This window comes from Neovison vison, chromosome 5 (assembly GCF_020171115.1).
Source record: "Neovison vison isolate M4711 chromosome 5, ASM_NN_V1, whole genome shotgun sequence".
Classification (NCBI taxonomy): domain Eukaryota; kingdom Metazoa; phylum Chordata; class Mammalia; order Carnivora; family Mustelidae; genus Neogale; species Neogale vison.
In genome coordinates this window covers 61,371,920-61,516,098 of record NC_058095.1, presented here as the reverse complement: position 1 = coordinate 61,516,098, position 144,179 = coordinate 61,371,920, and the positions used below count along the sequence as shown (strand labels likewise).

At 43.4% G+C, this 144,179-nt stretch overlaps 1 protein-coding gene across 1 annotated transcript; it reads left to right on the top strand.

Moving 5' to 3' along the window:
• The first annotated feature begins 32,871 nt into the window (after positions 1-32,871).
• Positions 32,872-125,716, top strand: HS3ST3A1 (heparan sulfate-glucosamine 3-sulfotransferase 3A1). The gene is made up of 2 exons (XM_044249137.1): positions 32,872-33,470; positions 122,943-125,716. The coding sequence occupies exons 1-2, from the start codon at positions 32,872-32,874 to the stop codon at positions 123,562-123,564; spliced, it is 1,221 nt and encodes a 406-aa protein (XP_044105072.1). The 3' UTR covers positions 123,565-125,716.
• The last annotated feature ends 18,463 nt before the right edge of the window (positions 125,717-144,179 follow it).

Genomic DNA, 144,179 nt, shown 5'->3' with positions numbered 1-144,179 from the left:
GCTGCTGGTTCAGGCGCCCAGCTCCACGAACCCTCACTCCCCAGTTCCCAGAACTTTCCTGCAGAAAGCGCAGGACTCCTCCAACTGGGATAATGCCGGAACCATCTTGCCACTAAGCCTGACCTTGTACATGCCCACTGAGGCATTTTATTCTTGCTAAAGTCTTTATTGTTCGCAGATAGAAGAGTGAGAGCTAGACCCGCAACATGGCCACCATTGATTAATGAGCCCCCTGCCGCCCTTGTGGCTTTGGGAGGCTCTGGCATGAAGCTTTTGCCCTCAGAGCCCTGCATTTGGGGGGAAAGAAAGAAGAGGTCTCTTTAGAAAGGCTTGGGGGTGAAGGCCGGAGGGGCTGGGCAGGGCTACAGCTCACTGGAGAAATACCAACCTGACCCTCTCCAAACCCACAACAAAACCTTTTCTTGAGTGATTAGCCCCAGAGAAAGGTGATTTGTTAAAGCCCTGGGTTCACTGCTTTTGTGTCCTGGGCTTAGGACATCTGGCAGGAGCCAGAGAGCTCTCTGATACTGGGCTCGATCTCCATTCTCATCCACTGGACTGTGCATCATTGAAACACTGGCTACTCATTCTCATGCTAATCCATGAACCCGGAGAGCAGATGTGAAACATTTCGTTCTGTTCCTGCTCACTTGTAAAGAACTAATGCCACTTTTTTTTTTAAAGGCAAGGGCCGAGTTGGGCTGAGAGAGGGGTGAAGGTGAAGGGGGAGAGGGAAAGGAGGGGACCGGGGTGAATTCCAGAAAGGCATAAAAGTTTCCTTTAAATGATGGTCTCTCCTGATGGGCAAAGTGCTACAGTTTGTGAACTCGGGGCCAGGTCCACAGAAGATGGGAAATACAACTTTACATTCAAGGAGTGGGTACTTCCATCTTGCAATGAGGGTAATGTTTATAGGATGCAGAGACAGAAAGACTTCGAAAGTTCTCTGCAATGGGCTCCCATGAGTCTTTGCCTCCCTGCCTTGTCCCAGAGCTTCATCTTGTGGGACACAGAGACATCATTGCCTCCTCCAAAGATTTGCTTGACAAAATACTGGCTCACTTCAACTCTTTCTATTTCGAGTGCCATTTGAGAATGGAGGCAAGTTTAAGTGCAAGGTGGGAGTGGCTCAAAGGAATATATCTATATTTCTCTTTGTCTTTCCTCTTCTCTATGGATAGAAAAACATGTATAGATTTATAGAGAGAGGAACAGATAAATAACTCCTTAAGCTGTCAAGCATTTCATACTGTTACTGCTATGCACTCCATTGGGCTGAAGTGCCTATACTATTGATTACATTGTAAATCTGGTAATGACAACATTGATTCAGTGGAATATCTAGATTTGTTTCCAACACTGTCATCAGAAAAATTCTCGGGGAGAAAGACTTATGATACATTTGCTGATGGCAGACTGTCCCTCTTGCCCAGGATTTGTGGCCTGTTTAATGCATGCCACAGACACAGGCTGACATCTGCAGAGCATTGCCAACTCAGAATTGTTTACAGCTCTCACCCGAATGTCCTCTGCATGCCACCCCTTACATCACTCACTTGAACAGATCCGCTGTGTCAGGAGCCTCTCTGCATGCTAAGTGACCAGACCTCCGCCTTCCACCCTTGCACCTTTTGAGAAATCCCTTAAATCAGTGTTGTCCTAACTTCCTTGGGGATAAAAGTAACCCAGAGGGCTTGTGAATCAAAGACCTTCTGCTGGACGTTCTTAGTGGACGTGGGCAGGCAGGGGTTCTAGCTCATCTAACAAGCATCCCAGGGGAGTCTGATCGACAGAAAGTTCTGGGTCACACTGTCCACGTTCTTCGAGTGCATTTGTGGACAGCGTCTGGAGTGAGCAGGGTTCTGAGCCCCAACCTGAGATGCTTACCCTCTGCTCTTTCTCTCATGTTGTCTGTCTACCTTGGCAGGTCAGGTGTTTTGGGGATCACCTTTGACCTTGGATACCTTGGGATGCCTGTTTCTGCTGTAGGGTCCTTCCCTGCCCTTCTTGGCTTCTTGTCTTCTGGTACTTGGCGCTCTGTTCTTTTTCCTATAAGAGGCTCTTTGATGAGAAGGGGAGGCACAGGGACATTTGATGATTACGTTGGTTCTACTACTCCGAAGATTTGCTCTTGTTTGTTTCATGTCGTTAAACTCCAGAAAGGTCTCAGGTGGTTTAGGCTGATTCTGTTCTGGATGTATCTATTCTAGAGAAGACCTTGAGAACACTAAAGATAGACATGATCAGTCTTTCCATTCTTTCTTCTCTGTTTCTTTCATCTTCTTTCTCATATTCTCAATTAGTCTTCTTTTTTCTTCCTGCCACCTTGGAATCACTTCCTGACTTTACTCTTAATTTTCTAATTCTATCTTCTTGAGGGATGAATTTCAGGTTTTGTTTTGTTTTTTATTTTTTTCACTTCTGGGAAGCAATGTCCCAAGAAAAGCTACCACCCAGGGAGACCTCAAGAAGAGGGTAATTGGATCACAGTGGGACATGCTGTTGGAGTCACCACCTCGTGATTGCTCTGTCCCCGGGTGGGGCCCACACATCAGAGTCCTTCCTCCTTCATGGTGATTGTCTCTCACTAGCCTCCTTCATCTGTACCTGTAAACTAGGTACACAGACCCCTTCCAAAATTCCAGAATTCTCAGACATTTATAAACTGTTAGCCTTACCCCTGGAACAGGTGCATGCTACTTCTCAAAAGGGCTCATCCAAACCAGAGGATGTAAGGAGGCACCTTTTTAGGGGACCCCAAACATCCATACATAGATAAGGAGACCTCTTCTCCATCCTGGACTCAAAGAAGATCTCAAAAAAGGGTGTCTGCAAACTTTACCCGCTGGGACAGGCAACTCAGCTCTGTGCCACACCCATTAAGAGAGTTGTCATTTCTTCCTGGACCTTATTCATCAATATTTCTGCCCATATGTATTCCTACCTGGATGTCATTACCCATGTCATTCCTCTTGCCCGGAAGGCCCCTCTTCTTCCTTCTACCTATCCAGACCCTAAACTTTAACAAACAAACAAAAAACAAAAAAACAAAAAAAACAAAAAACTATTCAACCTTCAGATTCTTCCAGACTTCAGAAAGCAAATTCCCTGCATTTCTAATCCTGCATACTTTTATCACGTAATTTGTATTTAATTACATATAATTTGTATCATAAACTATCCGTTCAGGTACATATTTACATTAGATTCATGAACACTAGAAATTCCATTTTGGCATTCCTTTCACCAAATTCTATTTCTTTGGTGGGCATTTAGGTTCTTACTTTTGTTGTTCTGTATTTTTTAAATTATTTATTTATTTGAGAGACACAGAGAGAGAGCATGTGAGCAGAGAGAGAGCAGGCAGAGGGAGAGGGAGAGAGAATTCCTCAAGCAGACTCCCAGCTGATCATGGAGTCTGATGTGGGGCTCGATCCCAGGACCCTGAGATCGTGACCTAAGCTGAAATCAAGAGTCAGCCCCCACTCAACCAACAAAGCCACACAGGTGTCCCTGTTCTGTATTTTTTTAAATTAATATATAATGTATTATTTGCTTCAGGGGTACAGGTCTGTGAATCAACAGGCTTACACATTTCACAGCACTCACCATAGCACATAACCTCCCCCATGTCCATCACCCAGTCACCCCATCCCTACCCCCATCCCCCAGCAACCCTCAGTTTGTTTCCTTAGATTAAGAGTCTCTTATGGTTTGTCTCCCTCCCTGGTCCCATCTTGCCTGCTCTGTATTTTTTTTAAGTCACTTCTACACCCAACATGGGGCTCAAACTCAGGATCCCAAGTTCAAGAGTCCCACGCTCCACTGGCTGAGCCAGACAGGCACCCTCTTCCTTTCATTGCCAATGAGTTTTTCCGTCTTCTGGCCCAAACTTGATTGTGGAATAGTACATCATGCAGCAAAGACTCACTGAATACCCGCCATGTATTGGAGAAGTGTGGTTAGTGGGGAAAACTTATCACTGTCATAGGGCACATGATATTCCACTTTTCTCCAACTAAAAACCATTGTTTTTTCAAGGATCACCACATGCTTTCAAGTCTGGTATTTCTGGTGCTAAGACAGCCTTGAAACAAGATATAAAACACACAAACCGTAAGTTTGGCTAGAGGGTGTTCCCATTGCTGTACCTAAAGAATAAGTAGAGTGAAATGATACTGGTTACAATATTTACTATTTACTGAGTACTTGCTGTGAGTCAGGTGCCTTATAAAGTCCTTTATATGTATAAACTCATTGATTGCTCACAATGACTCACTGAGCTGTTAACATCCAGACGCATGAAGAGGTCTCTTCTTTCCTTCTTTCTAAATGTGTATGTTAGAACTCCGCAGCCTTGATAGGCTTCCCAAATATAACTTCTTGATTATTTCCCTTATCCTAAGAACCGGCTCTGACTCTTTTGTTCGGAATACAAGACGTGGATTTAAGAAATATCTTTCCCCTCCAAAGAAGTACAGAAAATGTTATCTCAAAGAACAAAAAGATGCCCAAATTTCAAACACATTTTTAAACAATAAAGAGACTTTCCAGGTTAGCAGTATTATTATTTCTCCCGTTTTCTTCCTTCCTTGTTTAAAAGGGTAACACACACAAATCAGGGTACTGTTAACGGCAGGAAGGGGGAAAAACAGGAAAGGTAGCGTGAAAAGCTCACCACATGAATGGTTATTTTCACTTTGCAGGTGTGTAGAGGCCAGTGTAATATCATGGAATGTTTAGGGACATGGACCCTGGAGCCAGACCGTGGGGTTCAAACCCTGACCGTCTCCCCATTACTTAACCTGCTTGCACCTCCCTGGTCCTATCTCAAAATGGGAACGATGATTGTTTCACAAGCATCGTTAATAAAGATCAAAAGACTTGATATGTGTGAACAATCTAGAACAGCCTTAGGTAAAAGTAAGTTTTTCTTTTATATAACCCCTCAGTTCCTCATCTGTAAGATGGGGATGTTAGATTCAACCTGATATACCCAAGTTTATTTCTCCCATGGGCAGGTGATCAGAAATTCACCTGTGTCTAAGTGCCAAGGACTTTTTTTTTTTTTTTAATGTTAACTTTACTGAATTGAGAGTGTCTACACTTAGGAATCGAGTATTCACTATGGCTCAACCATGATTCAAGTGCACGGGAAGGTATACTTTATACCTATTTTCCTTCTGCCCGCCATCCTTCATTATGTCAGTTTGATGATGTCAGTTGAATGGAGTTAGACTTCAGCCGCTTAAAATTCTTTGAGGAATGACATTGCACTTCCGTTATAATTGCTACCTGATCCAAGTCTGCTAGAGGCGCACGTGGCAAGGTCAAGCTCTGCACAGAAGGTGTGGGCCAGGGGCACATGCTTCCTGCCCTGTGGACTCAAATGCAGTGGCCAAATGGGTAAAGAGCATTTGCTAACAGGTCTTCTGGGGCACCTCTGTGGCCCTCAGTCTACCGCAGGTACAGTAGAGGGGAAAGAGCATAGCCAGAAAGACCTGGAACGCATCCCAGCTCACCCGGCTTCTACTTTCTGGCCCTGGTCTAGCATTTCCAAGATTCCCGTAGAAGAGCTGTGAGGTTGAGAGTTGGTAAAGAGAGAGAATCTAGCATACAGCTAATACCTACTGCATGCTCAGTACATGGTCCTAGCATGTGTTAAAGTTAAATGTAATCGTGAATAAATATTAATAACAACAGGAGGCAGGAATCGTGTAGACTTGAGTTTTAGAGTTATTCAACTGGAGGTATGTGTTCACCTCTACCATTTTCTAGGTCGGTGACTTTGGACAAGTTACACTAACTAGATAACGAGCCCTCAGTATTCTCATCTGCAGACTGGGAATAATCCCTGGAGGGTTTATGATGAAAAAAAAATTGGAAATAATACATGTAGCATGATTAGCTGAACACATGTCATAATCAATGTTCGGTAGAAGGAGATGGCTGTCCTTGAGTCTTCTATCTTGCATTGTCTTTTCCCCTCCAACCTCTGCATATCTCTGGTCTATATTATTTTTATTCATAGAACCCATTCAATATTTGAACTTACTTATTTCTTTTTTTTTTTTGAACTTACTTATTTCTTATCTTGTCTTGTATCTTTCTTCATGCCACCTCTTTGATGAGAGCCAGATTTGCCCATCATGTTCATCATTACTCCATCCTGAGGACCTCCTGTGTGTAAGACACGTGATAAATCCTGGCTAAATAAACAAAATAATAATAATAATAATAATAACTATTGTTACCAATATAGATACACTAGACTAAAAGAATCCTGCAGATTTTCATATATTTAACTGTTTTTTGTATTAAAAGGAGTTTTTGACATTTACACGAAGATGATTGTCTCAAATATCTTACACTCTGGCACAATGTTGGCATGCTCTTTTGCCTAAAATTCAGCAATTCATAATGTATGCATTCTTCTGTGAATAGGTCTTATTAACATAAAATACGTCTTAAACATCTATTCTCATACCTCTGTACTTTAATAATAGTGATCTGCTTTTAATCACTGAGTGTTGATGACAAAGGAACTTACAAAGGGGGACTTAATCATGGTCATGAATAGATTGGATTAAATTGAAAAATCTAGCTTTGCTTTCAAGAGATTATTGGGCCAGTCATCATACCCACCAAGCAATATAAGTGGAGTCTTCCTTAAAAGCCTCCTGACTTCTGACTTTGGCAGAGTCGCTAAGAGGCAGAGGACCATGGGAAGGCGAGAATGTACAAAGGAAATGAATGGAAGACATTCCAGTTTTAAATTTATTCCCTGCAGAGAAAATACTATTTGGCATTGAACAGCATCGGTTCAATGACAGTTCATTTCATTGACCATTTTTTTGGTCTTGTTATGCCCCCAAATTTCTATAAGGTCACATTGAATTTGACCAATAGTAGCATTTGAAGTAATTGACCCAAGCGATTGTCCTTAAAACAAGCTCTTTCTCCACCTTATCATGCTAAGCTCATTTTCCTCCAACCCCACTGGTTCTTTCTTTTTACATTTCTTTTCTGACTTCCCTTCCTTTACCCAGTCTTTATGGGAAACACCATATGGAACATCAAAGGTCTCAGAGCCTGGTATTCTTCATTGTTTTAATTTATGCTCTTTTTTCAGGCCCTGATTAAATATACTTCCATAGTTTTAAGTATATTCCATAAGCTAGTTTCCATATTTATGCCTTCAGTCCCAACTTCTCCATTGAGCTCCAGGTGTGTGTCTGTTTGACATCTCCTTGCAGATGTCCAATGAGCATCTCAAACTTGGCAAGACCAAAACTCTACTCTTGATTCTTTCTTCCAGGCCATTGTGGAATCCTTGTTTCCCCATTTATGTAAGTAAAACAATCACTTTCTGAGTTGCTTAGGCCAAAGACCTAGAAGCCAACCTTGATTACCCCCTTTCCTTTGTGTCCCACATCGAATCCATCAGGACATCCCATCGGCTCTACCCCCAAAATACATTTCAATATCTTCTCTAATTAGTACCTTCACCAGTAATACTCCTCTCCGCAGAACATGATTTCTGTCCTGGAAAATGATAAGTCTCCTCAATGGTATTCATGTGGTTTCTCTTGTCCCCCAGATTTTATTCACCAGGCATCACTAGAGTAATCGTTTAAGTATGTAAATAGTATCATAATACTTTTACTGAAAATCCTCAGTAGGTTTTCCTATTCTAGGTGGTGCTATAGGTTTTCCTATAGCACCTAGAATAAGCTCCATACTCCTCTCCGTGTCTTAAAAGATGCTAAATGATCTAATCCATACCTCTTCAATGTCATATGTGTTCAATGAATGAATGAGTAGGTAAATAAATAAATAAATAAATAAAAGGAACAGAGTTGGTGGTTATGAGTGTGGGCTCTGGTATTAGATTACCCGTGGCTGTATCTTGGACCCGCCAACTAATAGCTATGGGGTCTGTGAGATTTAACTCTCTAAGGACAGTTTCTGATTTTAAGTGATAGAAACTAGCTGAAATTACAAGAGAGAATTTATTAGCTTGCTAAATCCAGAAATTCAAGGGGTTCTTCTGGCTTCAGGTATATTTGGTTATAGGTACTCAGATGCTACCATTAGGAATTTGTCCCTTCTTTGCCATAAACCACCACCAATACCTCATTATGGTCTTCAAACTCAAGCAAACTCTACCCACAATGGGGCAGAGATATCTCTGTTTTCATCTTGTTATGTAGCTGACAATTCTATAGGAAGGAATATTTTTTATTTTAGCAAGTCTTGAGAGTTTTAGAAAAACTCAGTTGGCTTTGGGTCATTTGCTTAATTCTGAATCAATGACTATGGCTAAGGGATGACTAGTGTTGGTTCCTGTACCTATCCCTCAAAGTTAGGCTGGCTCCATTCTTCCCAAGGATATAAGGGAGGACCAGCTCCCCAGAGAGCTGTTTTGGGTCTTTCACATGCAAAATAAGGCAAGAGTTTCTCCCTTGTATATATAAGGCTCATAACACAATGCCCTGCATACAGTAAGTGATCCATTAACCAGATATAAACACCACATAGAAAAACTTTGGGGTGTGGACCAAGTTCTACTTAGATAAAACATTATTGTCCTAAAAACTCCTACCACTGAGCAAGAAAGACATGAAAATGAATAAATATGATTTCTGTGTTTGCTTCATGTTCTAGAACATCACCACAAAATGTACCTAAGGAAAGAAGAAAGGAAATAAAAAAGTTACAAGCAAAAATGAACAAGTCAGAAAACAGAAAATGGTACTTCTCAGTTGCCTTTCTGAATAAAAGAAATAAATACACAGAACTCCAGCACACTTAAACACTTAATAAAAGGGCGGGGCGGGGGGGAGGAGAAACACGGGTGCACTAAGTAAGAATTAGGATTATAATACAAAGAGATACCATGTTTTTAAAAATTAAAATTTCATGTATATACAATTTGAATAACTTGATAAATAGAATAATTTTAGCCTGTTCTTCATGTATATTACACAAATATCGTACCGATAAAGCATGAATACATTATCACAAAAGAAATCATTAAGTACAGCAAGAAAAAGAATGTCTCCTTTTCACATTTCGTTGCTTGCTTTCTTCTTAAAAATAATCACTTTCAGGAGTTGGGTTTTCATTCGTTTCCCCCACGGATCCATTTACAAATGTATGGATTTATGCCTCCTGTGTTATATGGAAAAATCCACATGTGAGTTAATATTATCCATACCACTCTGAAACGTACTTTTTCGCTTAAGCAAATGAGTTGGTGATAAATCTAGTGCTGACATATGGGTCTATCTCATCCAACGTCCCAGCCTTAGAGCGCTTCTCGGGAAGGTCTGCCTTTTAAATTATTTAACTGCTTCTCCGTTGATGGACATTTCGGATGCTAACAATTTTGTTATTACAAATAGCATCTCTGTGCATCTTTGGATATAAGTGCAAATACTTATTTAGCATAAATTCCTGGAAGGATTTATCATTTCTATTTTGACAGAGGGTGGAAACTTGCCTTCATTGTTTTCATTCATTCATACAGTTTTCATAGAACTGTTTCAGATTTTCTATCTTCTGCTCATTCTTGAAAACACTTTCTTTTTTTTTTTTTTTAAGATTTTATTTATTTATTTGACAGAGAGAGATCACAAGTAGGCAGAGAGGCAGGCAGAGAGAGAGAGAGGAGGAAGCAGGCTCCCTGCTGAGCTGAGAGCCCGATGTGGGGCTCGATCCCAGGACCCTGAGATCATGACCCGAGCAGAAGGCAGCGGCTTAACCCACTGAGCCACCCAGGCGCCCCTTGAAAACACTTTCTATCACCGATGTTTTTTTCTCTGCTAATTGGATGAGGCCACCCCATAATTCATTCCGTGCATTTCCCTGCTCCCCAACAGCAATCTCTACTCCTCACTGATCAGAAGAGACAGGGAGACAAAGGTGCTCTCCTCCGTTGTATTCCCTCCTGACTTGGGAATATTTGTAAAAATTCTCAGGATTATGTCTGTTCACCGGGATGGGTTCTGGGGATTAAATGGCAGAGACAAGAGCAGAATCAAGCTTTATTACCTTGTTCTGTTCTGAATGAATCAGATTTATTTTCTTTCTTTCTTTCTTTTTTAATTGATGAAGTTTGGAATGGGAGAGAGGTAGGTTGTTTCTTCATTTTTTACTCATTTCTGCAGGTATTGGGAAAGAGATTTTCTGTGAAGGCATTTCAATTTTTTAAAAAGATTTTTTTTTTAATTTTCCTTATTTGAGAGAGAGCAAGAGCGAGAGAGAAGCAGATTCCCCGCGGAGCAGGGAGCTCGATGCTGGCCTTGATCCCAGGACCCCAGGATGATGACTTGAGCAGAAGACAGACACTTAATGGACTGAGCCACCCAGGGACCCAAGACACTTCAATTTTAAGGCAGAAATCTAGTTGATTTTTTTCTATGAATGCAATAGTCTCTTGATCTTCACCAATGGTATTAATTTCCTTTTTTAAAAAAAAAAGATTTTATTTATTCATTTATTTATTAGAGAAAGAGAGAGCACAAGCACTGGGTATGAGCAGAGGGAGAAGCAAACTCCCCACCAAGCAGGGATCCCAATGCAGGACTGGATCCCAGGACTCTGAGATCATGACCTGAGTCAAAGGCAGACAGCCAACCAACTGAGCCACACAGGCACTCCTTAATTTTAGTTTTTAAAGTGTTTTTCAGGGGTGCCTGGGGTGGCTTAGTTAGTAAAGGGACTGACTCTTGATTTTGGCTCAAGTTATGATCTCAGGGTCCTGGGATCGAGCCCTGAGTTGGGCTCCGGCTCTGTGAGGAGTCTGTTTGAGACTCTCTCTCTCTCCCTCCTCCCCCTCCTCCACCCCAAATAAATAAACCAAGTCTTAAAAAAAAATAAGAAAGGTCTTTGTAGATATTTCCTTGGTCTACCGTTTTACCTACAGATATTGTTTCTTCTTTTAATGCGATTAGGTATTGATCTGTCCCGATGGTTCAAAGCAGGTTAAACCAAATGTCACTACTGATATTCAGCCGTTTTGTAACCTACAAAAATAGCAATTTATATCTGGCTTATCTTTAAGAATCTCTGTTTTTCCGCCTAAGCTTTTCTCTGTGGTTTGGCCACTGACGGGGGGTCAGGAGTTGTTTTCCAGATGAGGTGGGCTGGTCCTTTTGGGAACCGGAGCCTCTGAGGGTTTCCCCATGGCTGGGCCACACAGCAAGCAGTGTGGGTGGAAGAGGCAGAGGAAGAGGGTTGAACGTCATTTCCCATTTCATCCCCCTGATGAACTGCCCTTTGCTTTTTGAACCTACTTGTTGCCTGTGACATTGGGACTATGTGGGACCACTCTCCTCTCCGAAACTATTCTTCCTACAATATTTCAGACTGGCTTGGCTCCACGTAACTCATCTATTTTTCTGTCTTGCTTTCATCCATTCGGCAACATTTCCAGTCTCCTGGTTACATTTTTTGCTTTTTGGGGTGGGGTGGAGTGGGGTGGGGGTGGGGCGGGGGTGGGGCAGGGGTGGGACTTAAGGTAATTGATTCACTTTGAGCGGGTGAAGACAGGGATGAGCCTGCCCTTTACCATCTTCATCTTATTTCTCATTAATGACTTTAAGGAATAATTACTGATTCAAAAAATGCTAGAAATTCTGAATATAACCCATGAGGAAAACTTTGAATCATCACTGAGTACCTTTTCTATTAGGCTCTCGATCTGAATCGTCATAGGGATAATTTTGATATTACTGTCAGGAAATATCTAATCTCTAAATGATTTATATTCTTGCAGACCACTTAAAAAATATAGAAAGTTTTCACGTCATTTTAGAAATTCAGCCTAGAAACACTAGAAAACCCCCCGATAAAAATGGACTACAACAAAAGGCCGGCCTATTTTTTTTAAAATTTATTTTTTTAAAGTTACTATTTATTGGGGCACTTGGACAGTTCAGTCCATTAAGCAACTGCCTTCAGCTCAGATCATGATCTCAGGGTCCTGGGATCAAGTCCCTGCTGGACCGTCCTTGCTCAGTGGGGGAAGCCTGCTTCTCCCTCTCCCTTTGTCCTTTTCCCCCACTTGTGCTCACTTGTTCTCTCTCTCTCTTTGTGTATCTCAAATAAATAATATAATCTTTTTTTTTTTCAAATTTGAAATTTTTTTTCCAATTTATTTATTTTCAGAAAAACAGTATTCATTATTTTTTCACCACACCCAGGGCTCCATGCAAGCTGTGCCCTCTATAATACCCACCACCTGGTACCCCAACCTCCCACCCCCACCCCCGCCACTTCAAACCCCTCAGATTATTTTTCAGAGTCCATAGTCTCTCATGGTTCATCTCCCCTTCCAATTTACCCAAAAGCACATACCCTCCCCAATGTCCATAACCCTACCCCCCTTCTCCCAACCCCCCTCCCCCCAGCAACCCACAGTTTGTTTCGTGAGATTAAGAGTCACTTATGGTTTGTCTCCCTCCCTATCCCATCTTGTTTCATGGATTCTTCTCCTACCCACTTAAGCCCCCATGTTGCATCACCACTCCCTCATATCAGGGAGATCATATGATAGTTGTCTTTCTCCGCTTGACTTATTTCGCTAAGCATGATACACTCTAGTTCCATCCATGTTGTCGCAAATGGCAAGATTTCGTTTCTTTTGATGGCTGCATAGTATTCCATTGTGTATATATACCACATCTTCTTGATCCATTCATCTGTTGATGGACATCTAGGTTCTTTCCATAGTTTGGCTATTGTGGACATTGCTGCTATAAACATTCGGGGGCACGTGCCCCTTTGGATCACTACGTTTGTATCTTTAGGGTAAATTCCCAGTAGTGCAATTGCTGGGTCATAGGGCAGTTCTATTTTCAACATTTTGAGGAACCTCCATGCTGTTTTCCAGAGTGGTTGCACCAGCTTGCATTCCTACCAACAGTGTAGGAGGGTTCCCCTTTCTCCGCATCCTCGCCAGCATCTGTCATTTCCTGACTTGTTGATTTTAGCCATTCTGACTGGTGTGAGGTGATATCTCATTGTGGTTTTGATTTGTATTTCCCTGATGCCGAGTGATATGGAGCACTTTTTCATGTGTCTGTTGGCCATCTGGATGTCTTCTTTGCAGAAAGGTCTGTTCATGTCCTCTGCCCATTTCTTGATTGGATTATTTGTTCTTTGGGTGTTGAGTTTGTTAAGTTCTTTATAGATTTTGGACACTAGTCCTTTATCTGATATGTCGTTTGCAAATATCTTCTCCCATTCTGTCAGTTGTCTTTTGGTTTTGTTAACTGTTTCCTTTGCTGTGCAAAAGCTTTTGATTTTGATGAAATCCCAAAAGTTCATTTTTGCCCTTGCTTCCCTTGCCTTTGGCGATGTTCCTAGGAAGATGTTGCTGCGGCTGAGGTCGAAGAGATTGCTGCCTGTGTTCTCCTCAAGGATTTTGATGGATTCCTTTCTCACATTGAGGTCCTTAATCCATTTTGAATCTATTTTTGTGTGTGGTGTAAGGAAATGGTCCAATTTCATTTTTCTGCACGTGGCTGTCCAATTTTCCCAACACCATTTATTGAAGAGGCTGTCTTTTTTCCATTGGACATTCTTTCCTGATTTGTCGAAGATTAGTTGACCATAGAGTTGAGGGTCTATTTCTGGGCTCTCTATTCTGTTCCATTGGTCTATGTGTCTGTTTTTGTGCCAGTACCATGCTGTCTTGATGATGACAGCTTTGTAATAAAGCTTGAAGTCCGGAATTGTGATGCCACCAACTTTGGCTTGGTTTTTCAATATCCCTTTGGCTATTCGAGGTCTTTTCTGGTTTTTTAAAATTATTTGTTCCATTTCTTTGAAAAAGATGGATGGTACTTTGATAGGAATTGCATTAAATGTGTAGATTGCTTTAGGTAGCATAGACATTTTCACAATATTTATTCTTCCAATCCAGGAGCATGGAACATTTTTCCATTTCTTTGTGTCTTCCTCAATTTCTTTCATGAGTACTTTATAGTTTTCTGAGTATAGATTCTTAGCCTCTTTGGTTAGGTTTATTCCTAGGTATCTTATAGTTTGGGGTGCAATTGTAAATGGGATTGACTCCTTAATTTCGCTTTCTTCTGTCTTGTTGTTGGTGTAGAGAAATGCAACTGATTTCTGTGCATTGATCTTATATCCTGACACTTTACTGAATTCCTGTATAAGTTCTAGCAGTTTTGGAGTGGAGTCTTTTGGGTTTTCCACATAGAGTATCATATCATCTGCGAAGAGTGATAATTTGACTTCTTCTTTGCCGATTTGGATGCCTTTAATTTCCTTTTGTTGTCTGATTGCTGAGGCTAGGACTTCTAGTACTATGTTGAATAGCAGTGGTGATAATGGACATCCCTGCCGTGTTCCTACCTTAGTAGAAAAGCTTTCAGTTTTTCTCCATTGAGAATGATATTTGCAGTGGGTTTTTCATAGATGGCTTTGATGATATTGAGGTATGTGCCCTCTATCCCTACACTTTGAAGGGTTTTGATCAGGAAGGGATGCTGTACTTTGTCAAATGCTTTTTCAGCATCTATTGAGAGTATCATATGGTTCTTGTTCTTTCTTTTATTGATGTGTTGTATCACATTGACTGATTTGCGGATGTTGAACCAACCTTGCAGCCCTGGGATAAATCCCACTTGGTCGTGGTGAATAATCCTTTTAATGTACTGTTGAATCCTATTGGCTAGTATTTTGGTGAGAATTTTTGCATCTGTGTTCATCAAGGATATTGGTCTATAGCTCTCTTTTTTGATGGGATCCTTGTCTGGTTTTGGGATCAAGGTGATGCTGGCCTCATAAAATGAGTTTGGGAGTTTTCCTTCCATTTCTATTTTTTGGAACAGTTTCAGGAGAATAGGAATTAGTTCTTCTTTAAATGTTTGGTAGAATTCCCCCGGGAAGCCATCTGGCCCTGGGCTTTTGTTTGTTTGGAGATTTTTGATGACTGTTTCAATCTCCTTACTGGTTATGGGTCTGTTCAGGCTTTCTATTTATTCCTGGGTCAATTTTGGTAGTTTATATGTTTCTAGGAATGCATCCATTTCTTCCAGATTGTCAAATTTGTTGGCGTAGAGTTGCTCATAGTATGTTCTTATAATAGTTTGTATTTCTTTGGTGTTAGTTGTGATCTCTCCTCTTTCATTCATGATTTTATTTATTTGGGTCCTTTCTCTTTTCTTTTTGATAAGTCTGGCCAAGGGTTTATCAATTTTATTAATTCTTTCAAAGAACGAGCTCCTAGTTTGGTTGATTTGTTCTATTGTTTTTTTGGTTTCTATTTCATTGATTTCTACTCTGATCTTTATGATTTCTCTTCTCCTGCTGGGCTTAGGGTTTCTTTCTTGTTCTTTCTCCAGCTCCTTTAGGTGTAGGGTCAGGTTGTGTACCTGAGACCTTTCTTGTTTCTTGAGAAAAGCTTGTACCGCTATATATTTTCCTCTCAGGACTGCCTTTGTTGTGTCCCACAGATTTTGAACCATTGTATTTTCATTATCATTTGTTTCCATGATTTTTTTCAATTCTTCTTTAATTTCCCGGTTGACCCATTCATTCTTTAGAAGGATGCTGTTTAGTCTCCATGTATTTGTGTTCTTTCCAAACTTCCTCTTGTGGTTGAGTTCTAGCTTCAGAGCATTGTGGTCTGAAAATATGCAGGGAATGATCCCAATCTTTTGATACCGGTTGAGTCCTGATTTAGGACCGAGGATGTGATCTATTCTGGAGAATGTTCCATGTGCACTAGAGAAGAATGTGTATTCTGTTGCTTTGGGATGAAATGTTCTGAATATATCTGTGATGTCCATCTCATCCAGTGTATCATTTAAGGCCTTTATTTCCCTGTTGATCTTTTGCTTGGATGATCTGTCCATTTCAGTGAGGGGAGTGTTAAAGTCCCCTACTATTATTGTATTATTGTTGATGTGTTTCTTTGATTTTGTTATTAATTGGTTTATATAGTTTGCTGCTCCCACGTTGGGGGCATAGATATTTAAAATTGTTAGATCTTCTTGTTGGACAGACCCTTTGAGTATGATATAGTGTCCTTCCTCATCTCTTATTATAGTCTTTGGCTTAAAATCTAATTGATCTGATATAAGGATTGCCACTCCTGCTTTTTTCTGATGTCCATTAGCATGGTAAATTCTTTTCCACCCCCTCACTTTAAGTCTGGAGGTGTCTTCGGGTTTAAAATGAGTTTCTTGGAGGCAACATATAGATGGGTTTTGTTTTTTTATCCATTCTGATACCCTGTGTCTTTTGATTGGGGCATTTAGCCCATTAACATTCAGGGTAACTATTGAGAGATATGATTTTAGTGCCATTGTATTGCCTGTAAGGTGACTGTTACTGTATATTGTCTCTGTTCCTTTCTGATCTACCACTTGTAGGCTCTCTCTTTGCTTAGAGGACCCCTTTCAGTATTTCCTGTAGAGCTGGTTTGGTGTTTGCAAATTCTTTCAGTTTTTGTTTGTCCTGGAAGCTTTTAATCTCTCCTTCTATTTTCAATGATAGCCTAGCTGGATATAGTATTCTTGGCTGCATGTTTTTCTCATTTAGTGCTCTGAAAATATCATGCCAGCTCTTTCTGGCCTGCCAGGTCTCTGTGGATAAGTCAGCTGCCAATCTAATACTTTTACCATTGTATGTTACAGACTTCTTTTCCCGGGCTGCTTTCAGGATTTTCTCTTTGTCACTAAGGCTTGTAAATTTTACTATTAGGTGACGAGGTGTGGGCCTATTCTTATTGATTTTGAGGGGCGTTCTCTGAACCTCCTGAATTTTGATGCTCATTCCCTTTGCCATATTGGGGAAATTCTCCCCAATAATTCTCTCCAGTATACCTTCTGCTCCCCTCTCTCTTTCTTCTTCTTCTGGAATCCCAATTATTCTAATGTTGTTTCGTCTTATGGTGTCACTTATCTCTCGAATTCTCCCCTCATGGTCCAGTAGCTGTTTGTCCCTCTTTTGCTCAGCTTCTTTATTCTCTGTCATTTGGTCTTCTATATCGCTAATTCTTTCTTCTGCCTCATTTATCCTAGCAGTGAGAGCCTCCATTTTTGATTGAACTTCATTAATAGCTTTTTTGATTTCAACTTGGTTAGATTTTAGTTCTTTTATTTCTCCAGAAAGGGCTTTTATATCTCTGGAGAGGGTTTCTCTAATATCTTCCATGCCTTTTTCAAGCCCGGCTAGAACCTTGAGAATTGTCATTTTGAACCCTAGATCTGACATATTACCAATGTCTGTATTGATTAGGTCCCTAGCCTTCGGTACTGCCTCTTGTTCTTTTTTTTGTTGTGAATTTTTCCGCCTTGTCATTTTGTCCAGCTAAGAGTATATGAAGGAGCAAGTAAAATACTAAAAGGGTGGCAACAATCCCAGGAAAATATGCTTTAACCAAATCAGAAGAGATCCCAAATCGTGAGGGGGGATTTCTCCCCCCTCACGATTGGGTGAGGGATCTCCTCTGATTGGGATCTCCTTTGATTGGAATCTCCCGATATCTTCTGATTGGGATCTCTTCTGATTTGGGGATAAAAAGAGGTTCAAAAAGAAAGAAAGGAAAAAAAGAATTAAAAAAAGAGATTGAATTAAAAATTCAATCAAGAATTTAAAAAAGAATTAAGAAAAAAATGATTGAAGAGATTAAGATCTCTTCTGATTTGGGGATAAAAAGAGGTTCAAAAATAAAGAAAGAAAAAAAAGGAAAAAAAAGAATTAAAAAAAAGAAAATGAATAAAGAAAAGTATAAAGAAGAAAAATATATATATTAGATAATCTAGTTAAAAAACGTTAAAAAAGAAAAGGGTAAAAGTTTAAAAAATTTTAGCAGAAGAAGAGAAAAAAAAATGAAAAAGAAAAAAAATTAAATTAACTGTAAGACTAAAAAATCACAGGCAGAAAGCCGTGATTTCCGTGGTCTGTTTTCTCCTCCTCTGGAATTCTGCTGCTCTCTCCTTGGTATTGAAACTGCACTCCTTGGTAGGTGAACTTGGTCTTGCCTGGATTTCTTGTTGATCTTCTGGGGGAGGGGCCTGTTGTAGTGATTCTCAAGTGTCTTTGCCCCAGGCGGAATTACACCGCCCTTACCAGGGGCCGGGCTGGGTGATCCGCTCGGCTTTGCTTTCAGGAGCTTTTGTTCCCTGAGCGCTTTCCGTAGAGTCCGGAGGACGGGAATACAAATGGCGGCCTCCTGGTCTCCGGCCCGGAGGAGCCGAGAACCCGGGGCCCCGCTCCCCAGTGCGCCCTCAGCAAACAGCTCCTAGTAACTCGCGCCTGCCTAACCTCTGGCCGCGCTCCGAGCTCACCGAGCCTGCGACCGGTTCAAGGCAACTCCGAGCTGCGAGCTTACTGTCGGCTCTGTCTCTGCAGCCGTCTTTCCCGTTCTAATATCCGCAAGCTCTGCGACACTCAGACACCCCCGATCCTTCTGTGACCCCGCGGGACCTGAGGTCACGCCGACCCTGTGTGGGCTTCGCCCTGGTTTAGCCTCCGGAGCGATGTCCCTCAGCGGAGCAGACTTTTAAAAGTCCTGATTTTGTGCTCCGTTGCTCCGCCGCTTGCCGGGAGCCGGCCCCTCCCCCCGGAGTCTATCTTCCCGTCGCTTTGGATTCACTTCTCCGCCAGTCCTACCTTTCAGAAAGTGGTTGTTTTTCTGTTTCTAGAATTGCTGTTCTTCTTCTCTTCGATCTGCCGATGGATTTGCAGGTGTTTGCAATCTTTAGATAAGCTCTCTAGCTGATCTCCTGCTAGCTGAGGCAGTCTCAGCCTGCTACTTCTCCGCCATCTTGACTCCTCCCTCCTAAATAATATAATCTTTAAAGGAAAAAAAAAAAAACCCTAAACCAGTCTTCAGAAAAAAAAAAAGATCTAGGGGCACCTGGGTGGCTCAGTCTGTTAAGTCTCTGCCTTCAGCTCAGGTCTTAATCCCACAGTCTCTGGATACAGGCCCACACTGGGCTTCCTGCTCAGTGGGGAGTCTGCTTCTCCCTCTGCCCCTCACCCTATTATTATTAAAAACAAATAAATAAAATCTTTAAAAGGAAAGAAAAAAAAGAACTAAAATTGTCTTTAAAAAGTTTCTTTATTCATTTTAGAGAGAGAGCATGCACACGAGGGGATGGGGTTGTAGGAAGTGGGAGAGGGAGAAAGAAATCAAAAGCAGATGCCGCACTGAGTGTGAAGCCTAACCTGGAGCTCGATCTCAGAACAGCGAGATCATGACCTGAGCCAAAACCAAGAGCCTTCACCTACTGAGCCACCTAGGTGCCCCAAAGGGCTGGACTTTTAAATGACTACAGATGGAAGAAAATAAAACCTTAGCAAAAAATACACAATAGCAAAATAAAATAAAATAAAAATATCACCACCACCAAGGAGGCAAATGGGAGTACACTTCGACATTAAAACAAATAATGTACCATAAATATGGCTCGATCACACAAAATAAATAAATAAACAAAACAAAGCAAGACATTCCCTGCCCCCCACCCAAGTATCTTAGTATCAATATCTTAGTATTAGTATCTGCAAAGGGCCCTAAATAAAATCCAAACCAATTTATAATGAATGTGTATTCTTAATAATAGAAATAAAGTTAGCTGATTTTTTTTTTAAAGATTTTATTTATTTATTTGACAGAGAGAGATCACAAGCAGGCAGAGAGGCAGGCTGAGAGAGAGGAGGAAGCAGGCTCCCTGCTGAGCAGAGAGCCCGATGCGGCGCTCGATCCCAGGACCCTGAGATCATGACCTGAGCCGAAGGCAGTGGCTTAACCACTGAGCCACCCAGGCGCCCCTAAAGTTAGCTAATTCTTTAATGAGAAGAAGAATTCATTGTGGGAAAAAATACAAAACCATACTTAATGATCAAAGTATGGAACATTTCATTAATAACATAAGCAGAAGAAAGATACATGATTTTTTACTATTATTTCCCATTATTCTTAACAGTTTTTTAAAAAATTTAAAAAGATTAACTTAGTTAATTCATTTAGTGAGAGAAAGAGAAAGAGAGAAAGCAAGGGGAGGGCAGACGGTGAGGGAGAGAATCTCAAGCAGACTCCAGGCTGACTGTGGTCATACATCCCATGTCCCATGAGGTCATGACCTGAGCTGAAATCGGGAATCAGACACTCAGTCGAATGAGCCACCCAGATGCATTGTGTTCTTAGAGTTTGAACCAATGCAACATGGCAAGAAAAATGAATGAGTTGGATTTTTGGGAAAAAGGATTTAAAAATTTTTACCAACTAGAAATTAGGTCATTGTCTACTGAGAACATTGAGAGTAATAGGTGTGCCCAGTAAAGGTGCAAGTTACTGGAAGTATCTGGAAAAGTTCACAGCCTGCTTAGATTCAGGGGGGAAAAAAATCATGAAAATATCATGGGGGAAATATTCATCCCCAGAAGAGTCATTTATCTAAATCCCTTAGGAACAACCACAGCAAACAATGCAAGGAAATTTATGAAGGCAATGAAAAATTGTCCTGTGTCATACAATAGAATAAAGTGTTCCATGTTCCTTGAAGGGGTCAGAATATATTATATTATAAATATGTGAATTCCACCCTCTTCCCCCAACCAAGCAATCAATAAATGTAATGATAGACCAATAAAAATGTTAACAGTCTGTTTTGGGGGTGACTAACCTAAGAAGCCTAAAACTGGGGGGGAGAATAAATATGTGAGAATAATCAAGACACCTGAAATGATAGTATTTGGAGTCTTCGAGTGAAAGTATATAATAAATACCAATATTGTGTAGTTCTGATGACAGTGACAGATCCATGGACCTAGATAAAATGTCCCAGCACAGATTCAAGTACATACCAATTTAAATACAAGATAAATGTGTCATTTCAAGTCAGCTGAGGAAAAGAATGGGTATTAGGAAAACTAGTTCATCATTTGGGGAAAAAAAAGTTAGATGGTTATGTTACTACAGAAAGAGAAATTGATTAGGTAGGTTAGAAGCTCCCTCGGAGGATCTCTTTCTTGGCAACTCTCCCTAGCCTTCTCCTTACTCCCCATTTAGGAACAAAAACAAAGAGATCTAATCAAATACAAGCAAAGAAGGGACTGTTTCGGAAATGACTATAGCCTTGTCTAAAAACATTGTTTTGTCCTGTGTAAAGGGTCTTTAAAAGTCACCTTCTTATACAGGGTGGGATGTGAGTTCTTCTAAGTCCTTTAACAGGGGGACACCTGTGTCATAGGTCAAGCTGTAAAAAGCATAGACGTGAGCTTGGGCATTCAGTGTTTTAACTCGTAAAAATAAGCAACTTCTTTGCAGTTTCAGCTTATATAATTCCAGCAGTTAAAGGACAGAATGCTAACGGAGAAGAGGTGATCGGATTGGACGCGATGCTCCTTTACCCTCCAGAGAAGTGACATTGACAAAATCCGTTTCTGTTTCTCATCTTCTCTCTCTCTCTCTCTCTCTCCCATCTCCCTTCTTTCCTTCTCTCTCTCTTTCCCTCCCTGTCCCCATTCTTGTCCTGGAAAGACTGAAAAAATTACGGAGGTGATCAGGGACAGAAGAAGATCATCTTCTGGTCCTAGGAAATGAAAATGGTAAGAATGAGCAGAAGCTCCCAGAGGAGAAAGCCTTTGGAGTTCCAACAGCTGAGGACTTTTCTAGAACACCTACAGGTGTGAACAAGACAGAACAACGCCCTTCTGAGCTACACAACTTAGGGCATGTTTCCTCATCTTCCTCAAGCCTCAACCTTTCCATCTGTCAAATAGGACTAATAAAACCCACTCTCACGGGAGAACCAAGGGAGACCCGGTTGCGAGTCACTTAACACAGGGTAAGAGCTCATCAGTATTAGCTATTATCACTAAGCCAATTGCGTTGACGCATGTCTATTGTGGTTTGAATTGCGTCCTCCCAAAAGTCATGTTCATGTCCTCATCCTTAATACCCGTGAACATGATCTTTTCTAAAAAAGGGTCTTTACAGCTGTAATTAATATTTCAGAGGGAGTATGGCTCTGCTGACACCTTGATTTCAGACTTTTAACCTCCAGAATGAGGGGAAAATAACTTTATGTTGGTGAAAACCACCCAGTTTGTGGCCATTTGATATGGTAGCCCTAAAAAAATCAAACAGTGTACAGTAATTAATTTTGTGCTTTTATTTGCTTAGTGGTATGGCAGAAGAAGCTATGTTTTTGCGTAGAAAATAATAATCAGGACTAAAAAGAAAAGGAAAAACCATCTGCGGAAAGACGTGCCACCCATGGGTGTTTGAAGGCATGCCTTCTAGGGGCTCATGAGAAAACCGCAGGTAGGGATCTATCCCTACCCCCGCGAGTGCTTCAGGGACAAAAATCTCTGGCTGGGAAGTCAGGTGTGCCCAAGAGAACTTTCCTGTGCTTTTGAAAACTGAACTGAGTTTCCATTCAAGCATTTCTAAGTGGTAGAAATGTACTCTCAGTCCATTCTTGATAATCTCAGGGTCACTTCCTGTTCCCTTGTCCACAAAACCCTTGTCAATATCTCAGCTTCCACCCAGTGTCTCCTGTTTGGTCTTGGAGAGTCCCGAGATGTCATAGAGAATATGGGCTTTGGCCATCGTTACCCATTCATGGGGTGACTGATGGGCTGCCCTTTTGCCCTACCCGTCACTAGCCCCTCCCATCAAGGTCATGTTTTATGCCTTGTTCTAGACGGCCAGCCTTCTCAGTTATTCTGGATCCTTCTCCAAGCTTGTAGAGCTTCGAGGGACCCCCAAAGAATTGTTGTGGGTGCTTTGTGAAAAGGAGCACCAAAGCTTTTCTGAACTCTCCTTTGCTCTCAGATCCTCAGTCTCAGCCCATGTCTCTCCTCCAGGTCCTACTGAATGGACGTCTTGGAGTGGAAGGGACAGGACATTGGCTCTTGCTCAAAAAGCACCAGCATGTCACTCTCTTCCTTTCCCTCTGATTCATCCCTCCTTAAAGTGCAAAGAAAAATTTTGAATCTCCTATACAGGTGGGGAACCAGGGAAACTCACTCAGACCACCCCCCTTACATTTCAGATGTATTATTTATATCCTACATCCTTCTCAAGTTCACTCAAAAGATTAACTTAATTTTATCAGCTATGAAAAGTGAATATTATCTTTAAAATAAAAGAAAGAGGAGCACCTCTGTGGCTCAGTGGGTCAAAGCCTCTGCCTTCGGCTCAGGTCATGATCTCAGGGTCCTGGGATCGAGCACCGTGTCAGGCTCTGCTCAGCAGGGAGCCTTTCCCCCTCTCTCTGCCTGCCTCTCTGCCTACTTGTGATCTCTCTCTGTCAAATAAATAAGTAAAATCTAAAATAAAATAAAATAAAGCACCAGTATTACCATCAAACAAATAAAAAGTTATGGACTCGGTGTCTTCCATGTTGAGAAAATAAACTGAGGAAGAATAAAATAATCACATAACCCTCCTTGAGCCAAATTTTAGGTCAGTGTCATTTATTTAAATAGGTCCTGTTTTTCAACAATCAGTTGTTTGTTCTGATGCTTTAGCGGGATGGTCAGCCTATGGCACAAATGTCTCCTGACGCTTTTGCATGCTAATTCAATTTTTGGTAGGGTGTATTTTGAAACCTGCACCCCTTTCTTTCCATCTGGGAGAGAATCTGAAATAATTGAGCCAGAACAGAAGCAAGAAGCAGCTCGGGGAAAGCTTTATGTAATGATCAATCTTCCCTGTTATTTTTGGTGAAATCAATAATTCATGAAAATTACCATTTGTCAAGTCCTTAGATAAAATCCCATCCCCTAGGGGTGGTGGGCCCCTGGAGAAATTACAGAACAAAGGAAATCCCAGATACTTGGGGAAAGGTCCTCCACCTGGTCTCGAAGTAAACCAGGCTCTCACTATAGGCAGCTGAGACCCCACCATGTTCACAAAACATGTGTCCTCTGAGGTTCCTAACAATATCAGGCTCCACACAGTTTAGGGTTATGTTTCTGGATCTGTGTTCCTCAGAACAATGAATGTTACTAGATAGGACATGGGTAAAGGGAATCCATTGTCCTAAAGTCTTGAAAACGTGGGATTAAGCGAAATCTGTCTTTACTGAAAAGTCATCTCAGAGACTATAATATGATAATATTTAACAGGAATCCCCCAGACTTCTTCATAGTGCCCTGTCATAATTTTTGTTTGTTTCTCAATCTGGAACAACCACTGCGGTCCTCTCCCAGTGCCAAACTCGAACTCCTTCTGCAACAAGGACCTTCTAAATTCCACCTACTGTGGGAATTCCTGGTCATCTCTCTATCTGATTTGAACTTTCAATAACCCACAGTGTGGAAATCACAAATTGTTAGTCATCGTCTCACTCGCCATTGGGAAAACATTTTTCCCCCTAGTGTGAGATGAGTGAGGACCTCATCTGACTTAAGAGGACAATGGAGAGTCCCTGTGACCTCGTTTCCAGCCTGCCTCATCGTTTGCTGAGAATTGACTCGACACCAAGGCTGTATTTTCAATTCTGAACGGGACTTGACCCAGCTTCCATTCCGGCTTGTCCCTTTGACCGCTACCTACCCTACCCCATCTCTCTAGTCCTGCTGGCACATCACCAGGTCAATTTAGAGCGAGGAACCAGCCTACATGACTGCAGAGATAGAGAGAAAAGCCAACTGGCAAACAAACACCAGCCCAGCCAGGGATGGACCAATTCAATGGCAATACTTCGGGTCAGTTCTGACTTCTGTTTCTCCTTCATCTGCTGTATCTACTCTATCACGTTTCTTGCTTTATGAGATAGTTTAGATTTTCTCTTCCTCTTTGTGACCTTCTGCAGACACTGTAGTTTGGGATTCTATGATTTTACGGTGAGTATTTATTTAATTTCAGCTTCTTCGCTGGCTTGTCTGCTTCAAGCTTTTCTACCTTATCCAGCATTCAGATCTCAAAGTCATTTTCTAAAATGCTACCTTGATGAGTCCTGGGGCTGTGAGCAAGAAATACACACTTGAATTTGAGGTCTGAAGATCCTGGACCTTCTTTTTTTTTTTTTTTTGTCTCTTTGTTTTTCTCTGTTTTGATTAGAAGTAAGCCCAAATATGTGGGACCAGGTAGTTTTATGTCCCAAGCAGGGATGTATCAACCTTCTATTCTCTTAATATTGTTGTGATTGAAATCAGTTCTGAGAAGCAAAAAAATATTCATGAATGATAAAGCTTTTAAAAACTATATTGGAATGATGTGCACATAAAAGTCAGAACGATCCGTATATTTGTTGCATAAGAGTCATTGATTATTGGGTTTTGAAAGCAAGCATTTCTATAGCATAGTAAAAAAAAAAAAAAGCAGTAATGTGTCAAACCTCTCATTAGGCAAATACGAAGATGACTTAAAATATCCAGATTATCTTATGTGTCAGAGCTATACTTTCTGGAATCAGGCTAGGTGGTGAACAGTTGAGGCCTGGCTGCTGTGTGGGGGCAGAAGATGAGGGACAATCCGACACCTGGTAGGTCTCACCTCACAAGCACACTAGGTACAGTTCAGGGTCATTAATAAGATCACCAGTGGGACCATCTGGTCACATGGCAAGAAATTCTGTATGGTGTAATAGGAAACGAGATCTGATTCTCTTGAGGTAAGACATGCTGCCTAAAATCTCAAAGAACATTGGACAGAACAGAATTTACTCCAGTGTGGAGATGAATCAGGAATCAGACCAATTCTCCTGGAACTGATCTCTCTCCCTGGCTCACCTTTGTTTCCTGTGATAATTTCTTCCTCAGGCAGGTTCTTCCCTCCCGGAATAAAGGATGGTGGCCAGCAGCTTCAGATTATCTCCTGCCCACCTAGGGCAAGGGCACAGATTTCCAGGAATCCCACCCAAGTCCTGTCCTTGAACCTCTGGGTCTGGCTTATTTACTTGCATTTTGGAAAACCAGGTGCTGCCCTGACGGGAAGACAAATTGCTCTGACATCGAGAAAGTTGCAAGGGGTGAGTTTAGCGGTATTGAGATTTTTATGGCATGAGTGTAAGAAGGAGTTTTTGCCAGCAGGACAACCTGGATGCTGGGTTTAGAAAAAGGGCAGACAAACATCATAGGTGACCACTGCCCTCCTACCTCTGGTCCGAAAGGTCAGAGGTGCTTTCTGGTCCTTCCCAAGACCTTGTACATGTCACAGGCAAACCTCATCCTGGAGACTTCCAGCACCCATCAAAATGCCCATTCACATTGATCAAGGTGCTTTGTCCCCGAAACACTGTCCCGCCTTCTGACAGGAAATTGTCACCATGAGTTACAAAGCGGCAATGACTACCATGCTGACGATGTCTCCTGGGATGAATCAAGGTGGGTCAGACCTATACACCCCAATTACGGCCCATTGCTAACAGTCCTTCATTCCTCACGTTCCCCTTTCTGATGAACTGTGCATTTTTAAAAAAAGATTTTATTTATTTATTTGACACAGAGAGACACAGCGAGAGAGGAAACACAAGCAGAAGTGGTGGGAGAAGGAGAAGCAGGCTTCCCACCGAGCAGGGAGCCGGATGTGGGGCTCCATCCCAGGACCCGGGGATCAGGACCGGAGCTGAAGGCAGATGCTTAATGACTGAGCCACCCAGGTGCCTCATAACAGGGACATTTTTTGAGGCTATTTTTGATTGAAGTTGATCCTGAGGGGACTTGAAGATAATTCCTGGATGCAAAATGTCTGAGGCAAGTGTTGAGAGGGAGACAACTGAGGGTAACAGCAGTGCTGGGTGAGACCATGATAAAAGGAACATGGGCTCTTATCTGGTGACGTCATTCTCAGGAAGGGTGAGTCCCCCAGAGAAGAGACAAGAGATGCATAGTTAAAATAGAGACTAGCGTAATTCAGAAGCCCAAGTCAAGTCGTGAGGCTACCAAAATCACACTTCTGCTTCTAGGAAACTTTTCTTAAGTGAATAGATGAATAGAAATGCTTTCTTGGAGGCTAAAATCAGTCTAAATAAAGATTTGGTCTGTTATTAATTCAACATTTACTACCACCATTGGTTGTGTCCACCACATTCGTACTTACACGCTGCGATCCCTGCTCCCAACCAATTCCTCAGGACCCATTTTGAAATCCACCACCTTCCCCAAACCCCTCCCCACCTAATTTCCAGCTAATTGTGGACTGTCACAATGGCTCTGTTCTAGGAGGGTCAGTGACTGGGCTGGCGCAGCCCGCCCTCCAGTCTTGACCCTGCTGAGAAAGCTTTTATGGGAAGAAGTCTTTCTAAGAAAGCAAGTGTTTTCCTGTTGATCTCCACAGATGTCCTATAAAAGTAGACTCTCAAGAAAATCACACAAGGACCTCAGCATCTGGCTGCTGCTTTCTTCTCTATGGTCATTTCTGGGTCACTTCTGGCTCCCTCCAACGGCTTCCCCAGGCCAAGCCCACGCTTCGTTCATGCTGAAACACAGTTAACCACCACAGAGCCCTGTCTTGACTTGACCTTTCTGTGAGGTGCTCTCAGACAGGAATGCCCAGCTCCATATTTTCCTGGGGTCATTAGTTTGTCCACATACCTTTACTGGGCATCTCTTTGTAGCAGGTGATACTACATGGGAACGGTTTCAGGCTCTGTGGGGTGCTTACACTCTCATGGGGAGACGTAGCACAGGCGCGCTCTGATAACGTTACAAAGCCTCATAAAATCTGTAGGGAAACTACTGCGGACTGGGAGAATTTCCCTGGGGAGATTTGCTCAAAGCAGGGCAGGGATGGAGACGAAGGGATCCTTGAAGATGTGTTGTTCCAGCTGATAGCTGAAGGGTGGAGGGGATGCGTATTATAGGGAGAGACACGGTGGACCTTGAGAAAGTAAGGGGAGGGCATAACCAAAGCACTGACAATGAATTTGGTGAACACAATGTCTGGTATGTGAGTTGAACACAGTGCCAGTTTGCATTCTAAGGATTGTGTGTATGTGTTTCGTCTCATTCAGGTTGTAAGCTCCTAAGACTCCTGTTTCCCTGTCTGTGGGACATACTCTGCTCTCTGGGATGCGTTTTACCCCCTGTTCCTGCATCTGTTATGTCAGTGGGCTCCCGGCCTCTCTGGCTTCCATGCTGGTGTGGCGAGTGGGGTTGGAAGGACACGGCAGGAGGGCTGGCAGTAAGGGACAGACAGGAAAGGAACAGGACAATGGAGGGCCATAGGAATGTCTTCTGGGGTAAGGGGAGGCTAAAAAAAAAAAAAAAGGTCCAAACGAGGTACCCCAAGTTGAGCATTCGTGGGTCTGTTATTACAGGCTAAAGGATGCTATCTATCTATATTGTCCACACTGCTAGAAAGTCTTAGTATTTAAGAAAAAAATTAAGATTTTATTTATTTGTCAGAGAGAGAGAGAGAGCGTGAGAGACCATGAGCAAGGGGAGGGATTGAGGGAAAAAACAGTCTCCCCACTTAGCAAGGAGCCTGATGCAGAACTCCATCCCAGGGCCCCAGGATCATGACCTGAGCCAAAGGCAGACACTTCACCAACTGAGCCACCCAGCGCCCCAAAAGTTTTAGTATTTTTAAAGAACTATGTTTAATTGGGTGCCTCCGTGACTCAGTTGGTTGGGCGGCTGCCTTTGGCTCAGGTCATGATCCTGGAGTCCTAGGATCGAGTCCCGCATCGGGCTCCCTGCTCAGTGGGGATTCTGCTTCTCCCTCTGACCTTCCCCCTCTTGTGCTCTCTCTCTCATTGTCTCCTTCTTAAATAAATAAATAAATGAAATCTTAAAAAAAATTATGTTTATCTATCTATCTCATATATACCTATATCCACCTCTCTCTATATATATTTACCTCTATATAGAAAGAACTTATGTATATAACATTATATAGAAATGCATATAAATAACATATATGATATAGAAATAACTAGCCAATATATTAATCATGGTCATCTCTGGGCAATAAAAATGGAAATTGGGGATATGATTTGTTTTATTCTTTATACTTTTTTATGTACCGCATTTTAAAAATAGCACACATTCTTGCTTCTGGGGCAGGTAGGAGAAAGGCATCTGTAAAGATATTCTTCATTCTAAAATGTAAACCCTCTGTGGGTGGGGCATGAGAGAAGATAAGAGGGGGTCCTCTGTACCGTACAGCGAATGGGTTTATGGGATCCAGGGCTGGGGGAGGCCTGAGGGTAGGCACTGAGTGAGGATGCTGGCACAGGGGTGGGTACCCACTAGGGAGAGAGAAGAAGGAGGCTAGAAGTCAACCTCACCTATTCAACCCTGAATACAATATCAGCTTCTATGGTAACAAAAGCTTTTCCTAGCAGAACCTATCACTTTTTTTGTTAAGATTTTATTTACTTATTTATTTGGCAGACAGAGAGAGAGAGATCACAAGCAGGCAGAGAGGGGGGGGAAGCAGGCTCCCTTCTGAGTAGAGAGCCTGATGCCGGGCTCGATCCCAGGACCCTGAGATCATGACCTGAGCCTAAAGCAGAGGCTTAACCCACTGAGCCACCCACCTTGTCACTTTTAAGGAGTAGCTATGCACTCTAACAAGGAAGGATGGAAGAAAGGCAGAAGTAAGGAGAAATTGCAACACAGTCCATTGTGCTCCTTGGTATTTTCATGGCCGTTGTTCCTCTTGGAAAGCGCCTGTTTAATAATGATGGGCTGGAATTGTTTTCCACTCTAGTAAATGCATCGAGTGGATCAAAGACAAAGCATATTATGATGAGTCGTAAGGCAGTATGATTCTCGTAATGTTATCCGAGACTTTAATCAGTCTTCTCCATGTCCTTCTCATGATCAAACATAACGCCACATTCTTCTCACCTGATGTTTTGTCAAGAATCTTTCTTTCCCTTAGACATTGCACTTCTTTTGCAAATACCGCCCCCATGAGTTATCCTGATTTGAACGTGCTGTTTCCTGTTTAGATGCTGAGAGATACATGTCTTTCACCAAAAATAATATCCCTGTTGATGTTGCCCAGCATGGCAGCCAGTAGCCACCTGTGGATATTGAGTATCTGAAATGTGGCCAGTCCCCATAAAGATGTGTTGTGAAGGTAAAATACACACTAGATTTCGAAGCCTTGATAAGAAAAGAAAGAACGTAAGATGATCTCAATCATTTTTGTATTGGCTACAGGTTGAAGTCATGTTTTTAGATGTGCTGGAGACATTATTAACATTGACTTCACTTGTACCTTTTTTTACCTTTTTCAAGGTGGCTGGTAGAAATTTTGAAGTTGCCTTTAAGGCTTGTATTTGTGGCTCAGAATTTATTTGAGAGGCACAGTGCTGCCCTAGACATTGTGCATAATCCTGAAACCGTGTCTCCTCAACAGTGTAGGTCTTCAACGTTCCTGTAAAGAAAATACCTGTTTGAAACGAGAAAGCATAAATGCATGATCTTGTATCCTGTTGGAGCTTTGGAAAGGAACGTGGAGACCATCATTTTCCCAAGGAGGAAATCAAGGCATGTTTGTTGGCATTTAGGAGACTCTATAGGCTTTCAGCTTCATTTTAAACTGGTCTTTGTTTTTATGTCTTCCTTCTGCAAATCAGACTGAAATATCTAGAGAAAAACTTCACAATATATTACAGCGCAAGACCGTAATAACACCGAACTGGTTTGTCGATATCCAATTTTAGGACACAAAGAGACAGCAGACCCTGGCAGTCCTTGCTGTTCATCCTTGTAAAAGTTCATTGCTTTAAGGCATCGGAAGCTAATAAGCTCTTGGCTGCTTTGTGGAATACGGTGGGTGGGATTGGTACTTCATAAACATAGAACCACGTCTGGCAAAGGCACAAATACACCAGCGCCACCCGCCCAAAGAGTTAGAATCACTGGATGTTCTTTAAAAGGTTCGGTAGGACTCTCCTGATTTCCACTTCCATGGTGAAATAGAGCACAGGGCGCAGGAAGGCAGGCGAGAAGACGGCTGGGAAGTCCCAGCAGCGGGCAGCTTAATTCCCTGTGAGGCCCAGGAGCGGTGCTTGCTGGGGGTAGGGGGGGCGTGGGGGGGTGTCTGATCAGCGTCTACACTGGGCCCAGAAAGCTGCCAGTGTAACTTACACGGGTTGGTGCCCAGCGGTCAGGCTACCGCCCACATTGCCGGGCGTCCTGCTGAGACAAGGAAGCTAAGAAATCAGCAACAAATGGAAATGGAATAAAAAACCACCCCATGCAGGGTCCACGGGCCACCTCCCTCCATTAAACAGCAAGGTGATTTGTATCCCTTCCTGACCTACTCTCCGAGGAGCGCGTGAAGAGGATATAGGGTCAGGGGAGGCAAGAGAAAGAGGAAACCGCTGTTTGGGAAAGGATATTTAACTCCTTTACCCAGACGCGTGCGCACACGCCTGCGCGCGCGCGCGCGTCCAACACCCCTACAAACACACAAGCTGGTACATACAACATAAACAAATTCCTTCATCAAAAGGCATATGGATGTGAAATCGGAGCTAATTTTTTTCCCCTTAAAACTCTCGATTTCTCTCCTTGACTTGTTTATTGGTTCGTTTCCTAAGATGTTGCTCCTTTCCAGGTCCTGGGGAAACTCTCGATCATCCTAAACTAATACAAGGCAAGACCGGCAGAAGGAAAGACAAAATAAAATACTGCCGAAAGGCTAAAAGGCTTGCTTCCCGGCCCGCTGCGGACTGTTGGGAGTAGGTGCAAGCCGGAGCGGCCGGGAGGAATTCAGTGCGCCCCAGACAAACGGGGGCGTGGCGTGCCTCGGGGACTGGCAAAGGCAGCCAACTAAACTTCCAAAGGGCCAGGGAGGTGGCAGGGGGCGGGGCAGGGGGGTAGGATGGAGCGACAGAGGCGGGAGCAGGGACTCCGAGGGAGTTAGGGCTGAGCGGAGGCTGCGGGGTGGGTCGGGTGGAAGTCAGGCCCCCGGGGATCCGGCCGGCCTTAGCTGTCACTCAGATTACCCCGGAGCCCCCGCAGACGCCCAGCTCGCCGGAAAGGGGGCGAGGCAGTGGCGGTGCAGGGAGGGTGGAGTGGGGAAGGGGCGTCGCCCCGGTCGCCCCCGCCCTCTCCGATGTCATTGGGCCGACGCTGCGGGGTCCGCGCCACCTTTTCTCCATCCCATCCCGTCCGCTCTGCTGCGCTCGTCCGGGGCCGGTGCGGCCCGGGCCGTTGACGTCACCGCCAAGTTTGCTGCCCTCCGCGCCCCACGTGTGGCGGCGGCAACGGTCGGGAGGCGGCGGGGGAGCGCCTGCGAGCGCAGTAGCGCTGCCGCTGACAGGTCCCGCGCCGCCCGGCTCCCGCACGCCGATCCCAGGTGGGGACCGAAGGCAATTGGAGCAGCCGGGCGCTCGCGAAGAGGCGTGCACGGCCCGCCGCGGGCCTCGGGTTCCCGCTGGGGCAGAGAGAGTCGGTGGGACCTCGCAGCGGGGCGCAGAGGGCGCGCCCGGGTGGCCACGGGCACGAAGGAAGGGACAATCCCTCGCAGCTGTCTGCAGCGCGCGGAGCTCCGCGGCCCGGGAGCCTTGAGTGCCCTCCCCCGACCCAGCGAGGGATGCAGGATCGCTGAGCGGGGACCCGCGCCGAGAGGCCGCTCGGGCCGGCGCTGAGACGCACGCCTTCGCCGCCGCCTCCAGGACCCCCGATCCGGCGACTCTCAGAGAACTGGGGCGACCCCAAGGCTCGGGACTCGGGCGAGTCTAAGACGATGGTTTCTTAAGCACCGCACCACGACCCCCTCCCGCCCCCTCGACCGGAGGCAGGGATCCCGCGCGGGACGCCCGGGGCTCAGTTCCCCCGGGGCAGCTCGCACGGCTGCAGGCACGCACGGGCGATGCGGGGCCCCCGGAAAGAGGTCGCGGCACCCGGCGGAGTCCCGGCCTAGCATGGCCCGCGCGCGGCCCGACGTCGCCTCCGGCTAGGATGGCCCCTCCGGGCCCGGCCGGCGCCCACCCCGCCTCCGCCGAGCCGCTGTCCCGCAGCATCTTCCGGAAGTTCTTGCTCATGCTCTGCTCCCTGCTCACGTCCCTGTACGTCTTCTACTGCTTGGCTGAGCGCTGCCAGAGCCTGGCGGGCCCGGCGGTGCGGCCGTCGGGCGGCGGCGACGAGGCAGGGGCCCCGGGACGCGGGGCCCTGGCGGGAGGCCCCAGGAACCTGGCGGTGTGGCCGGCGGCGGCGCACAGGAAGCGCCTCCTGCAGCTGCGGCAGTGGCGGGGACGCCGGCCGCCCGCGCAGCGCGACGACGGCGAGGAGGCGGCCTGGGAAGAGGAGCCCCCCGGGCTGGCCGGAGGTCCCGGCGGCTCCGGGGCCGGGAGCAGCGTGGCCGAGGCCCCGCCGGGGACGCTGGCCCTGCTGCTGGACGAAGGCAGCAAGCAGCTGCCGCAGGCCATCATCATCGGCGTGAAGAAGGGCGGCACGCGGGCGCTGCTCGAGTTCCTGCGCGTGCACCCCGACGTGCGCGCCGTGGGCGCCGAGCCCCACTTCTTCGACCGCAGCTACGACAAGGGCCTCGCCTGGTACCGGTGAGCGGGCTCAGGGCACAGCCCGGGGAGGGGTGGGACGCAGCCGAAGCGTGGGGTGGGGGGGGACCCCCACTCCCCTCCCTCCCGGTTTCCTGCAGAGGGCAAAGGGTCCTCAGTGGTTGCTTTAGAGTTGAGGGGTCTCGTTCCCCCCTCCCCCGTGCGTTGTGCTTCCAGGGAGGTGGGTGTCGAGGAAGGCGGTGGGAGAAATTCTGGCCTTCGTGATTTTTTCTTTAGTCCGGGGGACTTCCTTTCCGTCACACAGCCAATGCCATCTTTTCCTCCTGCTCCCAGAAAGTGACCCTGTTGTTAGCTAAAGGGGGGAAAAAGGAACTTCCTAAGTGAGAAACCTGTTCCCCAATTATTAGCCTTGCAGTCTACTCCATGCGCTCCCCAGAATGCCTAGTTTTTCTTTCTTTCTTATCTGTGGAACTAGCCCCTGGGACTCCCGCGATCTTTGCCCTCACGTGTTCATTTACCTTGACCCTTGGCCAGATCATTGTCCTGGGTGGTAAGTAATATCGAGACATAGTAAAGGTGTCAAGAACTCGGTAGAGTCTAGGTAGTTGGGAAATATATGGCCGCGTAAGTGCCAACAGCCAGTCAGGCTGCTTTAAGGAGGGGCTTCCTGGATAAAATAACTTTTGTTTGTGGTGAGGAATGAGTTTTGGAAAGTGTTCTCTAAATTTAAAGGGAATGCTACCTTGTGTTTTTGGCCTGGCTGAAACTTTCCTAAAGATCTTCAAACAATTCTCTTTACACCAGAGGTAGCCAATTTTTTTTTCATTAAAAGAAGAAAAGGGAGAAAAATAAGGATACTAGTTACATTGTGAAAAAGCCTCCTAATAAAAGTTTAGGAAACAAGTCTGATTCGGATCTTAATCTTAAATTTGCCAGTCTTCTCAAATTTAGACCACCGTTAGTAATGGAATCAGCCAAACGCCAATAAATCCTGGTGTCACCTGGATTTTATTTGCCATAAAGTATTGGCTTGTTTCTTTCCTCTGAGAACAACCAAAAATCACGTGGCCGGAATTTTCATTTTACAAAGTTTCATCTTGTTCATTAAGCATGCATTCTCTGTTATTTTAACTAAAAGAACATTGCAAAAGTGACAGCACAATTTAGATATATTTCAAAAGTCCACTAAACAAATAATTCATCTCCCAAACAGAAATGGACATGATCTGACAAGTTTATTTACTTGAACCTGGTCAGGCCTATCCCCAGGTTGATTTCGGAAGCCGAATTTACAGTAACCCAACTGAGGAGAAAACATTGGGTCCTAAAAGTCAAGTTCAAATATTAAACACTTTTAAAACAGTAACTTTCCATTTGTTGGAAAGAAAAACAAACAACCTTCCCTCAATATAGAATATATATCATTTAAAATCATCAGGCACTTAAAAAATCCCCCTGTGTTTCTATCATTTATGTTGTATCCTCTGGGAAGTTCTTATAAAAATGACCTGTTGAATCTGAAAACAACAGGTCCTTCTTTTTAGCACAAAGGCAGCTCTGTTTTTTCCATCAAGGACACAAGAAAGAAGTGATTAAAGACCCCTAAAACTCTTATCTATAGCCGTTTGCATTGAATTGGGCCTCGTATAGTGCTGGAAGGGAACACATTTCAAGTCCGTTTCACGAAAGGTCTAAGACAATGTTTGGCTGTGAGGTGCCATTAAATTCGGTGAAATATTTAGTACTAAAACCGTTTATTTTTGTTTTGCCATATAGACCCTATTTCCACAAAGTAGGATTGTTTCTTCTTATTCCAGAAATGAGTATTCGAGGGCACAGGATATCTACAGACCTGGATCTTATTTTCTGTGAGCCTTTCTAAGCTCATGTAAAAGAAGGAATGTTTCAAGGTAACTAGAAACACAAGTACTAACCAAAAAAAAAAAGGGAAGAAGAAAAAAGGAAAGAGTTATAAACTTTTAGGTCACTCTCTCTTTTGGAAACTAGATGCACGCGGTAAAGTAAATCTCTCCTTGGATTGTTTCTGCTGGATTCCAGCAGAGGAGTGTTATAAAGCAATTTATGGTAGTTACAAAAATAACTGTACGGTAGACTTCATGGTTTGCTGAATTTAATTTTCTAAGTGTTGGAGCAATTCTTTGTTTTACCATTTGCAATGCTTTTATTGGATGCATAAATTTAAGTTTAACTCAATTACATATAAAACTCTTACTTAAAAAAAAAAACCCTCCACCTATGCAGCCTGGATTATACAATTATTTAATGAAATTTTGCCACAGTTCTCTTTCATCTTGGCTCTGAACTAGGGAGTTTGATGTTTGCGAGAGAAACTGAAGACTAACTATGAAAAAAAAATCTCTTGTAAGGAATACTACTTAAACCTATATTAAGCGCATGTTACTGCTTGTGTTTAGCTAGTATTTACAGTTAGGGATTTAGTGAGACCTTCCTGAGTCAGCCCCAAATTTGTAATATGGGATTTTGACCACATACTGCTGACTCCCTGCCCCCCTCCCAACAACATGAACAGAAAGAAAACTACAGCGTTTGCACCCTGAAGTGAATTATGGAAGAAAAAAGTGTATAAAATATTTTGTAGATGCTCATTGACATGGGACAATCCTATATGTCCACTCGTGCATTTTTTCTCCTGGTGACATCTCACAGTTGGCCATAATAGTTCGTTGTGGCAGTGCCCCCTACTGTCCAGACAAAGGGAGAAGTGTGTTGTTAGGAAGGCAGAGGGAAAAGCCATGGAGAATGAGTTTGAGAATGAAAACAAGGAGGACACCATGGCTGGGATGTTTTGGTAAATTTCCCTCGTAAATTTCCACTGGGAGAAAACACAAAGTACTTTTCAAATTGCACTGGGAGACCAGTATAATCAATTTCTTTCTTCCAGCAGGTTGGTAGTAAAGGCAAGAAAGTGAGCTCTTTTCAAAATCCCTTAAGAAAGGAAGTTACTCTGAATTGGTTTAAGATGTCCTAATGTTTTTCTAGAACAAGTTAAAACATGCTGATATTTATATGCCAGGAAATTTATTAATGATCACAGGGGATGCTTCACCCCAGTCTTCTGCATGTGAATGAAACTCCACCCTGATAGGGTTTTAAAAAACATTCCACATTACTTAATTTAGCAGACATGATACCAGTGCAACAAATGTTTGTGGCTTGCATGTCATGGGAAAGCAATGCTTTGCAGTGAACAGTCTGCATTTCCATTGTATGGGTGGTGGGTTCATAAAGGAACGTAGGGGATTGTTGCATTCACTTTAAAACTTGGGATCCTTTTCTGGAATGTCAGATGCCTTTATGGTAGTTCAAAAGCAGATTAGAAGTCAGTAAGAAGGCCTCCCTCTCCCTGTGTATTTCTGTGCCAGCAAGGTGTGTTGTGTTGGTTTTTTTTGTTATTGTTAGACAAAGGATACCTATTTATAAAGTATTAAAGATATATGTGTACCCACACATATATGTGTATATATAAATAACGCTATTATTTTCTGTAACGTTTCCGTCTCGTTTCGAATTTGGGGGCAAGATAGTAAGTGTTCCGTGTTTCTGAAAGTGCTAGCACTTTATGTGTTCCATGTGTTTTCTTTAGGAATACTGGATAATTTGAGTGGAGAAGAGTATCCTTAAAATATTTTACTCTATAGCATCCAGGAAGATCAAAGATCACTCAACTTGGGGTTTAGGAGTTGGTTCTCTTCTCCCCCATGTCCACCCCAACTTCATCATAATTTTAAAATTTTCTGGCCTCTAACGATCATTGCCTTGTTTTCCAAATCCACTGAGGAGGCAGATAGAACAGAGGAACTTTCGGTTCCTATCAGGAGAAACCGGCCTTTCTTAGCAGCTGGGAGCAGCTGCAAAGTACCTCCATGTACAGTTTCCCACCCTCCCAAGCGACGAGCCCCTTCTGCACGAAGGGGTGGAAATGAAATTCGAGCCAAGGGAGCTGCAGAATCTGGCCACCCATGCAAGGTCATAGGGACTGAAGTCCAAAGAGAGCTCTTCTGTCCTTAGAGCAGCGTTAAGAACAGTGGGATGGGATGTGGGGTGAGGAGGAAAGTGGGCAGAAGTTGCTTTGGACGGCGAGTCTAGGGTGCTCATCTACAGGGGGAGAGGGTGCAATTTCTCTTGGGCATAAGAGTTCCCAGGAGCGCTCAGGGACAATACACTCTCTATCCCCCCAGAGGCTGCAAACAGCTCCTTTGAGAAGCCGCTGTCATTTTGTTAGCTGAACGTCTCCCCTCTGGGCTTAGCATCCCAGTAGATGCCTCCCAGCAATACCAGTTCAGACAGCCCAGTTCGCGTGAGTATGTGTGTGTGTCCAAGTGTGCAGGTAAGAACTGCATAGGTGTGTAAAGTGATGGAATTAGGAACAGGCAAGTTATTAAGGGCCTATCGAACTCCCGAGCACTATCAGACACTCAGGATATGCAACAGGCATATGCAAACAGCAACAACAAAAGCCATGTTTGTTATGGCCTGGAATGGGGAATACCTCGCATGCTCCAATATTCCTGTATAACAATGAGATTTATCGTGTGCGGATACGTTTCATGTGAAAGGCATAACTGTCTCAGAGCAAAAAACGCTCCATAATATGGTCCTCTGCCCTCCCCTTGAAAAGAGAACCCTCCAGCCAAAATATGTGTCTCGTATACATAAGTCTTTTGATTGGCCAGCAAGGCATACATGCCGGATCTGTGTTTCGGAGGGGGTCATGGGAATAAAATAATAAGCCTGTGCAATTAATGACATGAGGGGGCTAACCTTACATAGACCAGATGCTCACATTGCGAGGGGAAGAGTGTCACAGAGCAAACAAACCTCCTTGATATAAACAACGAAAGGGCCTCCCATCTCTAAGGGGGGAACCATGTGAACAACTGCAAATTGTAATTAACCATCAGTCCAACTGCTGGGTCCTGCTGGGAATTTAATGCACTTAGCACTTTTCCTTAGGGGGAGGACGTCTTCCTCCCCAAGTAATAGTAACTTGGCTGATAAAAAGTGTCCTTTCGGGGTTCCTGCGTGGCTCAGTGGTTTAAAAAGTGTCCTTTCTTGGTACGTTTCCCAGTGATCCTAGACTCCCCGCTTTTCGAAAATTGGTTTCTGCTGGGGTGATGAGTTACAATTGTGAAAATGAGATTTCTTTCTGAAGCTATGCCTTTAATAGGGAATCAGAGTGGTACTGTAACTACATAATGTTGTAACTCCCTGCTCCTCGCATTTGTGACAGTGTCTTAAGGTGCTGCACAGCACGGTTGCTAATTTGATACAGTTTTAAGAATCTCGGTGGCAGATCGTGATACAGTTAACAGATAAACCTGTGTGAAACCAGAACTGAGAAATTGAGGAAATGCGGAGGTCAGTGACCTGACCTGAAGCATCTTCCCAGTTGCTGGTCTCTGGTGATACAACACTTGATTTTTTTTTTTTTTTTTTTTTGCATTAGTCATGACCACTGTGCTGCCCCGTGATCCCTTGAGGACAGTATCCCAAAAGTCCAGGCTTAACCTGTTTCAGAAGCTGTCAGATGACAGTAAATGTTAACAAAAGAAAAAAAGAAAAAAAGAGGGAGTGTTCATTATGAATGAAATTTAGTACTTGCCACGAGCTGTGTGATTTTTTGAAAAATAGAATCCTTTTTTGCAGACGGTGGAGGGCAGCCCACTGTGGAGGTGACCTGTAGCGCCACCTAGTGGGAGGGAGAATCAGCAAGGGACCCAGGCGGCAGCTTGAACTTGGAAAAACCTCAGTTATCAGAGAGAAAGTGCTGTCTTAATTAGGGAAAGCCCGACAGGTCACCTTGGGTAGCACCTGGAGTGCGGATCGCCTGTCTAGCGTGGCTGAGCTGTGCTTTGCCTGTCTGAGCTCACTCCTTCTAGGCAAGGAGTTTATTCTTTGGAGAGAAATAAAAGAGACTTGCCTTCATCATAAACCTCAGAAACAAGATATAAATGATTAGGAGATTTTTATTAGAAATGCGCATGAGTGAAAAGGAACGCCAGATGCCCCAGATTAGTTTCGTTAGTGTGTCTTGCCTCTGTTTCTGAAAGCCGGCCTCAAATGAAAATACTTCCAGATGATTTTATTTTGACAGCAGTAATGCAGCCTTATTCCTTCCCTTGCCGTGTACAGGCTCTAGAGGAGAGTCCCCAGATTCCTAACAGGCACCACATAGAAGCATGTTTAATCCCAAATGCACGGAGACACACTATGAAGATCCCACGCACAGGGGATGGTGTCATAGGAGGTTGCTTTCAGAGTCCCAAAGAGAGAATCCTTCCCGGGACTGCAGCTCCTCTGTGCCTGGGGAGGGCAGGTTGGGGGACAGGGGTGGTGGTCAGGTGAAAGTTACGCAGGGAGGTGGGGAAAAATAGGAACAGTACAGAGGAAATCCTGGCAGACCCCATTATAGCCAGGAGTTAAGGTTAACACCGCCTTGTTATCACATGGAGATCGTGCAGATCCGAGACAAGAGACTAACCACGAGTGACTAAACACTGTGCGTCACCCTTGATTAGATCCCGATGGAAGAATGGGAATTATAGGGCTAGTCTGTTCATGGAATGATGCCAACATCAGTTCTGGGGTTTGATCATGGTACGAGAATAATGTGAGATGCTAACTTTAGGGGAGTCTGGGTAGAGGGGTATCTGAGAATTTTCTGCACTTTTTTTTTTTTTTTTAAATTTTTGTAGAGAGAGAGCGTGCACGTGTGAGCAGGGGGTAGGGACAGAGGGAAGATGCCCAACAGTCAGGGGGCTCAATCCCAAGACCGCAGGATCATGACCTGAGCCAAAGGCAGACGTTTCACCAACTGAGCCACCCAGGCACCCTGGTGTTTTTTTGTTTTTTTTTTTTTTTTTAAACAGTCTTACTATCTAATACTACTTTAAAACCAAAGGAAAAGTAGCCACATCCACAAAGAAGGGAGGAGATGCCTTATGGCATCATGGGCGAGGGCTCTGATCACAGGACTCCTCTGCTCTGCCCACCGGCTCCCGTCTCTGCCCTGTCCCTTCTTTCCTTCCGAAGGCCCCCGGCGTGGGCCTGCCGGCACCCCCTGCCCCTGCCAACACCTGTCGCTTCCAGACATGCTGATCCCTCCCTCAGCTCATTCCCCAGTAGAAGCGGCTCCCAGCTCCCCTCCTAGTCTTCTGTCCCTAAAACAAACACAGAGACTGTTTCATGTTTCCTTGCTTCTCTTCTCTTAGGGCTGGTGCATGTTAATGTGAAGACAAAATAAAAAGTCACCCACCCCGACCGAATCCTGCTTGTTCTGAAACTTTGGTGATGTCCAGGACAGGTTTAAAGAGCACAGAGAATGGCAGTTAGGGGTCACAGGCAAATCCATCGTGGGCGTCTGGCTTTTTGGCTGCAGCATAGGAGAAGCGGTTGTTGGGTAGGGAAGCTGGTCATGGGGCTAAATGATTGCTCTCATGGCTGAAGTCCCACACAGTTCAGATCTTGTCAGCTTCCTTTTCTGTCTGCTCACTTCACCTGGTGCCTTTGGTTTACACACTGCGGCTTAGGAGACCAGGCGTGGGAGCAAAACAGACACTGAGCAATCCCAGGGTTCAAGGACAAGGAAGGACCGGAGAAAATCCAGCTTCTAGAACACTGGAGAACCAGGACCTGGGCACCAGGGGGGTTCTTCCCGCTGGGACTACTGTGCCTGGATGTCCCGCGCATCATCAGATTCAAACGTTCCGCCTGGAGGACACCCTCCTGGCATTTTCTGCTTCTGGTTTTAAACACACAGTTGTGCATTGGAGATTCTGGTTTACCAGAGTAATGAAAATCTCCCTTGAAACATTGCCTTTGATATTTTTAACAACTGTAAAAATAGTGTTACCCACATTACATCTTTACTTGAGCAAAACAAAACCGGGCGCACTGACTCTTGAGATACGAAAAACCTAGTATTTCCTTTTAGTGATTATTCTCTTTCCTGATTGGATCAGTTTTTTTGTTTTTTAGAGACCGAGAGAATGGTGGGGAGGGGCAGAGGGAGAGGGAGGGGGAGACCCCTATTAAATAGACTCCACAGAGCCCAGCACAGAGCCCCACGCAAGGCTTGATCTCAAGACCCTGTGACTATGACCTGAGCCAAAATCAGGAGTCAGGAGGCTTAACCAACTGAGCCACCCCGGTGCCCCACTGATTGGATTAGTTTTATGAACCCGTTTTGTGCAAAGAGCAGGCTACTAATGCTTGTGTAGATAAGACAGTTTCTGCGATTTAATACCATTCTCTGCTTGGGTGTTTGGCATCTTTCCATCTTAGTCGCTCTACACTTTTCTTTGTGTGTTTTGAACCTTTCTTAAAAATGGCAAAATATTTGAACCTTGAAATGGACATTTGATGAAATATCTCCTCCTAGTCTCTAGTCCATTGATTTCTGCTCTGCTGTTTGTTTCCTTTCTTCTGCTAACTTTGGGTGTGGAGGTTCTTTTCCTAGTTTCTTGAGATGTCACGTTAGGTTGCTCATTTGAGAACTTTCTTTCCTCTTAATGTAGGCACTCATTTCTCTAAACTTCATCTTAAAACTGCTTTAAGAGCACGGTGTTCTATCTCTCCACATCCATGATATTTCCAGTTTTCCCCTTGTTATTGATCGCTAGTTTCACACCATTTGGTTGGAAAAGATACTTGACATGGTTTCAGTCTTCTTAAGTTTGTGAATACTTGTGTCACGGGCCAGCACATCATGCACCCTGGAGAACATTCTTCTTGTGCTGGAGATGAATATGTATTTTTGCTACTCTGGTTGGAATGATCTGTGTATGTCTGTGAGGTCCAGCTGGTCTAAAGGATCGTCAAGGTCAGGCTTTCCTTTTTGATCTTCTTTCTGGATGGATGATCTTTTATTTTAAATGGACAGGAACGATTTAGTGACGTTTGGTGAGGCCTTACCTTGTGCTGGATGTTACCGCATGTAGTCTGGATATCTTATTAATATGATGACAGTTATTAGATAAATCCTATCACTTTTTGCCTTCTAGAGATCAGGAAAGAGAGGCCCAGAAAGGTGAAGTAATTTGTCCAAGGTCATACAGCCAAGTCAATGGTAGAGCTGTGCGGGATCCTGGGCCAGCCCCTCCCCACCAGGGTATTTTGATAGGTTCTCAGAATTACCCCTGTGTGGTTCTGCCAGTGGCTCCAAGATTGTGGGGATGGAAAGGCTGCCCATGGGATGGGACATGTCTGATCCTGGTCTTGGACCTTTCATTAGAAAATTGGGCAACGTACCAACATATGGTTGGAAAAATAAATTTTTCAAGGGAGTTCTAGACCTTTGTGGATCTTTTAATCTGTATGGAAAAACTAAACCGCTTGCGTGTTTGCTCAACTTCTCTCTCTCCATTTTTTTTTTTTTTTTTTTTTTACAAAAGTAATCTGATGACAAAGTCCATCTTCCTGAGCATAGCAAAATCCTGGCCGTTCACTTGGTTCCCCCTCCCTACCCGTTAAATACAAACAATTTAACTATGAGAACTAAAAAGCAAAAAAACCAAAACCTCTTAACTATGAAGTGGCCCACATGAGTAAGTTTCCTCCTAAACTGCTGTATGGGAAACCCAAGATGGTGTTGGACAAGCAGTCGGAAGGCTGGGAAGGCTGCTTGCTGCGTGTGGCAGTTGGGGCCGGGTGAGCTGGGGGCTGTGTCTGGTGGCTCCCCTCATCCCATCATTACGTCCCGTGCTGTCATTGCCTGTAAGAATCCACTGAACACGTGCCTGTTCCTCCTGAGTAAGGCTGAGTCACTGCCAACGTCCTGATTTCTCACTGTTCCCTGTGTGTGTACATTTTTTCTCCCTCCCTCCCTACCCCTACCATCCTTCCTCCCCCCTCCCTTCCTCCTTTTCTTCCTTCCTTCCTCCTCCCTTTCTCTCTTCCTTCCTTCCTTCCTTGATTTTTTTTATTTGGGAGAGAGACCGAGAGAGCAGGGGTGAAGAGCACGGGGAGAGGGAGAAGCAGACTCCCCATGGAGCAGGGAGCCCAATGATGCCGATGATGCCGGGGCTTGATCCCAGGACCCTGAGATTATGACCTGAGCTGAAGGCAGATTAACCAACTGAGCCCCCCAGGAGCCCCCCTGTGTACACCTTTTGATTGACATTTCTTTTTTTTTTTTTAATTAATTGAGGTATGCTAATACTGCCCATCAGGGCACAGCCTAATTGTCACCCCAAAGCATGATTCTGTCTATCTTCATTATTATTTTATTAATCACCATCATCTAATTGTTTCGCTGGCAGCCGGTCATCATGAGCACCAAGCCCTTTACTCTACCGGTCAGGTCATTGTTACGTAAATCGCTGGTGATGTGAATTTCCTTTGGTTCCAGCCGAATAGGATCATAGACTTTAAAAGTTGCTGGAGTCAGAGGGTATCTAGGCAATAAAGATTGTCTTGCTTACAAAGGTCCGCCATGCCTTGCTCAATGTTCAGCTAAAAGACAAAAAGGGGCTTCTAATTCTGCACTACCGTTCTGGAGAGTACAATTAAGAAACAGTTCCGGGGCCCCTGGGTGGCCCAGTGGGTTAAAGCCTCTTCCTTAGGCTCAGGTCATAATCCCAGGGTCCTGAGATGGAGCCCCACATCGGGTTCTCTGCTCAGCGAGGAGCCTGCTTCCCTTCCTCTCTCTGCCTGCCTCTCTGCCTACTTGTGATCTCTGTCAAATAAAGAAAATCTTTAAAAAAAAAAAAAAAGGAAAGAAAGAAACAATTCTGTGTCCAGAAGATACAAATTCGGTTTTGGAGACTTGGCAACTATGACAGAAAAGTTCCAGAGAATGGAACAAGTTCCAGCATTACATTTTGCTCTTTCCAGAATGCATGATTTAAAGCATTGAATTGAATTGAGTCAACGGTCAATTTGTCTTTCAGTGGCTGGTTTTCATCTCAGATGGCTTACTTCCCCAATATTTTGGTGCGTATAGATTTGGGGACCCAGCTAGCATGATTGGCTTGTGGATCCTCATGAGTAATTTGTATTTTATGGTTGGTGCCTGCTTGGTAAAGATTAGTAGGGGAAATCGCAGTACTGACAGGAAGAAGTTTGCTTTTTCTTTCTTCTTCTTCTTCTTTTTTTTTTAAGTTTGCTTTTTCTCTCTTGAGTGTTCAGAGTAGGAAGTAATCAATCAAATTATGGGAATAAAATTCCTTTACCCTTTTTCAGTGTTCTTACTTGGATTAGATCTCTCCTTTTGATAAGAAATATCAAAGTTGCCAGGCTGGTTTGAAGGACCAAGTCAAAAACGATGAATGTGTTTGGTATGGTCATAAATCTTTGCAGATTCTTACAAAGTTCATGTAGTTTAAAAAAAGAAAACCAAACAAAAAAACGGGCTAAGCTATAACCAAAGCTAATTGTGTGCCTCATCATCTTTCCAAACAGGGGCCTCATCTGTTCTACCTTGATAGGTTAGAAGGTTGTGGCTCTAGGAAAATGCTGCAGAGATGACATTATTTTATTTCCCAAACACAGCTTTTGAGTAAACAAAATCTGGTCTCTGTTTCTTTTTCTTTTCTTTCTTTCTTTTTTTTTTAATTTCCTGGTGGACTCTTAATTATTGTTATTTGATCAAATGCTGTGGGTTTTTCTTTGCTTTCTTTCTTTCTTTCTTTCTTCTTCTTCTTCTTCTTTTTTTTTTAGAAGTAAAAGAAGTAAAAGCTACTTGTTTTTCTTCCTAATGAGATCTCACTCTTTCTTCTTGGTGTGGGAGGATTTGGGATACAAAAGTATCTGTTAAAAAACTCTCCCCAAAGCCGGAGGGTTAGTAGAAAGCCCTGCTAGGGTTTAATGATGGAAACAAAACAAATTGGATCTGTTTTATATTTATCTTGGGGGGAGGTCATGGGGAGCTAATGCCTGTGATGAAAATTCTTGGGATTTTCAGGTGCATTTGCCCTGTGGCAGAGGGTGGCGAGTTGGCAGCAAGCGGGGGAGAAATCACTTCTCAGCTCTAGCTGGTGGTGGTCACCAAGTAAGAAAGTAGACTCATTATTGCCATGCCCTCTGATTTTTCAAAATAATCTCAGAATACTGACTTTTTAAAAAACATAATTGAGAAATGACATAATGATCATAAGAAACCCAAAACAATGTTAAAAACAAAATTGTGTGTGGGGGGAGCTGGTCAGTCTTATCTGAAGGTGAATGGTGGCTAGTTAATAACCTTTGGTCTGTGGTGAAGATGGAAGGAAGAAATCAAAAAAGCTGGGGTTAAACCCAGAGTTTCCTAAACTGTGAATCATAAGACATGAATTTATAATAAAATCCATAGTTATTTTTAAATTTTTTTTTTTTTTTTAAGATTTTATTTGACACAGCCAGAGAGGGAACACAAGCAGGGGAAGTGGGAGAGGGAGAAGCAGGCTCCCGCCAAACAGGGAGCCCAATGTAGGGCTCGATCCTAGGACCCTGGGATCATGACCTGACCCGAAGGCAGGCGCCCAACGACTGAACCATCCAGGGTACCCCCATTGTTAATTTTTTAAATGAAAGGCACTACGATAGGATGAAATAGGAGGGTTGATCCCATGTAGTCATAAGCAAGACAAGGATTATCTTGACAAAGTTGGTTCCAATGTTTACATAGGCATAGATGAGTGGGTGTAGAGAGAGTTAGGTGTAAAATGTATTTGTTACAGTGCCTCTTGATGGGAAAAAACATTTGGAAGACGCTGGCTATTGTGAGCAGAAGTCCTGTTAGAGAAATCCAAAATGAATGTGCTTCCGGGTCTCTCGAGAAACTAAGTGGGAGTCGTGCTCCAAGCTGTGGAATCACCACCTTAGGCTTCTTCAACCTTGTTATCTCCAGGGCGTGAAGCTCTCTGCCTGCCTCGAGAGAGACTGACTGCTCATTTATGAAAAACTGGCCCTTGGGTCAGAGGTCAGCAATATACTATCAGAGGGCCTGATAGTAAATATTTTAGGTACACACACACCCACACACACACACACACACCCCGAAATGCCATGGGTGGAATCTCTCAACCCTTGAGCCATGCTTTTGTCCTGGAAAAAGCACCCTTAGTTAGTGAATAAATGAACAGGCTGGGCTGTGTTCCGATAAAACTTTATTTGCCAAAACAGACCTTTGGCTCACTGCCAAGAGTTTGTAGCCTTCTAGGGCGGGCGCAAGGCTTCGAACTGGTTGATTTCCCTTTCTTTACTTAATCTTGTTACTGGCTGGTGAGTGGCCTCCACCGACCTTCGTGGCCACCGTGCGCGCGTGGTGTGGAAGTAACCTTGCACCTGAACCCAGCTCAGACGGAGCAGAGCTCCTACCTGCAGAGCAGTGAACTGCGGAAAGTTGGGTGAGATCTGCAGGTTTAGGATGGTGGCATTTCACGTCAACGGAGTTGATCCATACACTCAACTACACACATTTTTTTTGGAAGAGAGACCACATGAACAAAAATCAAAAGGAACCTTTGGTCATTTTCCCAAAAAGCTTAAGAATCTGTTCTGATGTTTCCTTGACCTTGTACTTGAGTGCGTTTTCGGTTGATAGATCTACCCCTGTGTCTCCATTTTCCCTTTAGTCTTGTGGGTGCCTGGTGCATCCTGCAAAGCCTTTAGAGGGAGGATGCCAGGAGGTCATACTTCCCCAGCTGATCACCGCTAGGAGAAAGCATCCCGCCTCGTGGTTGAATTCAGTATTGTCTTTGCAGATGAGGGGTGAGACATCATGGCTGGAACCAAGCATGGGGAAAGAGTTGTGAGGATTAGTAATTGGTGTGTGTGGGGAGATGGGCTTTCTTCTAGATCAGCGCTAACAGAAATATAATGGGAGGGGCGCTTGGGTGGCTCTGTCGGTTAAGCCTCCGATGCTTGACCTCAGCTCGGGTCTTGATCTCAGAGTCACGAGTTCAAGCCCCACATTGGGCTCCCTGCTGGGTGTGGAGTCTACTTAAAAATATATATAATATATTTATAATAATCAATGTCAAATTAAGTATTAATTTATCATTTAATTATAAATGATTAATATTAATGATCATTGATTGTTAAATTAGATGGCAATTTATATAAATAATTATTAATATTATAATATATAATTATTATATAATATTATATAATATATAATGATTAATATATAAATTATTAATATCATAATGAATATTATACATAATATTATATATTTAAATGGGAACCACATTGGGCATATTAAATTTTCTAGGGGCCACCTTATAAGTAAGACTTAAGGGGTGAAATTAATTTCAGTAATATTTTGATTGAAAGCCAAGATGTCAGAAATATGATAATTTCAACAGGTGATCAAAAACAAAGCCTTCTAGATGAGCTATTTTGCATTTTTCCTGCAGAGTCTTCCAAATCTACTGTGTGTTTGATGCTTGCAACATGTCTTCCTGAGCCCCGTGAGGCTGGTGACCATCATATTGGACACCACAGCTCAGGAGGCAGGAATGGGGGAGTAGGTAGTGGGGGCTTCTAGCGGAGGACTGAACAGATGGCCTCAGGTTCTGCTGTGGACACCTAATCCCAGGTGGCATAAGAAAAAGGGGGAAGATGCAGACAGAGCTGGGTGGCTGTCTCAGAATCCAGAGGACAATGACGGAGGCTTGATCTGGAGCTGGGCAGTGGGTATGGGAAACGCGAGAAAGATTTGCCAGAAATTTTGGTAGTAGGGATTAGAAAACTTGGTATGGGCCACAAGGCTTGAGGGAAGGAGGAGAAACTGGAGGGTATGTGAAGATTTCTGGCTCAGGTGTATTTCTGAGGACCTGCGACGGTGGTAAGGAGCATGGAAAGAAGTAACAGGCACCGAGGAGAGCAAACATCTGTGTGTTAGGCATGAACGGGAAGGGCTTCAGGGTAATAAGCAGGAGCTCATGAGTGAGGTCGGATTTGGGAGCCACGTAAGGCATGACTGCTAAGGTTTTGTCAGCCGTCACACAGCCGAGAGGTGAAAATGTGCAGCAGAATACAAGGAGTGTGGCAGAGAGAACAGGACTAGGAAAGCGTGTTTATATTTTCTAATTTTTTTTTTTTTTAGATTTTAATTATTTATTTGGCAGACAGAGATCACAAGCAGGCAGGTAGAGAGGGAGAAGCAGGCTCCCCGCTGAGCAGAGAGCCCGATGCGGGGCTCGATCCCAGGACCCTGGGATCATGACCTGAGCCGAAGGCAGAAGCTTTAATCCACTGAGCCACCCAGGCGCCCCCGTGTTTATATTTTTATCCCAAGAGCATATAGTTTCTATCCTTTATGCTATGCATGCAGAAAGTGTAGAGTGGGAACGATTAATTTCCTTTGAGACACATTAGAAAAGGTAAGAGGGTCGATGGATAAGGTGATGATACAAATAGAGATTTTTAAGAAAAATACATATTTAGGGTTTAGTTGGAAGGCAGAGGGCACTTGCCGCAGCATTCCTTCCAGTTTTTGCGGTGTCAAAAATTTTCCCCACAACATGTTAGCCGTAGAGGGGGTGCGTTTGACGATCAGTGGTATCAGATGCTGTGAAGAGGGGGAATAGAGGTTTGGGATGGTGGAGGAGTGTTTGGTCGTCAGGTAGGAAGTTACTGGTGACCCTGCGACCTGGTGGCTGGCTGTCACATGACAGACGCCAGCCAGCGGTGGGTTGATGAGTACATGCAAATGTGCCACAAGATACAAGGTAGGTAATGAACTTGGACCCTGTGTCTGTCTTGTCTGGAATGGAGTCAGCGAGTGGGGTCTTCCTACAAGGCTTTCTGGCCATGACAGAGAGTCCTCATGTAGCTTAAACTGCCCTTTGTGAAGGGAGGGCTTAAAACGTGCTCAGTGGGCTTTTCGTTTGGTGGTTGTATTTGTACATCCTGCCTTCTGCCCGTGATTACTTAGGTGTGGTGACCTGATCATGACTTTCTTTTATCAGAGGCTCTTAGCTTGGACTTTTTGTTTTTTAATGGATGCTTAAGGCTCTCAGCATTGATTATGGAACACAAGCAGTGTTGATATGCCTGTTTTCGTGGAAATCTTGGTAACTTTCCAAGGCAGTGCTGCACCAGCCTTCTTTAAACTCCACTGCAAGTGTGGAAGGGAAAATGGACTTGCTTTACGAGCCTCGCTTGAAAGTTCCATCAGAGAAGCAAGGCATTTAACTGCTTCGTGTTTCCTTGCTCTCTCATCAATGCTGAATTGTTTTTTTTAAGTTTCAGCCATCAAATAGTCTTCCCCATCAATGACATCATCTCATTTTTTCACTGTGCACACCAGGTAACAGACGAGTCATGTCCTGCTCCTGATATTGTCTCCATGGTCAGATGATGATTCTTTAAGCCAGGGGTTTCCAGGAAATTTCCTGAGACCCTCAATCTACTCCCCTTTCAGTTTCCCCCATAACTGTTGTCCACTCATTCTTTTTTTTTTTTAAAGATTTTATTTATTTATTTGAGAGAGAGAGACAGTGAGAGAGAGCATGAGCGAGGAGAAGGTCAGAGAGCGAAGCAGACTCCCCATGGAGCTGGGAGCCTGATGTGGGACTCAATCCCGGGACTCCAGGATCACGCCCTGAGCCGAAGGCAGTCGTCCAACCAACTGAGCCACCCAGGTGTCCCACACTCAGTCTTTTTCAAAGAGAAACATTGCCCCTGTTTCTGGATACTGAATGGCGACACTGTCTTCATAGGATCTCATGAACTGTGTCATCTGTGTACACATTATCAAAGCCGGTGCCCAGGGTTATTCTGTATGGTGATGCTTGTTTAAACATAAGGCATTCTGAAAGATAAGTGGTATTTCAAATATGGTTTCTTATAATGATTGATTTCTCAGGGAGAGGAAACATGAAAATTACTAATCAAATGATACGATGTAACACTGCAAATGTTAAAAGGTGATGTTTATGAACTGCTTAGAAATCCGCTGGACATTAACCTTCTCATTCACAGGCATCCCCTTGATCGTGTAGCAGACTGCATCAGATGGATACATTTTAGTTTGGCTCTATTTTTAAAAGCATGCTTATCCTTCGTTTATAAAAAAAAAAAATACAGAAACAAAAACAAATAAATAATAGTTCATTTAAAGGACTCTATCCCCATATATCAGCTTGAACATGTGAATTGTGTGTGCCCGTTACCATAACCATTGGAAAGGTTGGGTGAAATCATTGCCCTTCAAAACAGGAAGTTTTTTAAAAAATTGAAAAGTAGTGAGCTATGGAAGCAATTTCGGTATATTGATTTGGACATTTGACTTATGTATGCCTGTTATCAGAATGTTGTAGAATATACTAGCTTCATGTTGAAGGGTTGGGCAAAATCATTTTCCTTGAAAACAGAAAGTTCTTTTTCTTCCTCCCCAAGGCCTCTAAAAATCTGAACTATTGAACTCAGATTTGAGTAATGATGTACGATACTTTGCCAAAGGAGTCGCTTCCCTTTTTATAACATCCATCAGGAAAACGAGGAAGTGTCTCACCGGACAAACTGTTTCCCAGGAAAAGCCTTTTTGTGTGTTTGCTTAAGTCAAGGTAACTTTTTAAAATCAAAGGAAAACTTGATATGGTTCTCGGGTGACATCTACGGAGCGAAAAGGCTGGGGTTTCTGGCTTCTCTTCTGTAGCCACAGAGAAAGTCAGACAGTAGTTAAAGGAAATTAGTGTCGTGTGTAATCAAAAGAAAGCAATTTGCAGTGTTTTACAGCATGTGTTCATATAAAAATGACAGAGATAAGAGATATTTCACATATTTGTGGTCGTTTAAAACACTGCTTCAACAAAACATCAAATGTATTTTAAATATTTGTGTGTGTGTGAAAAATCTGAAATATTTAGGCTCAGAATGGCATGACTGGACTTGACCGTTATTATACTCAGTTCCTGTTTGGAATGCATGGAGCTCGCTAGTACTAAATCGCCACCCCCTGGAACGTGAGCTTGTTTATTCTTGGTGCCCAAATAAATACCTTGTTATTAAGGAAAAAAAAAAGCGTCCTGTCGTAAAATCTCATCATTAGCATTGGAAATGACCCCGGGTTATCTAGTGCAATAGTTATCTGATGGACCAAAGTTTATTAAAACAGCTTCAGGACTCTTATCAAGGAGTGCTGTACAGATAGGGCTTCAGAACGTTGATAAAACACAACTTCTTTGAAGAGCGAAATATTTAGTCCCTCCGTTGCTGCTTTTGCAGACGCAGCTGTCAAGCTGATTCACATCTGTTTATTCTTTGTTCCTGGGACTAGGTGTTTTGAGACAGTGTAGGGTGTGTAGACGACTTTACAAATAGGATTTTATTAGCTCGTATTAAAGTTTATTTGCCTATTAGCAAGATAATACGGTCCGCTCTGCTCTGAGGCTTGTTTTGGAAACAGGAACGTGTGCCAACGGAATTAATATACTAGGAGCTCATTGTTGGATGATGCCAATCACGTTTGCTTATGCAGATTTTGGGGCACGAGAAGCGCGGGATGAATGCAGAGAACAGCAAGCACTCAGCTGATGCCAGCCGTGCAGGAACGGGCGTGCCCATGTGCACACACATGAGCTCAGCTCTTACCAGCTACGACTATTCACTGCCCCCTCCCCAGTCACACCTACCCCTGCCTGGTAACCTGCTAGATGCAGCCCTCTGGTGCCCCCTGCCACAAGCAAACTTTAGGGCTCTGTCAAGGTCAAGCGTCCTATTGTAGGACGTATGACTTTCTTAACCATGGAAGTGTGTAAAACTGTACTACCGTTATTACTGGGTTCGTATCTTTTTAAAAATATGGCACGGATAAAGTTGAGAGCGTAATACCCTAACTCTGCTATCCCCACGGGCCCTGCGGTTTTTACTGTGTGATTTTATATAGTGCGGTGATTTTAGGAACGCGCCTGTTGGAGTTAACAGCGGCCCTGTGTGTGCGCTCACCCATTGCAGAAAATGTAGCAAAAGCACTAAAGACTGTCCTGGTAACCAGTCTGAAGTGCTGACTCCCAGAATCCCAGACATTTTATTCATTGTCACACAGTTTAAAAAAAAAATGGTTTACCTAATTTGGTTCAGGGTGTATATATAATTTCTTATGATTTTATCATTTACAGGAACAGTTTAAATATTTTCTTTTGAAGATTTTTTTTATTTATTTGGGGGGGGCATGAGCTCTGGGGGTAGGGGCAGAGGGAGAGGGAGAAGCAGACACCCCACTGAGCAGGGTGCCTGATGTGGGGCTTGATCCCAGGACCCTGAGATCATGACCTGAGCCAAAGGCAGAGAGGCTTAACCCACTGAGCCACCCATGTGCCCCTAAACATTTTTTAACTATATTGTTAGTCCTCTTATAAATACTGTGATGACTTCTAAATCCCCCTTTAAGAACATATCATAGGGGTGTCTGGATGGCCTGTTCTTTTAAGTGTTGGACTCTTGATTTTGGCTCAGGTGGTGATCTCAGGGTCCTTGGGGTTGAGCCCCACCTCTGGCTCCATGCCCCGCATGAAGTCTGCTTGGGATTCTCTCTTTCCCTGTCCCTCTGCCTCTATCCGTGTGCTCCCTCTCTCACAAATAAATAAAATAATTTACGAAGAACACCTCATTTAGTTGTCATTTAGCCTTCAGGTACTTTTTAATTTGGGGCTACTATAGATAGCACTGTGATGGCTATCTTTGTTTACAGTTCTGTTCCTTCTGTTCTTTACATGGAGTACAAGTTGTTTAGAACGAACTCCCAGAAATAGCATCTAAAGGTCAAAGGCTATGGATGTTTGATACATTTTGCTAAGTCGACTTTCACAGTGATTGCAGGAATGTATACTCCCAACAGTATTGAACAGGTGGAGTGTGGCAAACTTGCTATGTGTCCATGATTCTCAAACAACAGAGAGAAAAGTTTCATTTAAATGGAAAAAGGTGTTCAGTTATACAAATGTCTTATATTTATTTTTATAAAAAGAGACACAGTGCTGGGCATCTGGATATTTTAGAGTGCATCATTGTGCGGGATGGTCAATGAGTTTGCAACATATCTAATATTAATATTAAAATATTTTTCTAGGTATTTAGATATCCTACAGCTCATAAATTTTGTATACTTAATGTAAATGGCGAATTTCACTACCATAATGATGGAAAATCAATTTTTTTAAGATTTTATTTATTTATTTGAGAGAGAGAACAAGTGAGAGTGAGTGCATGAGTGGAGGCGGGGGGGGGAGGAGCAGAAGCATAGGGAGAAGCAGGCTTCCCGCTGATCAGGGACCCCAATGTAGGGCTCAGTCCCTGGACCCCAAGATCATGACCTGAGCTAAAAGCAGATGCTTAACCGACTAAGCCACCTAGGTGCCCCCAATTTCTGTTTTTAATACATGAACTAATTCAAATGATTGCCATACTTGAAAATAGTTATTTATGTTGCCATGGTGTTAACTGGATTCTGGTATTTTACTATAACAAAAGTGTGGTGAATTCTTCTTTACTAATCCTTGAATGCTCACCCATGATTATTTCCTTAGGATAATTTCTCAGAAGAAAAATGTTGGGTAAAATGGCATATACATTTTTTAAGGTTTTTTTTTTAAAGATTTTATTTATTTATTTGATAAACAGAGATCATAAGTAGGTACAGAGGCAGGCAGAGAGAGAAAAGAGGAGGAAGCAGACTCCCCACTAAGCAGAGAGCCCGATGCGGGGCTCGATCCCTGGACCGTGGGATCATGACCTGAGCCGAAGGCAGAGGCTTAACCCACTGAGCCACCCATGTGCCCCTTTAAGGGTTTTGACAGAGAGTGCAGAATTAGCTTTGGGCAAAGTTACACCAAATGCTCCTGGTGGTGGTGTGAGAGAGTACGTTTGATAGGGTTCTAGATTAACTGCCATTCTGAGAAATTCGTGGGTGTGTATACAGAAGAAATACTTTACAAGAGTCATCAGACATGAAAGTTGAATTAGACTGTACCTGAACTTGATGTCTATGGCAGTCATACTGACCGGGGTGGAAAAGCATTTTGTGGTGAAGAAGTCTGGGTCTACTCCTGGCTTTGTCATTGATTAGTGAACTCATACCAGGCACTTGATTTCCTGAGACTGAGTTTTGTCAAAATAATGTCAAACTATGTGATTTCTGTTCACTCCCTTGGTCTACAGTTATACCATTCTATGGGTATTCTGGACTGTTCTGTGTGAATAGAGGGGAAGCTTTTGGATGTTTCCTCTTATGACCAGTATTCTCAAGCTCCCGTTCTTCCTTTCTCTTAGGAGGGCACAGTTGGCTTGGCTGGTTCCCTCCACAGACAGACGCAAAGGTTCTTCGAGGTGAAAGGCTGTGGGAAAGACATCTGGAAAACAGCCCTGTGGACCTGTTAGAAACACAGCCCATAGTAGCTTAGAGGATCTCTCGCCTAGTCCATGCTAGGCTGAATCAGGAGTAAGATACCTAAGTTCCACTAATTACCAGCATGCTGGGTGGGCCATTGCCCCAACACATGCCTGTTCTAGCATCTAATACTAGATAATGGAAATTGTGTTAGTGGCATTGGTCCATTTAATGGCCAAAAAAGAAAAAAAGAAGAAAAAGTTAAAGTAATTGCTTGTACTCAGAGTAACTGAGTCTTACAGCATCTCTTGATCTCATATGCTGGGGAGATCTTAATTAAAATGGGTGCTGGGTGCTGTTAATGGTTGTGGGATACATCCAACACTGCTGTGGTGGTTTTGAAGATAGGTCTACACATTCTTGATACTCCTTCCTTTAAGAGATGGATCTTGGTCCTCCTCCTCTTGAATGTGCTCTGGGTCCGGTGACTCACCCACAACAACAAATTCAGTATGGCAGTAGAGATAGAATGCTGCTTCCGGGGTTTCCTCATTCAGAGACTACACTTTCTAACTTGGGTGTGTTCTTTGTCTCCCATGACTTGACACGGGGAAGTGAGCTGCCATGCTTTGTGAGTAACCCTGTAGAGATGCCCATGTAGTAGGGAACTGAAGCCTCCTGCCAGTAGCCCCATTAGTGACTTTAAAATGGATCTTTCAGCATAATCAAGCCTGTGACCTGCCACAGCCCTAGCTGATAACTCGCCTGCCATCTCAAGGGATACCCTGAGCCAGAATTACCCAGATAAGCTGCCCCAGGACTCCTGTCCTGTCAGAAACCCTGTGAGATAATCAATCCCTGTTATTCTGAATCACTAAGTTCTGGAGTCATGTTATGTGGCTGTTCCTAACCCAACCCTCCCTTCCCTAGCACCATTTGTGAAGCCAGAATTTCTCAAATCTAAGTGGGCATCAGAAATATCTAGAGAGTACCTTAAAACACAGATTCCTTTGATGAAAGAAATTAAAGAAGACACAAAGAAGTGGGAAGATAGTCTATGTTCATGGATTGAAAAAATTGATACTGTTAAAATGTCCGTATTACCCAAAGCAATCTATAGATTCAGTGCATCCTGTATCACATATCAGTGGCATTTTTCACAGAAATAGAAGAAACAATTCGAAAATTCATATGTAGCCATGAAGGACCCTGAACTGCAAAAGCAATCTTGAGAAAGAAGACCAAAGATGGAGGCTTTCCAGCTCACTCTTTACCAATACAGTCTCTCTCCTTTCTTTCCTTTTATTGGCAGGCTCCTTGCTAATCCTTGGCATGGTGTTGCACGGTCTGGGAGTGGCTCAGGCAAATGCAGAAGGAGCTAAAATCTCTGAATGACCCATTGAATAGGCTAGGTGCATATCAGGTGAGGGAGTTGAAGGTTAGGAAAGCTTTTCTAGGGCGCCTGGGTGGCTCAGTCAGATAAGTGTCCACACTCTTGATTTTGGCTTAAGTCATGATCTTAGGGTTGTGAGATCAAAATCTGTGCCAGGCTCTGTGCTCAGTGGAGAATCTGCTTGAGATTCTCTCCCTCCACCCTTCTCCCCCCAACTCACGCTCTCTCAAAAGAAAAAAATTCGACTTTTTTCTCTGACAGAATCACCATAATTAGAGACAGAGAGAGAGAGAGCAAGAGCTCCCTGACTGAACTAGGAATCCACTGGGTGTAAACTCCTTTACACATTTCTGTGGTCTGGCTCCTTCTTGAGAGTGCACGTGGTTCCACTTACGATGTCTTGCAAATTTAGCAAAGGATAAAATCAGAACGGGAGTCTGGGAATTTCATTTCCTTCTGATCTCAAGCATCACGATCCAACTTTTTGAGCCTCCAAAAGATACCTTCTGCCCCCTCAGCACAGAAGCTTGCCATTCGGTGGGGGGATTTGGGAAAGAGTCACAGTACGGGGTAGCCTACGCAATGTCAGGTGAGGGGGAGCAGACGGCAAATAGCAGAGAATTTCAGAGCTTGAGTGAGCAGGAGAGATCCCTGTGTGGTGGGGCCTTGAGGTAAAGCCTCCTGAAGGAGGTAAGATCTTTAAAAACAGGTAGAAAGTAGATAAGCAAGGGGACTTTGGGAAGAATTCCGGGGTGGAGGAGGGAAGTACACGTGGGCACTGTTGCACTGTGGAGGCAATAAAATTCATGTAACTGGGTAGCTGTTTTGTCTATGGAGAGAATTATGAGATAAGACAAGAGAGACAAAAATTAGAACCTCATGGTGGGAGATCTGGGACGTCAGTTGGAAAGTTCTGAAATTCTTTTCTACGGAAATAGGGAAGCTTCAGAGCAGGGTAATGACGAATGCCCTTACATGCCTTAGGAAGATGGATAGGGCCGTGAGTGTAGACTGAGTTAATCAAGGGGGTGTTGGGTATGGGATAAAGCTCCCACCAAGGAACCACTTCTGTCTTCGGGGCCAGAGCTAGTGAAGCGAGCCATGGTAGGCTATCTGTTGTGTGCAAGAGGGCAAATCATCCCCATTTTGGGGTCTAGTTGGCTTGGGAGAATTACAAGGAATTAAAAGCAACTCTTCCCAAATTCTCATCCTAGAGGTATGGCGACGGGTGAAGGCAAGTGAGCATGGGTAAAGAGTTGTCGTTGTAGATGCACAGAGCAGTCTGGGGGTGAGTTCTGGGGGGAGCCTTCATCAGACAGAGGGGTCATGCTACAGTGCAGACTTGGAGCGATCTGTTGGAAGTCTGAGAACACATCAGGCATGGATCGCACTTTGAAGAGAGGACGAGCAGGAAGCCTTGTAAGAAGTCTTAGTGGAGCCATTGGGATATTTTAAAATGCGTCCAGGAGGTCAGATGGAAGCTCAGTGGGATGCCAGGGAGGACGGTGTTCATCTTAAATGCAGACAGGCGGGAGCTAGGAGAACCAAGAACAATAAAGATCTAATGGGTCTGGCAATTAGGAGGTCAGGGTGAGCAATCTGAGGGGCATTCAGTATTTTGACTGAAATCCAAATGTAAGAGGAAAACCTTTAATGGAGCGGGTTGTACTCTTTCCCCAGGACCTCCCGAACTCCAAGGCCACACATAAAATCCCTTCCTGCCCACTGGGATTGGGCTATTAAATAAGCAGGGTCTTATGTAAAGGGTCATCACTGTTCTGCAATTCAATACGTAACCTTTTAAGTTACTCTTTTCACATCTCCTATAGCCTTAACAGGATGGTGAGTTCCTCGAGTCAGTATTTCGCTCAGTTTTTTACAAAAATATATTTGTTTCCTGTGGTTTCTGGCCCAGTGCCTCACACCTGGTAGGAAATCAGAAACTAGCTGTGGAATTCCCTGGCTCCTTTATTCCTGCAAAATAAGAGCTTGATCTGAAGATCAAGCAGGTGATGTGACTTTAGCAGATGAAGATGACCTTAATCACTGCTGGGCAGTCTGGACATCTCCTCTAGGGAGCCCAGCCTCTATGAACAGAAGCCAGAGGTTCATAACAGCCCTTTATTAGCCATAGAATCGAATTCACTGGGGCAGCTCTCCCATCCCCTTGGCTAGCTCGTGGCTTTTCCTCAGCATCCTAACTTGTTTTAAGCCTCCACTAAAAGTTTCCAAACACGTTAGTTCTCCAGTTCCCTTCAGATTAAAGTCCCACAAGAAGGAGGTCCAACTGCTCATCCACTAGGAAGGAAAGTGTACAGGGACACTGTGTCTTCTGGAACACAGGACACCTGTGTTCTGCTCCTGAACCGGCCTTAGCTTGTGCAATGGATTGATTTGGGACAAGTCAGTTCCCCTCTTTAGGACTCACTTTTGTCCGCCCCAAAATGGGTTTGGCTCAGTACTTTTGGGCCACATTTGGTCATCTTTAGGGACATGGTCCGAAGAAATTCATAGAAGTCAAAAGAACAGGGTGAGAGGTTGAGGAGAACAAAGCTGAAGAGACATGGGAAAAAAGTACCCGGCAGCATTTTGTTACTTAGGAAAGCATTTTCCTGGGAAGCTTGCTCTCTTCTCTTCTCTTTTCTTTTCTTTCTTTTCTTAACTTTTCTTTTAAAGATTTTATTTACTTATTTGTCGGGGGGGGCACAAGCAGGGGGAGCAGCAGGACAGAATATTCCTTTACTTCGCACCCTTGCAAAGGGGAAAGAGCAGGAATCTCTCAAATGTGTTGAAAATACTTGAATGTCAAAACTTCTAGCAGATTTTATCACTTTTGAGCTATAAGAAGACTTTTGTGAGGTGAGGTTAACTGTTGGGTAACGGGCTAACTGCTGTCTTCTGCCCTGAGCTACTTTCCGAGCAGGATTAGTGGTGACTCCCAGAATAGAATTTCCAGTGTACCCATCTAGGACACAGTTTATGTGAGCAGGAAGGTGGGAGGAATGTGGAATGTCTAAAGATCCAGTTTAGATTTCTAGAACACGCAACACAAAAACCAGGGGAGGTCTCAAGGGAGGTGTCCTTGAGATTCTTTGGGTGTGTATGATTCGGAAGTTCCATTTTTACCTTTCCCCCCTACTCCCATTTCCAAGGGATTGAATTTCCACCCGAATCTTACTTTCGGTCTTGTCTTCTGCTTTAACGTTTCAGAAGCCGAGAGTTGTGAAAAACAAATGTTTTAAAAATCGTGAATGGTTATGGAGGAAGCTAGAAATTGCCAGAGTGGGCAACGCATAGCTTGGGAACATGAGCAGTGAATCATCTGATTGATTTCATATCATCTCAGAACATCAGGCTTTGTGCACGGAGCTGCTGGATGCTTAGCCTCTCCGCTTCTGAGATGTGGGACAAATATAACCTTGTCATTAAAACCTTTGACTATCGGGGCGCCTGGGTGGCTCAGTGGGTTAAGCCGCTGCCTTCGGCTCAGGTCATGATCTCAGGGTCCTGGGATCAAGTCCCGCATCGGGCTCTCTGCTCAGCAGGGAGCCTGCTTCCCTCTCTCTCTCTGCCTGCCTCTCCATCTACTTGTGATTTCTCTCTGTCAAATAAATAAATAAAATCTTTTAAAAAAAAACAAAAACATTTGACTATCTCAGAAATACTTCTGGCAATGAGATGGACAGAGTGGGGTAAAGATGCGGTCTACTTCCCACCTCCTTCTGACTATTAACAATAAACACATAGGAATGTTGCATAAAATAGAACAACAATCACAATAAAAACAAGTACACCCAGTCAAAGTTTAAAGAAAGGGAATTCTGTCAGAACAGCAAAGAGAGCTTGGAGCTGCAGGAACCCACAGAGGATTAGCAGGAAAAAGGATCTGCAGGCAGAAGGCTGAGGTTCTGGGGTTTGACCTGGGTTTGCCAAGAGCTACAAATTTTGCCCCACACATACTTAAAAGCAAATGCTTTGACACACTCCATGCTCTTTGACCCCATGGGTTGCCTGCCGGCTCAGACAAAAGTGCTGAGGAAGCTTTCCCTCTCTATAGGATTTTGGACAAAAAAAAAAAAAATTCACCCACAAGGAATTAAAACCACAGGTAATAAGAGTTGTATATTTGCACGTGGTCTGAGTTTACACTTCCTGTAAGGTGGTAGAACCACAAGTCGAGAAATCAACTTAAGAACAGGACTCAGGGGGCGCCTGGGTGGCTCAGTGGTTTAGGCCTCTGCCTTCGGCTCAGGTCCTGATCTCAGGGTCCTGGGATCGAGCCCCACATCGGGCTCTCTGCTCAGCGGGGAGCCTTCTTCCCCCTCTCTCTCTGCCTGCCTCTCTGCCTACTTGTAATCTCTCTCTGTCTATCAAATAAATAAATAAAAATCTTTAATAAAAAAAAAAAAAGAACGGGATTCAGGACCATGGAACCCACCCCCCCCACCAGCCCTGCCCCCGTAGCTTTGGCAGAAGAAAAACTGAAACTACTCTGGATGATTTTCATAACTTGGTTCCCCTGGTTTCCTAACTTCCCCCAGATGAACAACCATGATTGAGGATGCACCATTAGCAATTTCAGTCACTTGGGGAAAGATACCAACTATGAGGGAGAGGCTATAGCCCTAACACATACTCTAGAGCACTTGGGTGGCTCAGTCAGTTGGTTGTCTGCCTTTGGCTCAGGGTGTGATCCCAGGGTCCTGGGATCGAGTTCCCCATCGAGCTCCCCACTCAGCAGGGAGTCTCCCTCTGCCCCTCTCCCTTGTCATGCATGCACATAATCTCTCTCTCAAAAAATAAATAAGATCTTTTAAAAACCCAATACACTAAAAGATACAAATATGCTTATTTCAAATTATTCAAGAAATAAGATATAAAAAACATAATGAAAAAGCTGACAGCACAAAGAGGATTGGAAAAAGAACCAGAGAGAATATGAAACAAGAAGTAGACATGAAATGAACAACTCAATGGATAGGAAAAGCTGCAGATTAAAAGAGCAGAAAAACCCAGTAATAATAAAAGATGAGTCTGATAAGTTTTCCAAACAGGAGAGCCAGACAGTTGAAAAATAGGAATAACTGAAAGATTTGATAAAATTATTAAAGAGATAAGGAGCTAGAAACTAAAAACGGGCAGTTCAAAGGCAAGAAGAGTAGGCTACATAGATCCTAGATCCATTTAATAAGATTTCCAAGGGACGGGACACAGAGAACATGGACAAGGTGTTAACTACACACAGCCGTTGACTGAGACCACTACTAGATGGCATACTTTGGCAAGGAAGACTTGTATCCAGAAGGGAAACATGATGTCATACAGCAATGTTAAGGCAAAAAATTGTTAAATGTGGTAGTACATCTAAATGAGCCATGAGTATAAAATTAACAAAGGGAAGAAATTGTTTGGATTATTAGTAAGAATGAAAGAAAGCTGAAGTGAGGGTCAGCGTCAAGGCATCTTCAAGTCTTTGTGTGGATTACAAGAAGGATAAGGATAGCAATAATTAGCTTTCTGATTTTCTTAAGTCCATCATCGTACACATTTTGTGTAACCACTAAAAGAATTAGAAGAATTGCCAGCTGGAGAGACAGTAGAACAGAATACAAATAAACATGATCATTCCAGTAGAAGTTAAGGAAGGAGCAAAGAAAGAGACATAGGAAATAAAAAGCGTCAAAGAAGATGGTAGAACACCAGTGCGGATTTATAACTTACCGAAATAAATGTAAATGGGTTAAACCCAAACATTGAAAGAGTCACAGATTGGGTGATCTCTGTAGAAAAACAGGTCAGTGTCAAAAAGAACCTGGATCTTTGGGGAAGATCCTTAACTCCCTTCACAGCTTGGCAGTGCCTTCCACTTCTCGTGTTTTCCACACCAAGGGATAAAAATACATGTTGTGCACAGGCATAATAAAATCAGCGTATAGAAAAATTAAAAAAAAGGCACTAACACATGTCCTAAAGTGTTGCTGATGGAAGAACAGCATTTCTTGGATTAACATTAAAAACTTCCTAAAACCAATTCCAAGCTCAAGCTTCCTACAGAGAAATGGTAAGACAGCTTTTCAGTCAATGATACGGGTCCAAAAGTTTCTTTGCATAAAAGACGACTGGGCTCTAGCTCTAATAGTTGCCATGTTGTGATTTTCACATTGCCCTCTGACCGTTAATTAAGAGCATTTAAAAAGTTCACAGACTTCTACTCAGGAAAGGAAGGAGCTCCAGCCATGTTGTCCAGGGAGAAACATCCAGAAGGGGAGGGAGAAAGAGAACAGTGGTCTTCAGCATCAATGGACAAATATATATCTTGAGGGGAGGACATTTCCTCATGCTCTGATGGGCTTAAAAAAAAAAAAAACCCTCTGGACTCCACTTACTGATTCCTAGAGGCAGAGAGCATCGGAGCTGGGAAGAACTATCTGAATTTCCAACCGACCAACCTGCTTTTGGGATGAAGAAAACTGTATGTCCTCCTACCCCGAATGTAATCAGCAGAACAGCTGGACATAACTGACATGTTCTTTGTTTGTCCAGATTCCTACTACGAGATGACCTGCAAAAAAAGTCCTCCTTGGCTTCCCTGTCTTCAGCTGACCTAAGGTCCCCTAAGGATGCATAGGAACAGAGTGATTCATGACGTTGGTACAGACCCAACACGCAGACACTTAAGGTTCCTGAAAGAGCAGAGAATTTGCTCCCTCCCTTCGAGGGCAGGTGGCACCCCTCTCATGTCCCCCCTCACACTGTGTTTTGATTTTACCCCCTTTAAAGACCCTTGCCACCCTGAAAAGATGATCGTGCCTCTAATCTGTCCCAGGGTTCCGGTGGCATGTTTGAGACATCCACAAACTGCCTTTCTTCCTTTCTAATTGGGATTCACGCGTCCCTGGAAGAAGGGGGGGTTAGAAAGGTTGGGGAATGTGTTTCCCTTCCCCCCACCTTCCCTTCCCTCTGCAGCACGCCCAGAGCAGGTACGTTTTCCCACTTCCAGCTCAACCCCTGACAATCCGTGGATTCTTGTTGAGGGACCGTTTTAAGTCTGACTTTGACTCTTCTATCCCAACCAAGTGAGCAAACAGCAGCTGGCTGACTGAGCTTTTCAGGCTCTGTATCCGCTCCCGATACACAGTCTCCTTGTAAAAAGAAGCTAAGGCCTTCCGGGCAACTGAAGTTCGACAAAAACCATCTTTTTTATGAACTCAAGTACTGTCCTGTCGTCGTAAATATAAGACGGTTTAGGGTCTCGGGGTCCATTGATGGGCCTCATAAACCCTGCCTCCCGGAGCCCAGCTGGGTGCCTTGATATTTGACTCTTTGGATGGAGTTTGGGCCAATGGAAATGTTTGCCAGCGATTTCCATCAATGTAGAAAAACAGGACTTACAGCCCATAAATTCTCTGCCGGGCTGGGGGTTGGGGTGGGATGGGGGTTGGGGGTGGGTAGGTATGGTGGGGCCCCCAGGGAAAGGGCCTGAAGACAGAGGACGTTCAAGGACTGCCATCAGGATAATGTTTCTTTGGTTTCTGAATCTGTCTTTTACGCTAGACATTTTTATAGGGTCATTCAATCCCATGATGTAAGGGAGATCAGAGGGGGCGGGAGGGGGCCGCAGTGTCAGGAGTCAGATAGGGTTACTGTCCTGGCTCCGCTGTTTTCTCTGTGTGTGCCTGGGGCTGTCACACTGGGGACAGGATGTGAGGTGTCACAGAGTGGCCTGGGGGTGTCCCCACCTCTTGCTGCTTGAGGCCACGCCAGGGTCTGACTCATCTCCTGCCTTTCGCATGGTGCAGAGCTCCCCTTCCCTGGAGAGGGAGCCAAAGTTACCACTTGCCTATTCCAGAAAAGACAGTGTGGCCGTGGGGATGGGCAGAAGGGTAAAAAGGGACAGAGTCCCATTTGTCCTGTATTCTCATTTTTGGGTACTTGAAACAGCACAAACACGGGTCTTTGCTGGGGGATCCAACTGTCCATAAGGGACACTTGGGTGCCTTTGACAGCTACCGATTTCTCTTGCGGCTGAGCTCCCTGGCCCACCCATCACGGCCAAGGACTTCTCTGTGGAAGCTGTCCCTGGCCCCGCATTGCCCAGTACACGGCGTCCTCAGTGGGCCCTTGGTTCCTCCTGTTCCCCAGCCTGCGATCTGGGCATTTGTGCTGGCCGGATGCACGGCCCCATGTATGCAAAAGGGCTGCCATCGACCGCCGCGTCCCTCCTTCCTGCTCGAATTCCCCAGAGTCTCCAGCCTGGTGGGAGTTCTGCAGCCAATGTGTGGAGGCATGGCCCCGGCCTGGCAGCCGGTCAGGGTGAATGCTTGCGAGAAAATCAGCAGCGGGGAGAGAAGAATGCAGGCCGGTGTTATGTCCTGAAATGAGAGACTCCACGCTTGTTGGAGATGGATGGAAACACACAGCTGTGCCCTGCCTGTGCCTGAGCTCCTGGTCCTCCAGGGCCTGGGGTCCCCATGCTCGATGCTTAGTAAAATCCCCCGGGACGCCTGTCCTGGTCGGAAATGCCTATTGAATGGACCAGAGGTGGGCTCCAAGGAGCCTGTGTGTCATTGACAAGGTCCCAAGACAGCTCCAGCGTGCACGAGGGACGGGGTCCCCCTGCATAGATGAGTTAGGAACCCAAACAGGGACCTGGCAACGGTTTGCTCCTGGCCTCGTAACGAATCTGTTACACCCTCGTCTCCCTAGTTCAAGTTTGGGGCTCTGCCAGATGATACCGCTGGAATTTCAGTCTGGATTTCTCCTCAGCCAGTGACCTTGAGGAATGTCACTTTAATTTCCCCGAACGTTGGTGTCTTGGTCTTGGAAAAAAAACAAAAAACAAACAAAAAAATTTTACAACGTTGTCCCTGAAGTGTGTGAGTTCGAAGTCCGTTTCTCCCGTGGGACTTGTGCTGTAGTTGTACTTTGAGTAAGATAGAATTATAATATTTAATATTATATATGATATCATTATTATATAATACATAATATTTAACTACTTAGAGGTTCTTCTCCTTGGTATGGAGAGATGGAGCCGTCTGGTTTTGCCCCAGAAGAGGTCAGCTCACCCTAATGTAGGCAGAATACACAAGAGTATGCAGGCTAATGAAAACCCTATATTCTTTTTTTTTTTAATTGTAAATATCAACATTTTTTTTATTCTTAGGTTCACTTAGCCAGCATATAGGACATCGTTAGCCTCTGATGTAGCGTTCTAACAATTCTTTAGTTGTGTATAACACCCAGTGCTCATCACAACTTGTGTCCTCCTTAATGCCCATCACCCCATTACCCTATAGTCTGAACCCAATTCCAGACACATGTTATGACATATAATAGTAATAATAATAAATTGTCTCGATGTTAATATCTAGAGTAGGATCGTGGTGTGGTTATGCGGGAATATGTTTCTGTTCTTCAGAGATACACTCAGGGGACATCTCATGGGTGGCTCATGGGGGTCAGTTGGTTAAGCATCTGCCTTTGGCTCAGGTCATGATCCCAGGGTCTTGGGATCGAGCCCTACATTGGGGTTCCCTGCTCAGTGGGGAACGTGCTTCTCCCTCTGCTGCTCTCTCTGCTTGTGCTCTCTCTCTCAAATAAATAACTAAAATCTTTTCAGAAGAAGATGTACCCAGAAGTATCTAGGGGTGTCTGGGTGGCTCAGTCAGTTAAGCATCCAACTTTTTTTTTTTTTTAAGATTTTATTTATTTATTTGACAGAGAAAGAGATCACAAATAGGCAGAGAAAGGGGGAAGCAGGCTCCCCGCTGAGCAGAGAGCCCCATGTGGGGCTTGATCCCAGGACCCTGGGATCATGACCTGAGCCGAAGTCAGAGGCTTTAACCCTCTGAGCCACCCAAGCACCCCAAGCATCCAACTATTGATTTCAGCTCAGGCCATGATCTCAGGGTCCTGGGATCGAGTCCCGCGTCGGACTCTGTGCTCTGCGGGGAGTCTGCTTCTCCCTCTCCCTGCCTCTCCCCCTGTTTACTCACTCTCTTGATCTAAAAATAAATAAATAAAACTTTAAGAAAAGACCATTAGTGTTGGTGGAATATAGCTTTCCTGAGTCTTCAATACTTTCTCCAGAAATCCTGCCGAAATTGGATTCCCGGCCTTAACAGCACTTAACCTTGTGACAGAGATGCCTCCGACCATTTGCTGTGTCTTCCTTTCAGATAACTTGTAGGATTCTGTCTGTATTCTTAAAACTCAGAACCTTCACTGGGATACATTGCGTGATTGTCCTTTTTCGGTAAGTGTGCCTCCTCTGTGGCAAATCTCTTCCTCTCTGGGATCCCAGATTGTGAAAGCTTTTTCCAGAACATGAATTTGGCCTCTGACAATTACCTTTTCCACTTGTTTTGTCTCTTTTAATGATTTTTTTTTCACTTAGCCCTTTTTTCTTCCCTTTTTTCCTTCTTTCTTTCCTTTCTTCCTTCCTTCCTCCCTCTCTGTTTCTTTTCTTTCTTTCTTTCTTTTTTTTTTTTTTTAAGATTTTATGTATTTATTTGAGAGAGCAAGTGACAGAATGAGCAGGAGGGAGAGGGGCAGAAGTGGAGGGAGAAGCAGGCTCCCCAGTGAGCAGGGAGCCCTATTTGGGGTTTGATCCCAGGATCCTGGGATCATGATCCGAGCTGAAGGCAGATGCTTAACTGACTGAGCCACCCAGGCGCCCCTCACCTATCCCCTTTTCATTTTTGTCTTTCGTCTGAGCATTTCACATTTTCTCTCTGCTTTTATAAAGTCCTTCCTCTATCTGGGCACGTTGGGCACCTATCACTTAAATCTCATTTCGGGTTTTGTCGGTTTGCTGTACACTCTTTTTTTCCTTTCCAAAATGTACCTTTGTTGTCTTCTTTCTATTTAGGTAGGGCTCTGTTCCTTTCCTTTAATTCTGTGGCTTCCCTTTCTAGAGCTTGCGCCGGTGGTTATCTGTTGACTCATACTTGACGGTTGAGCCTTTAATTTGCTCAAAGACAGGGTGCATGATTCACCTCAGATAAACAGGAGGTCCAGTTAATGGAAAACATTCTGATTCAGTGATTCAGCAGCGGTGAGGAGGGGGAAAGAGGCCACGGCCCAGAGGCACCCACTGGGAAAACATTTCTGGGCTGTCCCTCCGATCCCTGGCCGTCTTTGTGACTCTGCTGGACAAGACGACGGGTTTCTGCTCACGGGCTGTGTGGGTTTTGTTTGACTCGCTTGGCTGAGCCCTGTCCCTGGATATACGGTGCCGACTACCTGACCTTCCTATCCTGGCTGCTACCTTGAATTCCGGGACAGTTTCTGCCATTCTGTGGATTTTCTGCTGGGTGCAGACCCCAATACCATTGTGTTTCTGAGTGTGTGTGTGTGTGTGTGTGTGTGTGTGTGTGTGTTTTAGGACTTCTCCCTGCGTTCTAACCCTCCCTAAATTCAGGGGGATTCCCCATGTTGTTCTAAGGTAGACTCTGTTCACTGCTGGCCACAGTGCACTGCTGTTCAACGAAGGTATGAGGTACCGTAACCCCACGACCAACCCCTAGCTTAAGTCCAACTGTGTCCGCTCTGCAGAGGAACCTGGACATTAGCTTTCTATGAGGAGGGAGGTTTCCTGCATTTTGATCTTCCTGTGGTCATTTTGCGTAGAATGGATGAAGGATGTGAGAAGGAGGTGTTTTCATGAAGCCCAAGGTCTCTTCTACTTTCATGGCTTTTTCTGTGCATTTATACTGAGAAAAACTTCTCCAAGAATATCCGTGCCCTCGTCTCTGTTTCCCAGTTCTTGTATATTAACATACTACAGGCCCATACGCATTTAACTCTTCGCACACCTGGAACTTAACTTTGCCGTGTGCTTGGAGGGGCAGATGGAAATTTGTTTCTGATTTCAAAGTTTCATGGTCATCCCAGCACCTTGGACTGAAAAGAAATATTTTCATTTTCATTATTTCACTAAAAAGTGCCACATTTGGGACGCCTGGGGGGCTCAGTCGGTGAAGCATCTGCCTTAGGCTCAGGTCATGATCCCAGTGTCCTGGGATCGAGCTCCGCATCAGGCTTCTTGCTCAGTGGGGAGCCTGCTTCTGCCTCTGCCTCTGCCCCTTCCCCTGCTTGTGCTCACTGTCTGTCAAAATGAACAAATAAAATCTTTTTTTGTTAAAGTGCCACATATATGTCGTAGGGGATTCATGTCTTGTTGGGGTGTTAGGTCTTAAACTCCGTAGGTAGGGGAAGTTCTTAGAGACTTAGATACCTACCTGAGACTCTCCTTAAGGTCTGGAGTGCTGGCGCGGGAAGGGATCCCCTTGGAGGGGTCCTGCTGGAAGCCAGTGAGCCTGCGGTGGAGGCGTGGACAGCATCAGCTCCTCTACCTGACTTCCTAGGGCCTGCAACCCCAGCCAAAGGTCAGTGTGGATCCCCTGCCCTATTTTGCTCATGCTTTTTTGCTACCGAGTTGAATGTTAAGAGAAATGGGCATTATTTAAGGGGAGGGTAATGCTTCTCTGTCTGCCTGTTCTCACTGCAGTCCTCCACACTGCAAGAAGCGGTGGGTTTAGAAGAGCAAGGAGCTGGGGGAGATCTCCCGGAATGGATTCTGGGGGACGGGGAGCTCCAGGCAGACACAGGGCTCAGCAAAGCAGGAGGGTGAAGGTTCAGTGTGCGCTCAGGGAGCCCTAGGTGTTCTAGATCAGCAGAAATGTGAGTCGCACGCTGGGGAGGGGTGCGAGATAGGACTAGAGAGGAGCAGGCAGTCTGGGACTCCGCTGGGGATAACGGTGAATTCCAGACTGAAATGTTCCATCAAGATCTGCTCATCACCGAATGATTTGGAGTAATAATGCCCTCCCCAGGGGAATTAAGGAAGACAACTTTGACAGAACCCAGATGCAAGATGGACTGGAAAGAGGGGCGGTCTGCCTACAGGGAAGCCACTTAGGAGAATATTGTCATAGTTTTGTTTCGAGATAATAAGGCGGTCCTGGAGTTGGAGGGATGGGAGGGCAGTGGTACCTCGTAGAATCTCAGGGATGGCATCTTTTCCCACGCGGGCAGGTTTTGAAAATCTGGGTGAACTTTCCCCCCTTCTTGGTTGAAAACTGGCACCCTGGCTCTCTTTAGAAGGAAGGCTGAACGTGCTTCAAACTAGATTGGCATCGCGGGTTTGGGACTTGACTGGTTCCTGAGTTACCAGCGCTCAGCAGGGAAGGCTTTGATCATGGGGCGGGGCTGCTCACTGATCCCTGAGCCTCCTTCCCTCAGGGACCGCACCCTGGTGACATCAGTGCCATGTAGGACCTCGCCTGGTGGGACAGCCGGTCTGGTGGTGGTGGTGGCGTCTGGGAGAACTTAGTGGATTTGCCATGTCCCTTATGATCACTTTCTCGTTTTTATTTTTAATAAGCTTGATACATTTTTTTAAAGATTTTTTTATTTATTTGACAGAGAAAGATCACAAGTAGGCAGAGAGGCAGAGAGAGAGAGGGAAGCAGGCTCCCCACTGAGCAGAGAGCCTGATGCAGGGCTCGATCCCAGGACCCTGGGATCATGAACTGAGCTGAAGGCAGAGGCTTTAACCCACTGAACCACCCAGGCGCCCCAACCTAATACATTTTTTACATTGCTCGTTTGCTACTAAAGTTGGAACTGGTAGAGCAATAACTGGCATTTACCTCTTAGAATGCTGTGAATTTTCCTGCTGTTCTTCAGCCATCAGCAGAAGGCTTGGAACTGGGCAGACTGCTGTCCTGCCCGGAGCACAGGCTCCAGAAATCCCAGAAACAAGCAGAACAAACACCCTACCCCCGACCACCCCGCTCCAGAAATAAACCTACAGTCGGATGGATAAGATGTCTTATTCCTGAGGCCAGAAATCCCCTGCTCTGGTTAATTCACCAAGAATGTTGTTTTTCCTTCTGAACCTCTGATGTTCCTGGCAGGGTCCAGCCCCCCATCCTTGCAGGCAATCATGTCAGCCACGTTGTGCGTGGATCTTGGGAGCTCCTTTTCCTTGAGATGCTTGCCTAAATTTCTCATAGGAGAATGATTAGATCATCCATTGCTCTGAAGAGCCTATCTGTAAAGGGCATCAAAGGAATAAAATTCCCTCTGGATATCGTGTTAGAGGACATTTGATAAAGATGTGGACAGGTAGTCCCAAGAGTCTACTAACAGTTTTAAAAGGAAGTATTTGGGGGACTGGGTGTCTTAGTCAATAAGCATCAGCCTTCAGCTCAGGTCATGATCCCGGAGTCCTGGGATCGAGCCCTGCATCAGGCTCCCTGCTCTGCAGGGAGTCTGCTTCTCCCTCTGCCTCTGCCCCCCCCACTACCCCATGCTCTCTCTGTCAAATAAATAAAATTTTCACCAAAAAAAAAAAGTAAATACTTGAGGGGGTGCCTTGTGGCTTAGTCGGTTAAGCATCTGACTCTTGATTTTGGCTCAGGTCATGATCTCAGGGTCGTGAGATCGAGCCCCACATTGGGATCCGTGCTGGACGTGGAACCTGCTTGAGATTCTCTTCCTCTCCCTCCGCACATGCCCCTTCACTTATGCTCTCTCTCCCTCTCTCTTTCTTAAAAAATAAAATAAAATAAAATGAAGTACTTGAATGAGTAAGAGTGGGGGTTAGGGATAAAGAGCTTGATTTTTTAATTTTTTAATCTTTTTAGAAATCAGTCCTGTTTCATGTGCCTAGAAAGAACTCCGGGAGCACTGAAAATAGCAATGAGCTTGTCCAGGGCACCTCGGAGCAAAAGTCTCCAAAGCCAAAGTGTGCTGTGGATGGGAACGTGGAGATGTCATCTCCGAGGTTTTTAGGGAGACTTGAACTGCTGCTTAGAATGTTGGTCCACGGGTGGTTTCTTGAGGAAGCAGTCTGACCTGGAGAGGACGCTGTAGCAGGCACAGGACACAGGATCTGAGTTTTGGCAGCTAGGAGAGAAAGCAAGCATGCAAGGAATCTTCCTCGGAGGATCTTTACTGGTGGTTTTGTAAAACCACCGAACAGTGATGGCCTGTGGGAGCTCCCACATCAGCAGGTGCAGCAGCAGAGAGCTGCTCCTTCCTGCAAACCGGGGGCAGCACCTGTTGGGGGTGGGAAGGTAGCAGCGTGTTTCTGGGCCCGGGACTTGCGGTGCCCCCCCCCCCCCCCGCTGACTCTCCTGTCCCACGTGCACGGGGAGTGCCCGGAGTGCCAGAGGAACGGGGCTCCAGCTCAATGGCAGAAAATCTATTCACTTGTTAACAGGGCTCTGGAATTTGTATGTGCCTCTGCGCCAATAATAATACGTGGTTACTGTGTAGACCCTGCCTTGTGGGAATAAAAAAAAAAGAAGAAGAAGAAGAATTTAAGTGAACTCAATTGTGGAAAGACTAGGAAGTCTTAGACCCTGGGAACTAGAAGTTCCAATGACACTAAAAGGCCTCTTTTGGAGGCATTCGATAGATCACGGTTCTCCCCGATAAAAGGGAAGGATAATGGCAGAGTCAGGAACCACGGAGGGAAGAACTCCTTGACTGGGTTTGCTCAAGGTTCAGATTGTTTGCTTGCTGTGAAAAGGTAACCCGTGGGAAGCCCTCACCCTAACCTACTGTTTTGATTCCCTCTTCTTCAAGGACAAGGGCTGCTGATGAGGCTGGAAGTTGAAAAGTCTTAGCTACACTTTTCTTTGCTTTCATTTGCATTTGAAAGGGTCCCCCAGACCCGCCCGCGATGTTCCTAACAAACTGTGCACTGAGAAATCCTGAAGGTGAATTTTAACACTGTTTGTCCAGCCAGTAGGCAGAGTTCTGGAGAAAAATGCATTTCGGTACAGATGGGAACCCTTTTTTTCCCTTTCTTTTTTAATGTATATAAATACATTTACAAATGAGAAAACAGAAACAGGCCCTCCCCCAGTGCACGTATCCCCTTTTGACATTGCCCTTAAGAATGCTTTCGTGGGGAAGCTATATTGATCAATGCCGCGATCGTATTTTCCCTGACGTACCTAGCACTTAGATTATAAGTCCTGTGGCCAGCCAAGGGAAAATGAAAGTGTTCAAGAAGCAAAATCCAGCAGTTGCCGGTCAGACAGCCACAAAGTGAAGGCGAAATCAAATCAGTACATGCCGATCAATGGGCATCTGTGGGTGTGGGGAAAGAAGGAGGACCCAGACAGGATTCTTGACTTTCTCAAAGCCTTCAGTAGAGTTGGATAGAGTAGACTCAGACCTGGAATGTTAAATAGTGATTCCTGAATTCAGTCAGATATGGAAAACATGAAAGCGAGCAAGGAAGTGCCACAAGGCAAATAGATGATTATGATAAAGTTGGTGGAGGCTGGTCCTTCACTGAGGAGGGTTCCAGATGATGGAGAAAGTTAAGAAGGAGCAACTACGGATGGGAGGCAGTTCCCGTACCAACGCACCACATAAAGATGGAAGCAAATGCAATTTATTCAATAGAATGTCTTTAAAATTTTTTTTTTTTTTTTCAGAGAATGAGAGATCTGTGTAAGCAGGAAAAAACAGTTTGGAGCCTGAGAGTGAAGGATCTAGCTAAGCGGTTTACAGTTCCCTGGGTGCCCTTTGCATGGGACAGTTAATCTACAGCTGTGTGCACGGTGGGAGAACCCTCTCTTAGTCTGGGAAACAAGCTGCTAGAGCAAAGAAATGGTTGATCCTGTCTTTCTTTAAAATGTTGATAGTTTGCTCACGATAGGTATTTTTTTGCACCGATTCTGATTTTTTAAAAAAGTAATTGCATTCAAATCTTACTTTGATTATGAATTTTGGGGTGCCTCCTCATAGGGTGCACCTTTTGAAAATTGTGCACTCGTCTCAGCCTTGTCCCGGCCTCGAATAAATCCCCAAATTTGATTGTCTGCATGAAACGGGGATTTATTTTTTACTCAGATACCTGACAGTGCAGGTGTTTCGAATCAGGTGACTCTGCTCCACACAGTGATTCAGGGACCAAGGCTTCTCATCTGACACATGCCTCCAAGCTTGCTCTGGGGCTCATCCCCATTCTAGGAGCCAGAAATAGTAGAGCACTTGAAGGATAGTGGAGGAGAAGTCTTCACAGGCCAGGCTCAGAAGTGATGCACGCCATCTTTGCTCTCCCACTGTTGGCGGGAGCTCAGTCACATGCCGTACCATACTGGATTGGGTGGGTGAAAAATAGTTATATTGTCAAAAAGCAAAGGGGATCAGCGGGTGAACTGCTAGCAGACTTCTGTGTCACAAGTTCTAGAAAGAAAATGTAACTGGAAAGAAAATACAAAATTTCAAGAGCAAAAGAAAAGAAAATTTAAACTAACTCTATTCTGAGTTTGGTTCTTGCGTTCTCAGTTTTAAAAAAAAATTCTGCTACCACCAGGTAGTAGTAGTGTCCTGGTAGATTACTAATAAATAGGTTTGAATATTGAATAAACTTCTTAATGTTTCATACTGCTGTATCCTTTAGCAGATTCCATAATGCATGTTAGCATTTTAAAACTCTGAGAATAAATGAAACAAGCTTGTTTTGATGACTTTATGTTCCCCCAAACATATATATGACCATGGAATCTTCTTTTCATAGAATATCCATCAATATCCTGTGGACATTTTGGGAAATGGTGTGTCTAGAGAAAAGGGAAGTTTTCAGATAAAATTAGTAAGAAATGAATAGAAAGCCCTCTAAATACCATTAGCCATTAACAGTCCTGTTACATTTGTTGAAAAGAATTTATGGAGGGGGCACCTGGCTGGTTCAGTTGGTAGAACATGTGACTCTTGATCTCGGGTTGTGAGTTTGAGCCCTGTGTTGTGGATAGAGAATAAATAAGAAAAAATAACAAAATGTTTTTTTTTGTTTGTTTTTTTGTTTGTTTTGTTTTGTTTTTTAGGAAGAGAATTTTATAGTGAGTTAAAATAGGCAAGTTTTATGACTTTTTGCAGTAAATTTCCTAGAAGCTGGAATGGAAAAAGACCTGACTAGCAAGTTCCAAGTATGACAACTACTAGAGCAAATAGTAAAGTCTTCATGGGGGTTGAGGGGATTTGTGAATGGTCCAGCTACAGAACCCAACAGAGTGAGGAACAATGGAGTTGGTTTGTGGAGAGGGATCAGTGTCAGGGAAATCTCCCTGGGTCAGAGGATTGTTGAATGTTGGGGAGCCAAGGGAATGCAGCAAGAGAAAATACCCCCATAAGAAGCAGAGACTGAGCAATGCTGTACATTAACTAAGTTTGTGCCGTTGTTGACGGGTGACAGGTATAGAGTGGAGGCTGTCAGGGAAGTCTTCGTCAAGACGGTAGACCAAAGGTCAAGGTTGTGTATGGTTCGGTCAACTGAATACTATTTAGGATGTTAAGAAACATGGCGGTTATATGTTATGGACTGAAGGTTTTCATCTCCCTCCCCCATCCTGTAACTCATATGTGATGATACTTGGAGGGAACCTTCGGGATGTGATTAGGTTTAGATGAGGCCATGATGGGGGAACCATCCAGGTTGGTATTCGTGTCCTTAGGAGAAGAGGAGGAGACAGAGCCCTCTGTCCCCGTGCCGTGAGAGGATACAGTAAGAAGGTAGGTATCTGCAAAACAGGAAGAGCGCTCTCACTAAACACCAGCTCTCCCAGCAGCTTGATTTTGGACCTTCCAGTTTCACAGCTGTGAAAAAGTTTGTGGCTTCAGCCACCCAGCCTGTGTATTTTGTTATGATAGCCCGAACTAATAAAGACAATATATAAAAAGCAATACAGGTACAAAGTTATTAAAGATGGTGGAAATGACTATTATTGGAAACCATTAGAGTATGAAAAGGAGACTTGGACTTGTTAGTATAGTTCAATAATAGGGACTGTTAAAGGAAAGACGGGTTTGGTGCTGAGGGGAGAGATTGAGCTGAAGACTCCTTTCCTTCCTCTGTCATGGATGGGGATGGAGAGGGACTTCTACGTGGGACACATGGTCCTGGATTCTAATAGGTCATAGAATCTAATAGAAGAAGAAATTTGGTAGTCACGGAGTCTAATGCGGACTCTGAGAGGGCTGTCTACGAAACTTGCAGAACATGAATCCCCCAGTTCAATATGTTTGCTTAATGTTCCATATCGTATATCTTGGAGTTTCGTGTTGCTTATTAGCCCGCTACAGGGTCTGAAAGCCCGAGAGTCAAGATTAAACACATTTATCTCACCTCTCCCCAAACTTATTTGCCTATGAAATCCATTTTTTTTTTTCATGGTACATGTATTTTCACTCATTGAACACATTATTTACCAAACCTCTAGTCAGCACGATCACTGTGAAAGGCTGGTGTTCTAGAGAACACAGTTTGAGAGATGATGATCTTGTCCAACCTCTCCGTTTTTCAGATGAGGAAATTAAGCCTGTGAACAGTCAGTCGAGAGAGGTACAATTCCCTCCCCTAGGGAAGTCAGTGGCACGATAATGGAAATTTGAGACGTGTGATACGGAACCAGTAGAAACAAAATTTGGGAAACAGCTACTTTTTTTTTTTTTTTTTTTTTTTTTTTGGAAGATAGAGGGATTGGATAAGGTGAAAGTACACACATCTTAGTGGTGAGAAGAGGGTCTACCTCTTACTGTCATGAACTTAGTGGAAAAGGACTGGTGGAAATTAAGTAGAGAACTACACCTACGTGATCGCCCCAAACGACTTGAAGTTGGAGATGAATGTCCATTTATCTGAAACTTTTTGAGTTACTCTGCTAGATACTCTGCGTGACAAAGACACGAGGAAGAGAGCATCCCTTCCGTGGAAGACAGAGGTCTTTTCTGTGACCTTCTGGAAGATGTCATGCAGCCTCCGGTCCAGGCTCGCCCACCTTCTGTGTCCCAAGCACAGCTGGGTCACTGGGGAGATCACCAAGACAGACCCCCAGTTCTAGGGCTCAGGGGACTGAGACAGAAAGTAAAAAACCTCTTCCCTCCAAAGAGATGCTTCGTTCCCGCGTGGAGATAGGCAGAAGGGAGAAAAGGTTTCTCAGATGGTGAAGGCAACCCAATGGAGGAGAAAATTCGAGAAAGGAAAGCTCTGCCATGATGACAGGCAAACCCCAGGACGAGCCACGGAGTGGCCTTGATGTCTCCATTCATTGTGCACAGTCCCTCTCATGGTGCTTTCATTATTTGAACACTATCTGGTGTCATTAAGATATCAGTGTTATTTAGGTATATCTGCATTGGCAGTTTAATTATGTCTGCGCAAGGCTCGGTATTTATTCATGGGGATCTTGGGGAGTTGTCAGACACCAGCCTGGAGATAAAGACGAGGTGCCTGGAGAATGCTAATGGCCCCCAGCTTGCCACTTGACAAACCCACACGCCACTTATTCCCAAACTGATTATTTCGATCATTAACAACCCATACATCAGCCTCCTTCACCCGAGATCGCCACACGCATTCATCTTTTCATAAATGGTTATCTGACGAGGGCGCTGAGAATTGATGTTCTGGGGGGTGGGGGGATTGCCCGGTGCGGGTCAGCCGTGGGGTGCAGCGAGCTAGACACCCTGTTAGCGACCCCCTTTCATTAATCAGATTAGGACAGTAAACCCGTGGAGGGGGCACCATGTTCCTAAACAATAACCAATCGGGGTGCCTTTGTGTTGCCCGCGGCAACGGCTGCCTTGCCTTTTAAGAGGATGTTGCTTTGCAGATCCCCGTGGAAAACCCGCATCTTTGCTCATCCTATCACTGCCCGCTCGCAATCATTACTCTTGTTCCAAGGAGCGGGGCACGAGGAGAGGCTCCGGGCTTGGGACACACCATCTGCTCCTCATTGCTCACCTGAGTCAGAGCTCCTGACATCACTTCTCCGCAGCAGCGTGAGCCAAGCAGAGGGAATAAAGAGGCTGGGTTTGCACCAGACACTGCGGGGCTTGCGAGTGATGAGCCAGAGCCTTGGGGGAGAGCAGATCCGCTCCCGGGCAGGGAGCCCTTTTCTTCCAAGGAAAAGGCAGAGCGGGCGGTTATGCTCGAGTTAGAAAGGATGCCCTCGACCCGTCTAATGAAGGACTCATGTGTGTTTTCTCTGTGTCCGCATCTGGTTTGGATGGTTCTCAATGGGAAGGAACCCTCCGTCCAATTACATTTACAAGGATGATGTTTCCATTTAGACAATGTTCCACTAATACGGTCTTCTTTGATTTTCATGAGAATTGGACTTGCTGGAAAAAAAATTTTTTTTTTTTTTTGAAACTAAGTTTAAGAGACTTTATGCAACTTGCCCAAGATCACAGACTCGTTAGTGATAACCATTCCCGAGAGATCTCCTTAGTCTTCTTTTACCACCTTGACACTGTCATAGAGTCCTATTAGTGCGACATTACAAGATCCTATTAAATAGTGACTCATGTCAGGGCGTCCTGTTTTTTAAGATTATTTATTTATTTATTTATTTGACAGACACCACAAGTAGGCAGAGAGGCAGGCAGAGAAAGTGAGAGGAAGAAGCAGGCTCCTGGCTGAGCAGAGAGCCCGATGTGGGGCTCGATCCTAGGACCCTGGGATCATGACCTGAGCCGAAAGGCAGAGGCTTTAACCCACTGAGCCACCCAGGTGCCCCAATACTCTTGTTTTATAATAAAGCCAAAGTCGGGGCGCCTGGGTGGCTCAGTGGGCTAAAGCCTCTGCTTTCAGTTCAGGTCATGATCTCAGGGTCTTAGGATTGAACCCCGCATCGGGCTCTCTGCTCAGCAGGGAGCCTGCTTCCCTTTCTCTTTCTCAGCCTGCCTCTCTGCCTGCTTGTGATCTCTGTCAAATAAATAAATAAAATCTTTAAAATAATAATAAAGCCAAAGTCTTTATCCTTTCCCGCTCCTTCTAGATTTCCTCCATGGGACACATAGAAAAATCTGATTCTCCACATGGTAGCCCCTCAGACATTTAAAGACAAAGATACGAGTCTAGAATTGTCTCCGCTTTAGGCTGATTCCAGGTATGGAGGGATGTGGTGCTGTCTCTGTCTTCTACGGTGGCCATAATGAAGTACCACAGAGATCTGTTGTCTCCCAGCTCTGGAGGCTAGAAATCCAAGCTTAAGGTGTCTCCTAGCAGGGCTGGTTTCAACTGTGTCCTCACATGGCTTTGCCTCTCAGTGTGGCACCCTGGGGTCTCTCCCCCTTCTTACTAGAAGAGTCTCTAAGTCTTATTAGGACCTCATATAACTTTCATCACCTCCTTGAAGACCCTATTTCCGAATACATCACATTGGGGGTTAAGGGTTCAAAACGTGAATTGGCGACACCATGACTACCCGTAATAGGTACGATTAAGTCAAAGCCTCCCGTTTCTTCAGCCTAGTTTGTTACCTGTACAGGAGGCAGAAAGCCAGCCCCATTCACTGGTGGAGAAGGACCTGAGCTGTCTGTCTGTCGTTTGAGTAGCCTTCTGGATCTGTGTCCACTGCATGCATTCTGTGTATAGCCAACGGATGGCTACTTGGGTGTGACGCCCAAAGGCTCCACCTAAGTCAGCGTTGAAAACCCTCACCCCTAAGGAAGGGGGTGTGATTCAACGAAGGGAAGAGAGCTGTCAAGGATCACGAGTCTCCCAGAGCTGGAGATTTTGCAGCACAGGATGGAAAATAGGAAGACTTGCCCTCTCATATCTCAAAGCAACTAGACGCAGGCCTTGTTTTCTCAGAGGCCGTCTGGGAAGGTGGTGAGGGTAATTTGAGCTACTGGCCCTTCCATTCCCAACGTGGATACCAAGAGTGAGTGAGACAGTGATGAATTACCCAAGATGAGGTTAGAATAATTTAATAAAAAGAGGTGGAAATGGGGTCTTTAATTCCTAACCTTTGGAGCTGTGGCTAAAAATCCATTAATAGAACACGGATTAAGAAATCCAAAGTAAGATTAGTCAGCATCACCCACCAGTGAATCACTCTGGAGCTCGGGTCAGAATTAACATCTGAAAATTCTTTAAAACTTTACGGCTGAGATTTCTCCCCCCCACCCCCTTGGCCTGACTTCTTTTGTAGTCTTGGCCTTTTTAGCCGGGGAGATAGAAAATGTCTGGCATCCATTCAAAGCTCATTCAAGCCACAGGGTGGAACTATAAAGGAGGCCTTTGGGGATATGTAGGGTCAGCGTGAATAGTTTATATCGTAGCTTTCAGTTTAAAAAAAAAAAAAAGGAAGAAAAAATTATTTTACAGCATCAGTAGGGAGAATTATATCACAATATATAAGTAGATTTAGCAGAATTTACAAATCCACATGTGTTCCCTTAAGCAGTAGTTTTCAAATATTTGATGACCTTGGAACTCTTGGCTCAAATGAAATTTTACACTGAAGGAAAACGGAACAAAACTCATACAAAGAAGTTGCTTTGCTCACAGAAAGATGTGGGGTCTCAGAGACCCTAGTGTTTCCGTTGCACTCTTTTGGGTAGCCCTTAATGGGAACAAATGCCAAGATCGTCCAAGAAGATAGATTGAATACTTTTTGTCTTGGAGAGTCTTACTCTACGGTGAATTTCTCCCCGTGAACCACAGACTATGTGTGAACGACAGCTGATCATTAAATAGTAAGTCACACCTCTCCTTGAGTTTTGAAAAATATTTTGAAAGCGATGTGGTCTTCCAACAAAAATGTAGACATTAAAGGTGATGACTTTTTCCCACAGCAGGAACATTTTAAATGCAGACTGTTTAAAACAAACTGCTAAAAAAAAAAAAAAAAAAGCGAATTTTACCAACCGAGCATGTATTTTCTTAAATCATCAAATCATACACCATCGAAGTTGGAAGAGACCCTGTATATTGAAATTGAATGAGATAATTACATAAAGGTGCTTTTAACCTATAAAACATTTTGCAAGAGTAAATGTTGATGGTGATGATATCCATCTCCTTTCCTTTAAACAGGGCTTTCGTATTTCTTTCTAAACCCCTTAACTGGAGCTCAGAAAAGGCAAAATATCGTGCCCAGCGTCAAGTGGCTAGACGCAGATAACACTAGGATGTAGATTTTTGTTAGAGGGCATTTAGATCAAGTCACAAAAGCCTAGTAATCAGGGGCCAGTCAGAAAGTACAATACTTTCTCTTGTGTAAAAATGCATGTTAGGGCACCTGGGTTGGCTCAGTGGGTTAAGCATCTGCCTTTGGCTCAGATCACGATGTTAGGGTCGTGGGTTTGAGCCCCACACTGGGCTCTCTGCTCAACAGGGAGTCTGCTTCTCCCTCTCCCTCTGCCTTTCCCCGTGCTTGTGCTCTCTGACTCTCTCTTTCAAATAAGTAAGTAAAATCTAGGTGGGGGGAAAGGCACTTTATCTATACCTGAGATGGATCCCAAAAAACTGTTCAATATTGGCACACAAAACACAAGCCTATCAGTCTGGACCTATAAGTTTAAAACATGCTCATGGAGGGAATGAAGGCTTATTTGCCTAACCCCAAATTGGGGGGAGGGGTGCAGAGGGGCTCCTCCTCTTTACAGCTCTTGAGTGAAATGTTTGGAGAATACCAAGTGGGCTTTCACCTTACATAGTTGGTGGTGAGTTTCTAAAATCAATACAAAAAACTAAACATAAAAATAAAATCAATATAGGCACTGGTTCCGTCTGTGGAGCATGCGATTCTTGGTCTCGGGGCTGTGAGTTCAAGCCCCACTTTGGGCGTGGAGCCTACTTTTAAAAATCCTGAACAAAAAAATAGATCTATGTTCTTTGCCACAGTGTAAGTGGCAAAGATCCTGCAGAATCAAATGATCTCTGAGAACCCTTTGGGCTCTTACAAACTCAAAGACATATCATCTATTACTTTTGTCTTTGGAAATTTGGCTGAGATGTTCCTTTTCCTGTGATGTTGGAGGCCAAGGTCTCTTTTGAACCATGCAACATGGCCTACATATGTTCTGTGTTTTGTTCTGTGTGACCTTGATCGGCTGACTATGTGGAGGGAATTGCATAAGCTCTGATTCCGCTGTACAGATTTTCTGCTCTAGTCGCTGATTGATGGTGATTGAACTGTCTAGTAACTTAAATAAATTCGAAATGAGGACATGATAACAAATACACAGTAATGTGTAAGTTTATGTTTATGTTTAGTTCTTTGGTAGTGTTTCTAACTTGTTAATTGAAATTATGGAGAATCACCATGTCTTCCCCTTCTGCCCCCCACAAACTGGCCATTAGTACTCTTCCCTGAGCTAGGATCTGGATTTAGAAGAACACTGAGGATGGTTATGGGCTTATCTCCAAGGATGGCTACTAGCATTTCCTGCCATCCGCATTCGTGCATTCTACTTCTCCCATGAAGAATTGAATTATTTCCTCCCCCTTGGAGCTGAGCTGGCCTGTGACTTGTGGTGATCCGTAGAATGAGACAGAAGGAGTTCTGTGTTGGTTCTCGACTTAGCCACGTGGAGGCCCAGTGATTTTCTCTTTTGCTCCCTTGGAGCCCTGAGCCACTGTATGTGGAGGCTCACCACCCTGCTGGAGAGAGAGGTCGGCCATCCCCCAGCTTTTCAGCCTCCCCGCTAAGGAGTCAGATGCATGAGGGAAGCCATCTTGGTCATTCTCGCCCCACCTGAGCTCTAGGAAGAATAAAACTCAGTGACTACATTTGACATCCCATGAAGCAGAAGAACCACTTGGTCCAGTCTTTCCTATAATACAGAAACATGAGCAAATGAATGTTTTGAATTGTTTTTTACGTTCCGAGTGCTTTGTTAAACAGTGGAAGATCTTTGAGACAGTTGGCCAGGAAATTTCTAGGACATTAAGTTTCGTAGACTCTTGCTGGCTATTTTTCCTTCTTCCAGATTGATTCTTCTGCTTTTCTAACCTCTGATGCTGCCCAGACTTTTGGTGTAGAAACGTAAAACAGACAAAACAAAGTAAACCAGAAGGGACTTCCCAGGATCCTGTAGAAGCTTCCCTTCTGCTCAAACATGGTGGAGCCAGTGGACGTGGCCACTGTGTGTCGATGAGGCCCTCAGCTTTGTAGGTCATCAGTGCTGGGCGTGGTTTCATAAATTTCATTTTCCATATTATTTTACTGGTGCTTGGTTTTCAGTTCCTAGCTTGGAGGGAGACAGGGACAGGTGGCACACAATTGCTTGCCAAAGGGTTAAAATCCTCGGGGAGAAGGAGGCAGTGATAAGGATCAGAAATGGGAAATTGGACACTTAGAGGGAAAGGAAGGGTAAATGAGTTTCTAGGAAAATAAAGGACTACCATGAAAATCTCAAAAAACAACCTTTCCATGGCTTGCAAAATGGTGTATCCATCTCTCCTGGGCTGCTCAGTTTTCCATCCCGATAGCTGGGAATAAGTCAGTCATAGAGTCACGTCAGCCAATGATAAAACGTATTTTTTCTTGGGAGGGAGGTGGAATCATCATCTGTAAACACAAAGGATGGCTTACTCATGAAGGACCCTAGTGAGTTTAATTCCATGAAACACAGTTGCTGGATGTCTGAAGATTAACTAAGGAGACATGTCACTTCTGCTGGATAGGAAAACACTCCAAAATTGATGTGTCACTTAAAATACACAAATGTAGCACTTACAGGCCAAGTAGATATTTCTTGATAGAAAACCTCTTTTTAGAGCTTGGCAGGGCCAAGCAATCTGCCCACGAATGTTTATTGTGTTAGTGGGAAACTCAGTCAAATTCAGCCATGTTGTCACCCAAGAAAACACGAAAGCCCGGATTTTAACCTTACTGAAAAATTGGTGGCATAAAGTGGAGGCTGATAAGATAAATAATTCCTATGACTTTCAGTGCTTTGGAGTAACCTACCTGTGCAGGAGAGGAAAATGTTTCCCTCCTCCCTCCCCAATTCCTCCCCCTCCTCTCTATCTGGGGCAAGAGTCTACCCTCTGTTGACAAGTGTCTGATGGAAGTTTTATAAGATTTTTTTTTTTTTTTAGCGAGGCACCAGTTGTCTTTAATACTTGAAAGAAAATTGAAGAGCCGGATCCAGTTACTTCTATGAAAAATAAAAGTTCTCCCCGAGCTTTGGCCACTGCTGGGTAGGCTTGTTTTAAAACTGAATTATAGGCGTAATACATTTGCCAGAGACACGGGCATTAATTTTTCTTGAGCCGCTCAAGATCGGGAGGACAGAACAGGAGGGAGCAGAGAGAAAATAAGATAATCAGAGTTTCACGTTGATTTATTCATCCGTGTGCAAAGGAATGGGGACACGAGGGAGACTATTCCAGGGGCCTGAAGGAGAGGTGGGGGCACTGCAGAGAGAAAGCAGAGTGAGGGACGGCGGGGCGGTCTGCCAAACCCCAAGTCCCATTGTTGTTCTTAGATGATATAAGATTACTTTATTTCTCGAGCTGCTTTATAAAAACCCATATGCATAAAACATGCCACGTGGTGGATCCAGGAAACGACTGTGTTCCTAACCTGCCTGGCTCATTCCTTGAATAACGATCAAGTAGGTCTCTGCAGAGCTGGGTAGAGGCTACGATTCCAGAGTGTTCAAGAGAGATTGCCTGCTCCAGGCAGATGGGTGGGCTCTTGAGGCCCGAACTGGACTCCGCTCAGAAGTCTGTGTGTGTGTGACCTGTCTCGCAGACCTAATGTCGAATCACTTAGCGGAGGTGGGAGAAGCCCTTAAACCAGGGATCTGTGGCATTCTCCCTCAGTCGGCGATTAGCTGCATGCTGGACCAGGCTTCTGATTTGCGAGCCTCCGTGCACGATGGAAGTGCAGGGCTCTTGGTTAAAAAACTGAATTTTGGGGGAGGGAGGGATGGCAGAGCATGAAACAAAGAGAGGGGCTCTTCCCAGCATGGAGTCTGAGAGGTGATATTGGATTCCTACCCCGAAAGACCATTCAGGCTCCAAGACGTTGTGATAAGAATCTTCTCTCTCTCTCTCTCTCTTTTTAAATTTTTATTTTTTCAGTGTTCCAAGATTCATTGTTTATGCATCACACCCAGTGCTCCATGCAATTCGTGCCCTCCTTAGTACCACCACCAGGCTCACCCAACCACCATGCCCCTCCCCTCCAAAACCCTCAGTTTGTTTCTCAGTGTCCACAGTCTCTCATGGTTCGTCTCCCCATCTGATTTCCCCCAATTCACTTTTCCTTTCTTTCTCCTAATGTCCTCCATGCTATTCCTTATGCTCCACAAATAAGCGAAACCATATGATAATTGACTCTCTCTGCTTGACTTATTTCACTCAGCATAATCTCCTCCAGTCCTGTCCATGTTGATACAATAGTTGGGTATTCATCCTTTCTGATGGAGGTATCATACTCCATAGTATATATGGACCACATCTTCTTTATCCATCCGTCCATTGAAGGGCATCTAGGTTCTTTCCACAGTTTGGCAACCGTGGCCATTGCTGCTGTGAACATCAGGGTACAGGTGGCCCTTCTTTTCACTATATCTGTATCTTTGGGGTAAATACCCAGTAGGGCAACTGCAGGGTCATAGGGTAGCTCTATTTTTAATTTCTTGAGGAATCTCCAGACTGTTTTCCAAAGTGGCTACACCAACTTGCATTCCCACCAACAGTGTAAGAGGGCTCCCATCTGAGTTGTCAGTTTCCAGGTGTTAAAATAAACCGATGGTGGTGGGGGAGGGGGGTGTGGTGAAAGCTTGGTGAAGTCAGTTAGCAGTCATACTAAGTTGGATCTTCTCTGTTTTATGGAATTCAGGTCTTCGTTCCAAAGAACCTCTCCCCATCCTGTTCTTTAAACCATGTGTCTCTGCAGAGAAATGTGCCTCTGGGACCTTCTTGGGTACCCAGGAGGTGGGAAACAGAAAGCTTGTGGCCATTGTTGTCTTGTAGAGCAAAGAAGAACTTAGGTCAAAAAAAAAGAAAGAAAGAAACAAAGAAAAAGAGTATTGGGGTGTCTGGGTAGCTGTCAGTAAAGTGTCTGCCTTCAGCTCAGGTCATGGTCCTGGGATCCTAGGATTAGTCCCACATTGGCTCCCTGCTCAGTGAGGAGTCTGCTTCTCCCTTTGCCTCCTGCTCCCCTAATTGTGCTTGCTTTCTCTCTGATAAATAAATAAATAAAAACATAAAAAATTTTAAAAGGTAAATTCAAATCCATTCACTTGCCTTAAAAATGACTCTCTGCCTTTCTTCTAAGACCATGTAAACCTCTTTTCATCCCTCACACAGAAATTTAAAAAAAAAAAAAAAAAAGCGTAAGTTCATCTGTCTTAGAACTGACTTTGCAGGCAATGTTGGTAAGTTTATCTATTTGAAAAGAGACCTTGAAACCCTAATGCCATCTTTAAAGCCTGGGTTTTCAAGCTGAACCACGGAAAGATGAGGAAGGGGATTCGGTCGAAGTATAACTTTTTTTTCTTGTTCTAAGCATAAAAGAATCACTAAACTTGAGCATACCGATTTGGCTTGTGAGTTTGAGAAACATCACTCTGTGTCTGACAGCTGAAAAGTGAGGAACGTTGTGGTTCTCCAGATCACTTGGGGAAGGTTTTGGAGTCCCCAGAAAAACATGCTTTTTTCCGTTTCTGGTCTTGAAGAAAGACTCTATCACAGTTCTGTGGACCTGATGTTTTTTCCCCCTTTTCTTGCCCGGGAGAATAGACTATGAGGTCAGTGAACCCACTCATTAGTGTAAAGAAAGCAGTTTGACGTCAACTTGCTATTTTGTAGGAATGGGTGTGTTTCTGATCTGTAGCTGTTTTGCTTTTTTTGCAAGAAGGGAAAACCCGATTTGGAAGAACAGAAGCCCCGCGATACATTGGGTCTACTTTTATACATTTTAAATTTCTTTTTTCTCTTCTGCTGTCTAATCAATACAGCTGACCTGCACTACCCATAGGTTCGTCTCTGTGAACTCGTCCGCTTGCTAAAATTGATTCGCAGTCCCCAAAATTAATACCTATCTATCTGTTTTGGACATGCCCTGAGCAACAAGAAATTTGAGTCACTTGAATGCACGTTCCCAGCCAAGGTCAAATAAAGCGACCTTCTGCCTTCCTGTTTTCAGCTCTCCTATTGTAAATAAGAATCCTTTTTCCCATCTTATGCAGTGCTGTGTTTTTCACATTCTTGTGGGTTTTTTTGTTAGTTGTGATTTCACTGTTCAAAGCGTCGCCCCTTCTCCCGCCCTGCCCCGGAGTGCTGAAGAACACCCTTCTGTTTCTAAGCAAAGGACGGCTGTGTTGTGCTCTATGGAGAAAATACGGGTGTTAGATAAGCTTTGTTCAGCAGGAGTTACAGTACGGTTGGCTGTGAGCTCCATGTTAATGGGTCAGTAGTGCGTATTAAATAAGGGGGCTTTAAGCAGAAATTCATACAAGATTTTGTATTAATTGGTTGGCAAAAGTGTGACACCAGGCTCATGAGAACCTAACCCTACATTTCCCCTGGGATCGATGGTTCAGTATTCCCTAATTCAGCATATCCGGGGACTTTATGGAATACTAGGACCTCGGATAATGAGAATAGATTATATGGGTTGAGAGCCCATCTTGGTCAGGAACACTAAAGTGTCACAGAATGAACCCCATCCTCAAGGAGTGTGTTTAATGGCAACAGGGACCATGTTTGACTATTACTTATTCCAGGCACCTGAATACAGTATCTGCTTTAAATTATCTCAGTGATACTGTAAGCTGGGCATTAAACCATCTATAGGAACAAAGTCTCAAGCAGGCCCAGCTCCTAAGTCAAACAGCCAGGATTGGCACCTGATTCGATTCATTGACTCCCCAAACTCATTCTCCCACATGCTTCTATTTAACTAGTCAAGAAGACGACAAGTGCGGTCACTCTTGAACCCAGAAAGGGAAGGGACCAAAATAGATATTTCTGGTTGGTTTTCTCGACAACACTAAGTCCATCCTAATTTCTCCCTCTGGCTTGCTTTGAGAGAGCTGCAGAAATGTTCTCAGAGAAGCTTTTCTAGAATTTACAGTCCTTAATATAACTCCTTTGTCTTCTGATTTGTTGCAGTAAATATCAGATAAAAATTTTAAACAAGAAAAGAACTTTATTCTCTAGTCTATGATGCTCTGTTACAATAAATAGCATTTAATGGTTTGTTTGGGTTTTTTTTTTTTTTTTGGTTATTGTTGCCCTGTTCGACCAATTTATAGACCACATCTAAAGCATTAGGAAGTTGTTTCTGTGAAAGCAACATCTTTTTCTTACATACAGATTGTTCTTATTACTTATTATTTTGAATTAACCTGTTTGCGATGGTTGTAAGGAAGATCCAATAACAGATACAGAGTGGTTTCCGCTTTAAGAAAAGTTGAGTAACTTTTCAGACTATGAGTTATTTGGGGGTTTTGCTGCGGTTACTGTTGTTGCCTTGAAAAGTCTGGGAACACTTTTTTTTTTTTAAGAATTTTTATTTATTTTTATTTATTTATTTGACAGAGAGATAGAGAGCACAAGCATGGGGAGCAGCAGGCAGAGCGAGATGCCGACTCCCCGCCAGGCAGGGAGCCCGATGTGGGACTCGATTCCAGGACCCCGAGATCATAACCTGAGCCGAAGGCAGATGTTTAACCAACTGAGTCCCCCAGGCATCCCATGTGGATTTTTTTTTAAAGTAGGGTCTGCGTGTCAGACCTTTCCTTTCCAAACAGAACTCAGGACAATGCCACTGTTTCCATGTTCTTCAAAGGCCACTGTAAGGACAGAGCAGGATACATAAAAATCACCTTCAGCACTACCCGTGTTAATAATGGGGCGCCTTCCTTATTTGTTCCTTTTCTACTCCCCTTATTAAATGGTTATTTTTCTTTAAGAGTCGGGGTCCTTTATAAGGCTAGTAGTGCACATGAGCAAGCCTATCTTGTACAGCTCTTACCATATATAATAACTTCACATGTGTAGAATTTTCTCTAGCTTACAAAGCTTCCTCTCACGCTCAGATGTATTTCATTCCATGTGATCCTTGCAGCGGCCCTGAGAAAAGAACAGAGCAGGAGCCATTGCCTTCTTCCAGGTAAGATGACCAGGCAGGGGTCTAGAGAGGGAGAGGTTATTGATTGCCGATGTCCCTGAAAATAACTCGGTATCATTCTCCCGTGATCATTACGGGTCCAGGTAAATAATGTCACCGTACTGCTCCCTTGCCGCAAATGTTTCTTGGACATACAATCACCAAGACTCTAAAAACCGCCAGCACTGGACTGTCACCTGCGACTGTTCTTAATCACATGCTGCCCAGATGGCCCAGATTTCAGACTCGGATTCGAGGATACCCGAGCATGGCTGTCTCTCCCCATCCTGCGTAGCCTGTCTGCAGAACCCCGAGAATTTCTTAATCCTCTCCTACACTCTGAAGATCCAGCTTCCTCTTCTGTGCGGATCGCTGCTTTTCTACATTCATTCCGACCCCTCGGGTGGTGGAGGCTCCTGGAAAACTTCTTTCCTGCCATTTTATGGTCTCCCCATCTCCTCGGTGCCAGGTCTTCTGCCTGCTTCTTCTGGAATTGGCTTCCGGTCCCCCCCCGGACGACAGCCCAAGGACCGTTTAGTGGCCAGTTTGAGATCTTAACGAGGGCAAGGAAGCGCCGATGCCCCCCGCTCCCCCCCTCCACCTTCCAGGCTCCCGGGCTCTTGCCAAAGAAGTCACTCCCAGGTCCATGCCGTCCGTGGCCTTTCCAGTTGAGCGTGGGCTGGCTGGGCTCGCAAAGGAACTTGATTCTCAACTCTAATTACAGTCGCTAATTCAGGCCTGGCCTTCTGATCATTCATCTTTTAAGTGTTCAGCTTCTGAATCCCATTTGGTTCTCTGTCCCCCTCTCTTTCCTACCACCTCCCCTTGATGTGGGCAGAATAGTTAACTCAGACAATTAGTAAATGCTGAATCATTGAGTCAGTGAATAATGCAAGTGTCTGTGTGAGGTATACAACTTCCTGAGTGGGTTTAATGGAAGTCTAAAGAGATTTTTCACAGATTCATGGGTTTTCAAAGGAGAAATTTGCATATTAATAAGAAGCTGTTCAGACTGATTCGCTTAATGTGTTTGGAGTAAGTATAATTAAATGTCAAGGGAGATATATCATGGAGTAATGAAGCTGAAGCCAATTTATCAAAAATAAGGTCTAGGGAGAGACATTTCAAATAATAAACAGTTCTCTAACCTTCCTTTTTAAGGTGATTTGCTTAGTCTGGGCCAAGATTTACATGTTTTTTGAGGCTCGTGCAAACAAAGATTCCGGGAACGGGAGTGGGGGGCGGGGAAGGAGAGTGGATATTTTTCCTATTCAAGTTTATAACAGATTCAAGGAGGTCTTTCCTGGCTGAAACACTTTTTAAAAGGGACCAAACCTATTTAGTTTTTCTCCTCGCAGATCATTGAGATGTGGTTAAGATTGGACCCCCACCCCACCCCCTCACACATGGCTGCCAATTGCAAACCCAGCGGGGGGAAAAGGCCAGATACGGGGATGGTTGACCGCTCAGAATTGCACCTAAAATGGAAATTGATGGGAAGTGGAAAACCCAACGCTGGGTTCTGGATTCTGAGCCCCGAGCATGTCCGAGGTGTTGGCCATTCTTGGAACAACACTCAGTCCACACTGTGCTCTGAATTCACTTAGGAGAGAAGTCATGATAAAATTACACGGGGCCTCTTTGCATCCTTTATTCCTTAAGTGTTTGATTGAGTTAATCAGGAAGTTCAGGCTTGTGCAGAAGGTGGATTCTCTTCAGTCGTCGATGACATCAAAGTGACCTCAGGAGAAGCTGCTTTCAAGCTGGGTCCAGTGGAAGTAAATACTCACAAGTGTTTGATTCTGTTGATGTGCATGTAAAAGCCGGTGAGTTGGGTCCTGGGCAGAACGGAGCCATCAGGACCCTCCCTGAGGTCTCCGGGAAAGAGAAGAGGGTTTGAGTCAACGTTGTAAAACCATTGGGTGGAGAAGAGCAGATGCCTCCCTCATACTCTCTTGTTCCACTAACCATGTGGAAAGCCACATTTAAAAAACAGACATTGAGGGGTTCCTGGGTGGCTCCGTGGGTTAAGCATCTGCCTTTGGTTCAGGTCATGATCGCAGGGTCCTGGGATGGAGTCCCGCATCAGACTCCTTGCTCAGTGGGGAGTCTGCTTCTCCCTCTCCCTCTGCCTGCCGCTCCCCTTGCTTGTACTCTCCCTGTCTCTGTCAAATGAATAAAAAAACCAAACCAAACCAAAACAAAAAACCCCAAACCCTGAGAGATAGCGAGCCGACAATCCATTTTGTCCTATGTCTGGACGGATCATGGTACCCAGGGCTGTCAACAGTTAGTTAATGTGACCCATGCCTTTGAAATCTGCCTGGCTTGGGTTTAAGTCCCAACACCCTTCCTGATCCCCTGGGGTAACTCTGGACAAGCGACTTAGCCTCTGTGAAAATGGAAGTCGTGAAGTCTGCCTTGCCTGGCTTTGGTCAAGAGTAGAGATGGTGTGTATGAATTACATTGTTTTGATTATGGTGGTTTTTATCATTTGACCCTTGAGCCCACGAAGCCATCCCTTTTGGACACATCATTTGAGAGCGTCCTTCCCTCTTACAGTGACGAGAGACATTGGACCCTGCAAACTCAACTTATTTTCAGAGTTAAAGTAAGAATAATATTGTAGGTGGAGTTTGTAATATGGAACCGGGAGAATTCCTTGGGAACTTTGTTTTGGATCTATTCAGAGCAATGAGAAGGAGGGCATTTCTTTACCAGTGATCAAGCCCCTGGTCACGACTCTTTTTCCAATGACTGATTTACCTTCCTCTGTGTGTTTGTGTAGATACATAGATTAAAGTTGTGGTTTTCAGTGTCTGTGCCACTAGGACTCATTCTTAAAATTAAAAACAAACCCTGTTGCCAACTCCATATAATAGAATCTGTGCTGGTTGGAGGAAGGAGGGGATGTCTAGAATCCACCTGCTTATCTACTCTTTTCCTTAGTTGGGTTTCCCAAAAATATTTCCAGGAAGCCTCAGCCTGGTTTGAATGCATAGCTCACTGGCTTGCATTTTCCCGAGCTTTCCCTGTGTCAGACAGATTTGTATCACTGTTTTAGTAGTGTGTAATTTTTTAATCACATCACTGAAACTTAAAATGAGCATAAGAAGATGGGACTGCAGTCCTAAAAGTCCCTTAATTTTATAGAATAGGAAATTCTTTCCCTAGATGGTTATTCAGTATCTCAGCAAACTGTAGGCCTGGAACGTCTTCAAAGTGGGCTTCGGCTGTGAACTTTTCTCTTTTGATCACAGAAACAGTAAATTGAACATTCCTGTCTCACCATTCACTGGGCCTTCGACAACATGACCCGTTGGAAGGACTGTCCTCATATCTAGCTAGAGACAAACCCCTTTAACTTACTAATCCGTGAGTCCAAAGGCAGCAAGTTCAAGAATAAGTTCAACCCTTTTGTTTATTGCCATCCCGTTTTGATATGAAATGCTTTTGAAACCCCCAAAGTCAGCCTACGAAATGTATTCCTTATAATGTTACTTCTATAGTGTTTGTAGGTTTCATGAAGAGGGAATTTGCGGTCAGATACGCATGGGAAATTCTTTGTTGAATGAATTTTTTTGACAGTGGACTTTTCATAGTTGTGTTTTAAGGTTCACGGTGACCAGCCAAAAGGGATTCGTCATGGGCGGTGTTTCCCCAGGACAGTGACCATGCCAGACGTTTGTCATGAAAATCCATAGGGCTGTGTGTTCCTTGGAACACAGTTTGGGAAATGCTACCTTTTTAAAAATTAGAGCGAGTTGTGATTTACAACATCCCAGGATGGTTACACTTTGTTGTTGGAATCTGATGCTGGTCTTCAGGAGGTTAATTTGGGACCAGTGCAGGTCATTTTCTTCTCCTGAATTTGTAGACAAGAGATAGGAATATTAACTGCCTGTTTCTTTCCTGAAAACATTGGGCCTCAGGACTGAATTTTACATGATAGGTTGGTGTGATGCTGATTGATTCTTTTGTACCATGGGACAAGCAATTTATTTTCTCCCTAACAAATGGCAGGTGCTGTTCGTTCAAGGAAACCACCTACATAGAAGGAAAATATCATTTTTTTAAGGGCTGTCAAAAGTACTATGTTATGAAATTTTCCGTATTTTTATTGCTTTGGGTACCTCATTACTCTCCCACAGTTACCATTTCCCTATATCGGAGTCTGCAAACCGTTAAGACTGTATCAATAAGGCGGTTGTGACAGCTGTATATCTTGGACCCCACATGTCCCCACATGTCCAGCCACATGTCCCCAGCCCACCCTTCTGCCCCCACCACTGCACACAGCCGTACTCCATTCCTACACATGGCCTGTGACCCCGTATCCAGCATCTTTAGATCCTTGTGGCTTTGTGCATATGTCCATCCCACTGACTGAAATCCCTGTTCTCTTTCTTCTACTCCCCAACTCCTTCTTGAAAGATAAATTCCGATGCCACTTCCTTTGTGACTTGGCTTGTCCCAGTGTGTCTCCAGTGGTTGGCGTTCCTTTTTGGAGTTAAATGCCACTTTGTTTATAATTTATGCTTTGTCGCCATTTTGGTTTTCCGCAAAGCAGATCCCGAGAGGGAGTGAGGAGTATAAACAATGTCTTGGGAACACTGGAACAGGAAAAGGGAAGGAAGCTGGATTGGGCAGACCCAACCCCGACCTGACAGTCTCTGCAAGCCCCAACTGAAGACTTGGGGTGAAGATGGCTCCTCAGGGGCGGTCCCAACTCGGGCAGATAGGGCTCAGCTCCTGTGCCGCCATCTTGTTCGGTCACTGACCAAGAGCCACTTAGAGCAAAGTAGGTGCTCGTTGAGACTGGCCCCAAGGAAGGACTCCAGCAGCTGGAATCGGTCAGCTGATTATACCTCCCACATCTGGGCTACAAGGAGGATCAGAGTAGCCCATCATTGTCTTCTGTCTTTTTGGTGCCTTACTGGACCCTTTTTTTTTTTTTTTAAAGATTTTATTTATTTATTTGACAGACAGAGATCACAAGCAGGCAGAGAGAGGAAGGAAAGCAGACTTTCTGCTGAGCAGAGAGCCCATGTGGGGCTCGATCCCAGGACCCTGGGATCATGACCTGAGCCGAAGGCAGAGGCTTAACCCACTGAGCCCCCCAGGCGCCCCCTTACTGGACTTTTTATTCCACGACCCACATACCCGGAACGCTAGCTTCGAAGGGGCTTTCAAGGTCATGCAGGAGAGGCTCCACATCTTACAGACAAGGAAACCGAACCCTTTGGCACCCCACTGGATCATGATTTCCTTCGTTGTATCATCCATCGAATCCCCAGTTAGAAGCTGGTGGGTCAGCCCAGCTAATCCCGTTCCGGTGACACCCAAGCATCTATTTATCTGGTCACCCAAGAAGCACCAACCTTTCTTGGGGGCCAAACAGAATAAATGCTGCTGGATGTTGGTTAGAAGATGAGAAGATCATTAGTGATATCGGTGGTAGGCTGTAGTGATTCCATAACACATTAAACAAACAAAAAACAGCACCGACGCTTTAAATATTAGGCTTTTATGACTCGAACTCCCCAAATTACAGATGATGAAGGGACCTGAAACTCACAACAGGTCAGCAGCCATTGGGAATCTGAACAAATTTTTGTTTGTAGAAGGAAGGAAATCAGTGGGCAGAATGGGACTAAACAGCAAGAGAGCGTCTGTTTTCTTTTCTGTTTATCAGTCGCACTTTCTAGAAGCCGCCATGCCTCCAAATGCACTTTTCAAGACTCTGCTCTCACTGGCCCTCGGTGCTGTTTGTGGGGGGGGGTGGGGAAGGGGGACTCCCCTCTCCCACAGGGGTCTGCCCCCCTCTACTGGTGACCCATAATGCCTTAATTACCAAACCCAAAGCAGGTGATGTCTGTCTCCTTGGTCCTGAGGGCTCTTGATGACTCAACTCCCTAAAAGGCAACACTTTCCACATCAATAATTAAACAGAGCAATTAGGGGAATTTAAGAAGTATAATTAGACAGAATCAACTCTCCAGTCCCTTGAGCATTCTGTCTTTTTCTTTTTCATGCTCCGTTCCCTCCCTCCCCTTCCCCTAGAGTGTTATTTTGTGGACATAGGAGCTCTCTGTTCTGTGTTTTTAAAGCCCAGGCAGAAAGGCGGGGGGGATGTTGATCGGAAGGGGAACTGCAGACCCAGACTGCCCGTTTCCAGTTCTTGTGACTTGTCACTTTCTCCTCCCAGCCGGCCCCAGCTCTTGGGGCTGGAGGAGTGGAAAGGGGGTAAAGTGTTTCAGGCTGACCTATCCAAGTTGTGTCGGAAGTCTCTGGAAAGGGGACCCCCCCCTTCCACCGTCCTTGGAATAGTGACGCATACAGCCAGAGCATGCATGGTGTGTGGCCACCCCAACGGGGCACCCATAAGACGTTCACTCTCTTCACGACCTTCCAGTTGACTTTGCTGTGATCTGTTGGGTGTCCTCAGGTGGAGAGAATCCCATTTTAACCCCCTACCTTGAGGTCGTGGAAATCTTTCGTGGGCAAAGCAGATAATATGAAAAATATGAAAACTGAAGATGTGTCCTCATTCAGTACATTAATATGGGTAGAAGTTTCCCCTTCTCCTAAGTCCCCGGTGAAGGGGCCAAAGAAATGGTCAAACATTGTCAGCGATGGAGCAAGAGAAGGTCACCAGCAATGCAAATTCATAAACCAGCAAAAAATTCGTAAACTTCTCTAAGACAGAATGTGGGGAAATTGGGAAGGGAAGAGAAGGGACCTCGTAGACATCCATGTGCTCAGACACGGGGACTTAAGGGAAGGCCTGATGCTCTGCAGTGACAGGGGCAGACCCACACCTACTCCGGGGACCACTTGGTCTACACCAAGTGTATTCATGTGTGCAGACCACAAAGTCAGCCATGGGGCCCTGATCCTGTCCCCGGCCTGTGGCATGTCCCGGCTCAGCACAGCTCATTCCTGCTGTTGGCTTCCCCTGACTTGACTTTCCAGTAGACAAAGTAAAGCCCAGATAATATGTAGCATGTCTCTTCTTCCTTCTTCTGGCCCTGGTGGATCTCAATGGGAATCCAGAAAAGCAAAAGCCATCTCAGCCCTAACGAGGGACACATAACAGATTTCACCTCCAGTTCCCTGTAGGGGCAGCCTGCATTCACAGGATCCAACCCAAGTCTCAGTCTCTTACGAGAATCTAACCAGGTGGGGGAATGGGAATGAGCATCTCCCTGCCTGCTCCTCCATGATGTAGAAAGCTTTAGCGTGTAATAGAAGACTTGAAAAAAAATCTCTTATTTATTTTCTCAACAAGATATTAGTCTTCCAAGGCCATCCAAATACCACACAGAAGTAGTGAACATGGCCTTACAGGTAACCTATAAGAAAAGCTTCCCAAAGGATGAAGGGAGAAAACAGCAAAACAAAAATCTTACAATCATCTAGACGACAAACACAGGTTCCCCCAAAAGAAGATAAAGGAAGCGTCGGTGAGATGTCTTCCTTAAAATACTGTCTTTTGGAAAGCACTGGACTCATGTTACAGAATTTTGAGGGAGAAAAAGGTTGTAACCTAAGAATTTTTAACCATTTAGACGACCTCAGATGGCTAATGTAAAGAAAGTTAAGTTTACAGTAAAAACGAGTGAAGAAAATTTGTATAGTAGAAAAGGGAATTAATAATCTGTGATGGCAGTTTGTTGTTTGCAAGAGACGTATGGAAACAGTGCGAAATAATGTTTGCAAATAGAAGAACAGCCAAAGCCAACTCAGATGCGTGGGCGAATGTGAAAACACGGACACGCAGACACACACGTGTACACATATGTGCGCATGCACATACACGTACACACACACATACTCCCTCAAAGAAGAAAGAGAAAGGAAATAAAAATAAGCAAGCTGGCATGACAAAACTTGCTTTAGACAATGCAGAAATCCAAGAGAAAACACTTAAAATGAAACAAAAAGATCCGTTTTTAATAAGCATTCAACCCATAGCTTAATTTCCATGAACCTGTAGGTACCAGGTGGCGTAACCACGTAGCATCAAGATAGATGAAGGGAAGCTGTTAGTTAAGCAAATAGATGCCATGGTTTGGGTTTTTTTAATCTTTTTATTATGTTTAAAAAAATTTTTTTTTTATTTGACAGAGAGAGACAGTGAGAGAGGGAACACAAGCAGGGCAAGTGGGAGAGGGAGAACAGGCTTCCTGCTGAGCAGGGAGCCCAATGCAGGGCTCCATCCCAGGACCCAGGGATCATGACCTGAGCTGAAGGCAGATGTTCAACGACTGAGCCACCCAGGTGTCCCCTTTACTTTTTATTTGGAAATAATTATAGATTTGCAGGATTGCAAATAAGTGGACAGAAAAAGTTCTGTGTACCCTTCACCCACATTCCCTCAATAGAAACATCTTGTATGTTGTAGTACAGTATCATAACCATGACTGACACTGATAAAATTCACAGAACAGAGATTGCTTAAAAGATCACAGTACCTGTAAAATATTCCAACACATCCATCTGAATCTTTGCCAGAGCAGTTGAGGAAGTATGAATAAACACATGGAACCCTTCAAAATACACTTACTTTTTATTTAAAAAAGAGCTATCAGAAGGCTACCTATCCTACAAACAGAAAACAGGTGGTCTTTTCAAAAGCCTGTGAAACATTTGCAGAAATGTTTATATATGTGGCCATAGTAAGTATCCTGAAAGTTTAAATAATATTAAACTCACACTTTGACCACAAGTGAAAAATAATAATAAAAGGGAAAATAAAATTAATAGAATGTCGAGATTAAAAACTACTTTCTTTAAAATCCTTGAATGAGAGAGTAAATCAAATCGTTGGTTAAAGGTCATTAAGATAAAAGCCAAATGATAAACTAAATTCCTACCATACTTGTGTAGTCAGTGATGTAAATAGAATGAATTCATGTCTGTGTATTTTAAGATCACACTCAGAAGGAATGAGTAAAATCAGCATTCAAATCCAAGACCTAGAAAAGAAACAGAATACAATAAGGAGCAGAGATACGGCCAGAAATATCAAAGACATTAGAAATCATCCAGGATTAACATTAGAATAATGAATTCTAAATAGACTAGACATAAATTATCTACCAAAAAGACACCCGTCAGCCAAACCGTCTGCAGGAAACAGAATGGCTTCACCTATTAGTGAAGGACAATCCAAATTCCGTTAAAAACAACCATGTAAGAGCAGACAAAACTAAGCTCCAAGGAAACCGTGCTTTCTGAGGATGACCGCTTTCGCCGTCTTTATCATGACTTTGCTGCATTTGGTATTTGACACTTGATCAGAATGAGTTTTTAAAATGCACCCCCTTGGTTTTTTCCCCCATTGACTTCACCCTCCTTCTGTGCTGTCTTCTTCCTGAGTTCACCCCACGTGGACCCTCAAAGATCCAAGCTTCGTCCTACCGGTTGTCAGCGCCCTTTGTCTCAAGGAAACCATCCTGTTTTCCTCTCAAGAAAATAAGGGGACTGGCCTGATTCTTTGTCTCTTCCTTATTATTCACCCATTTTCTGTGTAACGACACAACCAGATCTTAAAATCATTTTTTTCTAGAAAGGAACCTACAGAAGGAAGGAATGGACAGAACTTCCCTTAATCTTTTGCCTAGATCTTAGAGGCTGGACCCTTGAGGTCCAGTTCTTTCTCTCTCCTTTATGAACCTCCTGGCTTGTGTAACTTCTTGCTTTGACCACACCTTCTGCCTCTAGTTCCCATCTCCACCTCATTTCTGTTTTGTTTCCAAATGCTCAACATTTCTACTTCATTCCAGATGTCTGTTTCAGCGTAAGAACGTGCTCTACCACTGCCTACAAAACTCCACTTCCATGTTCTACAGTAATATGGTGTAAGCCAGGAATGTCCCTTCTTACTCACTGTGTGTGTGTGTGTGTGTGTACACACGTGCAGTCTATGAAGCTTGACTTGAAACAAGCTTTGGTGTTGTTAAACATTATTTGATCATTATATATTTGTTTCAGTGTCTTTACAGGTTTATGTCCTATGTGCCTAACTGAGCAAAAACCATTTCCTATATGACTCCCATTACTCACCAGCAAATTCTGTGTGATCTCTTGGCAAAGTCAGGCATACATATATGTTACTTACTAGATTTTATATTGAAATAGATGATAAATCCTGACACAGAGAGGTCCGGCTTCACACATTTTCCTTTAGCACATAGTAGAGATGCATTAAATTGCTAGATGATCTGTGACATTCTGTTTTGGTAATTTTGTGTACCTAAGGGGCACATATATTACCACAGGTGCCTTAATATGACAGGAAGACTAAATTTCATTAGTTTTGATAGAAAACTATATTAAATTTAAAACAACTCAAAGCATGCAGTAAACTTTTGAGGAAAAATTGGAGATTTCTTTTTTTTTTTTAAATTCATTTGACAGAGAGAGAGAGAGAGAGATCATAAGTAAGCAGAGAGGCAGGCAGAGGGAGAGGGGGAAGCGGGCTCCCTGCTGAGCAGAGAGCCTGATGTGGGACTCGATCCCAGGACCCTGGGATCATAATCTGAGCTGAAGGCAGAGGCTTAAACCACTGAGCCACCCAGATGTCCCCAAATCGGAGATTTCGAAGTGGTAGACGAATACCCATCTCTTAAGCAGTAACACAAATAAATATTTTTTGAGAGTCAAGATACTCTATCTGTATTTTTCATACTTTTAAAATTGTGATTCATAAACATCCAAACAAGTATGAAATACATGTTCATGAAAGAAAACTTACTCTTACTTGATTCTGTCTGATAATTTCTATACTATCCTATTTTTTAAAACCTCTGTTCTTTTTAATGCAGGTAATAATCTTGTAAAGCAATGATTTTGAATAGAGGATGGTTTTTCTTCCCGGAAGGGGACAGTCGGCAGCGTCTGGAGACATTTTTGGTCGTTATCATGCTGTGGGGATGGGAGGAAAGAAGTGACTGGCATCGGCTGGTCGAGGCTGGGGAGGCTGCTGAAACCCTTCATTAAACCCCACATTACACGGGAGAGCCCCACAGCAAAGAATGACCCATCCCGAAATGTCAATAGCGTTGAGGTTGAGAGACCCTGATAGCGAAGGAGTTGTACCCACAAACCTAAAAACACTTCTTTGCTAGCGTTAACCAAGAAAGGGGGAACATTGCTTATAATAATACCTCAGGGTTCTTTCCAGGGGAATCATAAGAACAATTTTTGTCTTTATGGGCTCTCCTCAAAGTAGACCCATTTCTTCTTACTATAGTGCTCAGTAGACGCTTTTTTAGCATTTAGGCCAACTTGTGAGACTTGGGTCATCAAAGCCACGCAGGGCACTTTGAGGTTAAAACGTTAACAAATGCGTCTCTTAAGTGTCCCTGAAAGCTGATTCAGTGTTCGGGGCGATTAGCAATGTTGGGTCAGAGCTAATGAGCTCTGGGTGCCAGTAATTGGTATTTGAGCTTAAGTGGGGCATTAAGACCCAACGGCAGTCAACTTCTTTCTGACCTGCTTGGGCCTCTGTGTCTTCAAAACCCAGTAGGGAAAAAAATCGCTGACATGACAATTTATTCCCCATCGGGCTAATTACTTCTTTTCCCAAGATCAAGACTATGGTCTGGCAACGCCGTGACCTCTGAAAGCAGAGAACATCCTGCCTACTGGGGTGGGGAAGCCGAGGCAGGTTTTGTGCCCTTCAAAAGAAGCAAAGAATATGAAAGCGGGGCACACGGTGGAGGGACTTCTAATGTGGTCTGGAGAATGACACGGCCAGCGGGCACATTGTGGCTCTAACCCAGAAGCGTGGGTTTTGGGACCATGCCACCGCGGACAGCTGCGCCGTGGAGAAAGGGGACAACAGTTCGTGTGTGCACAATGGAGAGTCTGGAAGGAAGCATATGAAGTTGCTTTTATTTGAAAGGTTTGAGGCTGTCTCAACAAGCCCAGTAGAGAGGGATGTTGTTCTAGTGCTTCTGTGAAAAGCAGTCTGTTTTATTTATCTAAATGGAAATGTTGGGGCGCCTGGTGGCTCAGCTGGTTAAGCGACTGCCTTCAGCTCAGCTCATGATCCTGGGGTCCTGGGATCAAGTCCTGCGTTGGGCTCTCTGCTCAGTGGGGAGTCTGCTTTTCCCTCTCCCTCTGCCCCTCCCTGATGTGTGCATGCTCTCTCTCTCCAAAATAAATAAATCAAAATTTTTAAAAAATGGAACGATTTTGCATCTTCTTTAGCATTCTTAGCTTTCATCACCATGGATCGCTTCTGCAGACATATACTGGTTGGGGAACGTTGGAGAAGCTGCTCTGGCCTAGAGGATGGGGTCCTAGACTTTTGTCTCTATTTGACTTCTATCCTGTTGGGCAAATTATCTCACATCTCCTAGTCAGGTACTTGTAAGTATAAATTTACCTTTATGTTTAAATGCAAATGTGAGTGTGTGGTTGGGTGGTATCATCCATAAAGCTGTCTTCCCCCTTGACTATATTATGGGTTTAAGAGAACTGGGTCTCAGTGGAACTGTCCTGACTAGAGCAGATCTTTTATAACTCTATTCAAGTGGACACTGAAGATAAAAGCATGGCAGGAAAGGGTCCTTAATAATAAATCAAAACTTTCTGGTTCTAAGAGATGGGGAGACGGGGCACTTGGGTGGCCCAGTTGGTTGGGCAACGGACTCTTGATTTTGGCTCAGGTCATGATCTCAGGGTCCTGGGATCGAACCCCCTCATGGGCTCCACACTTAGCAGGACATCTGCTGGGGATTGTCTCTCTCTCTCTCTCTCTCTCTCTCTCTCTCTGTCCCTCCCCCACCCACACATGTGCTCTCTCTCTAAAATGAATAAATAAAAGAGAGAGATGGAGAGTGTCAGTAGCATAGTGCGTCAGTTTTTATTGATCCTTCGCCAGACTTATTTTGAAGGCCGAAGTAAGGAGATGATGGCAAATGAAAATGAATTTGATTTTCATAATGAGAGTACTTTGGTGATTTCCATTAAATGGATGGGGAAACTGAGCCACAGAGAAATTAAGACACTTATGGGTCACCTGCCTGCTAGAAAATGGGGCCATATAATTTTAGTCCCCAAACCTGACCCGTTTCCAAGGTATTTTCCCATCCTATTACCTCTGAGTTCTGTGCTTCTCAACGAGGGATGATCCCCTGAGATTTTGGATTTCTGAGTTACTTGAAATGCCCTGCAGGCAGTTAACTGTACTTGTTGAAGCTTGATATGGGGAGAGCAATCCAAGCAAATTAATAGTGGTTTGTAATGACTTTCTTTTTTTAAGACATGGTAAAGGTTAAGCATTAACCACATCTTCTCTTCTCCCAGAGAGTTGGTATGAATGAATGAAATAATGATACACATCAGTATCCAGCCACCTGTAAAACATCTGATTTAATTTGATCATCTGAAAGTCTAAACTAGACCAACCTCAAGGAGTTAAAGACATCAGTTAGTTGACTGTTGCTGGGTCTAAAAATACACATGCCATCATCATCCCCATCATCACCACAACCACCACCACCATCATCATCATCATCATCATCATCATCGCCATGCTCAATACTCTCAGATTATTTGCTCATTGGTACAGATTTCAGGTAGCTTTAACAGTTTCTCATCATGGCTTCTTCCATTCATAGCAGACAATGATGATTATCTCAGTGACCCCACCCCCAGCAGAAGCCACTTGCCTCTTTACAGAAGAAAAATGGGCTAAAAAGTAGAGGTTAGTGGCTCGTTCACCGATGTTCTGTTTGTGTTGCAGACGGAAGCTATTCTAACTATTTTAACACTTTGCGAATAAAGTAAGTGCTGTAACCATTTAGACTTACTCTTCTGGTGGCTTCCAAAATCAGGACCTAATTTCTTATCTAGCCCACTTTTGACACTGAAAGAACAAGTTAAAGAAGGCAAATGAATCAGATCAGGAGTATCAGTCTGTTTCTTAGAGAGTACAGCAGGCCTTTCAGTGTTTGGAAGTACAGGCTGACCAACAATTCCATTCCCTAGAGGTAACCACTATTAATAGTTGGGTGTGCATCTGTCCAGTCATTTGGTTAAGCCTGTATTATAGACAAATGCAGTGTATTAGTTATCTATGGCTAAAATAATATTCCATGGCATTACCACAAAACCTCAGAGACATAGAGTTCTTTATTTTACAAGGCTGCTGGGTTCCATGCTTGGTTTGAGATCTGAGCCGGCCTTGTTCATGTGTCTGTGGTCAGCTGTTAGTCGGCCAGATGGCTCTTCTGATCTTGTCTGGGTCTGGTCACATGTATGGGAATCTGCTGGCTGAAGGCTGATTTTGGGTAGTCTTTGCTTGGGTAACTTGGGTGACTCAACTTTGTTCCATTTGTCCTTCATCTTCCAGAAGCCTGGTCCAAACATGTCCTCATAGTGATGGCCAGGCACAAAAGCATGAGTGGAATAGACAAGAGGCTTTTTGAGCCTCTTCTTGAAATAACTATACACTCGCTGGTGTCCATTGGCCAAAAGCAGGTCACATGGTTGAACTTAGTATCAGGAATGGGAAAAGAGATTCCACTCACATTGAAAAGCTGCAGAATCCATGGCAGAAGGCAAGGATTGGGGAAAGGGGCAAAAAATTGGGGCCATCAATACAATCAGCCTAATAATCACTGAAACATATTTAAACACACAAGCATTTTTTATATTGTATGTTTTTAAAAAATTTATGAGATAATATCCTGCTGCTTTATGGCTTATACTATTGTGAAATTTCAGACTCAGATTTTGGTGATCTTATTTAACTTGAAATTGATTTGAAAAGATCTTAATTTGAAAAGTTGTAACTTGATCTTTTTAATGTTCCAAAATGTTCCATTATATGGGTGTACCAGAAGATTCTATCCAGTCTTCTGGTGGTGGACATTTAAGTCATTTCCTGTTTTGGAGACCTTTTTGACAGTGATGTGGTGGACATGCATTTGCATTGATGGTTGGGTATTTACACTGGTATTTCTGGAAATTTCTGAACCAGCAGATGTAGAATGGTGGGATCCCTCACACTTAATCCTCCAACAAGACTAAGCCACTTGGAGTCCCCCAAACACGCCATGATCTCTTATACCTCTGTGTCTTCAAATGCTTTCTTCTAGAATCCTCCTGCCTCTTCTACTTGACTTTGATAAACTGTCCTGAAAGCCATGATAAAGAAAGTCTGTATATAACTGGTGATGGGTTCCCAGGCTCCATGTCACGCTCACTCTTCAATAACCTCAGGCCCCAGTGTTTGCAGTTGAAGGGTTCTGCAGGCCACTTAGAGCTCTTCTGTCATCAACATTCTCATCTGCACTCAAGCACCACTGTATTTGGGGAGTTTTCTCCACAGTCTGCAGGAGATCCAGTGCTCCTTCTCTGAACTTAATGAACGGAGACTCCCATTCTGGAGCTTCTCCCACTGAAATACACTTGCTATTATGTCTTTCTCCTTGAGAGCAGAAACATTGCCCTTTTGTTCATAGAGTTCTACCCAAGTATTCTACTTGGGTGCTTGGCCAAAGGAGGCACTCAATAAATGCTAAATAAAAACCTTAAACTTGAGGTCAGACCCAAAGTTTTACTGTATCATAATAGTTCAAGAAACATATTTGTTCAGTCATTCAATAAATATTTATTGAATGTGTACAGTGAGTTGGTTATGTTTGAAATGAGAGAATGGGGAGAATGTGAGTGTGCCTTCTTGGAATAGAATGGTATTTTTAGAGAGTCTGATGAGATTTCAGACTTTTTACCCAGGGTAATGCACATATGCTCACATTCACATTTTTGTACACACTTAACAGTGGTTTCATTACCTCCCAATACTCATTCTTGGAGCTTAGGTTAAAAACCTCTGCCTTCAGGTGGTGGGCTGGTGTCAGACTTAACTACCCAAAGGGCAGATCTGAGGACTTAAGGTTAGACCATCCTTGTGACCTCATGCCAAGTGTCCGAGTGGCCAGAATATATGGATTCTGCCATATCTATCTATAGATATCTATATATCTTCATCTATATTTTTGATATCTTGCCTGCCCCTAAAATATTTTTTGACACTCACATGTTATTTTTATAATGAGATACATATGAGTGGAAGCATCTATTGCATATATGCCTCGTGACTTATTTGCCATTACATGACCATAATTCTGTGTAAACATGCGATCTCTTCAATTTATTGAAAGAAAGAGATTTGAAAAACTTTGCCAAATAAGAAATACGATTTTTGCATCTTCATAAACATTTTAAGGTAAATTTAAATAAAATGAAAAATCAGTAATCCATTTAAAATAGCAAGAAATAGAAGCTATTCGGGGGTAATAGCAACAAGAAGTATACACCACTAGTCTGTAAAAAGTTTTACTGAGGATTTGTAACCAAGAGTCGTAGACATGGTACCAAAAGCATAATCCGTGAAATACATGGGTGAATTGAACTACATCAAAATTAAAACTTTTGTTCCACCAGAATCACTGCTAAAAGAAAGACAAATACTGTGTGGTATCACGTTGATGATGAATCTAAAAAGAAAAGTCAAAATTGTGAAAAAGAGAGTAGAAAAGTACTTACCAAGTGCTTGGGGTTAGAAAGTAAGGACAGGCTGGCAAAAGGATACAAATTCTCACTTAAAAGATGAGTAAACTCTGAGAATCTAGTGTAAAACATGGTGACTATAGTTGGTAACACTGTTGAAATTTACTAAGAGAGTACAACTTAAATGTTCTCACCCAAAACCAAAAAAAAGTTGGGGGGGGGGAACAAAACAGTGCTCAAAATTTAATCATCACAGAATAGTCAAGCAGTTATGAAAAAAAAAATAATGAAAAGACAAATTGCAGACTGGGAAAACATTTCAAAATTCTGTTGCCAACAGAGAACTTCTAGTTACAATATACAAAGAACTTTCAAAATTCAGCAGTAAGAAAATTAATAGCCCAATTTTAAAAATGGGCAAAAGGCTTTCACAAACATTCAACAAAGAAGGGTATTAAGTAAAGGAAAAGATGTTTAATAGCACTAGCCATTAAGAAGATGTAGATGAAAACCAGTATGAGATATCACTGTGTATCTATAAGAAAGGAAAAACAAAGCCTGGCAGTACCAAGTGATGACAAGGATTGGAGCAAATGGAACTCTCATACATTGCTTTGGGAATCTCCATGGGAGGGCCAGTCTTTGAAAATGGGCAGTTTTTTATGAAGTTAAATATATAACTCATCGAATAACCCAGGAATACATCTTTTTGCTAGTTACCTGACAGAAAAACTGCTATTCACACAAAAAACTATATGCCAAGTGTTTTTAGCAGTTCTGGTCATGATTGTTGAAAGCTGGAACCAAACCAATTGTCCTCAATGTGTGAATGAATAAAAAACATGGTATGCCCATACAGTGGAATACTATGCAGCAGTGAAAAGGAACAGACTCTTGATGCATGCAGGAGCTTGAATGGATCTCAGAGACATTAAGCTGAGTGAAAGAAGCCAGGCTCAAAAAATTATGTGTCATAATTGTGGAGCGCCTGGGTGGCTCATTTGGTTAAGCATCCAACTCTTGATCTCAGCTCAGGTCTTGCTTTCAGGGTGGTAAGTTCAGGCCCTGTGTTGGGCTCCATTGGGCACGGAGCCTACTTCAAAAGAAAACTTACTTGTCATAATTCCATTTATATGATATTTTCAAAAAGTCAACACTATAGTGATGGAGAGCAGATCAACATTTGCCAGGAGGTGGGGAGGAAGAGAGGGTAAGACTACAAAGTAAGAGCACAATGTGGGAGCAATGGATCTGTTTTACACTCTGATTGAGGTGGTAGCCAAACAGACCTAGATACATACTGAATTTGATAGAACCCTGCTCCAAAAAAGTCTGTTTTCGTACATGTCCATTTAAATATGAAGTTTTATTAGGAATGTAAAGATATGTGCACATGAAAACTGTGTCATCTTTCTAGACTGACAGACTCAGTATAGCAAGATGTCCTTTCTTCCTGAATCAGTCCTTAGCATGTAATGACATTCCAGTGCCAACTGGAAGTGAAGAGGGAAAGGGGAGTTGATGAAAATATTTTATAATTCCTTCTTTTGGAAGAAAACCCATTTAATAAAAAAGACTCAAGAATAGGGGCACCTGGGTGGCTCAGTGGGTTAGGCCTCTGCCTTTGTCTCAGGTCATGATCTCAGGATCCTGGGATCGAGCCCAGCATCGGGCACTCTGCTTAGCAGGGAGTCTGCTTCCTCCTCTCTCTCTCTCTGTCTGTCAATTTGCCTATTTGTGCTTTCTCTCTCTCTGTGTCAAATAAATAAATAAAATCTTCAAAAAAAATACTGAAGAATAGAATATACAGGCAATTTCATGTGAGATTAGAGACATAGCCTAAAATTACAATAATTGAAAACGTGTTCTCCTGGTGCAAAAATAAATCTAGAACAGGTTATAAACTTTATGTATAATATGAAGGTTACATAGGAATTCAGTATATGGAGTAGATGGCCTATCAGGACTGGATAAAAAGCCAATTATCTGTCATTTTTTAAAAACGAAAAAAGTCTAGAATTCAGTATCAGCAAGCATTTCAAGTGAATTTCAAAATAAAATGAAAATCAGAGGTGAATATTTATTTAATGTTAACGGAAAAACAACCTTACTTAGAAAACATTGTGAGGGAAGCAGAGGGAAGCAGAGGGAGTAGAGGGAAGGTCGTAAGAAAAATCTGACAGATTGGAGAACATTACAAAAATTTGAAGTACTATAAACAGAGGACATGAAAAATGATAAACTGGAATTTTTGCCACATTAAAATGTGTAAATATTATAAATAAAATTTAATGGTGATTAAATTAAATCTTACTAAACATTTTTGGAAAATTGGAACTATTCTGAAGTCTAGCTTTCCATGTCCCATCTGGCTTCCCAGGGAAAGACTACAGCGTTGTGCTTTTCTGCCTTTTTGACCTTGAACTACACATTTAAAAAGTTTTGCATAGCCCTTTTTGCTTAATAGTACCGCTGGGTGCAACTCTTGTGAGCTGCAGGCTAGTGTGTGAGCACCTCCGGGACCATGAATTGGAACAGGAAACAAAGCAAAGAAAGGATCGCTCAGTAACACTAGCAAATGATACTTTCATACCAAGAAGGTATGCCATGTTCTCTGATCTGCTCTATTTGATAAATGAATTGTTCTTTCCCTCCATGACCCACTTCTCTCACTCAGATCTTCCCCAAAACAGACCCGTGTCCCCCCTCCAGTGTCCGCAGTGACTCAAAGCCATGTCCCGTGTCAGCATTCAGACAGTTGCTTGGAAGACACAGGGTAAGAGTTAGGGAGAAGCTTTTCCCTGGAACCTGAGTAGGGTTAGTCACGAGAGTGGATGCCTAGGGTCACGGGTTGCCTAAATGGGACCACAAAGTTAGGTCTGTCCCAGGAGGACCTCCTGCATGGCGGGGCTCTGAGCAAGGATGCTTTTCATCCAAGAGCATCCTTGCTGATGCTGTGCCCCGGGGTCCCTAGTAGAGCGGCAAGAGTGCCCTATGGCATATCCACACTGACGGACTGTGTCTAATGGATGCTCATTTATTGCTTTCCCGAAGTTTGTTTTGTCTGCACGCCTCATTTCACGATGAGGTCATATTCTGGAGGCTTCTTTATAGCATACAAGTGAGATGATTTGGGAAGTTCCGTTGGCAGGACAGAAAGTATCTTTTTCTGCTGTACGAAACCAGGGAAGCTGGGGACTGGGTCACCTGCTGGCAATTTTAATTTGTCTATTATTTATTTATTTATTTGAGAGAGAGGAGAGAGCACATAGAGAGGGAGAAGCAGGCTTCCCGCTGAGCAGGACCCTGAGCCCGATGCAGGACCCCGGGGATCAGGACCTGAGCCAAGGCAGATGCTTAACTGACTGAGCCCCCAAGGTGCACACCTGCTGGCAATTTTAGTAAGAACATCCAGGCAGTCTGGCACCCTGGACCATGTTAAAACCACAGCTCCGAGTCGCCTTTCCTGTTTTAAACTTGAAAGACCTACTGACTTAGCAGCTACTCTGCGTCCAGAACCAAAAAAAAAAAAAAAAAAACAAAAAAACACACAAACAATAACAGAAGGGGAAAAAAAAAAAATCAAAGACACCAAAAGAAGCACACGCCCCACTGTTTCCAAAATGTAACAAAGGACCTCCTTCAGGTTTCCCTGCACCTGTCTTAGTATCCCCCACTGTCCTTAGTTTCCATTCCCAGGCAAGGAAAGCATGATTCTTCCCTTATCTCCAGCAACACATCTGCAAAGAGCTGATAATTCCGGGTTAGGAGAGGGCTCTGCTCGGAAGCAGCTGTCCACAGTAGCACGGAGCTGATAGCCCGGCTCTCCCACATATCATTTATAAAACTCCCGTCATGGCCAAGAGGAGCCTTGATGGGGCTTTGTGGGGGCGGCTGCCACAGAGCCAGGAGGGGGTGGCCACCCTCCGCCCATGCCTGCCCACGTCCATGAGGAACTCCATATTCCCCTTCTAGACCATTTATCTTCTACCGTCGGTTAAAGTACCAGATAGGAGGACGAAGAAAACCTGATTCTCCTTTTAATCAGGGCTCAAGTTCAATGTCACTTTCCGGCGTCAGACACAATGGAAGGGAATTCACCCTCCACCAGGGGAAGTTTCTTTTCCAGGGCCTTGAAATGAGAAGGTGGTCCAGCCCGGTGCATCTCGTTTCTCGAAACAGCGAAGAAAGCTCTGTCACCGAAAGGGAGAGAACCAGCGACAGCGGAGGGTAGCCAGTGGGCCAGCATCTAAGCTAAGCTTGTGTCCCCTGGGCGGCCTGACTTCTTGGACCTTTTGCATCTGAAATGAAGGGGGCTGGATGAGGGGATTTCTGAGACTCCTCCCATTCTCACGTCCAGGGGTTCTGCTGCCGAGCAGAGCGGTCCTCCCACTTTTCTTTTTCCAGAACATTCTTCTCCTTTTAATCCTACCTTCGTCTTCTCTGTAATGTCTCTTCCCCGACCCACCCCACACCTCTCTTTCCCTCTCCCTCTCTCTCTTTTCTTTCTTTCTCTCTCTCACACACTCTTCTAAGGGTTTGTAAATATTTATTAGACTTCCGATCCCAACTAATTTAATTACACTTCATCTCTGCTCTTTGTAGTCGTTTTTTTATAACTAGCTGCCAAATCATTCTTTGAGACATTTTTATTCTAACTGATGGTAGATGTCCCCTCGGTTTCTTATACATGGACTTCTTTATTCTTTTCTTTTTTTAAGGTTTTATTTATTTATTTGACAGACAGAGATCACAAGTAGGCAGAGAGGCAGGCAGAGAGAGAGGGGGAAGCAGGCTCCCTGCCGAGCAGAGAGCTCGATGCAGAGCTCAATCCCAGGACCCTGAGATCATGACCAGACCTGAAGGCAGAGGCTTAACCCACTGAGCCACCCAGGTGCCCCAGACTTCTTTATTCTTGAGCTTTTAATTTGGCTCTGTTGTTCAACCGAAGTGAAACTTCAGGGGTTTTTTCCCCCAAGGTCACATCGATGCTAAGGTTTCTGAATCATTACATATCTGAAAATGTTATATTGATACGACTTTAAATGAAACACAGCTTAGCTCAGGAAAGGAGTTCTCTTTTTAATCTTTAACAACCTTTCCGTGCTTCCTACAGAAGTGTAATTTCAACACCCCCCCACCCCCCGCCTTGACCTTTGTTTTTCAAGTAGCTAGTTCTGGTGTTACTGAGTTTGCCTTTCTATATGAATGCCTATGAAATGCTTTCTTTATTCTCAAACACCCAGAATTTTGCAAATAGTTTTCAAAGCCTGGATCTCTAGGAGGGCTTTTTGTGATAGTTGTCACTTTTTAGTTTGGTGCCTCAGGAGTGTCCAAGGTTCAGGGTCCTTGGTGGCTTAGTCGGTTGAGTGTCTGACTGATGATTGTGACTCAGGTCATGATTTCATGGGTAGTAGGATTGAGCCCCTTGTCTGTGTGTATGTGGGCGGGGGGGGGGGCGGGTTCCATGCTTGGTGGGAGTTCTGCTTGTAATTCTTTCTTGCCCCTTTCCTCTGCCCCCCCCACCGGAATAAATAAATAAATCTTTAAAAAATATATTTAAAAAAGAAAAGAATGTCTAAAGTTCAGAGACAGACCCACTGTGGAGAGGCATGACAGGTTCCTGTCTTTCTCTAAATGATTCCTTAGAAAAAGAGAAAGCTGTATATGAATTTCAGTTTTTATTGTTGTTAGGTTTTGTTTTTGTTTTTGTTTTTTCCCCCTGGATATTTTTTGGCATCTTGATAGGACATTGGGAGAAGCACATCAGTTCCCAAGAACCAGACCCCTTTTTATTTATTTTTTATTTTTTTTAAAGATTTTATTTATTTATTTGACAGACAGAGATCACAAGTAGACAGAGAAGCAGGCAGATAGAGAGGAAAGGAAGCAGGCCCCCTGCTGAGCAGAGAACCCGATGTGGGACTCGATCCCAGGACCCCGAGATCATGACCCGAGCCGAAGGCAGCAGCTTAACCCACTGAGCCACCCAGGCGCCCCCAGACCCCTTTTTAAAACAGAATTTGGGATCCATGGATATAGAGTTAAAAACTATATTTTAAATCTTACGAATGCACAAATTCCCCCAATGCAGTAAACCTGGAAGGAGAAAATCAGGGTGAAGCATGGAGCCTTGGGAAACACTGGTCTATTTCTGTATTTGCTCAGAGTCCATGGATGAGATAATTCGTGGCCTGGCTTGGGGAAACTAAGGCCTGCAGAGACATAAAGGATTTGTGCTTGAATCAATGATGTAAGGTAACTCTTGTTCCTTCCCTGTCAGGGTTCTTCTTCTCTCTGACCCAGATACAGATGTATTTTCTGCCCTATTATGATGCTCACCCCCCCCCAAAAAAAATGATCAACCGAGAATGCTAGACTTCTCTCTCCTCCCCTGGAGCACCAAGGAACATAATGGGGCTTTGTTTGGTTGGTTGGTTGGTTGGTTGTTTTTCAAAGAAGATTTCTTCTTTTGTCATAGAGCCTGGGGAGAGTTAGAAAGATTTCTCTTTCTTTACTTGATCGTTCACAGTTTTACTGGGAGTCGCCCATCAACAGCCGTGGGACACGTACCAGCCTTTACATGTGATGTTGACGTACCTTGACGATGTATTAGAATCGTACATCCAGACGGGGTCAGCAGGGGGGCTGGTTCAGAAACATAAGCCTTCCTCCCCAACAGAAGTCAACTCAAGGGAGTTTTCTTTCCATCCTTGCAAGTCACGTTTGGAGTGGGGTCCCACATCACAACAGCAGGAAAAGAAATACTGATGCGGTTGGACCTTGGCCGGAGGGATGGCGGGCTGACAGCTCTGGGAGTTTGCTGGAAACTTCCCCTGCTCCAGGCTCATGCCGTCAGGGACCCCTGGGAGCCACCTTCGCTCCAGGACCATGCAAAAAAGCATGTTTTTCCTAGAATTTCCTGCTGCCAGAGGCTTCCAGAAACAGACATGTTGTTTCTGTTGGATTGTATGGACAAAGCAAATGTGTGCTTGCGAGAGCCAGATTTATTGACTCCTCAAGGTAAATTACCTTTGTGTTACAACTCCGGGGACTTTTCCTTGCAGCCTGACCTTCCCTGACGGAAGAAAGCCTTTGACAAACATGTTCCGTCTCTTGCCTGTTTGCACGATTCCAAGCAGAATGATTTGCGCTCCGCGATGCATAGAGAAGTGAGTGCATTGAATGCTCACATGTTTTGACAGAATATCGAAGATAGCCAATAACCCCACCGCAGGGGTCCTGCTCGTGCTGCTGGGTGTCTGGGGAAGTTCAAAGCACATGAGAGCTGAACAAACGTAGACTTTCATTCGTCTCTTTCCCTCATTGCTGTGTGTCTTCCGACAAGTCACATGACCTCTCTGAACCTATCTCTGCAACTGTGCAATTACGTTAGTAATTCCAGCTTTTCCCTGTCTTTAATTCGCGAGAAATCTTTATTGGATCTGGGTCTGTGGTAAATGCTTGGTGAGTGTCCATTGGCTTTTGTCTTCAGACACCTCCATTTGAATTCTTGGTTGCCCCTGCTTTGAGACCACTCATCTCCTGGACTTCCTGGTCTTTCTTCTGCCTCCAAGCACCAAGGAAACAACAAGGGAATCTTCATTGGGACTACCCCATTCTTTCAGATCTCATTGATTTTGAATGAATTCTGTTGATGCGGATCTATCCTAATGATTTATACAAATTTTTTTTTAAATTTTTATTTATTTATTTGAGAGAGAACAAGAGAGATCACAGAGGGGGAAACTGACCCTCAGCTGAGCAGGGAGTCCCATGCGGGGCCCGATCCATTACCCCTAGATCATGACCTGAGCTGAGGGCAGAGGCTTAACTGACAGAGCCACCCAGGCGCCCCTCATTTATACAAATCTTTGGATGTGGTTGGTGGGGTCACACTTCAGAACAGAGCAGTTGTGAGGCTGTGCAGAGTCGTAAGCCTGACAAATTTACAATGAATTTAACTTCTGAGCCATACATAGAGTCTTGGAGGTGGGAAGGCCCTAGAGACCCAGAGGACAATAGTCTTACTGTTTTGCTTATGAAGCAGCCAAGGCCCAGAGAAAGAAAGTGATTTGCTCAAGATCACACAGTTTAGGAACAGCAGAATCAAGATGGGTCCACATTCCTATTCCCAGTTTTGAGTTTCCTATAAAATGATGTTGTCTTTATGGAGACATAGGTAATCCCTCGGTATTGTGTTTTATAATAAAATCAATAATGTTTTGCCCTCATGAGAATCCTTAGGCAGAAATCTTAACTTAAAAAAAAAAAAAAAAAAAGAGCACCTGGGTGGCTCAGTGGGTTAAGCCTCTGCCTTCAGGTCTGGTCATGATCTCAGGGTCCTGGGATTGAGCTCTGCATCGGGCTCTCTGCTCAGCGGGGGGCCTGCTTCCCTCCTCTCTCTCTGCCCGCCTCTCTGCCTACTTGTGATCTCTCTCTCTCTCTCTCTCTCTGTCAAATAAATAAATAAAATCTTTAAAAAAAAAAAATTAGCCTCTTGGCACCTGGGTGGCTCAGTGGGTTAAGCCTCTGCCTTCAGGTCTGGTCATGATCTCAGGGTCCTGGGATTGAGCTCTGCATCGGGCTCTCTGCTCAGTGGGGAGCCTGCTTCCCCCTCTCTCTCTGCCCGCCTCTCTGCCTACTTGTGATCTCTCTCTCTCTCTGTCAAATAAATAAATAAAATCTTTAAAAAAAAAAAATTAGCCTCTTGGCACCTGGGTGGCTCAGTGGGTTAAGCAGCTTTGGCCCAGATCATGATGCTGGCGTCCTTTAGTCAAGCCCCACGTCAGGGTCCTCCCTCAGCAGGGTCCTTGCTCCCTCTCCCTTCGCTGTTCCCCCTCCTTGTGCTTGCTCGCTCTTTGCTAAATAAATAAATAAAATCTTTTTAAAAATGAAAAAACAATTTAAAAATTAGTCTCAACTCTCCTTAAAGAGAAACATTTTCCCTCTCCCCCTTTTTTTAGAGGAAGGGGAGCTTCCTTCTTACTTCAAAACAACTTTTTTTTGGTATAACCAAATTTAGAAAAGAACACAAATCCCATGTTATGGAGTGGGACATGCCCACCTCTCCAGAAGCACCTTGTGCCCACTTCCAGTCACTCATTTCCCTAAGAGCAGGCACTGTCCCTGATATCTAACACTGTAGGTGGGGTTTGGCTGCTTTTGAAATTATATAAGAGAAATCATACAGTACATACATTTTTGTGACTGGCTATGTGTGTCAACATTGTGTTTACGGGATTCATTGACAAATGTTGAGTCATTCATGCCAATTCTGTATTTCATATATATCTTATTTATATATACATATATGTATGTAATACATTGTTTATGTCATCAAAAAAGATATGCACACACACATATATATATATAGACACATATCTACATATACATACATAAATATATACATATATCCTTCTGTTTTTGATGGGTCTTTAGGGCCTTTGGGGCTGTGATGATTAACTATGAGCATTCATGACTATGACTTTTGATGGGCATATGTATGATGTCTGTCTATATTTCCTGGGAGCAAAATAGCTGGGACTTATGTATATGTATGTGTGTGTGTGTGTGTGTGTGTGTGTGTGTGTGTGTGTATATATATATATATATATATATATATATATATATGCAGCTTTGGTAGATCATTCCCAATAGTTTTCCGAAAGTCATTATGCCAATTTATACTCAGACTAACAAAGAGTCATTTGTTCCACATCTTCACCACATTTGGAATTCACTGTGGTTTTTATTTTAAGCCATTCAGGTTGGTGTAGGTTATTGTGTTTAAATTTGTAGTCCCTTGAGGACTAATGAAGTGCAGTATGTTTTCATATGTTGATGGACTCTTTAATACTGCTTTTCGTGTGCAGTGCCTATTCAAAACATTCGCCCATTTCTCTTTCCTGATGTCTAGTTTTTTAACTCAGTGATTTGTAGGAATTCTTTACATATGATGGATGTAAATCTCTAGTCAAGTATATGTATTTTAAATATTTTCTATCATTCTCATGCTTGCCTTTTTACTCTCTTATTGGTATCATTTGGTGGACATTCTTATTTTTAATATAGTCCAATTCATCATTCTTTTCTTTGTGGTTCTTCCTTTAAGAAACTTAAGATGCTCTCCTAGGTCTCCTTCCAAATGTTTTATTATTTTATCATTCGTATTTATATGTACCAGCCATCTGGAGTTGATTTTTCCATATGGCGAGATACCAAGATTTTTTTTTCCATGTGGATAATGCAATGAGGGAGGGTAATTTTTTAAGGAAGAAGTACCTGCAGAGAGGGCTAATAGCAGTTCTGGTGGAAGGGTGCAGGCGCCGGAGGACAGTATGAGGACAGAGGGAATTTGGAACAAAGGAGTAGGGTGAAGCACATGAGGTAGGCTCTTTCTTACCCTTTCTTGAGTGTGTGGTATGTGCAATGAATGTGTGTTGTTCATTGCCTTCAAGGGCTGCCTCTTGGTGGTGCCACTGACCATGCAGATGAGGGTGATGCAGATGGTGGTGACCTTGCCTCTGGGACTATCAGTGGGGTGCTGTCATGGAGGCAGATCTGTCCTGTCCACAGTGTGGCAGGTGGAAGGCCTTCTGGGTCACCTTAGTACTCTTACCATGAAGTACTCAGTCGGCATAGGGCTTAAGTAAAAATAAATTATTTGGCAGGTGTCTCATGGTTCGTACGTGGCTGTTTCCTATACCAGAGACCACTAGAAAACTGTTCAAATAACTGTAGGCCCACAATGATTCAACCCAATGTGATTGGTTGGATCCAAAATGAAACCCCCAGGACATCCAGGAGGCACAATATCCCGAGTCACATGGAAGTGTTACCAAGCAGTTCCCTTCCAGAAATAACTGTGCCACATGGCATGGGAAGAAATTGATTCCCCTTAAAAACTGAGCTCCCCTCTCTCCCATCGTAATAGGCAAATAACTTGATTTTGCCAGTTTGTGGCCTTTGAACCAGGCACTGTCACTGCTGGAATGTCATACATATGGGGTCTCTAATGGACAGGTGTGTGGCTGTCGCAGGAACATTTCAGAGGGCTTCTGACCTTCTCTGGACTCTTGTGATCTGGACTAGATGGGGTTCTCCTGGCAGCTGAAAATTCTAAACACCGGGCATCACCTTCTTAAAGAACAGTTCTTGGTATGCTCCTTACCCTAATGGTCATGTCAACTCTGCTTATGGTCCACATTGCCCAGCCCCTTGGCTTGATTTTTCGGGTAAGGTGAGCTGAGATTGGAGAGGTTGGATGACTAGCTCGTGGTCACCCACCCAGTGGTGAGCAGACGCAGGCTAAAGAACATTATTTCCTAATCAGACAGTTCCAAATAGCGCATAAATTATTATATTCCCCTTTGGTCCAGCAAGAGGAAAGCAAAACTGTAGCCTCTTTCGGCACCTTGTGCTAAATGTTTAATTATCTGCAAAACCAAAAAGGCTCTTTTCTAATTAAATTCTACTGAAGCAATTGAAGACCTTGTCTTCTTGGTGAGTTTTTTTTTTTTAATCGATAATACAATAAAAATAGACGTCACGTAATGTTTACCATTTTTAAGTGTACCATTCAGTAGTGTGGAGGGCATTCACACTGTGGAGCAATCATTTTCCAGAACTCTACCTCTTGCAAAACTAAAAGTCCAAGCCATTAAACAACTTCCTCCTCATCTCTCAGCCCCTGGTAACCGCCATTCTACTTTCTGTCTTTATGAACGTGACGATTCTAGGGGCCTCATATATGTGAAGTCACATAATGTTTGTCCTTCTGTGACAGGCTAGTTTCTCAGAGCAGAATGTCCTCAGGGTTCCTCCGTGTTGGAGTCGGTGTCAGAATTCCCTTCCTTTTTAACGACCAAATACTATTCCATTGTGTGATATGGAGCATATTTTGTTTCTCTGTTCGTCCGCTTATGAACTGTTGGGTTGCTTCTATTTTGGGGCTGTTGTGTTCTTTGGGGAGAAAGAGCACATGTGTGCAACCCACTCTGTAATAATCCTTAATTTGCTTGTGAGATCCCTTCGAACCCTTGCCTTCCTTCAGAGCAAAAAACAAATAAGTTTTCCTGATTTTTCCTTATCATTCTGATTTCTATCCATTTCCACATCCCCATACCTACTCTTAACATCTCCAGATCTGCATTACTATTTAGAAGTGAAGTTACGTTAGCATCACCTGGTTAGCCAGGAAATTAGGGCCTCCTAGGAGCCACCCCTCCCATCGTCCAGTCGGATTTCTCACTCCCTACCCCAACTTGTCCCATCTTTAGGGAAACTTGATGTATCTTACTATACACACCTTTCTTCTCCCTTATTAGCCTGTCTGGTATTTTTTCCAATCTTTCACGATACTGGGATGGCTTTTTCTCTGCCCATTCGGGCCCAAGTCCTGGCACAGAGTAGAGTCACAGTGTGTGTCTCACTCAGGTAAGGAAGGACGATTTGCAAGTTCTCAACACTTTGAAAAACGGTATTCCAAATGACACACGTGTTTCGGTTTCTGTGATAGATGAGCTCTACTCTAAACATGGAAATTCAAATTGTGGTAAGAAAATGAATAAAGAAATGAAAAAGGAGATGACAATTTAAAGAATCCTATTGTGAGGCCTTCTACAATATAAGCTACGTTAAGGATTTATTTAGGCTATCACTTCTTCCTTTTTGAAAAAACCGGCTTGCAGGCAGCTTCCGGTTTGCTAGGACTCCCCACTGTCGCCCTCTCCCCCCACCACCCCATTGCAAACCAGTCCATTTTCCGCATCCCAGAGATGACAGTCTTTAATGTGTTTTTCTTCTGAAATCCTATTTTATGTTTCCTCTTCAAATGCCTATTTTGGATTGCTCTTTCCACGCCTCTGTTGAAAGGATGGAAAACATGGTTTCTTTTTTCAGAGATGTTAGTGGGATTTCCTCTCATGCAGCACAATCTCCAGCCAGAATCTGGGCTGAAAAGGGCTGCTGGAGATCTCTATGTTCCTCTGAGACAGGAGAGAGGAAGATTGAGATCCCCAACCAGTAGCTTCTGAGCGAAGTATTTTCTCTCCATCTTATGGGCCAAAAAAAAAAGAGGTTGACTAGTTAAAAGTCAGAGATCACAGGAAAAGAAGCAAGAATGCGGACTTTTTTTTTTTTCTTTTTAATCACCAAATATTCTTTCTTATCACTTTTGCTGGTGCTTAGTGTTTGCTTTTGCTAACCCAGACTTTTTTCACAGAGTTGATCAAATTTCCTTCACCGAATTATTCCAACAATGTCTGGATGGATCTCCTAGCTCATCTCATAAAGGTGTAAGCTAAGCTTCCACAGTGGGTTGGCCTCGCCAGTTTCTCAGTTCTCTGTGGGGAGAGGCACGGTGATGAGGCCATGAATTCAGGTCGTGCAGTGACACCAGTGTGAGCGTGGGCACTGACCGCTACCTGGGTCTGCTTTGCAGCAACACTGAATTTTGGTTGCTGCTTGATCTTCCCCAGACCCAAAGGTATATTTAGGGAGTGGGGGATGGGTGACATGAAAGGTTCTTTTGCAAAAAGAATTGCAGGTTTCTGGAAAGAACAACAAAGAGCAAGAGAAATCAGATATCTAATTATCATGTCCTTCCCTAAGGATAAAAGCAAACATAACCGGACTAAAATACCAAAGACAACAAAAATCTGAGAATCCCAGCATCACTGAACTAGCCAAGGGTCAATGGCTTATTGCTACAGATGTTGAGGAATTTGTGCCAAAAATAATGACAATGGGAAGCAGAATGGGTCTTTTAAAAGTTCTTACATAAATCCCAGTTAGGTAACATATGGTGTAATATTCCTTTCAGGGGTACGCGAGAGTGATACAGCACTTCCATAGGTTACCCTCTGCTCATCACAAGTGCGCTCCTTAATCCCCATCACCTGTTTCATCCACCACTCCCCCACCCACCTCCCCTTTCAGTTTGTTCTCTATATTTAAGAGTCTGTTTCTCAGTTTGTCTCACTCTGTTTTTCCTTTGCTCATTTGTTTTGTTTCTTAAATTCTGCATATGAGTGAAATCATGTAGTATTTGTCTTTCTCTGATTGGCTTATCTCCCTCAGCATAATCCTTTCTGGTTCCATCCACATCACTGCAAATGTCAAGAGTCCATTCTTTTTGATGGCTGCGTAATATTCCACTGTGTGTATAGATCACATCTTTAGCCATTCAGCAATCAGTGGACATTGGGCTACTTCCATCATTTGGCTGTAAGCATGGGCATGCATGTATCTCTTTGAAAATTAGCATTTTTGAATTCTTGGGGGTAAATACCTAGTAGTGCAGTTGCTGGGTTTTAGGGTAGCTCTATTTTTAACTTTTTGAGGAACCGCCATTCTCTTTTCCAGAGTGGCTGCACCAGTTTGCATTCCTACCAATGGTGCAAGAGGGTTCCCCTTTCTCTGCATCCTCCTAACACCTGTTGGGGGACCAGAATGTCTATGAACTAGTTGATGTGATGTCTAAGACAGACTTGAAAGTAGCTCATTTGTGGAGGAGGGAGTAGAAAGGGAGAGGGTTATGAATGAAATGAAATTGGCCACTGGTTGTTTTTGGAAGTTGAATGTAAGGTACATAAGATTGACATTACAATTCTCTCTACTTGGGATTGTGTCTGAAATTTTTCTTAATATAAAGTTATCAAATAGTGTAAGTGGGACTAAATTACAGGAAGTCAACAAAGGCAAATTCACATAACACAAAGTACATTATTTTCCAACCATTAGAATTAAAAGTAAAAACAAAAGCAATCCTAGATCACACTGGGGCTATAAAGGAGATAAAAAGTGCAAAACACAATTAACTAAGTAAATATTTATGAAAATGACAACAGTACATGTCAATACATGAAGTTTGACCAAGTTTTTAGTAAAGAGGTAAATAATAGCTTCAAAATGCTTTTTTTTTAAATTTTTTCAATTTATTTATTTTCAGAAAAACAGTATTCATTATTTTTTCACCACCCTCAGTGCTCCATGCAATCCGTGCCCTCTATAATACCCACCACCTGGTACCCCAACCTCCCACCCCCCCAACACTTCAAACCCCTCAGATTGTTTTTCAGAGTCCATAGTCTCTCATGGTTCACCTCCCCTTCCAATTTACCCCAACTCCCTTCTCCTCTCTAACACCGCTTGTCCTCCATGCTATTTGTTATGCTCCACAAATAAGTGAAACCATATGATAATTGACTCTCTCTGCTTGACTTATTTCACTCAGCATAATCTCTTCCAGTCCCGTCCATGTTGCTACAAAAGTTGGGTATTCATACTTTCTGATGGAGGCATAATATTCCATAGTGTATATGGACCACATCTTCCTTATCCATTCGTCCATTGAAGGGCATCTGGGTTCTTTCCACAGTTTGGCGACCGTGGCCATTGCTGCTATAAACATTGGGGTACAGATGGCCCTTCTTTTCACGACATCTGTATCTTTGGGGTAAATACCCAGGAGTGCAATTGCAGGGTCATAGGAATTACTTGCAAAAAGGAATTGAAAATAATGAAGCATCCTGCTAAATAAATTAGGAGAACTGCAGATAGTTAGGTAGAAGAAGAATAAAGGGGAGCATTAGGAAGGTAAAATGCAAATAAGTGAATTTAAAAAGATAACAGAACAGGGCGCCTGGGTGGCTCAGTGGGTTAAGCCTCTGCCTCCGGCTCAGGTCATGATCTCAGGGTCCTGGGATCAAGTCCCGCATCGGACCCTCTGCTCAGCAGGGAGCCTGCTTCCTCCTCTCTCTCTCTCTCTGCCTGCCTCTCTGCCTCCTTGTGATCTCTCTCTGTCAAATAAATAAATAAAATTTTTAAAAATAAATAAAAATTAAAAAGGAAACAATCTAGAAAGCAGAAAGAAAGGGAAAAAAAAAAACAGGAAAACCCTGGGGACTATCAAATCACAGTCCAGACTGCTGATGTAACTCACTGCTCAACTGGGTGATTTTTAGAAACATCAGTTGCCAAAATTGACACAAGACAAGGCAGAGTATTTACCAGAAACCAATTACCATGGAAGAAACTGAAAAGATAGGTTTGAAAATTCTCCTTTCTTTCCTATCCTTACCCTCAAAAGCATCAGTATAAGATGGCTTTGAAGGTAATGCCCACCAAATTTAAGCAACAGAAAATTAGGGGCACCTGGTGGCTCAGTGGGTTAAGCCTCTGCCTTCAGCTCAGGTCATGGTCTCAGGGTCCTGGGATCAAGCCCCACGTCAGGCTCTCTGCTCAGCAGGGAGACTGCTTCCCTCTCTCTCTCTGTACCTGCCTCTCTGCCTACTTGTGATTTCCTGTCTGTCAAATGAATAAATTAAATCTGAAAGAAAGAAAGAGAGAGAGAGAGAGAAAGAAAGAAAGAAAGAAAGGAAGGAAGGAAGAAAGGAAGAAAGAAAAATAGATAGATTATTTTGCCAGGTGCTTGGGTGGCCCAGTCAGTTAAAGGTCTGACTCTTGATTTCAGCTCAGGTCATGATCTCAGGGTCTTGAGACTGAACCCCAGGTTGGGCTCCGTGCTCAGCTGGGAGTCCACTTCTCTCTCTTTCCCTCTGCCCCACCATGATCTCTCTCTCTCTCTCTATCTCAAGGAAATAAATTTTTAAAATCTTAAAAAAAAATATTTTGCTATTTACACTCTTCTAGGATAAAGAAAAATGTGAAACATTTCTCAACTCATTTTATTGGTGGAATAATTCATATTCCAGCCAATGATTAAGCTATTGATCTCAAGAAAAACTATAGGAACATCCCTTGAGTGTATATGAATGAAAAATCTGGAACAAAATAATGATGAACCAAATCCAGAATGATATTAGAAGAAAAATCTATGAGAATCAAATGGAAATGGCTTGTATTTCAGGAATAAAAGTGAATACTGTATAAGAATATGTAGAAGTTTGATCCTTCTCCCAATGGATCAGAGGACAAATTTAGTGTGGTTATTGAAATAAGTCCCCAGCTATATTTATTCTAATACTGATTTGAGCCAGAGCTGTTTCTTATGAAACTTGGGATTAGAAAGACAGTGGATAGTGGATGTAATGGTACTATGTTTAAATTGGAAGAGTAAATAAGTTTTTTCTCTCTGGCTCATCCTTTTTGACTGGCTCTGACACCCACCAGTTCTCAGTAGGTACTGTTTGCTTGACCTAGGTGGGAACGTCTGCTCTGTCAAGACCCCAGTGGCGTATTTTTCTTTCCACGGGGCAAAGTGATCCTAACGTTCGTTCATCAGGAAAAATAAGCAGACAAGAATCAAGAATGTTTGGAACGGCAAAGAGCCAGAATTCACTTTGTCGTGGGGAAGATACATGATAATAACAACAACTGGGCCCAGTTGAGAGGAACCAAGATCTGCAGACTGTCGCACTGATGGCATTTCAAGTTCGATAAACGATGGATTATTTAATAAGTCTGGTTTGTTAACAGGAAAATTCAGAAATTCTAAAGAAAAGTAGTGTTGCATACCAGGCAGTGGCTTTATGTTAAATAGAACTCCTTTGTTTGTAAGAAAAGTACAGAATAGGGGGTGCCTGGGTGGCTCAGTGGGTTAAGCCTCTGCCTTCGGCTCAGGTCATGCTCTCAGTGTCCTGGGATTGAGCCCCACGTCAGGCTCTCTGCTCAGCGGGGAGCCAACTTCCCCCTCCCTCTCTGCCTGCCTCTCTGCCTACCTGTGATCTCTCTCAAACAAGTAAATAAATAAAATCTTTAAAAAATATATTAAAAAAAAAAGAAAACTGTAGAATAGGCTCAGGGTATTTTAATACAATCTCCTATTAGTGTGATCGTGTTATTATTAGGATAGTCTAATTTATCTAAAGAATTTGATGAAGGTGACTTTCTGACAGCAGTGTGGGTTAAGGATAAAAATAAAATTAAAAATTACGTAGCACTTAAATTCTGTGCCAGGCCCTCTTCTGAAGTATTTAATCGTCCCAACAATCGTGTGAGATGGATATTACTATTTCCCATTAAATACCCAAGAAATGGGCGCCTGGGTGGGCCGAGGGTCTGCCTTGCGCTCAGGTCTTCACCCCAGTATCCTGGGGTCCAGCCCCATGTTGGGCTCCCCACTCAGTGGGGGAACTTGCTTCTCCCTCTCCTCCTGGCTGGTGCGCTCTCTCTCTCTCTCAGATAAATAAATAAATAAAATCCTAAAAAAAATAAAAATAAAAATAAATGAATACATGAGGAACCTGAGAAGGCTGTGCAACTTCTCCATCTAGGAAGTGGGAGGGTGGGCACCGCAGCTCAGGCCACCCCGCAGGCTCCAGAGTCTGGAGGACACTCCCCTCCCTGCAGTGCGCACTCTCTCTGTACAGGAGGGAAAGCGCTCCCTTTGCAGCCACTAACAGGCCCTTTTGCTTTTTCCCCAGGGACCTGATGCCGAGGACCCTGGAGGGCCAGATCACCATGGAGAAGACCCCCAGTTACTTCGTCACCCGCGAAGCGCCCGCGCGCATCTCGGCCATGTCCAAGGACACCAAGCTCATCGTGGTGGTGCGGGACCCGGTGACGCGCGCCATCTCGGACTACACGCAGACGCTGTCCAAGCGGCCCGACATCCCCACCTTCGAGAGCCTGACGTTCAAGAACCGCACGACGGGCCTCATCGACACGTCGTGGAGCGCCATCCAGATCGGCATCTACGCCAAGCACCTGGAGCACTGGCTGCGCCACTTCCCCATCGGCCAGATGCTCTTCGTGAGCGGCGAGCGGCTCATCAGCGACCCGGCCGGCGAGCTGGGCCGCGTGCAGGACTTCCTGGGCCTCAAGAGGATCATCACGGACAAGCACTTCTACTTCAACAAGACCAAGGGCTTCCCCTGCCTCAAGAAGGCCGAGGGCAGCAGCAAGCCCCACTGCCTGGGCAAGACCAAGGGCAGGACCCACCCCGAGATCGACCGCGAGGTGGTGCGCAGGCTGCGTGAGTTCTACCGGCCGTTCAACCTGAAGTTCTACCAGATGACCGGCCAGGACTTCGGCTGGGATGGATAACCGTCTAATTTAAAAAGAAAAAAGAATATCAAAGTATAATATATTTTTTTACCAATCGGTAGAGGAAAGGCAGTTTAATATTTGTGCTGAAAATGTTTGTTTCAGTATTTTTTTGTTTTTTGTTTTTTTTCCCCAATGAATGTTAAGAGTGTTCTCACCTCTGCCCCCATCTTTGTGGATCACGGGCACGGAACATTTGGATAAACAAAAAAGGAAAACCTCACATATCGAAATACTTGCAATTTTTGATTTCTGTTTTATGTTTTATATGCACAGTTCTAGACTCTGAGCGTCGGTCGCGGTGAAAACTTTCAAAGAAGTCCTAAGGGTAAATCTGTCTCTGTTTCTGTCTCTGCTTCTCTCTTTCTGTCTCTTTTCACAGGTCCCGGATAAAACTCTCTCTCTTTATATTTCCTCCCTTTTCGTTTTTCCTTTTCTCGAAAACCATTTCCCAGTTAATAATACTGCACGTTTGCCCACCATCTCACAGTTAACCACCGTGTTTTCAAATAAAACACCTTCTTCCATCTTTATGCGATGCGGTAGAAGAACGTAGCAGAGATGATGATCCCCATTTTACAGATAAGGAAACTGAGTCTCAGGGAGGTTAGGCAAAAAAAAAAAACCCATCATCCACTTGTTCCCTTTCCCATGCCCCTTTTTTCAGAGAGAATGAGAAGTAACACAGCTCTACTTTTAGAAACGGTTCACTAGTTTGGGGATGATTGGAGACAGGACAGAGAGGGTTTCCTGTTGCCTTCGAAAGTTCCTGGCCAGCCCTATGACGCTCTGTCATGAGGAGTCACCAGGGTTCAAGGACACCTGGGCACAGTATCTTTTAAGAGCCAGTCTTGGCAAGTTGAAATGCCCTGAGGTTGGAACTCTCGGCTTGATTGAGGCTCAGAGAAATTACTGGATTCTTATTTGGAGAACGAGATGGACAATCACACTAGGAACAGGACAAAAAGTATTAGGAACAGAACGTAGTTGCGGTTTTGACTTTTTTTTTTTTTTTTTTTTTAAGAAAAACCCACTTCAGTAAGGGCTTACTGAATGAATCTCATTTTCCTTTACCTTTTTTTTTTTTAACCTCTTTTTTTAACAAAGAAAATCTGCTTCTCTTTGTAATATCTCATTTCTCATCTTGGAGCTAATACTAAAAAGATAAATAAATGTTATTATTTTTCATGGGCGGAGGACTGTCACTTTGTCACTTTACTTTTCCCCACTTCCTGTTCACACCAAGAATAACGGAATATTCATGAATATTTGGAAAATATTCTAAGAAATACAGATGTGAGTAAAATGGAGGTTTTTCTTTTCCCTTCTAGTTCTCTCATTCCCCATTTAAATAGCTCGAATAAATCAATAGTTTATTAACAGTATTCCTTTCCTCTCTGAGTGGGCATTAACAAGATTAGCATTAATGGGAATTAAATTGGTTTAGAGAGAAGCACATATGCACAAAATATATAAAACATTTATAATTAGTCTGTCAGCAACATTTTATTACAGGTTTAAACCCAAGAGGAAAATGTCTCCTATCTCGTGGAAGTTTTCCATATCTGCTGAAAATTTAAAGGCGCAGACACTATGGTATTCTTAAGTAATTATTCTTTATTTCTCCAGCGTTGTCAGTCCAAGGAAACTAAAGTTGCTGGAAAACACGCAGAGTGCAAATGTGCATCAACCCTAAAAGCTGCATCAGGTGAAATAAATCTTCCTGAAAGGGCTAACACGGATTAAAATGCAGGGAAAAAGGGGAAAAATTTCTTAAGTGTCTAGATATTCCAACATTGCTCCAAACCTTTGAATTTCTGTGTGATTATTCCATTTATGAGAAAAATAATTCCCAGGTCTCCTTTGCCCAGTAGATTTTCTTCCCTTCTGGTGCCCTTAGTTTTCTAATGCAACACCCTGTTCTCACTGTACTTAAATCATCACTTCTAGAAACAAGATACGCCTCTTAAACTTTTTCCATTTTTTTCTCTTAACTCATTTTGTTTGTGCCTCTGATCCTTTTGTAAGCATTTGCTTGGCAATACGCAGACAAGGCTTGCACAAGGAAAGGAGTGCATCTAACAATTGTATTGGGCAATCTTCCTCTTTCTGTGTGAAGAAATAATAAAAGAACAGAATTGAGTTCAAAGCACCTCTTCTTGCATGTAGATTTTTTTTTAATTCTTATTTTTTAAATAATGAATGACTCTAGAGCCTTCTAGGAAAACTTTGTAACTTAAAGTTCGTACGAGTGTCAAAAGTTCTAGATCACAGCAGAACATCTGGAGACCTAGAGTCCATTCACTCGAATTCTTCCAGAACAGGAATTCTACTTACTCCTGCTATGTGTGGCTTCAGATTTCTTTTGTCCATGTAGCTGTACCAATTAAAAGGTACAGATCTTGATTCGAATGTCTGAGCCATCGGCTCCATGGTCACGCCACTGACCTACGTTCTTGGTAGGGGTAGAGCATTCTTTCTCTCTAGAAGAGCAACTAAGGTCTGGAGTTTTATCCTGAACAGTTTGCCCTTGAAGCCCCATCTATGGTGTAAAAATTTCTCTCAGTCACTTAGTAACTTTTAGGGGAAGTTCATTTATTCTAAGAACTGGAGGTTAATAAGCTGCTAGAGAATGAATATTTATTACCCAAGGAGTATTGCTCCTCCGTAGTTTTCTTAATTTCCAAGATCTTCAAAGTTAGAATACACCTAGTGGATCAAATCACCATTTGGCCCTCAAATCCTTTCTTTAACCAGTCACACGGCGGTTTCGAACACGAACGTGTCTGGGAATTCTCCTCTCTCAATTTTGCTGTTGTAAAGAGGATCAGCTTCAACACCATCATCCTGTTCCGCGGGCTGAGATCGGCCAAATCTGTTACACATGAAGATACTTACAATTCAACATGTGGATATCTACAGGTGCACGTATAATAATGGTGCATTACATTCATCTAGCAGATTATTCTTTCATTGCCCCCTTAAATCGACAGCCACTCTCTGTTCTCCACGAGTTGTATTTTCCAGACAAGCAAGTGAACACTTGGGAGAACAGTGGTTCCCCACCAAAGACCACTCTGCCTCCCAAGGGGATCTCTGGAAATACTTCGGTTTTCCCAACGCTGGTGGAGAGTTGGGTACTTCTAATGGGCGGTGATATCAGCCCAGGAGAGCCCCCCGTAGCACGAATCATCCTACACACCACCAGCTAGTGCGTGTCTGAAACAGGTCTACAAATCAGATTCTAATGAATGCTTGGCTGGGAATTCTTTCCCTCATCACCCTAAGTTTTTCCCTTGTAACCTTTCATTCTCCCTCTCACTCCATGACTGATTCCATCATAGTAAGCAGATGAATGTTGACCGTCATGTCTTGCCAAGGGGAGCACTAACAAGAAACTTCATTGAACTGGGTTTTTACAGCCAAGATCCAGGAGCCGCTTCCAACAAACAGATAATTGAGTTTCTGTGAAGTGGAATCTGTCAACTTTGAGTGGGAACCTCACAGGCTGATAAAACATTTCTAAAGGTGTTCTCAAGTTCAAGTCCTGCAGTTTCAATTTGCCTCTACAACAGTGCCGTTGACTGTATTTCTTGCTACCTGACACAACCGTCATGTCGAGAGAGCAAGAAGTAAACAAGTCCCACTTCTGTTAAACAGCAGAATTCAGACGGATATGTTAGGGCTTACAAGGGCCCTGAGCTTCTGAGTAAATTGCAGAGGAAGGCAAATTCTTCCTGCCGTATTTTCTAGAAACCCCAGAACTTTGTGTCTAATTTCCATTGAATCAGGGAAAGGGAAGAGCTTATGATCGCCAAACATGGGGAAGTGCGGCTGGGATTCGGTCCAAGAAAATTCTTCTTGTAGAAATAAAAGACCCTACCTATTCTCCTGGTGTATCCTGTAATCACAGAAGAAAAATGACTCTTTCCAAACCCAAACCTCAAGGCCTGTTGGGGAAACATCCCCATCATCATAGCCTGTCTGGTCCTTGAAACATCTTCAATGTTCAAACGGATTTGCATTTTAGAGTCTCAATTCTCTGGGTGAAAAATAGAGAGGGGGAAATCTATAAAACCTGTGTGTCCCATCATGGAATGTTGGAGTGGTAGTCCTTCCCTTTAAAGCTTGAAAAAAGGATGAATTTGGAGAGTTCACAAGGCAGTGCAACTTTATACGCAGTCGTAAAATTGTGGATTTTCACTAAGCCAGGAGGAAAGAAAACTGAAAATAGAAATTGCTTCTAATATATGGACCCATTGTGGGGTATTGGGAAATGTCAGTATGTCTCAGACTCTTTTCGGTTCTTTTAACTGTCCATTGTGTTCTTTTAATAGCTATACGCTCAACAACTTAGCCGCCTTCCGTTTTACCGTCAAAATAAAAGCTAGCAATAAATGGGGAACATGCTTTCTGCTAGGACTCCTTTCCATCCCACAATTCCTGGGTCTGATGTTTTAGGTGGTTCTGAAGGACCGGATGTGATCGGGCTGGATTTTTAGCATGGTGTTAGCTGATGACTCAGAAGACGTTTAGGGCACCGACTGGTTTCATGTAGGGTCAAGCAAGCACTCGTCTCTGCTTCACGTCCCTCCCAAAGTCACTTTCTAGTAGGCCCCAAGGGTTTAGACACCCCTGGGGGGCTGTCTTCATTGAAAACAGGACCAATGTGCCTTTTTCCCTTCTCACTTCCTCTCCATGCTTCCTACGCTTTCTAGTGCCTTCTCTCCATGTCCTGCCTGTGTCCTGTGATTGCTTGTATCCCAGCCTCTACCGACATAAGCCCTTCTGTCTTCAAACGCACTGTGCTCTATGGTGTCCACTTCCTACCTCAGATTCCTGGGGGGAAATTGCTCTCAGCTTCGGCAGCTCTAGAGAAGGTAGTTGGACTGATGGAGACACCAGGATGGGTGGAGAGCAGATGGATTTAACTTCCCCCAAGAGTGTCTATGTGAGGAGAAGAGGTCCCAGAGGAAGACAGATGAAACGAAATGTGAACCAGGGCACTTTTTTTTGACAGGGGACAGGACACTTATTGGAAGGACACTTCCCAGTCCTGTTTCCCGTGCCCCACTCCTCACCACACACCTGAAGAACAGGGTTGGCACCTTGGCTTTCCCCTTCTGAGGCCCTATTTGCCTCTGGTCTGGGCAGTGGCATTTTTCTCCCACCTGTTTTCCAAGAAGTCTTATCCAAGCTCCTATTTCCTTATGTCAAGCCCACAACAGCTGGTCAGCCAAAGGATAGGAGGAAACAAAAAAACTTTCGCTGCCATTTCTTAACACGAACAAAAGTTCTTGATTGCTCCCATCAACTGATGCCTTTAGAGCTCCAACCCAATTCTTCTCTCAGACTATTTGATACTATTCTTCGAATCCCAGATCGGTGCTCTGTTAGGAAAGATGCGACTAACTAGTCTATCATAGCAACAACTTACTTTGAATAAAATGATTCAAAGCATTTTTATATACAACTGTAGCCTGGAATATCTTTTCCTTTGTTGGTTTTCCTCTATTTTCCAGAGGAGAAAAAAAAAGAGTTTATAATTATCACATTTTCTCATTTCTAACCACATTTCCCCTCAACTGAACGACTTGCAAATCATATCGTTTCTTCTGACCGTATCATTTTTCTTCTGCCTGAAATTTTACCCTTTAACATTTTCATATTTTCCTGTACTCAAACCCTTCAGTGAAAAGCCATCTTGCGTCTTTATTTTTGTGTATTCCTCTTTGCTTTCCAACGAGACTGGTAACTGTGTCTTCCCCCACTTTTTGCTAACCATCTGGCCCCAGAATTATACCTTATTTTTCATTTCAAAAGTTGGCCATCGTTCTACCTGCTTGGATTCCCCTTTACTTTTTCTCAGATGGTGCCTCTCCATTTCAGGGCACGTTCTCTTTAGAGAACCACCTCCTTTCCTCCAGCCTTCCAGCCTATGGCATTTGGAACTCTCTGGGGCTGGAGATGCATGACCCCCTCCTTACCCACGAAAGCACAGAAGAAGCAAACAGCATTGGCTTCCAACTGTAAAATGATTTCCGTTCTTGAACACCCTCCACTCTTCTACCTAGCCATAAAAATGAGCTCTTTTTCAGGACTCTTAAGCCCCTGCTATTTGAGGAGGCCATCAAAAAGAAATACCGTATCAAAAGAATGATAAACCCTACTTGCCCAAGCCCACATATAATGAACATCCAGAAAAAAATTGGAAGCAGATCTGGTTCTACCAGCTGCATCTTGTCTTCTAGCTTGGGTTGCAAATCTCCCACGTGGTATGGATGCCCAGTATCTGGTTTTCAAGTCAGTCCTTCAATGTGTGTGCCATGGTTTCCCAACCAGTCTTCTGTGCTTTTCCGTGCTCATTTATTTCCACCATGTTTTCACTGAATTTACTCTAGCTCCCATTTCTCCAGCCCAATGATCATCCATTTCAGAATCATTCCTTTATTTCTACTCTTACCACTATGACAACTTATTAGGTGTCTGTGCTGAGTGTGCCTTTTCCTGATGCTCTCGCATCTTCACCAACCCCTCCTTCATCAACATCAAATAAATAAAGTATTTAAAATGTTTGTGCATTTGCTGAGTCCTGGGATCCAACCACATGATAAATCATGTGATTATGTATTCATTAGACTTTCCTGGCATGTCACACCTCTATGTACCTCGAAAGGAAGCCAGACTTTATCCAAACCACCCATTTTCTTGATCCTACTTATTTTTTTTTCAAAAGATGATGTTCCTTTAATCCATCAGCTCTTCCTGTGCCTTAATGATGAAACCCCATATCTTGTGGATAATTTGGGGAATAGTCTTAATTTGACCACAAATAAGGAAGTCTTACATGAATCATTCAGACTGCTGAACTTCAGTGTGTGTGTGTGTGTGTGTGTGTGTGTGTGTGTGTGTATTTTAAATAAATTTAAAAATGCAGAAAATAAACTGTGTTCATTGCAATCAAAATGTCTGGAAACATTTTATGGTAGGGGTCATCACTAATTATTTTTCTTCTCTCTTAAAACGGTTATCATTAGATCAATCACTTTACCTCTTTACCTTAGGCCACTGGAAACTATAACCAAACTATGTTTTTATTAGTAAGATTTTGTGCTGGCTGGCCACCAAAATTTTCTTCCCTCTACCACTTGGGTCACATTTGTCAACGTTGGAAGAGTGGTAATTGTATTTGAATCGTGGGTTTCTTCCTACTTTCCTTAAAGTCCAGGCATTATCATTGCTTCTCAACTCTGAGGCTGTATCTTTCCCGGATTTTGAAAAGGTTCTGTTGGGGGGGGAAAAAAAAAGTTCTTAATCACAGTTTCTAAATTGGGCCTATCTTAATCCATCCATTTTAGCCTCTTTAATTTACAGACCACCTCCCACCTGGAACAGTAAAATATAAGGAAACACATTCCTTCTTGTGCTAACCATTGCCTCCATCATTACTTTGATCTGGTCCAGATAAAACATGTCTTCCCTTGGACATCTGCTATTTTCTGCAAATTTTTATACCATGTTTTCCCCACCCCCTGCTCCCTTCCTTGCTTTTGCAAAAGAAGGATGTAGCTCTCTTCCTCTTTTTTAACCTTTTATAACAACTTGAAATTGGAGAGAGTGCTTCTGGCTTCCTGGTCAACCATCATAATGCCTTCTGAGTCTAGGATTTGCACAAGGAGTGTCATCGATTAATAGAAAAGGCAATTACATGTTGCTTTGGGTCCTTGCCTATATGGTCCCTACAATGAAAATCCAGCCAGCTTTCATTTGTGGGAATTTACTTAGGTCCCAATGTGTCTTTTGAATTCCCTTTTACAAAGAAAGGAGGGTCATTTAAAAAAAAAAAATTGTGTAAAATACACATGCCATAAAATTTACCCTCTTAACCATTAAGTGTATAATTCAGTGACATTAAGTACATTTGCCATATGGTTCTGCAGCTGTCACCCCCATCCATCTCTAGATCATTTTCATCATCCCTAACAGAAATTTTGGACGCATTGGACAATGACTCCCCATCCCACGGCTTTCAGCCCCAGGTAATTTCTATTCTACTTTCTAACCCTTCCTTCCTTCCCTCCCTCCCTTCCTCTTTCCTTCCCTCCATTTCCCTTCCTCCCTCTTTTCCTTCCTTTCATCCTTCTTTCCTTCCTTCCTTCCCTCCCTCCCTCCCAAATAATTGTCATCATCCTAGTAGGTTTGAAGAAAAAAGGTGTTTGCGGTTTTGTTTTGTTTTGTTTTTTTCCTGTTCTTATTCTTTAACTTAAAATCTTTGGATGCCCCTTTACTTCCTCTTCTTTTTCTTGATCATTTTTCCAAAAACAATACTATCCAGACTCACCTCTCATTTTCCTTGCCTTTTTGTGCCCTCCTTCCCCTTCCCTCGGATGAAATAAGCTTCTCCCTTTTCTTTCAACAGCAGGAAACTGCAGCTACTCTACTTTTTAAAAACTGCTTCCTCTGCTTTCTCTCACACTTCCCACACCTTGTGACCTCCCCCCTGGTCATCTATCATGAAAGCATGTGGTGGCTTCATTTGGATGGATCCTGATTTCACCCCATTCTGGACTCCTGAAGCTGACCAACTTGTCCCTTTCTCCTCATCACAGGAAGCCTGTGGTAAGGGTACCCACATTCATGAACCCACACGCAGCCTTCCCCCAAAGACCACGTTCAGTCTCACTTTCACTCCAAGTATTGCCAGATTCTTGTTTTGAACATTGGAGATAATTTTTTGTTGGTATAAAACACTCAGGAGACCTCTTCAACCTCCTCTGGACGTTGAGTCCATTAATGAGTGAGTGGTCTAGGTCTTTGACTACCAGCCATAACCAAGCAAGTTCCAGAGAACAGACATGATTTCCTTCCTGCCACATTCCTTTTGCATGTAATATATTCATCAATACAGTCTCGAGGATGACTTCCTGACCTCACCAGAATTGTAAACATAGTCAGTGCTTCTTTCCTGGGTCACAGTATCTCCTTTATTCTGAAGGGATAAGCAAAATTTAAACCTACTTAGTAGGAGCACTATGAATAGAACTGATTCATCATTTTCACTTAAAAACAACCAAGTATTACCATGAATAAAGAATCTGCATGAGGGGCGCCTGGGTGGCTCAGTGGGTTAAGTGTCTGCCTTCAGCTCAGGTGGTGATCTCAGGGTCCTGGGATCGAGGTCCACATTGGGCTCTCTGCTCAGCAGGGAGCCTGCTTCCCTCTCTCTCTCTCTGCCTACTTCTCTGCCTAATTTTGATCTCTCTGTCAAACAAATTTTATAAAAATCCTCAAAAAAAATAAAGAAGAAAAATCTGCACAAATTCTTGCTGCTGTCTCTTGAAAAATGTATCTCAGAAAAATGCCACTAGGAATAAATTCAGAGCCACCCAAGGTTCATAGCCCAATCCTGTCTTCAGATAGGAATAGAGGCCTACATCCTAAATAGGCAGCCACACCCACTGAGGTCCCACCTGCCTTGACACTGTTCAACTTCCAACAAGTAGGTTCATTTTTCTTTTTTTTTTTTTTTTTAAGATTTTATTTATTTATCAGAGAGAGAGGGGGAGAGAGAGCGAGTGAGCACAGGCAGACAGAATGGCAGGCACAGGCAGAGGCAGAAGCAGGCTCCCTGCTGAGCAAGGAGCCCGATGTGGGACTCAATCCCAGGATGCTGGGATCATGACCTGAGCCGAAGGCAGCTGCTTAACCAACTAAGCCACCCAGGCATCCCTCATTTTTATTTTCTGTAGTCAAGCTTCCAGTCTCAAAATTCAGCCCAGTTCCTAAATGTTGTCTTCTACTTCTACGATTGGGTGTCTGCCTTTCTACCCTCTTCCTCCAGTTAGTTCAGGCTCAGGAGATGTGTCCAAATCTGTCTCTTTGACCACATTCCTGATGTCACCTTCCTGGCTTTATCTACCTAGGCAGGTCAGGTGATGGGACAGTAAATTTCCATTTGAGTTTGCTGGGGCACCTGACCTGTGCCTTTAGTATTCTCTATTAATTTGATTATCTAAGTGATGTCACTGTTGACCTGTGCTAAATTCCGGAAGCCTAATTCTAAAGAGCATGTTTCAATGACCATGGCTCATTACTTTCTCATACATTTTCTAAGGCAAATGTGTTTCCACTCTCAAGTTGAATGTTTCTTGTAGGAGATTGAAGGGTAGCTTATGTGGCTTTAGCTCCTTCCAAATTCGTTGATATTTCCTGGGAGGCTGTTGATTCTCTTTAAGGGTATTCTTGCAGAAAGCTCCTGTCTACCTGGGTGCACAGACCACAGTGCTTTCTGTCCTTTCCTACCTTTACCCTCGAGCGGGTGAATCTACCATGAAGGAAATAAAACTCAAGCTTTAGGTCCCTCACTGGTGGTAAGACACTTAAAGAGTCTTTACCCAACTTTAGATCTACAAAATTGTCTGAGTTTCAGGCCCCATGAAACCTGTCTCCACTTCTGCCTGTGTGATTCTTGGGGAGGATACATTTGCCTCATCAGCCAGATGTGATTTCTTTCCCATCACCCCCCTATTGGTAGCACACCTCAAATTCAACCCTCCCTCAACCCCTCAGTTATATTGTCCAGTTCCTCATCCTCTCTACTGCACCTAGAGGTAGTTCTGACTTACAGAGAGACCTATGGGTCCATGTTAGAAACAATAACAGTGGGCTCCTGGGTGGCTCAGGTGGTTAGGCATCTGCCTTTAGCTCAGGTCATGATCCCAGGGCGCTGGGATTGAGTCCCACATTGGAATCTCTGCTCAGCAGGGAGTCCGCTTCTCCCTCTTCCTCTCCCTCTGTGATCTCTCTTGCTCTTTTCAAATAAATGAATGAATCTTTAAAAAAAAAAAAAAAGAGTGTGGGCTTTTGTTTTGAATTCTAAATTTTCCAGTTTCTAACTGTGTGACTTTGGGAAGCAAAAACTGATCCTCAGTTTTCTAACATGTAAAGAAGGGGTGATAATAGTAACACAGAATAAGGTTGGTAGGAAGACTGAAGTTGTTATGAGAAGTGCTTATATCAATGCCTGGGACATAGTAAATAAGATATTGGTTCCAGCTTATATTTAGAAGATTTATGTGGGTTCCAGAGAATGACTATAGTTTACATGAATATATTTACACACACAAACATCCTATCTTCCTGTGCACTCCCAGGCCCCTTCGTATGGAGATTACGCAACCAGGAATCGCTGCATTACACTTTAATGTTGTTTTCTCTTGAATTAAAAGACAGTTCAGATATGCACCAAAAGTTTCCAAATCTTAAATCTGCCTAATAACTAGGTAGAAATCAAAAGGAGCAGGAAGGGCAGCAGGGCGGAGGTGGGGGGCGGGGAGAACAGGAGCAAGGAATAATTTAAATTCACGACAGAGTTGATGTTTGTCATTCTATATTTGCATCCCCATATTTTGCAGAAACAAGTCATGGGCAGGAAAGACACCAGCTAGGCTTCTTTGTCAAGTCATCCAAGAGAAGGGGAACACCTGGGACCCCGGGCTGGCTCCATGGGGAGAATATGTGACTCTGGATCTCAGAGTTGTGAGTTTGAGCCCCACCGTAGGGGTACTACTTATTTTTAATTTAAAAAGAAGAAGAAGAAGAAGAAGAAGGCAAACACTCGGGGATACTTTGTAGAGTGACCCACGGTTCTCCCCACTACGAAACTGTGAGGCTCTGGATGGAGAAGCCCGTAACCAGTTCTGGAGCTTTGCTCTGTCTGGCATGATCCTGTGACTTTCCATAAATCCTCAGAGTTTCCGTTTGCTCATCAGGAAGTAGATTAAATAGTTTCAAAGGTCCCTTCCAGCTGTGAGCAAGTATAAATGCAAGTTTCATCAAACTGTTGGCTTGGGGAATTCTAGTTGATGACACATTTCATTTGTAGAACACTTCAGGGTTTGCACAAGTCTTTTCATGGCACAGGCTATACTTTTTTCTTTCTTTAAAAAGATTTTATTTATGGGGTGCCTGGGTGGCTCAGTGGGTTAAAGCCTCTGCCTTCAGCTCAGGTCATGATCCCAGGGTCCTGGGATTGAGCCCCACATCCGGCTCACCGCTCAGTGGGGAGCCTGCTTCCTCCTCTCTCTCTGCCTGCCTCTCTGCCTACTTGTGATCTCTGTCAAATAAATAAATAAAATCTTTAAAAAAAAAAAGATTTTATTTATTTATTTAAGAGAGAGCGTGCATGAGCAGAGGGAGAGGGAGAAGCATACTTCCTGCTGAGTGGAGAGCCTAATGTAGGGCTCTATTCCTGGGATCATGACCTGAGCCAAAGGCAGATGCCTAACCAACTGAGCCACCCAGGGAACCCCCATTCCCCTTTTTTCTCTCACAGTCAGTGTCCCTAAAGGTGGGATATTCCATCTCCCTCACTCTACACTCCTAAAACACCGAGTTCAATATTTCCCTGTAACACCTTGGTAGCAATATAGCAGAGTATTTTCTTTACTTAAAAAATCACTTCATAGGGGCGCCTGGGTGGCTCAGTGGGTTAAAGCCTCTGTCTTCGGCTCAGGTCATGATCTCAGGGTCCTGGGATTGAGCGCATCGGGCTCTCTGCTCGGCAGGGATCCTGCTTCCTCCTCTCTCTCTGCCTGCCTCTCTGCCTACTTGTGATCTCTGTCTGTCAAACAAATAAATAAAATCTTAAAAAAAAAAATCACTTCATAGACACAGGTAGATTAAACCATCCATGCCACACCATAGTTCTGCAATCATCTAGTCTAGAAACAACTTAAATGCAGATTGTATATGTTGGTTAGCAGAGGAAAAAAGATGGTGATACTGAAGTTAAAAATCTGTTGATTTTTCAAGTGATAAGCTTTAGGGGAAAAATGAGTGATGGGATGTGATTCATACTCTGGCAAGGGTGCTGTTCAACCCCCAACTACTATAAAAACTACCTTAATCGGGGTGTCTGGGTGGCTCAGCAGATTAAGTGACAGATACTTGATTTCAGCTCGTCATGATCTAGGGTCCTGGGTTGGAGCACGCATCCCATCACCTTAGGTCGACTCCGTGATCAGTGGAGAGCCTGTTTCTTCCTCTGCCCCTCCCCCTGCTTGTGCGCGCGCTCTCTCTCTCTCTCACACACACACACAAATAAATAAATAGAAATCTTTAAAACTTGGTTATTCAAATGCGAATGCTCTGTTTGTCAGAATGTTTTGAGGTCATGGAACAAATTCACGCCTACAGTTGCACAATTTCCACAGGACGAAAATAGTTGTTAGCAGTGGTTTCGTAAGAGGACAATATTTACCATGAAGTCGGACTTCTATGATGTGAAATAAAGCTTTACGGGGCTCCCAGCTAATCGTCTAGGGCAATTAGCATTTTATGTATCTATCAAGTTGGTTAAACAGTTTTAGCTTCCCTCTCTTTTTTAAAATTAAAAGTTACAGCTTTCCAAGGGCAAATGTGGGCGTCCCAGGGATTTTTGCAAATACATTAAAGTTCATAAAAAACAAGCAAATTAATAGTTTCCCTTAATGGTTTGGTTCAGTTAAGCCAATTGTGCATTTTTGTTTATTTTCTTCCCCCTGTAGTGGAAAAGGAACTGAAAGATCATTTGTGGTGGTGGATGGTGATTTGATGCAATTTGTTTTCTCATATTTGTTGAAGTAGTAATTATATTTATGCATATGCTATATTAAGGAGGCACTGTATTTGAAGTTCCAAGTTGTTTGACCATATTTGATGATGATTTACATTTTTAAAAAGCTCTTTTCAAAGCTCCTTTAAAATATTTTTCTATGACTAAGTCATCAAAAAGGTAGCTTTCATATGTTTTAAGTCTTTGATTTTTTTTTTTTTAAGTATTGCAAATTTTGTCCCATCTGAGAGAACTCACCAGTTTCTTTCTCTGAGGAAATATAAATTCTTCTCCTGTTTTATGTTGATCATTCTTGATTATTTCTTACAATAGTTGCAAAGGTCTTTTATTCAAAACGCTTCTCTGAGAATGTTCTTAATTCTGTGACTTTTCCACTCTAGTAATTTAAACTGGGAACCGTCTCATCTATTAGATGTAAATTCACTGTGACAAAACTACCAAGAAAAGTATAGACAATAGCAACAAATTACAAATTTAAACTTAATATTGGAAAAATCCCATTTTAAATGTATTTATTGAATTGCTTCATGACACCAGGTTTTCTGTGTCCTCTTACGTAAACAAAAATATGTAAGTTTTCTATGATAAAGGTTTAAAGAGTTTAAAACATGTGTCTTCATATAATGTTTTGTTGGACATTTTCCCTCAGTGTTATTTCTGTTTAAGAAAATAAATTTGAGGGACGCCTGGGTGGCTCAGTTGGTTGGACGACTGCCTTCGGCTCAGGGCGTGATCCTGGAGTCCCGGGATCGAGTCCCACATCGGGCTCCCAGCTCCATGGGAAGTCTGCTTCGCTCTCTGACCTTCTCCTCGCTCATGCTCTCTCTCACTGTCTCTCTCTCTCAAATAAATAAATAAAAAATCTTTTAAAAAAAAAAAATAAAAAAATAAATTTGACTTGTGTTTTTATTTTACTTAATAAAAGACACCGGTTCAATTCAACACAGTTTAGTTGTTCTCATCTATTGATTCCTGTTTATACAACATAATGCTTAAGGATCCTAATATTACTGCTGGGGTAAACATTATTTCAAAATTAAAATTAATCTTACATTCTTTGAAATGAAAATTACCAGAACTTTAGACTTGCATATATTCTTATCCTTCCTTAAAATCAACTGTCTAATTTTCCTTTGACCCAAAGCAAGACATGGGAGCGTTTGGGGTTTTTGATAAAGTAAAAATTAATGTTAGTTTATTTATTTTTTGTTCATGTTATTCTTTTGGATTTCAAAAATACTTTTTAACAGCTCTATTGAAATACAGTTGAATGTAATAAACTATGCATATTTAAAACATTTGACCTGATAAGTTTTGAGATATGTAAAAACCCATGAAACCATCTCCATACTCAAAATAAAAAATATATCCAACATTCCAAAAAGTTTTTTATTTCTTTTTGTAGTTCTATCAGATCTTGTTTTATACATTTTGAAGTTATGTTATTAGGTATGGGCACATTTAGGATTATTCTATACCTTTGATGAATTGACCTTTTTACCATTATGAAATAGCTTTCTTTATCCCTGGAATATTATTTTCTTGGAAATAAATTTTGTCTAAAATTAATAGTCACTCAAGTTTTATTTTGATTAGTTTGGTAAGCCTTCCCCCCACCCCAATCTTTTTCTTTTAATCCATTTGTGACAAAATATTTCAAATATTTGTCTTGTAGGTAGCATATTGTTGGGTCTTCCTTTTTTAGCCATTATGACAGTCTCTGGAGTTTAACTAAGGTAGTTAGACCATTTATATTTAATGTGATTATTGATATAGTTAGGTTAAAATCTATCCTCTTGATATTTGTTTACTATTTGACTTTTCTTTATGTAGTTATACCTTCTTTTGGATTAGTTGGCTATTATTTATGATGCCATCTTGTCTTTGTTGGCTTTTGGAGTGGATTATTTAGCATAATGAGTCTTGTTTTCTTCTTATGTGAGATGTCCAAGAAGTGGGATTGTCACATTGTCTAGTCTTTATAGTTTCAAGACAAAAATATTTCTTCCATGTGACATCTGGCATTAAATCCTACCTTCCCATCTACTCCTTATTGAGGTTGATTACATGTGGTTTAAATGAACATGTGTACATATACATGCACACACACACACTCACACACTTTATCTCTCCACTGCTCTCATTTGGTCTTTCACATCTTTAACTCTATCCTGGGATCTCATCACTTTAAAGAACTCAGACTAAGGAAACTTGAGAATTTGGGTAAGTAAGTAAGCTTACTATCATGGTATTAAGGCTTCCCTAACAAATTACCACAAAATGAATAGCTTAAAACAACAAAAAATTATTCTCTTATACTTAAGGAGTCCAGAAGTCTGAAACCAAAGTTTTGGCAGAATTAATTCCCTCTGTAGACTCTGAAGGAGAATCTGTTCCATGCCACTCCTAGGTTCTGGTGGTTTCCAGAATTCGTGTCATTCCTTGGTGTATCACTGAAATTTCTGTTTCTGTCTTCATATAGCCATCTTCTCTCTCTCTGTGTCTGTATCCCCTCTTTGTCCAAATTGTCCTATCCTTAAAAAACATGAGTCATTATATTCAGGGCCCACCCTAATCTAGTATGCCCTTAGCTTTTCTTTTTTAATTTATATATATATAACTTACATATATCTATATCTATACATATATATAATATATATAATTGATATATAACACTATGTTAATTTTAGGTATACACCATAATAGTTCAATAATTGTATATATTGTGAAATGATCACCATAATCAGTTATCACACAACCGTTATCAATTAATCTAGCTAACACCCATCATCATACACAGTTAAAATTTTTCTTATGATAAGAACTTTCAAGATCTACTCCCCTAGCCAACTTTTAAATCTATAATACAGTATGATTAACTTAGTCACCATGCTGTAAGTTACATCTCCATAACTTATTTATTTTATAACTAGAAATTTGTACCTTTTGATCACCTTCATCCATTTCACTTACTCCCCACCCCTTGGCCTTGGCAACCATCAATCTGGTCTCTGTATCTGTGGGCTTAATTTTTATTTGTTTGCTTGCTTGCTCAGATTCCACATATAAATGAAATTATATGGTATTTGTCTTTCTCTGTCTGACTTACTTCATAATGCCCACTAGGTCCATCCGTATGGGCAGAAATGGCAAGATTTCATTCTTTTTTTAGGGCCGTAGAGCATTCTATTGTGCATGTCATCCACGTTTGCTTTATCCACCCCTCTATTTATGGACACTTAGGTTGTTTCCATATCTCAGCTATTGTAAATAATGTTGCAATGAACACAGAGTTGCACAAATTGTTTGGAGTTATTGTTTTCCTTTTCTTCAAATAAATACCTAGAGGTGGAATTGCTAGATCATATGATGGTTCTCTTTCAAATTTTCATCATTTTTAAATAGGATGACCTCTTCTTAACTTGATTATATTCTCAAAGACCAAAAAGTCCTATTCATAGGTAAGTGGATTTCAACAGATCTCGATGGGGTAACATAACTCCGTCCCAAGCAGTACCATAAATTCAGAGGACTTGAAGTGAATATTTACTGAGCTACACTGAATTCACCATAGACTAATGATTTATTCTTTGGGGCTGTGTGTGTTTGTGTGTGTGTGTGAGCACATGTGCACGTGTGTGTGTGTGTGTGTGTGTGTGTGCATGTGTGTGTGTGTATTATCTATTGCTACAGAACAAGTTGTCACAAGTTTATTATCTCATAGTTTCTGTGGATCAGAAGTCCAAGCACAGCTTAGTTGGGTCTTCTGACTGGAGTCTCACAAAGTCATAATCAGGCAGGTTGCCCTCTTATCTGGAGGCTAGTCTGAGAAAGGATCTGCTTCCAAACTCATACAAGGTGTTGGCAGAATTTTTTTTTAGGTGAACCAAGGACCCTGCTCTTGCTGTCAGCTGGAAGTCACTCAGCTCTTAGAAACCACCACAGTTTCTTGCTGTGAAGATTTTCTCAACATGCCTGTGTACTTCATCAAGTCAGGAAGGAGAGTCTCGAGAGTGAGTCAGCTAGCAAGGTGAAATCTTATATCATGTAACATAATGACAGGAAGGAGATCCGTAACCTTTGCCATAGTCTATTGGCTAGAAGGAAGTCCTGACCACACTTGAGGGGAGGGCATTACCAAAGACATGTACACCAGGAAGTGAGGGTCTTGGGGGACCCCTTAGAGTCTGTCTGCCATGTGTTTCCTCACCTGATGAATGAAGGGACTAAAGTTGGTGTGAAGATTTCCTTCAGCCCTTGTATCTAAATGTCTAGGGAGATCCTTCACCCCTAAGTTTGCATCTGCTGGTAACCTCTTCCTCCATCCATCACGTCCCGCTTTTGACTTCTAAGCACAGAGCCATTCATAACCGTGTCCATGTTTTCATCAATAAAAGACTCAGACTTCTCAGCTACATTTGCTAAGATGGGTAAGCATTCATAGAAAAGCTTCTTCAACCAACATATGGGGATTTTTAATTCCTGCATAAAACAAAACTTTCACTTTCCTCTGACTGAGTGGAATAACTTAAATTTAGAGCACTCTTGACTTGTTTATTTTTTTTCTTGATACGCTCTCTTGTGTAGTCTCCTGAGGAATATGAGCACTTTTTTTGCTGATCTGAGGTTATCCTCAAATCCCTTGCTTCTGAAAAGGTGAATTACAGAACTATGACTTTTTGAAATAACTTACTGATGGCCAAGAAGGTCACTATCATATTGTTTTTCCTCTCCCTGGGCTGTTTTTAATCAGACCTGTCTCCACATGACTCTTGTTTAGAAGGCTTGTTTCATAATCCTCCTCTGGTCACTTGCCACCAGATTCCCTTTGCTTACTCTGCTACCTTCTTTCCTCCTATTTTCTCTTCTCTCCAGCTACAGCATTCAAATAAAAACAGTAGCAAAATACACACACACACACACACACACACACACACACACACGAACCTGAAGTGCCCGCTGCCTTTCTTTATCTTTTCTTATATCTGTGTTGGTGTCCTTGCTCGTCACCCTTTCCCAGCACTAATCCACCTAGTTATATGCCCACCCTTTTTTTTACTATAGCATTTCTGAGTTTAAATGATGCTCTCTGGGAGAGAAGAGCTCAGAACTGACATGTCCCCACCCCCACCCAGGACACTAGGTTCTTTAGTGCCTGGTTTAAGTTGACATGGCAGTTCCTGAAGCTCTAATACCCTCTTCTGTCCTCCTCAGCCTGCTCTACATTCCATGCTTACCCCCAACCTACCTCTTGCCTACTGGTAAGAGAAAGACATTCTCAAACCTGAGATACAACAATACAGAGCTGGATCAGTTTTACCTCGAGATTTCAGTTGAATACTTCCAACTGGGGGGTCAGTATCTGCTGAAACTCTTTTTTGAATTGCCAGCCTTACAACAGTGAACCCATACCTCAGTGTAGTATATGAGAGTACCTTCATAGGATGGATAGGGTTATCTTTTTTAAAGAAGTATTTATTTATCTTAGAGACAGAGATTGGGGGGAGGGGCAGAGGGAGAGGAAGAGAGACAATCTTGAGCAGACTCCCCACTGAGTGTGGAACCCAACCTGGGGCTCGGTCTCACACTCTGAGATCACGACCTGAACCAAAGTCAAGAGTTGGACGCTTAACCAACTGAGCCACCCAGATGCCCCTGGATAGAATTATTTTTGGTGGTGTGAGGGCAGGAGACAGTGTAGTATCACCACAGAGAAGCTTCTCAGAATACATAAGTTAATAAATGAGATTATTGTCTCAGGTCACTCGTGAACCATCAACAGAGATACAATGACACCGCTGTGCGAATGGAGATTCCCTGGGTCACCTGTGTCGTACTTTTCCTCCATGACAGCAGAAGACTTTGCTAACTGATCACAGTACTTTGACATACTGAACCCCTGATTTGTCCTGAAAATCCTCCCCCGCCACATACTTTGGGAAACTACTACCAATTGATTAAAGCTGGCACGCGCGATGAAATCTCTTTGCCATCCTTGCTCTACAGCTCACGGTATATAAAGGGATAAAATGCAGAAGGAGACTTATAAAGGAAAATGGACAGGATTACAGGGATCTCAAATGACAGCTTACTCTTTCTTATAGTATGATTAACTTCACCGCGCTTCAGCCTCCCAGACCTACAACTGAAATACAGGCACCCAGAAGATATCTGAGTTCATGGAGACTGCACAGCCAGATTATAGTGTTTTGCTTCATTTTCCTTTGCAAAAATTTCCTTTGCAAAAGAGGAGTAACAATGGTTTCAAATCGAGAATTACTGAAGTTATCCAATCAAATTATATACAACAGGTTCTTAAGAGTAGTGCCTGGTATGGAGTAGGTACTTGATATATACTAGCAATATACATTGATATTGATATTACTTAGGATTTCCAAGAAGTTACCCTTTTGATGAAATTAGGAAGTCTTTTTTCCCCACCAACACAGCCTCCCTTGTGTGGGGCTGGGAGGAATTCTGCCTCTGCCTCAGGGACCAGCCATGGGAAGGAACTGGCAATCTTGCTTCCCTCTACATTCACCATGTCCCAGCAAAGTGGCTATGTCGGCCAGGTCCACAGTGTTGTGTGAATCATAATAAACTTCCCGAACGCAACCTGACCCTGGCCCCTCACTGTGCTTCCCGTTAACTTTTACTTCACCTCAGAAAGACCTTTGCGGGAAATGTGGTTTTAAAAGTGCTGGAGGAGTTTGTCATGAGGGACCTCTTCGTTACAGAGCCCAAGTGAAGTAACCAGGGCAGGAAATACATCTGTTCCGCAGCACCAGGTTGCCCCAGTGGGTGCACCGCCCTCCAACTCCCAGGGAACTTTTCCTAGTGGCATCCCACGTCATAACCATCTGCCCCAATAAATCCTGCACCTCGGGCTAGTTAAGACCCATGGTATCCAGGGACGGAATGCTCGATTCATTAGCTACCGATGAGGCTAAGCGTCGAAATCCTTCTTGGAAATCCTTCCCTTTTCTGCTGCATTGCATTC

Bases quoted from the DNA above. Each gene is read 5' to 3' on its own strand.
- HS3ST3A1 (XM_044249137.1), top strand. From the start codon at position 32,872: ATGGCCCCTCCGGGCCCGGCCGGCGCCCACCCCGCCTCCGCCGAGCCG. The intron at 33,471-122,942 runs GTGAGCGGGCTC...CTTTTTCCCCAG, and splicing joins AAGGGCCTCGCCTGGTACCG to GGACCTGATGCCGAGGACCC.